The sequence below is a fragment of the Apteryx mantelli genome, chromosome 13, assembly GCF_036417845.1.
Source record: "Apteryx mantelli isolate bAptMan1 chromosome 13, bAptMan1.hap1, whole genome shotgun sequence".
Classification (NCBI taxonomy): Eukaryota; Metazoa; Chordata; class Aves; order Apterygiformes; family Apterygidae; genus Apteryx; species Apteryx mantelli.
In genome coordinates this window covers 24,411,260-24,512,946 of record NC_089990.1, presented here as the reverse complement: position 1 = coordinate 24,512,946, position 101,687 = coordinate 24,411,260, and the positions used below count along the sequence as shown (strand labels likewise).

Sequence of the window (101,687 nt, the reverse complement as noted above, 5' to 3'; positions counted from 1 at the left end):
TGCTTTGGACCTCCCAGGTGAATTTGGACAGGCTTTTTTCCTTGCTTGCCTTGTGCACCAAGCTGTAAGCTGCTAGGGATGGAGGGGGGGGTGTGTGTATGTGTGTCTATGCATACATGCATGTGCATGCGAATGCAGTTTTTAAGTATATGGACAAGACCTAATACACTGCAATCTAAATAGCCTGAGATGAGTAACACCACCCCTACTGAGCTGTTTGTCACCTGGCTGCCAGCCTCCACTCCTGACCTGCTGGCCTGGGAGTGTCTTCAGTGACCACACCGTACAGACAGGCATGTTTGTGTCTATCCATCTTCTTAGTAAGAAGATGCTATTTAAATGCAAAAGAGTACAATTAATAAAACATAATGCCTTCTTTTTCCTGGGTGTTTTCACCTCCTGCGCTCTCTTCTCACATTTTTGCTGGGCTGATGGTTTTCTTACATGCCCTAGATAACTCATTGAGTTTCATCTTCACTGCTCTTTCCACCCGCCTGCTCTTCTTTCATTTTTTATAAAGACTCGTTTTTGCTCTGCTAACATGCTCTTAATCTCACTGGTAAATCAAGGTGGCTATTTGTCTTTAGGTCTCTATTTGCTTTCTTGAACATAAAGATAAATCTATGCCCTGTGCTGGAGCTAGATCAACTAGAAAGCTGATTTCTTTCCTCTTCTCCCCCTTCCCCCCCACTTCACAGTTGTGCACAGCTGGGAATAAGCCGCATTGGGGATCTAAGAATGATCCATCTCCTTTTTCTGGAACAAAACTGGTAAAACAAATCAAAAGACTGAGAGATGACCTATCCCAGGCTCTGTTGGGTGAAACCACAGTACAGAAAGCTCTTAGATTTAATGTTAATCCAAGAGCCCAAACAGGGGTCAGTATAAAAGCTCCCATTAACATCATCTGATGTTGTCACATTTATGATCTTTGTATCTTCTCCACATCTTTCTGGTGATCTCACCAGACACTGGATTAGGATGAAGATTGTAAGAAGGCCCATATTCATGGTAGCTTCCTTACAGACTGCAACACACTGTGGAATAATAGCCTGCAGCCTGCTAGAAATAGGAAATCAGGTCATGAACCAGCTCTCCTCTCAGTCCAGCATCAGAAGAGATGAGGAATGTAGTATGTTGATGTCCCCTTCCTTTCCTGGCTATGCTGCTGAGATGATGGGGTTGGCCACAGGCAGCTGAGTGAGGGTGTCCAGACCCAGGAAAGTGGATCCCTAAGCAGCCAGCTGCTTTGCTTTTGGCTAAACTTGGCCCTGTGAACTTTATGTGCCTGGTATAATTTTGTGCTGTGATCCTTCCCACAGTGGGGTTAAAGAAAAAAAAAATGCAGCTTTCTTAGCTGGATTTAGAGCAGTGTCATAGGTCTGGAAAGAAGAACAGGATTTATGAAACAGAGAAAGTATTTTAGAAGAGGCCATTTGTTCTGTTATATATCCCATAAAATCTTCAGAAGTCATTTGTTGGTTGATGTGTCTGTGATGTTCAGAACTGCAGCTTGGGAACAAAAGGACACCCTGTGAATGAAAAGACAAAGCATTAAAAGAAATTAAGAAAAGTCTTTTTAGGCAAGATATACTTGCCCCATGGAACTCACTGCCTCAGGATCTGAGTCAGACAAATGGCTTCATAATTTACGAAAACTGAACTAAGCTTATCTAAAGATAACACAAGAAGACAAAAAGTGATGTGGCAGTGATGCAGGCATGAACTGAAGCATATGCTTAAAGACGGTCACTGGCCTTCTAGTATCAACAGACCCATTCACACAGTGCTGAGCACACCCCAGTGCCTGACAGAATGCAGGTTTCCAGCAAGCTCTGCTTCACGGCTGAGGCTGTGTATTGCACTGAACGCTGTTTCAAAATGTTCTTTAACAGCAAATTCCTGTAGGATGATTTTTGATTCCTCCAGGTTTCTCGCTTGCCTGAGTCATGGGTTTTGTCACCGCTTCTTCGGCTTTACTATGGCCTCTTCCTGAGCACATCTGCTCTGTTTGAGATGTCAGTCCCTTCCCCCCACTTTCAGTTTGCGATGCCTGCAGTGCTTTTGGGCTCTGGGTGCTGCAGATCCAGGCAGTCTGAAAGAAGATGCACATACGGTTCTCTTGATCTCAAAAACTTCTCCAAGAAATGCAGGATTTACACTGGATCTCTGCCGTAGTGCTTTGAAATCTGATCATCACATACCAGGCACCTTTAGTGAACCAGGAGGCTCCTGTAAGCAGGAGAAGTTGCAGAATCTGGCAATGTCTATTTTGAAGGCAATGAAGCAAATGCCACTCCCTGCCCTGGGGATTAGCACTGACCCCATCCTGGCACCCATGGGGACTCTTTCCCCCCAGAGGAGCCCTTGTGCTGCTCCTGGCCCTTGTGCTGCTCTGCTCTGATTGCTGCCTCTGGCCACATCCCATTTGAAGTGATGAGAGAGAGCTCGAGGGTCCCTTTCTGATCCAGCTGGGAGCTTGAAAATCTTCCCTTCAATTTACCAAGAAAAGGAAATGGTATTTAAAGTAAATAAATGTGAAGAGATGGGGGCTTTTTGGCTATCTCTTCTCTGAGTATTCATAACAGAGCATCAAGAGTTTAACTATTGCCTGTCTATAGCAGAAAGGATAAGGGCCCAGCTTGGGGAAACCCGGCTGCAACCATGAACAAAACCTAGGTGTGTCCTGCAGTTCTTAGCATATCTACCCACACCACACACTGTGGAGGCAGGACAGAGCAATGGCTTCATCTCACATCTCAAGGAGAGCAGAGGCACAACAGGGCTGAGGGACTCAGCCAGGGCTATGCAGGGCAGTGCAGGGAACTGATTTTTGCTCTGTGTTTCGAGGCAGTTCCCTGGCCATAGAGCAGCCTGTCTGGCATCTCCACCATTCTCTCTCACCAATCTGGACAAGGTCCTGATGCTGAAGGAGTCTGCATCTTACTGCGTGAGCAGGTGTTAGTGATTTTGTGGGGTCCTTCAGCAGTTAGCAGGAGAAAGGGCTGCACAACCTCATCTTCCCTTGGTACGTGTGTTAAGGGGATGCTTGCGGAGAGCCGGCCACGGCGAAGATCCCACTAGAGGGTGCTGCCCAACTCTGCTGGGAAATGCCAAAAGGCTCTGCCTGCTCCTCTGCTTCCAAATGTCTCTATTAACACTTGGTGCCTTATTTCCTTGCAAGACTTTACTGCCTTCCCTTTCCTCCTGATTTATCTCCATCCCAGTGAGCACTGTATCTCTGCTCTGGATTGCTGGTGGCAGCAGGAGAAATATGCCTGTCTTTATTTTATGGCCCCACTTTTCTTTCCCCTCCTGGAGTCAACATAAACAATAAACCAAGTCATTCCAAGCTGGGAATGCAGAATACAAGGCACCCATGCACTCAACTCCTTTTGCATCTAGCAAAATGAGAGCTTGTAGCGCAGCTCAAAATTAGAGACTTTTTCCCCGTCTTAGTGACTCTGATCTGTAACAGTATCAAATGCAACAGGAATATGTTACAGAGAGATTAATCTATCTCTGGACCATCTTAAAAAACAGACTCCTAGGTCTTAAACATTGCTTATGCAATGAGCAAGGCCTACATGCATATGCTCAGTGGGCACTGCTTACTGTCCTGCAGTGAAAGGCAGTTTTCCTAGAGCTGTGTTAGTGACAGAAAGGCCAGTGCACATAGATGACGCCCCAGGATCAAATACAGAGAGTAAGGTTACTTTCAGCCCCTTCAGTAATACAGAATTAGGTTTTTAAAATGAGTCAGGCTTTGCTCCCTGGACTGTTGAATGTGGATGGAGCAAGTGAGCCTGTGGAAACCTGACGCACAGCAAGGAGGAGGCAGCTGGTGGGGAGAATGGAGTTACACTGCTGGCAAGGTAAAAGTGTGCTCAGGAAAGAAATGTCATCTCTGATTTCCCAGTGACTCTGTTCCTGCTTGTCCTTGGCTGCCGGAAGGAAACACTGTGAGCAGTCTGCCTCATGTGTACCTTCCTCCTGACCCATAGCACTTTCCTTTCATGACAGCCAGATCCCAAATGCACAGCAGGCCAGAGTCCAAGGCTGCAGGCAGAGCAGGATGCCAACATCTTTTTGGAAGATAAACTGCATGCCAGTGTCTGTGCATCGGCATTAAATTCACATCCACAAACTTGCAGCAACAGAGAGTAAAACATATATATTAGTTTGTTGACAAGAATGCCCTTTCAAGACGCCTTTACGAACAAGCTGGATTTAAAGCTGAGCTTTCTATTCCTCCAGGCAGCTTCTGCTTCAGGGATGCTTTTGTCAGTGGTGTGCAAGCACACTTCATCTTGTCCAAAGAGCAATCATCCAGTTCTTAACCATCATTAATGTAACACTAATGGAGTCAGATATACTTCTGAGAACCAGTGCAAGTAATATACAGATTTTATTGATTCCCAGCAACTCCTTCCTCCACCTCTCCTGGAAGCTGGTATCTCTTGCAACTAAGACGCAAGCTGCCTGGGTGCTCAGAGGCCATACCAACCTGGAGCATTTTATTCAGCCTTGGAATGAATTAGGAGAGCAGCAAAAACACGTCAGCTACTGCCAAAACAGTTGTGGCTACATTGTGCACCGAAGTAGTTGCATCTGTGTGTGTGCACTAGTGCTGTAAACTGGAATCAGAATGGCTCATAGAGGTCAGTCCCCATCATCCCAGCAAAGTGGTCCCTCTTTCTCTCAAAAGGCAGAGACCTGAGCTCTGAAGGAATCACAAAAAATCCAGGCCAATAAATAACCTGTCTCCAATAGCGTCCAGAGCCACAAGCCTAAGGAAAGATATAAGAACAGGGCAAATATGTCATGATTTCCCTATACATCCCCCCAAAAAACACAAGAGGGCTGCAGGTTAAGGATTTCCTGAACAGACAACAGCATCTTCCTGTATCACAGCTGTGATGGATCCTTCTCCCAGAAACCGCTCATGTTGTTCTCTGAAACGAAATGCATTTTCAGCTTCTACATTACCCATCAGCAAGGATTCCACAGTTTAAAGACATACTCTAAATATGTAGTTCCTTTTGTCCAGGCTTCTCTGGAGCCTTGGATGACAGCAGGTTGGACCCAAGGCTGTGCTGGGAGGCAGTGCTGCCAATCTCTGCTCCAGAACATAACTGTTTTAAGGGACCATCTGAGTGCTTTCCTTCACTTAAAAACACACCCCTAATCCATGCTGGTCAAGCATTCTGCAGTGACTTCGGCTCAGTGGTGCCTTCAGGACCACCTCTGCACAATAGAGGACACCAGCACCACTGACATTACAGCTTCCTGACTCCACACAGACATCCCTCCCATGCAGAGTTGTACGATTCCCTTCTTCACCACATTGTAATGGCTCTGCTCTTCCAGGTATTTGCCACCAGAATAAGCACTGAGTTTGGTTGCTGGTTACTGGCAATTTCTAATTGGATGCTTATAGAATATATGAGGCAGATCCTGCACTCAGCTGTCCTTGACTTTGCTAGCCTTGTTGGGATCAACTAGATCAATACTTTTCCATTTGTGCCTCATATTGGCTCCTTTACTGTCACCTAGGGACTTCCTCTTGTCTCTTCCCTCTGGTCTAAATGTTACCAGATTTAAGAGATACTCTGACTGTTGGCCAGAAACGCTGTTCTACTGCTGAAGGCCTAAAGAGGGTGGACAGCTGCTGCCTAGGCTTTTAAGAGAAAAATGAAGCTTCATAAACTATAGGATCTGATATGCAGTGCTCCAATTATATCCCAGTGACCCAGGAGCTAAGCCACACTGAGAACTGTGTACTGGAGGCTGACACCACATTAATGATAATAACGGCACAGGGGTGAGTTATAATCCTAGGGACTATTCTGAACATACAGAACATACTTTTAACACATTTGCTTCACTTCTGGTTCCTTTTTGCAGAAACCCCTTCGTTTTCCTGATGCATTTTAGAGAAGTCCATTTCTCTGCTTTGCATTGTAGTAGCCCCAATGTTAGAGAATGGATGTGCAAGGGCCAATGCAAATACACAATCCATGCCCCATGGAGTTTCCCAGCTAAGCAATATCTGCTTCACTCCCTCAGAACAGTGGCTGCACAAAAAGATAACACTCTCTTTAAAACTGCTTAACAGGAAAATGAGTTTTATCACTTACCATTTGCATGAGATATTCAACATTTCAACCAAAAAGTTTTTCTTCTGCTCATTAAGCCTATGTTAAACTTTGACAAAAGCTGACTTGCCATGTTGGCCCATGCAGTGCCAGAGGGCAATAAACTATGTCAATTTGTGGCAAGACAGCTGCTCTCTCCTTGATTTCTAAATCCAGTTGCTGTCTTTGGCATTGCTGTGGGTAAGAGGCAATGCCAAGACTCTATTGGCAGCAAGAGGTAAGACTCGTGAGGAAAGAGGTAATGAACAGTAAAGGATGATGGGGAAAGAGAATCTTGTGGCTCAGGTAGTGCCGCAGGTCCATGATTAGGCCACTGACACAGATGGCTGGAAAATTTCCAAGCAAATGGAAATATTGATTTATCAAAAGCAAAACTTTTTTGTCAGAACAGCAGTTTTGGGAGACATCTCAGTGGAGAAGCTCTGTTGGGCTCAGAATGGAATAACCACTCAAAAGCAGCACCTCCCATCCTGCAACGGCTAGTTTCTTGACAGTTTGGACATGACAAATACTTACATACTTGTAGAAGAATCAGGTACAGATCCTTACCAGGCCTGACTCACAGTAACGACTGAAACATTCAGGTTGTGGAGGTCTTATCTTTTATGCATGGAAAAAAATCCAAAAAGTCTTGGCTCCTGCTCAGTGACAAACAGTAACATTACTTTTTTGGAGGACATTCCCCACCTAGTCATTGCCACTCCTTTTTTGACCTTGGGGAAGTCACTCAACTCTTTGTAGCTTGGGTCACTGTTTGCAGAATAAGGATAGTAATCTTGATTGTCAGTTTAGACTATAATGATTATAAGGTAGATGAACAGCACTATGAGACAAGGGATAGGAGATAAGAGTTCACAGAACAGGGACAGAGCAAGGGTATGTCAGGAATTAGATCCCTAGCAAAATGATGATGGAGATTAAATACAGATGTTCCAGCCGGATGTGCAGTGGGCTAATTACAGTTAGCTTCTTTGAATCCCTGCCTCCAATTTTATGTCAATTCAGCATTTTTCATGCTCCCATAGCCATAAGTTTTGTGGCTTAACAGCTGTTGTGTTTTTGTCTCAGGGCCTGATGCATTCTTCTGGAGGGGGAAACAACTTGTCATGTTTCTCCTCAAACTCCCTTATGTATGGAGAGTTTGAACTTGTTTCTGCCTGAAAAAACGCTTTTGATGCTCACAAGGAAGGAAGGAATAAGAAAAAGGCAAAATATAATTTCTGGTCAGAACTGTGGAGTAGGCCTATTTCAGATGCAGGAGAGATGGCAGTAGCTTGGGTGTCCAGTTCCTGAGTCCTGTCTCAACTCTTCTGCTAACTTCCATGTGATTTTTAAGATGTTGCTTGGTCTGTAAGCAATGATCCTGCTTTCTTCTTGGCAAGGGGAGAGGAGGTTGCTGACCTGTGTTTGGAAAATGCTTTGACTTTTTTTCGTGGAAAATGTTAAACGTTATCATTATTTGTAGCAGATTTTCCCAACAGTGCTAGTGTGCAGGTTGCCTAGCATTACCATGGCATCATTTCTGGCAATAATTTAAGCTAAACACATGGCAGACCTGACAGCTGAACATTTCAAGCAGGTAATGTGAGGGCAAAGTCTGAGTCACCTATTCTAGCAGTAGTATGACCATTGCTCTTGCTGTGCTCTCTATGGTAACACAATGGCAAATAGTCATGAGATGCCAGGAAATAAATGTTCTCATATTATCAATGGATAAGTTTGATTTTTTAGGTCTTAGTTAAATCCACTTTTAAACTAGCTTTTAAATGGCGTTTTACTAAGGGGGTTTAGGGCTTGCTTTATGTTAATGTTTGTGCAGGAAAAGGGTGAATTAAAATCAGGCTTGGGTCAGGTGAGGTAGCATGTTTTTTTAATATCTCCTTTACCCAGGTTTGCAAAGAAGATCTCCATTATGGAAAATAAGAAACCTGGATTCATCAAAAAAAGTGAGCTATGAGGTTTCAGGGTGAGAACCACCTTTGGGACAAAGCTGTGATGTTCACATCTCACTTTGTTCTCTGCTTGCTTTCAGTGTGGGAGGACCGGAGAGCAACCGCGGCTCTTCCACAGCTCAGCTCTTCTGCTCTGACTACAGGGGAAGGAGCTGATGTTTCAGCCCCATCCTGACTCTCTTCAGAGCTTTCTCAATAGTGAACTGCACATGTGGCGCATTCACAGGTGGCAGTACGTCTCACTCTGACAGCAGCGCTGGTGTGCACAGGCTGATGGATGAGACATCTGCACAGGAGTGTCCTGTGGGTTAGTCCCCTACCTTCTTGGACACCTGTCTCAATTAAGAAGACAGCTGTTAATTAGAAAAACTGCCACTAGATTAAAAAAGATAATAATCCCCAACTCATTCCTTTGGATGTTTCAGTAGATAGTCACTTCAGAGATAAAAAAGATTCCCAAAGAGGACAGTGAATGAAAGGTCCCCATCACAGCTCAGACATCATCCCCCACCCACCCCCAGATCCTAAACGGATGAGTTGCCTAAGGCAAAAATGCTATATGAGCAGAAGCCATTCCTAGGCAATACAGTTACCTTTAGGACTGGGCCAGAAGCCCGAAGAGCAGGGCTTAACCATTTTGGAGGCCACATTAGGGTTTATTTAGTGATGATCTGCCAATCACCATTTATGTCCTCATAAACACTTCACTAGTGTAACTGTACTTTGATGGATTGTGTTGTCAAAGTTGGATTAAGTTTATCCTTTTCATTGACCTTAAGGGCATTATATAAATAGGCTTCTATTGTGGTAGGCCTCTCCTGTATTGTGCTGCAAGCAAGATCATACCTTTAACGCTGAAAATGAACAAATCAGCCTATACGAGGAAGCATTGTCCAGTGGTTGAAGCACAAGAGTGGAAGGGTTGGGAGATTTGGGGCACTTTTTTTTCTGTGTTTGGCTGTATGGCATTGCGAGAATAAAAAATAAGGAAGAAGATAAAGGAAAAAAAAACAGAACCAGATTCCCATCTAGTGTACCTTGGCTTGCAATTCAATGATTAGTGAATAACAAAGAATTTCAGATATAGGAACCCCTTCAGATTAAAAAGCCAAACACAGCAACAAAACACCTTTGTAAGAACTTTTTCTTTCTGCTGGTGAAGCTGCCCAATACAAACAGTCTGGGCACAGATGGTCCCACCTGAGGCACTGCAAAGTGCCAGTCTGAGAGATTCCCTCAAGCCTTTGAGGGAAGACAGTAGTGGAAACATAGGATATGGTCTTTTGTGTGGATTTCATAGTGGCTGGATTTCACAGTGGTTGGAGCTTTATAAGGTGCATGCAGAGATGAGACAGAAGGGTTGATCCAACACTAGTTGCAAACTGGGAAATGGCTTGTGATTTTTTTTCCTTATATTTTCATGGTTCCAGTACAGTGAGATTCAGCAAGATGGTGATCAATATATATATATATTATAATGAATATAATGAATACTAATAAATAGCAGCATACTAATACTAATAATGCAGCATACTTAGCTAGCTATTAAGATTTCTTTTTCTGATAGATTAGACAGATAATTAGGCTAATTAGATTAAGTGATATTTAGGAGGAGAAAGAGAGAGGGAGATTTGCCACATAGGCTAAACGAAGAATACAAGAATTGGGTTTTACTATCAACTGGCAACCACACAGGACAACTGAAAGCAGAACTGGCTTACTTACATTCAGCTATTTTTGATCCCTTCACTGTATATACTGGTATGACTGCTCTAGAAGACTCAGCCTCCAGGAACTAGAATCAACCCTCCATTATCCTATACATCCTCCTGGAAATCCAGGGGTAACTAGGGCAGTGGTAAGTAAATCTTGGACCAGCTTGAGAGAAGCTTTTGAATGTCCTCCTGAAATGCACATATCATATAAATCTTGCTCAAAACAAGCCACTCTATGAAATTAAGGGCTGGAATTTTTCAAAGCCTTCATCAGCTGCAAATAACACCAAAGAGCTCAGCTGCCACTTGGACACATACATCCAGAAATAGTTAGATCAGACAAACCAGAAGATCGCTGATCTGTATTTCATGGTCAAGAGAGCTTCTTCCTGTAAAACCAGCATCTGATGCAGTAAAAGCTTCTGGAAACAGAGCAGTCTTTAGAGAATACCTGACTTTTGTGCCACTCTGGCTACCTTCTTTAAACATCAAACTACTTTTGTGAGCACAAGATACACCCCACTGTAATTATACTGGTGAAAAGGTGCTTTATTATAGCCTTTTCTCCTGCTTATATTTAAGGTTGTGTGGTCTAATGGGTAACACACACTACCAGCAACCTGTTCTGTTGTGTGCTCTGTTCCAATCACAAGACATGTCACTGTTTCATGCCTCAGTTTCCCATTTATGAAATGGAGGTTACATTTCTGATGTCCTTGGTGAAGCATGGTGGGACTGTCACCACAAAGAGCTGAGATTCACTATACTGATATGAAGCTGCCTATGCCAGCGCACAGCTTCCACTACACCTGCAAATACATACCTGGTGTGTGTAGAGATTTAGATAGCAGATTTTTAAATCAGAAGGAACAAGCATTATCACCTACAAATAACCAGAGTGTAAAAGGCCCAGCATACTGGGATCTGGGTTCTTATTAAGCGTAGAGCTCTTTAACTGACTGGCTGCACCATTATAGGAAATGATGATTTAATGAAGCTTTTGGTAATGAGGCTCCTATTTTGGTACTTAAGAAGAAGATAAGTTCTTTTGAAAATCTGCCCCATTTGTTGTTTCTGAGTAATGGGAAGCATGACTCCATGTGAATGTAGTCTGTCTTGACTCTGTGGAAAATAGAAATCTTTTACAGGTTTACTGTACTTGGATAGAAAAGAGAAATCACTCTGGAAAAAAATGTTTAGGACTTTGTCTACTTCACTCCTGCTCTGGGGATGAAATGGTTTCATTTCACTCAAGGCATGTCAGCCCATGGGTTATTTACCAGCGATTACTGCTTTAGGAGTTGTCCATAGTAAGTGCCATTGGTTACCAATGTCCAGTGGCATTGCTGATGTCTAATCTCAGATGCAAGGCAATCCACACCTGGGAACTCCCCCTGCCTCTTAGGCATCATCCTTTGGGTGCCTAATTTGGTGTAGGACAAGGAGACTGTGCAGAACATCCTACACTGTGAAATCAGAGCAAAAAGCAGTGCCAGGTATCACCAGGAGGAGTGAAGTGAGCATATATCCCCTCAGCCTGCCTGGGGGAGTCTGGGCAAGCTGCTGGGGTTATTCCAGACGAGACACATCCAGAGACAAGCCCAAGGTCATGTCTGCCGTAGAGTGAAAGCCATAGGGCCTTAGTGTCCATACTGGCCAGGAAGATTTGCCTAACTCCACACTGCTTGTGGGTGCTGCAGTCCAAGACTCCCCCTGAGCTAGAAGAAAATAAGAGGCAGGGAAATTTGAAGGCATCCCACCGAGAAAATCATTCCTTTGCACCACTTTCAAAGCATCCTGACAGGAGATGGGGGGAGTTAAGCAGGTTAGGATCAGACATCTGAAGGCCAGGCTGAACTTTGAAGAAGCTGTAGAGAAATCAGTCAGAGACAGATTCTCTACTTAAAAGCAGCTCCTTGAGAGAGTCTAATCATTTCCCTTCACTTACAATTTATTGGCATTAGATAAACATGCTTTGAAATGTTGAGTGCATGTAAAATGCTATTTCATCATTCAGGGCAGTGTTTGAATTCACTTTCAGGCAGTCCCATACATACCTTGGAAGCAGTTTGGTCCTCACTTTCCTTGAGTCAGGATTGTTTGAACCATTTCCTTTGTACTTTGGGTTGAAAAGCAAGCTTTCTGGTATTTTGAAAATCCACAAAGCTTGGCTGGTTCATCCTCTCTCTGCAACTAGAACAAATGAAAAAGAGGAAAGATCAACCAAGAGTCTTACTTGATATATGCAGGTCATTTTGCCCTGACCTGAGAAAGTTTAGCAACTACCGTTTTGCCCCTTTGCACCCTTTGCAGGTCTGACATTGTTTCATGCCTGCAGGCTCTCACTTTGCCGTAGGACATAAACCACAGACCAAGGTGCAAAAGTCAGATGAGATTTGTTCAGAAATCCTCTTGGTTCTGAAAACTGCTGTTGCTGCTGAGAAATGGAGCAAAAACCACTGTGCCCTACTGCCTTCAGCAGGGCTGAAAAGAAAAATGTCAGTGGAAGGGCTAACATACACCTGCTAAGAATCTGGTCCTGCATTGCTGTGTCTTTATTCCTCCTCATAATCATCTGTTGATCTGTTCATTCAATATGAAGACGCCACTGACAGGACATGGAAAAAAAAAGCAACTGTAAAGACCCACATCAAAAGAGGAAGAACAGTTGAAGTCCAGTGTCACATTGATCACGAACCTGACCAACGTGATCATACATTTGTGATCATACCCATGTCTTTACAATGATGCAGCTAACATAAGCCTGTCTGTTCCTCTTGTCTTCTTGCGATTTGCAGGGTGTCCACATACCATGTTTAACATAAAGGATTTTTTCTCATGGGCTCTCCCATTTGCAGAAGGATATGTGGAATACAAAGGGCAGAGATGAGACTGCTTTGAGGTACCCTGGATTTCTTGGTGTGACTGACTGCTCAGAGTGTCAGGGTCAGGAGGCTTCTCCAAAGGTCCTGAGAGATTCACAACAACTCACTCTCTTCAAGGGCAACACGTAGGGTATTTTCAGATCAAAGGTTTCATGGGGCAGAGAGGCCAGTGTCTCTTGTTTGCTCCCCCATCCTGACCCAGTCCCAGCCCCAAGCTGGGATGCAATGAGAATTCTACCAGACAGGTTTGCAGAAAAGTTGGCTTTAAAAGGGGCATGTGCTGAAACAGATCCTGCACTCTGCATGCACCATCACTGTCCTCAGGCTGGCAGGCTAGATGCCAAGCCAGATGGCATCTTCACCCTGGGGCACAGCGTTGGCAGAGCCCACAGAACAGACTGCCTGAAGCAAGGCTTGCATAGGTTCCTCCTACAGCCTGGTTGCCACCTACCTGTATTTAGACTTTAGGCCCTTTCTTTCTTACCACATCTTTCTGTTGTATGATGCAAGCTTGGGTCTTATTGGATAGCACCTAAACATATCCTGTGTATGAAAAGCCAAGCATATATGGATAGTTTTATAGCCCACATTGTTTCCAGCTCACTGTCTAAATTACCTGCATCCTGGAAACACACTGGGTAGGCTGTTTGCTTTTGCAGCCCAAGTCCTAATATGAGAGTGACATCCTGATTAGGCAAATGGTAGGTGGTTCAGCAAAAGGTTGAACTGGTTGGGTTGCCAGTTTGTGCTAGAGGCAGAATTTGGTCTTCAGAATTTACTCAGTGGAAAAAGGCATCCCATTTACTTACAACTGCTCTGCTGCTTTTCAGAACATGCTTCGGCTATGGCCAGGCCATTCCTAATTCCCCCTTTCCTTGGGCAGCCACCTCCGAGTATTAAAGACATGATGAAATGCTTTCAAACCTGATCAAGCGTCCTTCCCCATTGGGTTTTGTTCTAACAGTGCCTGCCTGAAATGCAGTGGCGTTTGGTTTCCTACATCATGATTTTAATTTGACAGCATGCAAGAGGTCATGAAGAAAAGACCACATGAGACATCTCTTCTTTAGGAATGAATACTTTCAAAGTGGCCATCCAGTTCCTGACACCAGATGGTGAGATGAGATCAGTAGTTACGCGTGTTCTTGTTCCTGTTAACAAATATTGTAACAGGATGGAAACGGATCTCCAGTACAGTATTTCCATCATCACTGGAGTCAGTGATGATAATACCAATTTCATCATTGCCAGCAAGAATCCTAGAAAATCCTCCTGTAGTGATGACACTGAACCAAAGCCTTGAGCCTCAGCAACTCCCACATTTTAGGAGGAGTTTGCAGCCTGGTCCCCATCTGCTACTGATTTCTAACTGCACTTTGTTGCAGAGACATCTGAGCTTTCATGATGAAAAGCCAATTAAAACTCACCATTAAGTGCAGCCTTTTTCCTTCCTTGTCCAAACCTATCTGTCACAGAAAGGACACAACAACTGTAGTGCAAGTTGGCAGATGCTGCTAAAAATGGGAAAGACAAGATGTGTAAGTAAATTATTGAAATGAGAACTTAAAGTCTCATCTTGCCTTTAGTATGGGCATGGCAAATGGGACCGTGACAGCTAGGGTCAGATGTATGCATCTGCTTACCGCCTTCTGTTCCCAGAGCTGCAAAGCCACCTGAGCTCCTAACCAAGCAGAAGCAGATTAACCACTTTTTACAGAAGCTGGCAATGGCTGAAGTTTCCGGGCTACTCATTCAGACACAGCAAGTCCTTAACAGTGAGAGCAGAGAAGTGTTACAGACAGAGCAATGAAAGGATCATCACTTCTATTTAACCTCATATGTGCATGTGATCTGTACCTCTCACCAGAGCCGTGCAGCTTCCTAGGCATCCTGCACATAAAAAGGAGAAGAGAGCCAAAGCTCTGTCTCAGTGCTGCCAGTGGCAGGGTTTATTCCTGATTTATAGGTATCTAGGTGTCAGACAGGCACTGAATCCTCCTGCTGGCTGCACAGAATGAAGTGACTCAGGGGTGAGTGCTCCTTTGACCCCCACTGTTTTCAACGATATTTGAAAACCCCATGGTGGGATTTTAATGTCAGTGCTAACTATTTCTTTGCTAAGCCCATTTAGCATGTACAGTGGGAATGGTGAGAGGAAAGCTCAGAGAAACACTGCACAGAAGAAGAAAAGAGGAGAAATACAGATGGGGAAGAGGGAAAAGAACAGAGCTGGAAGTATGGGGGAGGAACTGACTGATAGGAAGAGAGCAATTGGACCCTGAACATATTAAAAACAATGCAGTGCCCCATAGGGGTCAGTTTTACCACTGGCCTTTCGCTTCAGGCCTCTGCTGCATTTTTAGGAGTAGCTCCACTTTGTTTAAGGAAGAAGGATTCCTACAGTTAGCCATAATGAATTAAAACAATGGAATAGTGAAATTTGATGCAATGAGCTGGACACTTCTGATGTACATTAAATATGGGATTCTTCCTCTAATATTCTTTCCTTAACATGTATTTCTCTTTGTTATCCCTAGACAAGAAACTAATCAAGTAAGTGCAACAACACTTGTTTCTCTGTGACAACATCCCTGCAGTGTGATGTATCAGAAGATCACCATCACAGCCGGGTGCATAACTGATTTTTTTTCTGATTTTTACCTGAGAAAAAATTCAGGGAATGAAAACATGTATGCCTTACTTTCAGGTTACAGTCCTTTCAGCCATTAAAAATATATATTTAAGGACCTTTCAAAGACTTTTGGAGTAGCAAAATAGGGATATTATTGGTGTTCATGGAGACTAGACATGGGCAGTACCCCCATTCTGCAGATGAGGAGGCTGAGGCATAGCGAGGTGAAGTGAATTGTAGCCAAGCACAGAAAACATGATTAGCTAGAAATAGCAGCCAAAAAGCTATGCCAGTGTCTTCCTTGCAATCACCAGACCACATTCTCAGCAAATAACAGAGTGGACACAGAGAAACACAAATTAAGCCCATTCCTTCCTTCTCTTGGGACTTGGATGAATCACGTTCCACTGTTGTGGTTGATAAAGTCTTCAGAAGTCAGAGAGGGACCCACATTCTTGTTTTGTTCATTTTTGGAAGAACTTGTAAAGGCTGGTTTATAAAACCTCTTGGCAGCTTCCTCTGAGTTTCCAGACCCCCTCATTGCTTCTAGGGTCACAATCATCTTCCTCTTTGCAGGAGATCATACTTCAAGTTGCTTCAAGATATGTCAGCAGTGGCCTGGATGTTTTCCATTTCAGCTCATTGAAATATTTGCACCATTTTGAGCTTCAGTAATGAGGGGATTGAAGCGCTGCAGTCCAAATTGCTTTTTCACTCACACAGGAAAGTCTGTTGAAGGCAGCAGAGTTACTCTGCCACTACGTCGCATGAGATGAGAGCAGAGTTTGACGTGAGAATTGCAGAGGGCAGAACTTTTACTAAGATGAAGGCGGACAGGTTCTTGCGGACAGAATGAGGCTAATTCATCTGAACACCAACAGGAGAGGAAAGTGCCTTCTATTATTCATCTTTAGCTCCAGTCCAAAGGGAGGCTGAGGTAAAGAGATTGAACTTTCTCTTTCAGGATGTATTGGCACAGATACAGTGCTGGTCTGACCACAGGGCAAATACACATCTTGACATGTTTGCTACATGCCTGCAGCCCTGCATTGAGTAGTTAGTCCAAAGCACAGTTTCTCTGCAGCTTCTCAAGGTACTCAGACTTCATCTACCGGCATCTTCCCTGCTCTCCTCCACTCCCCATGCCTGTCCTGGGCTCACACCCCAGCTCTATCAGTACGATGATGCACAGCCTGCCCCTCTCCTCCAGGATAACTCTGTCAACACCAATGTAAGGTCCTTGTCTCTCCATCTCACTGCTCCAGCTCTGGGCAGCGATGCCACCTTGCCAGGGGGTGCTGGGCAAAGCATTTTCCATGAGGAGTCTCCAAGTAATTCCCCTTGGGCAGCCTTGCTTTTGTAGCATTCCAAATGTATTACCAAATTCAGGTTATTTTTAGGCTTGTTTCCTAAGGAAACAAGATTAGTATGATCACAGTGCATGAACGCATGCATGTGTGTGTGAGAGATAGTGTGCCTCTGCATCTGCCCTCCCCCATATCTTTTGAACTACTTGGGCAATTTCAACTAAGTTTGATAAACAGTATAAGATCTCAAAGCGATCACTTTTTTACAGTGTTAGGAAAAATAGTGGACCAGACAGAGGAGAGACTTAATTTAGTATTCCCAGCAAACAAAGGCTAATACACTCACCCTGCATTAGACAATACACACACACACACGCACGCACGCGCACACACACACACACAGAGAGAGAGAGAGAGAGAGAGAGAAAATTCATCTTCATTAATTTTCTTGCTCACTGAGTTACCTGTTTCCTCAGTAAGGCATGGCCTTGATGCAGGGGCTTACGCAGGGATGATCTATGGCTTTGCGACTGTCTGCCAATATTTGCAGGAAAGACTGTCCAAAAATATAATTGCATATACCTTCTCCCACTGAAAAATTCCCCTCCTGCCTGTCTTAAGTGGTCACATCCCTTGTCCCCACAACCAGATCTATTCCCTCCAACTTTGCATTCCCATGTGGTTCAAAGCCTTTGTCCGTGTTGAGCTGTTCCCTGTGGCACCAGTGCCAGGAGCAAAACGCAAGCTGTGGGGGCTCCTTCAACCTAAACCCACTGTTCCAAGCCCATGTGTCCTGGGGATGCTGAGTTGGCAACGCCTGCCCCTATTCCCCCCGGTCCAAAGCCTCCTGGCCTCGATACCCTACACACACAGCTGTGGCTGCCACATACCTGCCAGCTGGCCGTATGTGTTTGTTGCCATCCATTTTCTGCAGGAGTATAGACTTTTCCTCTCTTTATAGAGCACTAGGGCGTCTTATGGAGTTACAGCCCATGACGGAGTTTTAATGCAAAGTACAGCTGTCCCAGCGAAGGCTGACTGTTATTTGCATCTCACTGCTTGCATTTGCACAGGTCCAAAGGCCCTTTTAACAGGACTCCTTATTCCACATCTGACCACGCTGGCATCAGGTGAGGTTTTGTGAGACTGCCACCAGGATTTGGTCAGGGAGAAGCACAGAAATTGGTACAGAGAGCTCTTCTGTGTTCTTTGCTTCTCTGCAAGTCTCTAATGGGTCAGGATGACCAAAAGGATGGTCTGAAGTGCTGAGACATTAATTTTGAATTTGGTTGAGGTCACAGTATCTTCTGGAGATGGAGAGATGCAGCCTGATAGAGGTGAAACTTCATTGGGAATCATTCAATGAACCTGCAGTCATATTGGATCGGGCCTCCAGAAAATTGAGACAGAAATACACTGGATTTCATCCTAGCCCACTCCTACTGATCATACAGGCTCTTGATAATTAAATTTGCCCACCAGCCATTTATATACAGCATGCTTCAGCTGCCTGTTGAACAAAGCAATCTTCCATCCAACCATCTATCCCAGATAGCATTTTCATTAGGTCAAATACCCATGGAACTACTGTTACCCAGTGGTAAATTACACAACAGTCTGGTGGGGAGGAATTCAGCTCTCCAAGTCTTCGATATCATTTTCTTTAAAGTTTTAGCATTCCCAGTTAGAACACAACTTTGAGGTTAAAAAAGAGTTACCATCTTAAAATATTCCCCATTTCCCCTTCCCCCCCTTTTTTTTTAAGTTTGGGTCATTTTTTTGCTGTTCATTTCTATAATCTCAAAACACTTTGTCCCATTTTTAACCTACCCCCATCTATAAATATGTTACACAAAATATACACATGGGAAAGGCTTGGCACAAATCCAAACCTTTCTGTTTGAAGCGTTAATACGTGAAAAATTATTCTTTGAAACCCTCATTGACACAGCTAATAATGACCAGTCCTGAATTCTGATGTAGCTGCTGAATTCAAGAAACTTCCACTGAAGTGGGATTTTTCTCAGACTGCTCTCACCTGTTTACCTGCAAATAGAGCTACTGAGTGACATCCCTGCCATTTGTAGAAAGTGAGCAAGCAGGGCTGACAGGATATATGCAAAAGCCAGTCCATGAGCTCATTTTCATGCAAATGATGTCCTCTCCACTGGGTGCTCTTTGCATAGAAATGTTGTGTTTGTTCTTCCATGTCAGGACATTCATCAGGTAGCAGGAAGCAGCCTTTGACTTGCTATAGCAAGACCAATACTGTTCATATGGTGTACTGATTTATTTTTTTCAAAATACCGATGAACCCAGGGAACAGCATCCCAGCTTGTTTATTCAGACATGCACACAGAGACATCCTGGTTCTAACTGTGCTTTTGGTGACCTGATTGCACATCTGTCTTGTAATGATGCTGCTGGGATACAAGAAAACAGCAACAACAAAGCCAAAGAGAAAAAAAAAATCCTTGGACCTGAGTTCCTGAAGTCAGTAAAGGATCTGATCTTTAGATGGAGTAGAAAATAGATATTCTGCCCTTACAAAATTTGGCAGGTACACATAAATAAACAAACTCATAGATAAGCTCTGGACAGCTGATCGGTCCCAGATGGTTAGATTTTGGGTTGCCTTCAGAGGACTTTTAGGAAACATGGGCAAATATTGATGATATTGCTAGAAATTATTATCCTTTCCTGTCTTTACAGAAGCCTGGACTTTCTGAACAAACAAACAAAAGAGATGGAATCTTTCTTTGCAATGTCTTTTTATGCCTGGCTCTACCAGCACTAAAAAATAGGTTATCGCAAGAGACCAAACTCTTTAAGATCCCACCAGTTGTAATTTGTACCTGGACTCAAGCCCCAACAACTCAAGAAAACAAAATTACCCAGTAACAGCAACATGGACCAAATAAGGAAAGTGGAAGTTCTCAACAGTCCCAGAGCAAGTTCTTCAGAGCAGAAAAGGGATCTTGTTGCCATTTATACTTCTGCCTCTGTCTCCATCCAGCCTTGGCTAGCCATGTGGCTCTGTGGCCATGCATTGCCACACAGACACTTCAGTGAGTGCACTTCTGGAACTCAAAGTGTGTCCGAGCTGACCCTGACATATCCAGCTTGGGTGCTAATGTCAGTGAAGACACAGCAAGAAGGGCCTCCAGTAAGATGCATACCTTTGGACAAGAATGTGCAGTCCTAGACAGGTTTGTGCATCCTGCCCTGAGTAAATACAGCCCCAGCTGCCTGGGCTAGGCAAGTGAGAGCTGACACACACTCCTGAGAGCTGCACTCACCCCTCTGAGCACTGCGGAGATGCCTCTCCCCACGGCAGTGGAGATGTGGGATTTGGGGCATGAGCTCAGGCAGCGGGAGGATGGCTACTGCCAGGCCAGGCTGTGGAGAAGGGGGACACCCTGGCAGTGGGCTGCTTTGGGGGACCACTTCCATCTCTCACCTCGTGCCTTACACTGCTACAGTGCTCCCATTGCAGCAGGGTGGAAGGTCAGACACATTTGTGATGCTGGACTATGCGGGTTGGTTTCTCCAGCTGTACAACAGGCATTTTGTTCCCCAAGTGCCCTGAAGCCCTCTGGTGCCTGTGCCGTGCACAGCTGCCATTCCTGGTGAGCGCTGTAGCTGGCTGGCCAGAACAACTGAAACATGTTACGGCTCAGCACCAAGCCCTGCACGGTGCAGCACTGCCGGGCAAGTTCAGCTGGGCTGGGGCTGCCGCCTGGCCATGCTCCTCCTGCCAAATACCCACTACCGTCTGCAGTCAGGTGAAAGTGGGCCAGCGTCTATTCCCACATCCCTCCATCTCACCACGAGTGTGCAAAGTATTGAATGCACGGTGACACGGTAATGGAAAAGCTGCCACCTCCCTCAGCCCCTCACTTCCTTCCCCTTGTCGTGCCCAGCCTCGGGCTGGGGGGGACGTAAGGAGGGCAGCCCCCAAGCCACCTCTTTCCCGGCTCCCTGCTGGGCCCTGCGTGGCAGGACGAGGTGCAGTGATGCTCTCGCCCTGCTCGCTAATGGCATTAGAGCCAAATCCTGCTTTGCCGGGGAGGGCAGGGGGGGCCCGCCGGAATCCCCCGCCCTCGCCTGGCCCCAGCGCGGAGCTCTCCGGGCGGGGGCACCGACACGGCGGGCAGGAGGGCGGGCGAGAGGGGGGAGGCGGGGAGGGAGGGCGGAGGCGAGGCGGGCCCGGGCCGGCGGGGGAAGGCTCTCACCGCCTTCCCGGCCATAAAACGGTGCGGCCAGCGCCGGGCGGGCAGAGCGGAGCGGAGCGGCGCGGCGGAACGGCACGGCCCGGCACCGCACGGCACCGCACGGCGCGGCACGGCCGGGCTGCCCAGCCCAGCCCAGCCCAGCGGGGAGCGGAGCGGAGCGGAGGTAACGGGGCGCCGCTTGCCGGCCGGGGGAGGCCGGGGCGGAGCGGAGCGGAGAGGAGCGGAGCGGAGCGGCACCCTGCGCCGCTCGCCCGGGCGCCGGGGCAGCCCCCGCCCGGCGCCTCGGATCGGGGGCGGCGGCCGCCGTCGGGGCGGGGGCGGCACGCGGCGGTTCCCCGCTACACACGCACACACGCACACACACACACACACCCGCCGCTGGCTGACACCACCCTGCGGGAGGGCTTGGTCCCTCGGCGGCGGCCCTGGCACCCACCCGTGGCTCGGGGTCCTCTCTCCCCGGCAGGGGGGAAGCTGTGGATCGGCAGCTCCGGACATCAGGGCACGGCTGGGATCCTCCGGGCTGGAAACGCTGCTGTGAGACAAACGCAGACCCTCTTCCATCCTCACCCTGCCCCAGGACGCTCCAGAGCCCACTGGGATGGGGCAGGGTGTGGGGAAGGGATGGTCTCTTAGCTGGTGTAGACAACGGGGAACAGCAGTGCTCAGCTCTCAACCCTGGAGGACGGCTAGGGTAGTCTCTCCAGCTCCTTGAGGAGCTTTGGCTCAAGCCATGACAGTAGTTTCCTTATGTTGAGCCAGGTTCTGCACTGAGTCGGGGCCATATAAAAATAGTCTTTCTTCGCTGGTGTCCCACTCCCTCTGTGTTTGATCCGGGGAAGGATTGCAGTCTGCAAGCAAATATGCTCTGTGCATGAAACGGCTAGTTACTTGGCTTTCTTTGTGCCACCCGGCAAACTCCCACCCTGCTGTGGGAAATACAGCTGCAGTCCTTCAACTTCTGGCACTGCCACCCATGGCAAAGGGTTGTAAGTGGTGCTTGGCTGCCGGCTCTTGCCAAAAGAGCTCAAGGCATAGGCAGAGTCCTGCTTGGGCTTCTGTAACTGCTCAGCCTCCCCAGGGCAAAGAGAAACAACAGTGTGTGCATATTGCTGAAGAAAGGCACCTGGGACTAAAAGCCACAGAGGAAGCAGATTTGGGAAGCTGGAAGTTAGGTGGACCTCACTGATCTTCTTTGCAATCTTTGCACTCTCTTCCTTTGCAGCGGCTTGCGTGTCAAAGCAGGCAAAGAGCTTAGCTCCTGTTACTGGGGGTGAGCCCAGTGGCTGACTTGCTACTTGTTCAAAAGGGATTCTCTCTAAAAACCCCCTTCCTAAGAGCTAGGAGTAGTCAAGTGGTCATGAACTGCAAACTTGACTCACCTCACCCAAGGGTGCCCACAGAGTGGGATTTTTGTCTTCACTCTTTCATTTCTACGCATCTTGCATTAGGATCCTTTTATGCTGCTCCTATGAAACAGTGTGGCTGGAGATAAGCACAGTGCTAGGCTTCTGTTACTTCTTGGTACAGGACCAGTCCATGGGGAGTACAAGCAGCTAGTTCTACTTAAGAGCAGCCTCGGGGCTGCACTAACATTATACAGGGCAGAGCTCCAGGCCAACCCTGCCAGATAGTTAGGGGTGTAGCAGGGAAACCCCTACTCCCTGTGGTCTCCCAAACAAATACTTGCACAGAGCATGGCTTGGCCAGGATGGATCATCAGTCTGTCTGCTGAGCCAGGTTTATATAAGTGTTGTTTGGTGGTATCAAGAGATGTCTGAGTCAATTGGCTTGGCTTTGGAAAATGTATAAATACATGGCATCTGGCCCAAGGCTATATCGCTATTTGACTTGGCCCCAGACCCTCGGAGATATTCTGTCATCTTTCACCCAGTCTCAGCTTGGCCCTGAATCTCTATTGGGTACCTTCCAGGAGCAAGGTTGGAGTAGGAGTGCCAGAAATACTGTCACTCTGTCCTTCATGGCTATATCTAGTGTTCCTTTTCTGGCAAACCCGTGGGTGCTCCCTGTGTGGGCTCTAAACTCCCCTCCTGCTCACTGGCGCAGCAGAAAGACTGTACAGTAATGCAGTTCTCCCTTGGCATACTCAGCCTTCAGGGCCGGCTGATCCTGACCAGCAGGATGTTGGGTTAGGCAGGTCACTGGTCAGACCCAAGGTATGACAGTCCTTAGTTTCCTGTTATTAACAGCAATACAGCATCATCTGTCCTTCATTGGCAAACGTGGTGAACCCCCAGCCCTTGGAGCAGGCTGTGACGAGGACTGCAGATGGAGGAGGTGTCGTGTCCAAAGAACCACCTCTGGCAGGCAATATTTTTCCCTTCTTGTAGTGGGGAAGTGCAGGCTGCTTTAGATAATGCTGTTTACTCTAGCTGCACCTTCAGCAACCAGGGATTACGAGGGAAGAGAGCTGCCTGCCAGATTCCCAGAGAGAGAGCAGAAAGGCATGGGCCTGATCCTGCAGTGCTTGCTTACGGAAAGGACTTGGGATTGGTAGGATGATGGGTTGCATTCTCTGGCAGGCTTAACATCAGCACATTGCTGCTTTTTTTTCTTTTTTTTCTTTTTTTTTTTTTCCAGGTTGGAAGGAAGTGGTAGATCACTATGGCTCTGGCAGACAGTGCAAGCTGTGCCAAACCCAACGAGGACTTCCCTTTCCCTGAGATCATTGAACTCAATGTGGGTGGACAAGTCTACATCACTCGCCATCCTACACTGGTCAGTGTGCCTGGCTCACTGCTCTGGGAAATGTTCACACAGAAGAATATCCGTTCCTTGGCCCGTGACAGCAAGGGACGGTTCTTCGTGGATCGGGATGGCTTCCTCTTCCGTTACATCTTGGATTATATGAGGGACCAGCAGCTAGTGCTGCCCGACCACTTCCCAGAGAGGAGCCGTCTGCAGCGAGAAGCCGAGTACTTCATGTTGCCAGAGCTTGTGAAGATGCTGGCCCCCAAACTCAGCAAACAGAACTCTATTGGAGACGATCCATGCCAAAGTGACCCGGAGGAGCTGTCGCCCAATGCTGATGCCACTCGCAATCTAGCTTCTGCCAGTGTCACAGTCACTAGTGCTGTAGCTGGTGCCCCTGGGGGCTCAGTCACTGCCAGCGTGGGTGCTGCTGGCACCGAAATCCGCAGGTCAGGTTTCATCACCATCGGCTACCGGGGCTCCTACACCCTGGGCAGGGACAGCCAGACAGATGCCAAGTTCCGCAGGGTGGCACGGATCATGGTTTGTGGCAAGACATCACTGGCCAAGGAAGTCTTTGGGGATACCTTGAATGAGAGCAGGGACCCAGACAGGCCCCCGGAGAGGTACACCTCCAGGTACTACCTCAAGTTCACCTTCCTGGAGCAAGCCTTTGACAAACTGGCTGATGCTGGCTTCCACATGGTGGCTTGCAACTCCACAGGCACTTGTGCCTTCGCCCATGACCAGACAGATGACAAGATCTGGACCTCTTACACCGAATATGTTTTCTATCGTGAGTGACACCAAAAAAAAAAAAAAAAACACCGAACACCAACTCTCCCTTTCCTCTCCTGTGCTGGCTGTTGCCTTTAGACAGTAGACACCAGACCCCTGAACCCCAAGTTTCCCCCCTTTGCATCCTTTTGAGTTTGTTCTTTTTTTTTTTTTTTTTCCCCCTCCATCTTCCAAGTTGAACCTATTGGGCTCTTCCTTGTAGCCATTGCTGAACATCAACCTTCTTCCCTCTCTCCGACTTCTGCAGTAGCCAACTGTAGCTCCCAACCCTCCCTGGATCTGTGGACTTGGACACTGTTGTATCTATGTTTGGGTGGGAGGGAGAGGGTGTGGGGGATACACCAAACTGGGAATGGGTCTGGGATTCGCGCAGCCAGATAAACTTGTCTGTGTTACACTGAACTCCAACTCCCACGAGCGCTATTTCGTGCAGCTACCTGGGGAACTTGCTGTATGCACTGTATTTGATGTGCCAAGGAGTTCAAGTGAGGAAATGCTGGTTTAAGGATATGGAGAAAGGTGGGAAGCAGAGAGGAGAGTTGGGATGGGGTGGGGGGGGGGGATGGGGTAAGATGAAGCCTTGCAGCACAGATATATTGCCATTAGCCCATGTAAGCAGCTTAGCATTTAGACTGTCAGTATTTGGGAACGTTAGACAAAGATGCACCCTGTGTTTGCAGTTCTGATTCAAAGCATTGCTGCTGCTCTGGGATGCCTTGGGGTTTTGGGGGAGGGGGTGGGGGGTGGGCTGGACAGGGGCTGAGACACATACTCTGTTCATATGTATTTGGAGGGAGGTGGGGTGGGCAGGGAGGGAAAAGACTTTACATGCTATAGGGTGTGAAATGCTTGTACATCTCTCAAACTAGTTCAAGGTCTGTCAAAAAAGTACCTTCATCTTTCCTTCAGAGTATGACAGTGATGTGGGCTTCAGAGGGATGGGGTTTGACTGCTCCAGTGAGTGGCATTTGGGTCCAGCCACAGCTCTGACTTCATAGGTTAAAGGAAGTTTTTACTGAAAATGAAAATCTTTGCCACTTTGGCAATCTCTTGCTAAGGTCTCTCTAATCACAGCTCTCCACGGTCTGCCTGTGGGCCTGGGGCTGGCTGCTGCTTTACCACGCCTGGCAATGTGTAATAAAGGAACAAAAAAGACTTGCCTCTGTGTTCATGTGCTGAGGTGAAAAGGAGGTAGTGCCTTTTTTATGCTGCATGCACACAGAGGTGTTTCTTGAGTGGGCAGTAGTAGTGGTATTTGGACAGAGAGTGATGTATCTGCATTACAATGAAGGGGAAGGTAGACAAACTTCTTGGGACCCTCTTGCCTTGCTCTGACCCCCTTTTGCTCTGCTGGTAGCTCCTCTTTGAACCCTCTCTTCCATTTTAGCTGGGTCAAATTGCAATCCAGCCTATCCCTGCAGGGATGCAAGTGGTCTGGTCCAAAAGTATCCCCTGTCTGCAGGTCAGCCCTGGATGAGGTCCTCATCATTCAAGCAGGAGCTTGCAAGCTGTCAGCCTGCAGCAGCAGTCGCAGCCAGCCGCACTCCTGCCTACCCCAACCACTGCCCGCTGCACCCGGCCTGTCCAGGTCCTCTGCACTGCCGTGCCACGTCTCAGCTCCTTTACGCCCACCAGCCTCCCTCGGCCCTCCTCCGTTACTCCACCTCCGGCTGCTTCTCAAGCAGCCTCTGTGAAGCTCTTGTTGCAGGAAGCTAAGGATCATCTTGTTAGTTGGATGCCAGCCAGAGAGATTTCTGTTTGGGGCTGATTTGGGAGGAAGGTTTACAACTGGTTTCTGAAGAGGCGGGAGGGCTGAACTCTTCTGCTATGCAAGGAAAGCAAAAACTTTACAGCAAGGCAGTCCCTCTGCCCTGAAGAAGGGGAAGGCGAAATGGTATTTTTATAGGGGCCTGTTCCTCATTGCAACAGTATTTTGAGGCGGAAATGACAACCAGATTTTTTTTAAAAAAAAAGAAAAAGGAACTTGAGCTCTGCATGGAGGGAGAGAGGCTGAAGGACAGAATTAAAATCCTTTTAAAAAAAAAGGGGGGGGGGGTGGACTCCATGCTTGCTTGTGGGTTTTTTGTTTTTTTTTTAATTAAAGATTTTTCTGTTAGTAATTAGGAATGATTGGAAAAACAAATTGCTGCCTGGTGAGAAATGCTAGTGTTCTAATGTTTGCGTTTCCCCTCTGGAGCTGGACTGAAAAATTGATCTCACAGGATGAAACATTTTTCCCTTGGGAAAGACCATAATGGCAAAGTCAACATTTAGGTGGTTCTGATCTTGCCAGGTTATGTGATCTGGGCTGTTAAACCTAATACCCAAAATGAAATACTATTGGAGCAGAATAGTTTTGTTTTGAGTCATTTCAGAGTCTGTCAGTCTTCATCAAAACTGATGCCTTGTGTAAAAAATACTTTTGTTGAGATCTAACTCTCTAGTGGAAGGCTGTTCTGACAAGTTTGGGTTTGTTTCTTTTTTTGCATGTATCTAACAATAGACTGTGATTCCGCTACAGCCCATAGCTGGGAGGAGAACATGGGTAACTCAATTCTTAGGAGAGACAATTTGCAGAGGAATGGTGCGGGTTCCTCTCCGTAATGGGAAAAAAAAAAATCTAACTGAGGTTTTCATCCTTTAAACAGTCATGGCAAGCCATTCAATTGGTTAAGCTGGGCAAAAAAAGAAGGGAATGACTGAAGTAAGTTGGGAAGATTTCTCGGTCTCAAGGGTTTAAAGGAGACAGTACTGAAGGTGTTTTCCTGATGTTGCTTGTTTTACTGACTGTTCCTTTTCCAGGGCATGTGCCTGCATTTCTGCATGTTTCTAAATATTTAGCTGTCTGCTGGACAACAGCGGATAGTCTGTGATCTGGGCTTTTTCAAAAAAATGTGGAACTATTTGGATGTTGTATTACTGGTTTTATGATCCCCCCCCCCCTCAGCACCTTCCAGGATGTCCATAGGGGCTCAAGTAAAAAAAGTCAAGTCTTGTTCAGTGTCTTTCCCTCCTCCCCAGCTCATTCTGGATGTCAGACTGGGAGGTGACTCTCTCTTCCCAAGCAGTTGGCATGGCCCTCTTTTTCAGGCCCTGATTTCTGCTAGAGCAGAACTGCATTAAGGCATGTGCTGCCTGTGACTCCCAACTAGCACTAAAGTATAGCACTAGATCCTGTTAGAGATGCAGGCAGCAGCAGCAGCTTGCTCTTATCTAGGCTGTAAGCGATGATACTCCACATGCACAACAGATCCAGTGCTTTGGAGACATGCCAGCTGCTCCCAGCTTGACTGTCGGTGGCTTTGCCCCTGCACAGTCGGGCTGGCACCTCTAAGGAAGTGCACATGTACTGTGCTTGGACAGAGACTGCAATGTGCACACAGAGTAAATCGGAATGGATTGCATGTGCATTGTGGGTTTAATCATGCGTTTGCAAAAGCCCAGGGCTGGGAGGGATCCCTGTGATAACTTTAATCTGATCTGTACCAAGCGGTCATCAGTTTTTCTTGAAGGAAGTCCCGCTCTGAATGAGCCATAGGGACTGTGTCTAAGCTAGATGCCTACAAGTTGGATTCAGCCTCAGATGCCAAATCACCTATCACCTTGTCCTTGAAGACAGTTTTTAGGATAGAGTGAGAAGCCCATATGCCAGATACAGCTTAATGGTCTGACAAATCATTGCAAATGCACAACTTCCCAAGGTGTCCTAGTGTTGCATCTGGCCTCTCATGGAAGAGCATGGACCACAGTGAGTGAGAATGTCCTTTTGGAAGGCATCTAGTTTCACTGTAAAGCTTTCCAGGACTGCAGCTATAGTTGCTGAGCTCACCAGAAACCAAAGATTCTGTTTTCATAAAGGGGTTTTGAGCTTTCAAAGCTTGTTTTCTCTCTGAGAGGTAATGTAACTTACCCTTTCATTTAGAAGTCCCCAGAAAACCATCCATCCCAAAATAAGATCCCAAATTCAAATCAGGGAGAACATGAACTCAGTCAGGCAAGCACCCTGCCCACAAGATTGCTGGTTACTCCAGGGTGGCTCATTCTCATTCTGCTCAGAAATTCCAGGAACTGAGCAGCCTTACCCATAAAAGAAAGAGTCAAAACCTGTCTGTCTCCATTAGACACTTCTGCCACCTGTAGAGAAAATCTGAAAACGTTTTTATCTCCTAGCTCTGTCCTCAGCCCCTTTTTAAGAGGACTCCTTCAGAAGAAATGTTTGTGTTGTATCAGGGCTCTGCTCCTCTCCTCATGGATGAACACAGACAAGTCATCTCCTCAAAGCTTCAGTTTCCCTCCCTGCAGAGACCAAAGGAGTGATTCAGCGTAAAGCTGATGGGCAAGAAAACAGTAATCGTGCATTGCACGTGGCTCCTTAATTTACTGAAGCAGCACATGAAGGGCTCATAGATGTGTCACTTCCTTGGCTGATGGGAGCATGAGGAAGGCAAACAGCTTTGCCTGTGACAACACACTACGAGGCTATAGAAACCATGTGCATAACTTGCAGCAAAACCAAAAAGCGGTGCTTTTCCCCTAACCCCACAGAAAATCAAACTGGATAGACAAGCTTTTTTTTTTTGCTGGGAAGGTTCCTGCCATTCACAGACCAAGCTGAGGGTGTTAACGGACAGGGAGTCAGGGAAGGTGGTGAGCTGACTTTCTGCCAGGGATCCTGTCTTTCAAAAGAGGAATATAAAAGGCTTCCTTCTGCCAGCCTGGCTACCTCTACTCCCCCAGGCTGGTGCTAGGCTCTGCTCCAGGGGACTCAAACAGTGCCGTCCTTGGCAGGAGAGGGGCTGACTGGTGGTGAGGCACAGAGATGGGATGCCTGGATGGTCAGCCAGTGCCCAGGGGCTTGGGAGGGTTGCTAGGATGCTTTCTCAGGAAAGATCATGGATGCTCTAAGACTAGGCAGAAATGCCTGGTTGTTCCAGAAAAGTCCTGCCCTGCCTTTCAAAAGGTGAGCTCTCCCCAACCTGCCAGTAGTCAGGAGTCAATAAGGGCGAAGCAGATCAATGCTGAGGGGCTGGGAAGAGAACAAGCAGGGTCCTTGTGGCATCCTTGCTTCAAGAAATGGCAGATTAGAGAAGCTAGAGCAGAGACACAGAAACCACCCCCCACCCCCAGCCCAGAAATCCTGTCCTGCAGCAAGAGACTTGAGAAGTCCAGGCTGCTCAGTGTATCCAAAAGATTTGAGAGTGAGTTGATTGCAGTGTGGAAATAGCAAAGGACTTATTAATCAAGAAGCATATAAAGGATAGAAGCAGCAGTAGCTAGAAGCTGAAACCAACCTCTTCTAATTTGATTTAAGTGAAAAAAACAAACAAACAAACTACTTTTAACAGCGTGGGTAATTCATCATTAAGAAAAGCAATCGGAGAAAGGGGGCTTCTCCATCTCTCAGTGCTTAAGATGCAGACTGAATGCTTTTCTAGAAGAAGGGGTATAACTAAACAAACTTTTAGGCTCACTTCAGCAGGTGATATCAGACAGCTGCGATATACAGGAGGTATAAATGAATATATATATTCATATCCTATACATACATATCTCATTTTGTCTCATATAAATGAGACAAAATGAATTTTGGCAGAAGAATACAACTTTGTTCATGCTGCTTTTTATAGGCCCTCTATCCTAACATGAAGGGGCTCCAGTGAGTGGGTAACTGAAACTTAATGGTACTGCTGGACCTGCGGTAGGGCAGGTACATCCCAGTCCCAGCTCAGCACGAGTACTCATCCCATCAGAGACCTTGTACACTTTAGTCTTGCAGGGATACGTCTGCCACGTGGGCTGAGGTCACTCAGGCCGTGGCTTCCTCCTTGCCCCCAGCAGGTGCTTGAGAACGTGCTCTGGAGCTAAGCCGTCTTACCTTGCTCCAACCAGCCACAGAGAGAGGCCCGTGGGCTTCCTTCCTGGGGCTGCTGGAGAGGCAGCAGAGGAAATCCAGCTGAGCCAGTCAATGTTTGTGTTTGCTGGTAGTCATGAGAGTCAGAAAGACTTTGGGTTGGGTAAGCTGTTCCGGCAGCTGACAGCTGTGGACGCACTTGCCAAATCAAACTTGTTCAACCTGTGCTGACAGCTTGTTTTGAGCTAAAGCAGGTTAGACTTTGAGATGTGCAGATGTTTTTCTTAAAAGGCTCTTGCAGTTAAAAAGTTTTGTTCAATTCTAGGTGGCAAATGGCTGGGAATTATCACCCTCCCTCTTCTGGGACAGCTGTAGAGTATCTGACTGAAATATGTTCTTGCGAATAGTCTAAGTCAGATTTTCTTCTAAATCTTATTTGAGGCTACATCACAGCCTCTTCATCCCTGATGTCTGTCCCCTTTCCCTCCTCACCCTTTTCCAGGCTATAGGCACCATGCTGCAGAGTCCATGTAGCCAACAATATCCTTAAAGTGACCCTAAAGGGCACATTAACCCCCAACACCCCAGGGCAGCAGGACAAATCTGCAGTCAGGAATTAATTTTCTGCATGTTCACAGACTTGTCTGGAACACAGAAGCCTTAACTCAGTCCTGCAGTTTCCTAGACTCAGTCTGAAATTGGATGATGTGGTTCAGCAGTAGGCACAGGGACATGCAGCAATTATACAGGATAAACACAGCTCTTTACTGTATACTGCCAAGTGCCATCCAATCTTGCAATTCTAATCAGGGACACGAAAAGCCTCTCCTGCCAGCAGCATAAAGAAGAGCATCCGTATGGAAACACAAATCACCTGGCTGGTGTAACTGGAGAAGATGTACAACCCCAGCCTTCCTGGATTAATTTAGGAGCTCTGGCAAAGGCTGATCAAGGGGCTAGCAGGCAGAGATGATCTGATGTTTCTCATCAGTGGAATTAGTGAGATGGAGCTTGGCTGTGCTGTGGTCCTCTCCCGTGATTGCTTAGAGGATCTTTGCAGGAAGGCAGGCAGGAGGAGCGCATTGCACCCTCTTTCTCGAGACACAAGGTCTTTGGCACATTATCCCAAGCTAATGTGGTGTCTGAGTCCAGGACCATCCAGGGTTAATGCCTGAGGGGAGGAACCATATCAAAGGCACCATGGGCAGGGGCAAGAAACTGGCACAGCCTGTCTGGGGCACAGCAGCACAGCTTGATGCTTTTGGAAAGCTTGACATGGGACATTTCTTTCCCATCCCCAGGGGATGTGGCCAAGAAGAACAGCCTCCTCCCACAACGAACACTCAGAAGGGTGGTGTAGGCTTTGGGGCCATTTTTCAAATGGAAGCCAAATGTTTCAGATGTGAATTAAGATGCAAAGCCTCCATTTTCCAGCCTTCAGTGAGCCCACTTTGTAGGCTGCTCAGCTCTCTTTATTGTTCAGGAAGGGCCCCTCCCAAATGCTTAGGTGCTTTTAGCTTTGTTTCTTAAGGAGAAGGGCTGATGTAACAGCGTGTTCCTTCCCTTTTCTTAAAGTACCTGAATATGTGGGCCAGTTTTGCTCCAATCTGGCAATGTTTCAAACTATTAGGAACCTGCCAGTTTCATGAAAGTAGGCTCTGGGATATAGTAGATCTCCTCAAATCCTGCCCTCCCCCGCCTCCCCCTCCCACCCCCCGATCATGAATTCAACACGTAAGCAGCAAAACCACACAAGAAAACAGACTTTTTTTGTCTGTGAAGTAACCATCTGTAAGCTACAGAGCCTGCAGCAGGGGGAAGAACATGGGCAAGCAGCCTGATTTGCCAGGAGCTAGTGAGCTGGTCAGGGCTTGCTTTGGAGTGCACTAGGGTCAGGTTGGTGTCTAATTCACACATTCCTTATGGATGCAGAACAAGGAACCAACCAGAGCTGGGAGATCAAGGAAGTATGATATTGAGATGCTTAGGGCTTGGAGGTGGAGCCACAAAAGTGTGTGGGCTTGTTGCTCTGAGGACCCAGGCCCCATCTTTGGGGATCTGTACCCCTAAATGCCCAGCCCTATGTATACACGAGAAGTGAGTTGGTCTTCAGAAGGAGCAGAAGTGGAGAGAGGAAGCAAAGGCAGTATGATGCAGTTATCTACTATTTTGCAGGTGGAAGGCCAGACTTCACCTGGTATAAATAATGCTGGTTTGCCCCATCAGAGCCATGGGTGTTGAACAGCAGAGATTTGTATAGCACATTTAGACCTACTGTTACTAGGTCAAATAACAGCAGTTTCCTGCCCCTGGACAACAGACAAGCTTCTTATTTTAAGCTCGGTCCAGAGGCCTCTGATCATGCAGCTGAGACAGCAGAGCTGTAAGTTTAGCTTGCTGAGTGTTTTGTAAATGCTTGGATTTCCTCTCAATTGCAAAGCAATGTCATGTTTCAAACAAAATATGAGCTTTGAGCTTAGCTCTGAGGCAGTTTTGAGCCTCTAGAGCATCCATTACATCTCTGCTTGAGTGGTGGCTTGCCTGTACCAGCTCTTCCTTCATCCCAGTATAGTTTGCCCAAGATGTGTGGTCAATAGCCCCTGAGATTAGAGGTTAAGTGTAATCCCCAGAGCTCAGCGAGGCACCTGAGCCAGAGGGACACCTTGAGACAAGCAGCAGTTTCGCAAACATGAATGGCATTGTGTTGCTAAGAGAGAATAACCAGCTAGGGACCTGCAAGAAGAGCTTCTTCATCCACTAAACTCTAAACGACTGTCTGCCTTTCACTTGAATCTGGAGGGGGGGTGGGCATACTTTTGACAGAAGAAGTCCCTAATGGGAGGAGAGGCAGGAGGAGAATTACTGGGACAAACTAGTAGGTTTATATAAGCAAGTGTTTGTTCTTTATTTAAGGAAAGAGAACATAAAATCCAGACCAAAGCTCAATGGGAGGACATGGCAGTTTCCCAAACAACCATGGGGATTTCTGCATATGACATTTGCACCTAGACATCCCAAGAATCAACTCCACAGCAGCGTCTGCTGCGTGCAAGGCACCAGCACCAGTGAGATCATAAGAGCAGCAGTGTAGAACCTGGCCTGGCTGTGAGGGCTGCAAGAGGCTGGGAACTGGGGTCACTCTCCAGGATGGGCTTTTGGGGGGGCTGTTGTACTCTGTGGTCTGTGGATGAGGTTTCAAAAATCTCTGCAGTCCTACTAGAGCGGGACATGAAGTACAAAAGGGAAGGAGCAGGCCTGGGAGCTCCCAGCGGAGGGTGAGGGAACATTGCCGTATAAAGAAACAATAAAAACAACTGGTTTGAGGCTTTGCTATTCTCCCTCCATACACCCCAGCATCAGCTTCTTGCTATGCCCTATATCCCAGCACCAGAGCTGTTTAGTGTTCAGTGTAGCTAGGGTACGGCTAATGGTTAGTGCTTCACAGCCCAAGTCTAAGGGACATCTGGACATCTCTTCCACACCACTCTTTAATCCCGAGCATGTGTGTCCCCAGTTAAAACCAGGACTGTGCACAGGACAAGGAGCAAGAGGAAAGCAGGGTAGGAGAAAAGGACTTGAGCTACAGGTACATTCCCATCTCCTATATAGAGTCTGAGCTGCTCTCCAATGGAGACCTTGTGTAACTGACTGTCCCCATAGACATACCGGGATTGGGGCATTTCCCTGTCCCCAGGGAGAGCTATCTGCCAGCGCTAGCAGAGGCTATCACAGTCCTCCCTTCAGTACATCCTAGAAGTATGTGCTGAGGACAAAGGCAACTAGTAGCTCTCAAAAAGGCCCCTCACAACTAGTTTTTCCCTCACCTACACAGCCTTCACTTTCATTTCTCCTGCTTCAGATCTTCCTTCACTGTAGGAAACCCCAGCTGACATTCAAGGTTAAGAGTCTATGTCACAGGGCATCATTTTCTTCCTAAACCTCTGAGCAATCTTGACTGATCCTCTTTAACATTCAGAGAAGGGCTGGGCCTCATTTATGGAAATGCCAGTATCCCAGCAGCCCTGAAGAGACTGATGGTTAACCAGAGCATCTGAATTGCAGAGGAGGCTTTGCCTTGCCTCTTCTGATGAGGGCACAGAGGCTTTGTGTTCCTGCTTGAGCCTGGTTCATAAGGCATCCAACCAAGAGGGTGGTAGGTTACTTTTCCAGGAGGAGACTTTCTGGAGCAATTCATTCCTTGCACATGCTTCCTAGACATGTTTGCTAACAGTCTGAGTGCTCAGCTGCACCACAGTTGTGTGCAATGAACAGTCGTTTAAATGATGGAGAGGCAGCACCTACCACAGTGACCTTCCCTCAAATGAGAGCTCACTTGGAAATATGGGGTCTGGGGTGCGCAACCCGAGGAGATGTTGATACAGAAACCTCTGAAAGTGATGGGTGCTCTGAGTTGGCCATTCCCTCAAGCAGACACTTTGGAGGCAGTGCTGGGATTGGTATAGCCCTCCTCTCAATGCTGTGTCCAAGAGGGAAAAGAGGGAGGCCCTGGCACTGGCTACTTGTTGTTTGCATCCCTCCATGCGTCCCTTTCCCTATGGGAGCATAAAGTCAGCAGGGCACATTTCCCAGTCCACTCCTGAGGCCAGACCTGCCTGCCACCCGCACTGTGAAAACACTGGCCTGCCCTGACTCAGGGGCAGGAAGGGGTGGCTTAGCAGAGGTCAGAGTCTTCTTGCCTCAAGAGTTGATCCTAGACAGGCTGTACCTCTGTGGCAGCAAGTGACCCTACCTACTGTGCCCAGGCTTAGCTCTTCCCAAGCATTGGAGAATGTGTTGTAGGGCCAAGCTACAGATGCAAAGCACATGTTTTTGCTGTCCCCTTGCAATATGGAAAGAACTTTTCCCTTCTCCTCTGCAGCTATTTCTAGGTCTGAGTCCTCCCTGGAAGTGCGGGAGGCAGGGTGTTCGCACTCAGTACCTTTGAAGAGAGGGGGTGAAGGCAGCAATCCTGTGAGCCCTGGAAAGGAGCTGCTGCCCCTCCAAAATCTCTCCCTGAGTGGCAGTGACAAGGCAAAGGTGACACAGCCAAGATCCTCTTTTCTTCTGTGTCCCAATAGAAAGAGAATCCCTAAAGACAGGATACAGACTGGGGCAGCCTGCCAAGGGAGGACCCTGCTTTCTAGCATCTGCAAAGACAAGCACACACTGCTTTTGTTCCTCCGCTGAGCACCTTCCTGTGTATTGACTTGGGCTTTCTGTGTGACCCCCATCCTACCTGCCTCCAGTACCTGAGGCTCCCTTTGCAAAAAGGACCCATTAATTACTTCCACAGTGCCGTGCTGTACATGTCCTCAGGCACTTCAGGTTCAGCAAGTGCCATTTCAGAAGTCATTTTTCACACTTTCACTCTGGGCCAGAGAGTCATGGTTGGCTGGAGCCTGTCATTGTCTCCACAATTAGACATGTTCTTGTTCCCCTTAATGCATGTGCATGCAAACACACACATGTGTGCACATGCATGCATGCACATGCATGCAGAAACATGGAAATGATTTTTCAGCGGCATAGGCTCACTAGGTGCCTGTACAAGCTTCTGAGTTTTACACACACAAATAAAATCCTAGTCCATACCTACAGCTGCACAGACTGATACCTTCAAGTGTATGTGAAAATATTTCCCAGGAAACAGCATGCACCTGCTCAGGAACTCATCTGCACTGGTGCAAGCATATGATCCCCTCCCACTGACACCAAAATGCCTGCGTGCAGGCTCCACGCACAAGTACAAACAAGATAGAGAGATGCACTCATGCATATCTGTTGTGTTCACACACCCTTGCAGTCATTCACAATATAACATGTAAGGAAGATGTGCACACACATTTAGAGTGCCACCAATAGACTTTGGACACCTACATGCTCACACACACTCGTGTACATATGCACTTCACATTCATGTACATATGCACTTGTGTGGTAGGGACTGAGTGCTGCCCACCCTTGAGGTTTTGCTCATGAAGCCTCTGCTAGTTGCTGTGTGACTGAAAGCCCTGCCTGGCTTTGCTGGAATCTGAGTTTTCATTAGACTCTTAGCATTACAGTTTGTTTGGCTTTTAGTTCTGAGTCTTTTCCATGACTGGGAGGGCTGAGAACCGAAAACTAAACAAAGGCACAAACGTTTAAGGCTCAAAAAGATCAAAAAGTAAATAAAGGAATCTTTTTTTCTCAAGATCTCAAGTTTTCTTTAACCCAGCCTTGTGCTTTGGGGTTGGCCAGATAAACAATGTTTATCAGTACTAGAGTAGCATGATAACTGCAGCCAGTAAAGCTGATGGCTTACACTACCCTAAAGCACCCAGAGAAACATAGTGTCTAGGAAACCCAAAGAGCCAGGTCTGGGCCTCTGCTGACTCTTCACTGCATTGCAGAGGAAAAAGCTACAGGAGCAAGCAAAAGGAGCAAGGATCCTCCCTGCATGTCCTTATACAGCCAAGCTGCTGGCTCTGTCCCTAGCTCACCTTGGCTGGGTCTGTGCTTTGCTGGATGCCCCTGGGCCCTGGTTCTTTTGCTATGGGCTTTAAGGACCTTACTGAGGTGGCAATGGTTCCCTTCTCCCCCATGGCCTCAGTTTCCTTCCAATGTAGGGAGAGGAAGCATGGGAAGTTCTTGGTCTCATCCCGATGTGGAACAGGGATGCTGCCAGGGGCAGGCCTGGGCCCCAGGTCTCCAAGTTCAGGCCTATCCTGCATCACTGCAACCTTTCCCAGCTCACCATGCCTCCATTTCCTCCACCTGCAGCATAAGGAAAACAAGTCCCACAAGCTTGGAGATCCTCATATAGAGACTCTGCAGACTGAAAGCCAAGCACTTCCCTCATCTCTGAGCCTTCATGAAATGTCAGGCCAAGCACAACACAGGACATGACCTATTTGCGTCTCCTCCTCACCTAGGAACCTGAAGCCAGCTTGCAAAGAGAGGGCACTTCTCCTTTGTGAGCAAATTTCTTTTAAAATAGGCTCAAATGTCCACAGTGCGAATAAGGAACCCACTGGGTTAGACTGTTTCACCCCAGCTGAGGATCACTTCCTCGGAGCTGAGGCTTTCAACCAAAAAAAGAATAATGCTTTAATCCTTCCCTTCTACATCAGAACAATGGATTAGAGCTCATTTAGCAAAGTCTGACTTGCCATGCAATTAGGGTTGGCAGGCATCTATTATTCCCATCACATCCAGGTCTTCTGGTTAATATATGACTTTAATCAACTCAAAGGATTAAGTGCCATTAAAGACCCAGGGGGAGGGCAGCAACCCCTTCCCCTTTTCTTCCAGCTGCAAGCGGACAGCTGTGTGCAGTTGTCCCCCTCAGGCCTGGCTGCAGGGGCGGAGGGATGGGGGTAACAGTGGTGGGGGACAGGGCCCTTTCCCATCAGCTGCTGCTAAGGGCAACAGTATGCTAGGTAGAGGCCTTAGTTAATGGAGAAGAAAATAAGAGACAAGTAAACAGGAAACTGTTTCGCAACCCTCCTGTCACCAGGCTGCTCCATGCTCAGTTAGCTCTGCAGCCTTTCTGATGTTTCTGCGGACGCTGCCTGTCTCAAAGTCTCCCGAGAGATGCGGTGTCTTTTGATGGTTCCTGGGCTGTGTTTCAGACTGAACTTGATCTGTTTTGCATGTGCTGTTCACATGGACTGTAGAGTAGCTACTCTGGCACCATAAAGCTCTTTAGAAGGACCGTACCTCTGCTGGCATCTAGGCTGTGCGTGCCACTTGCTGCACAGGGACAGCAGAGGGGAAGATCGGGAGTCAGCCTGCTCTCCAGTATTTTACAATAGGCTTTGAATGGGAAGGGGAGCTACCCATGGCTTTCTCTGCAATCCAGGATCTCCTGGGTTTACCTGTGATTTGGGAGCAGGCAGAGAGACAGAACTGCCCTGACATTTGTAACTTTTCTGTAGATCTTGCATTTTTAAATTTCCTACAATGCAGCTGGGTTTCCAGCTTCAGCAGAGCTGATCCTTCATTTGTGTAAGTGGAAACATCTTGTCTGAGTTCAGACACTTTACTGGAGCAACTCCAAACCTGAAGAAACTGAGGGTATGGCTAATGTTTCCTAATGGGCGTTCCCAAAATATTATTGTTCTTTGCATGCCTGGATAGGGTTTAACACAAAACCACAGGGGAACAAAAATCAACAAAACTCCATGCTGCAGCTTTTTAATTATTATTTTTTCCTCAGTGGAACTTAAGTCCCCAAGTCCTAATTTGGAAGAGTTCCCAGTCTTCTAGAAGTCACACTAGCAGAACAGGCCATGGAAGTACTTCTCAAAACACCAGAAATCTGAACACATACCAAATACATCAGCGTTATAATAAGAGTTTGTTGCTTTATGTCAAATGACTCTGGGCTCATTTACCCAGAATCTCTGGAATTGTTCTGATGTCCCCCCACACACACCATTTACTATTGTTGTTAATTCCACGTTCCAGCAAACTATGCTTTTGTAGACTCCAGACAGCACAGATTTTCCATGTGATGGAATATAATATATTTGCCATGAGTGGTGAGGTCTTGGCACCAGGGAACTTCATAGTACAGTTTTCACTCCTCCCTCCCTTTGCAGGAGCTGAGGTCAGACTTCAGTGTCATCTAAATGAAGGACAAACTGCCCTTTCTTGTGTCAAGCAGAGAGCTGGCAGGAGTCATGAAACCGTCCTTGTTCTCAGATCTGTGGATGGAAGACGCTCCAGTCAGCCCTACGTAACACTGCAGTGCAGGTTCCTGCTGGGGGAGCCCTGTTTTCTGGCTGTGGTTCTCCTCGTCCCACTATGTGGGTCTGCCAGTGCCCTTAAGTGCTGACCTGCAGCCTCACCTGCTTTTCCTGGTGAGGTTGCTGTGGCCACTGAAACCTGCAACAGCATTTTCTTCCACTTTCACCTGCTTCAGGAGGTTCCCAGAAGGCTCCTTGTAGGGCGTGGACATGCATACTATGGCCAACAGCCTCTCTCGTTTCATGGATTAAATATTATGGCAAGTCAGTACTGCTGACACACAAGATCCAGAAACCCCCACTCCTTCCCTTCTGTAAAGCAGGGTCTAGAGGAAGAAGTAAGACTGCAAGGAGGCTTCAGGTGACCTGAAGAAACAGGCAAAGCCTGCAGAAGATGCAGGAACATGTGAAGTCTCCATGATCAATAAAGGTTTGATGTACCTGTCAGCAGCTTTAGCTAATTGCCTTGGGGCAGCTTGGTGCAGAGGGACTGGGGAACAGAGGGATCAGGAGAAAGTTCTGCTTCATGCTGCTCCTGTCCTAGGCCCACTCCTCTTGATCTGGACTAGCCTCTCTGATGGGCTGGAACAAGTAGTCACTGATGCTGGGAATTGTTTCTTACAGGAATTAGAGTGTCTGCATTTCCCCTGGCATGTCCTTTTCTTCCCCTTCCCCTTCCCCTCCCCTTTCTCCTTTCCCCTTTTCCTTTTTCCCCTACTTTTCTTTCCCATTCCTCTGTTAAAAAGTGAGACATCTTTGTTTTTCAAAAAAACTATTTTTGGTTGAATAAGTTGTTATTTCGTTAGGAACATTAGAGATTCATTTTCTTGATTTTGAATCCCCTGTGATCTTCAAACCTAACTCTAGGCACTTTTTTATTCCAGAAACTTTGGTTTTCATTGTGTAGTTCTTCATCAAAAATGCAGGATATTTCCACCAAAAGTCATTAATTCTCCCCAACATGTCTTTTGATAAGAAACTATTTTTCATAGAAATTTTTCATCAAAATGTTCTTCCCCCAGGTCCAGTGCTGAGTAGATGGACACTATTAAAAGGACTTGAGAGCCTTAGCCGTGGGGGACAGTAAAATTCACACCTGTCATACACTGGGACGTGTCTTGTCTTTGTGTAGCTCACAAACAGTTGAAGCACAAAGAAAAGAATGTCTCAAACCATTGTGCTTACACATTAAGGATGGGAAAAAAGCCCTTGTCATCTCATCCATTCTCTTTGGCAGCTCAGTGGTAGTTAGATTGAATACTTGTGGAAATCAAGGGAAGCTGGCCATGTGTAACAGCCAGGCAGGAGTGAGCATTACAATGTGATGGAAGGCAAATTTTTTGTACAAGTCACAGAGAAGGGCCTACAGGCTAGCTAAAGGAGAAGTGTGCACACAGCTTCACAGCCCACCTAAAGCAAAGGAAGCTTCCCCATGTGCCCAAGGCTAAAATTACAGACACACTGAATGACATCCCCTGGGTAGTAGTGGTCACTGTGACCTGTTGTGCGGATGTACATCCAGCCACGGATAAGATCAGCAGCTCTGTGTACTGTCAGATAATTAGCAAGCTCTTGAATGAAAAATTGTTGGAAGGGGCTAAGAACAACTGTAATTTAACACATATGTGACAAACCACGGATTCAGGCTGAACTCTAGGGCTATGGTGCTAAAGCATGGACCACTTATTTGGAACTAAACAACTGGCGTGGAGAGGTGAAAAGGCAACAGACTGTGAGATTCATAGATGGGCAGGCAATCGGAGACAGGGTGTCACCCAGGAGCTAGGTAACCACCTTCTTAGCACATTAACACTCCAATGGGATGAGGAATATTGATGCTAGGCCAGCATCAGTGGGGAGACTGGCTACAGCTGAGGTTGCAGCTTCAAAATGGACCCATTGACAAAAGTAATTACTTACTTCCCTGAAGCTGGCAGTTCATGTAATCAGACAGACTGATCTGCTCTCACTTCAGTATCTTAAAGTTGGATATCAAAGCCTGAGATGATTGTCCCCAGCTCCTTTGACAGTCAAGCAAAAGAAGCATGCAGTGCTGGAGGGTTAGATGCCTGTTTGGAGATGACATCTAGACACCTAACACAGGGAGGATTAGCTGGCACTAGAGGTGCAGATCTCTAGATCTCTCTCCATGGACTCCAACAGGAGTCCCCAGAGACACCAAAGCTGTAGGGGCCTAAAGCTAAGTTATACCTGCAGACACTCTATACTTGCTGGTGTGTTTGCACTGCCCATCCCGACATGAGGGGTGCAGGCAGTGCAATAAGCCACTCTGCCACTCAGTCCACCAACAGTTTCTCTGATAGACTTCCTGTACTGTCCTGGATACTGTACTTTGGGCTTCTGTATCTGTTGTCTGAGCAATCTGACCGATGAGTCCTCCTTGTGAGTCTGTGTGTGACACTGTACCCAGCCAGGATGTGACAGTGGTGTTAAACTTCACTAGCAGTCCTCTAGAGCTCACACTCAGAAAAATGTTCTCCTTAGACAGTGTTTTTTTCAGTGCTAGAGGTGGTCAGCTGGGACCAAGTGAGAATCAAAGCCAAAGAAGAGAGGTGTGGACACCAAAGTCTGCTGTGCCTTTTCTCAGGCAGGGGTCAGCAGTGTGGGGCATAGATACGGAAGACGGCATGAAGGCCATACTGGCCATCTGGCAGCAGAGCTGGGAATGGAGGGTGCGTGACAGTCAGCGGCACCCAGGTGCCAGGCATCCTGAGCTCTGAATGCACAGGCACAAGTTACCAGCCATCAGCTGACCTACAGTGTTTTGCCTCTTTCAGAGGCAACACCTCTCTTAGCCTGATTTGGGGAAAGAAACACACCTTTGGGAAAGGTGTGAACTGCTGTTCTTGAAAGGTCCTGATCCCAGCTGCATGAGGCTGCAGGTATGAGAGAGGCCATGGGGCTTTTCATAGCTACATTTATGAGTTAAAATGAACAACAATTGTCCTTTTAGAGACTTGAGGATCAGAGCCCCATCAAGCTGGCAGAGAGGGAGAGTCAGGGACAGTCCAGGGAGACAAGCCAGCTGGAGGGGGAGAGGGGAAAATCTAGAGACACAGGCCAAGCCCATACTCAAGCCAGCAATATTGATTATTCCTCGTAAGACAGCTCATTCACTGTATTGCTGTGGTGCCTGGGAGACTGGAGGAGGGCCGCAGCCCCCATGTTGGCTCTGTGCCCTCCCAAAGCAAAAGGAGAAGAGACACAGTGAGAGACATGAAGACTGACCTTAACTTCAGCAAGGTGAAAGATATCAATCACAGTTTGTTGTATAGGCCTGCTGAAGAGAGGGGCACTACCTATAGGGGATATATCCCCCAAATAGTTGTGGGTACTTGCTTCAGATGGAGTCAGTTACCTCTGGAGGTCCTGATGTCCCCATCAGCTAACGGAGGGCTGGTCTAGACAGAGAGGGAAGTGCAAGGAACCAGAGAGACAACAAAGGGGATGTGACCACGCTCCAAAGTATGCCAGAGCCCCATCAGGGGAGTTTTTCAATTTGGGACTGGGAGGAGGTGGTGCTTATACATCACCCTCCAAACACTAGGGGATGCACAGGAGAAAGCCAGGAGGCGCTGGTCGGCTGTTCCAGTAAGTGGGCGATGGAGACAGTACCAGTGGCCACCTGAGGCCCTTAAATCTCTCCCAAGGGCTCTGCCCATTAGGCAGTGCTACCAACTGAAGAAAGAGCCTGTTGACCAAACAGATGAGCAGTGACAGGTAGGACAGAAAAACTGTCCAGAGGGGTCGTTTGAGGTCTCTTCACCCAGGTGGTGTGGAAACCCAGTGTGAGAAACTCAGAAGTGTTTCTGATGCCTGAGGGCAGGCTCTCCAAGGTACCCTCCTCCTCCCACTGGGGCCCTGCAGTGTGCTCTTAGAGCAGATGTGTTCCCACCTCTTGCAGCAGAGTCTCTGAGTAAATCGCTCTCAGATGTTGCAGGCCCCTTTCCCTCTTCTTGGGTAGCTTCCAGTGCATGCTGAGGCCCACAGTGTGGAAGCCTGTGCCCCATTAGCAGATGACGAACAGTTTAAAGGGTTCTGAGTCCAAAGGACCCTTGATCAGAGGCCTGTACTGCAGCCTCATGCCATGGCCCCTTCTATTTTCCTGTACCACCTTCTCATTCCTAAGCAAGGAGTCTCCCACACACCACGCATCCTGCAGCAGGCAACCCAACCAAACTCTTTCTTATGCATTGCAGGCAAAACCCCTCAAGATCTGCACTAGCCCAGGGCCAGAGGACGTCCTGTTTGCTTATCTTTGGCTATAAACTTCTGCCCCTCTGCCTAGCAGGAGACAGGATATCACTGGGCAATCAGGCTGGCTGGCAACAGAAAGGATTTGGTGAATCAGCTGTGCAGGTCAGCAAAACAGCCCACTCTTTCGTGATGATGGAGTCAGGTGGTGGCCATGTGGATGAGAAGGACGGAGCACTGGAGAGGGACTTGGAGTAGTTATCTCCCCTTCTTTGCCTAAGGGGTCTCTCTGTCAGCGTACAACAATTGAATATAGACCTGCCACGCTAGGTAAATAGTTCAGACATGATCATTTCACACAGTGACCACAAAGAGATTCAAGGGATCTCAGGATGGATTACAAACCATGGACTTTACTTCACTGCATATAGGCTCAGACTCCAGGGAGGAAGGGTTTTTCTTTTTTCTCCCTCTTTTCTCTCCTCCCCTCACATGCTACTTAAGGCTTACAAGGAAAGGAGATGGATCTGTGTGTGTCTCTGTGCAAGCTACCAACACTACAGAAAGGAACATGCCTTCAGAGAGCTGCCATGATTCATGAGGGGAGCCTGGAGGGGCTCCTGCCCAGAAGGGGATCCATGTACAGTCCCTCTGAGGAAGTGATTGTGGCCTTTCTGAGTAGACTGGTAGATTGATCTAAGTGTTTTGAAGCAAAGTCACCAGAAGTCTTCTCAGAGGAAAAAGTTCACATGGGCCTAAGAAATAGTCTAGGTATTGCAGCACCTCTGTCTCTTTGGACTTTACCAGCCCATGCCCAGTGAGAGGATGAGAGGCAACGGGCACAAATTGAAACACAGGAAATTCTATCTGAAACAAGAGAACACTTCACTGTGAGGGTGGTTGAATACTGGAACAGGTTGCCCAGAGAGGTTGTGGAGTCTCCATCCTTGGAGATATTCAAAACCCAACTGGACATGGTCCTCAGAAACCTGCTTTAGGTGACCCTGCTTGAGCAGGGGTGTTGGACTAGATGATCTCCAGAGGTCCCTTCCAACCCCAACTATTCTGTGAATTTGTGATAAGAGCACTCAGAGGTTTTCCTCTATCTGACTGGGAGGACCTGCCAATCTGGGAGGACAGTCCAGCTCAGAGTCAGGGTCCCCTTAGAGATTCTGCCACCAATTTCCTCTATGAGGTTGGGGAAGCTGTTTGTGGTGTATCTCAGTTTCCCTACTTGTGCTCAATAATAAAGACACATTCCCACCTCCCCAGGGGAGCAGCAGTCTGCTCAGAAAAGCTGCAGCTCTCAAATAACATAGTACAAAGCCATAGTACAAAGTGCTGTGCCAAGAAATATGCAATAGAAAAAGTGATCCAGTGTCAAAAGAGGAGCATTAAACAAACAAACACACTAGGCACAAAACCAAAAGAGCAAAGCCCTCTGATGGGAGGCCTGATTACACACGATAAAAGAATGGTATGTTGGAGTGTCCTGTTTGCAAGGTTTACTGTGTAACAATAATAATAGATGGTCTTTCTGGTAGCAAAACTAATTGGGAAATTCAAGTTAGTGACCTGATTGATGCCTTTGTCAGAAGTTGAACAAGACAAGCGGTGTGCCTCATGCTTCATGCATATTGTTGCTGAATGACTGTATCAGACAGTGAGATCTCCTTATCCTACTTTACTACCTGGAGCAGGCAATTATTTATTTTTTAAAGCCTTTGTTCAGAAGGCTGAGCCATTTGCAATTAATCATGGCACATTTCTAGAGAAGCATGAGTCTCAACAGCACTCCTGGTTTCTGGTGACTGTGACTGTGCCTACACTGTGGTCCTCAAAACAAGGTGCACTCTTTGGTGGAGCTGTGCATCCTGAGGATGCCACCAGTGTTCGACCTGCAAAGGGAGTTGCTCAGTTGCAGGGTATGGTCGTAACAGAAAGTCCAATACAGGAACATGAAATGGAATCAGAGCTTGCAGCATTTAGTTGCATATTTCATAATTTGCAGGGGGAATCTCCAAATTTGACTCTCTTCCCTCTTTGGCAGCCCAGGCTGGCACCCACCAGTTGTTCTCTCAGACCTGTGACTAATAGAACAAGTTCAGCCATAGCCACAATGGATGTCTTTTTTGAAGAGATTTTTTTGTCAAAAATGCATGAATGTCAGGACCATGGGATGCCCTGTGCAAGGGGCTGCAGCAAGCAGAAGTGTTGATGCTGACCAAAGTCTTAGCATCCAGCATGACCTCCTCCATGGCCACGAAGACCAGTAACTCAGGTGAGACTCCCTCCCTGGGAACTGCCCCCCCAGGCCTGATAACTCAAACTGAATTGCAAGGTCTGGAAAATAACTGAAATCTGCCTAGTACTGCTCTGCCACCAGGTAGGCAGGTCCCCTGCCTGTCCTTCTTCACTCTGCTGGTTTCTCTGGAGGGAAGCCCCCCATGACTTCCTGGACAGGCATGGTGTGCAGATAAAAATGCCATATGTTGCTGTGGATAGCACTCAGCTGGGACTCTCCCAGACTACTCTGCCCCTTCCTTTCCTTTTGCCTCACCTCTTCAGATGTACGAAACCAAGATGCCTCAGGCAAGAAAAGCCAGAGAAGTGGGCTCTTTAAGGCCATCCCGCTAGCCATCATGAGCAAAATCCCATTAGACATGCAAAAGACTTCATGTCTCTCTTTCTTCCTCTCAAGCTGCCCCTTCGCCCAGTGAGCAGGACTTGGCATGCGCTGGCTCAGTGACCCTAACTAGGCTTCCTCTTCCCACCCCAGCAGAAATACCTCCCCATGCCAGCATCAGGCTGATGGGGAGCTCCAGCACACAGCAGCCACGTGATGTAGGATGAGAGTGAGAGGCCTGAGCACATTGCTGACCTGTGGGGAGGCAGGCTTGTTTCTGTGCATCAGCTCCTGGGGCTTCACGAAGCGTGGGAACTCAGCCCAGCTCCTTCACCATGAATTTGCTCACTGTGATGGAGGCTACCATCTGCCATGGAGCATCTCCTCACCTGACACTGTCACTTCAGCCAAAATCCACAACCACAAAAGACCTCCAGCAGCCTTCTGAAGTGATGTCAAAGTTCCCACACCAGTTGTGACACACACGCAACCATCTCCAGCTCCCTTGCAGCCAGACAGAGTTCTCACATTTGCAGAGCAGGGCTGGGCACTGCTCTGCTGCTCTTGTGCTCCACCAGCCTGATGTTGGATGGACCTGCTCCTGCTCCTGCTCCTTCCGACCGTCCTTCCCTGGGCAGTCTCTTTGTGCTTTGCTGCATTGCTTATATGATGAGAGCTCTGGATGGCTGGAATCAATGTCTCAGCCATATGGTCTCCTTCCTGCTCTCAGTCTCCATCAGGTCCAAGATAAACCTTGAAACCTGCAGTTCTGTTCTGCCTCAGCAAAACTTGGCTGTGGAAGGGTTAGACATAGTTCACCTCTGTAACATGTTTCTCAGATTACACTATGCACATGGAACCCTCCAACCCCTTCAAGTCTCTTCCCTCACCACTGCTGCCCCACCAGTAATCCCTAGGATTAATTATGGGCACAGACTAGCTTTTTGGGGGGGAGGAGGGGATTTCATTTGTTTGTAATTGTGTTTGCACTTCATGTCTGGAATAAGTCAGCACCATCTGCAAAATAGCCCCTTTTTCACTCCCCATTTGCATAACTTTTCCAAAGCCCAGTGCCATTCCCATGGGGGCAGACAGTCACGTCCTTAGCGGTGGGAGGAATGTGGCCTGAAGCCCAGCCTGACACTGGATCTGCACAAACAGGACTGAGGGACATATCCGTTTATCATGAGGTTTGAATGGGCTCAGCCATTCACTAAAATAACATCCCTACCCTGTGTTTTAACCTTTGGAAAACACAATCCAAGTCTTGCTGGCTTCTCTTTTCCAGACAGCAAGGAAGAAATTGCAGGCTAGGATCATTTTTTGTGGCTTTAAAAAGTTTATTTTCTGTCAGGCTGCATTTTCCAGGACAGCACTTCCTGAGAAAGCTGCTTGTCTGGTAACTTTTGGCATTAGCTCAGCTCTTGATAATCTGAAGACCTGAGGTCAAAGGGTGAACCACTTATGAAATGAGTTTGTGGGGCCTCCCCCAGCTGCCAAGCTGAGGTCTTCCAGACTCAGTGTTTCATTACAGCTGGCCATTTCTGCTTTAGGGAAGGTGCTTGCAGAGCAGAACAGAGACATTTTAGCACACCTCACAAGTGTGTTCCCAGCTCTTTCATGGTGGGGAAGATGGGCAGGACTTACTTGCCATGATCTGAGCAGCAGGTCTCTTTCAGTGGGGAGGTTTTTAGAGCAGACTCTCTTAAGTGTCTCTTCTTCACCCTATAATCCCTTGCAGTGTTGTGGTGTCAGCAAGGGAAGAGCTCTCCTGGGAGCATGGCACCAGGAAAGCAGTGTGTGTGGCGGGACTGGACACCCAGTGGCACAGCAGGGCAAGGGATAACTGGTGCTTCTGGTTCAGGTACAGAAAAAAGGAATTTGGAGCTGCCCAAATACACTTGTCAGCATCATTGATACTGAGCAGATCAACCAGGCTTTGGTGCAACTAGGCAAAGAGCACCTTCCAAGCCAGAACCAGGGCAGCAAGAAGAATGGAGCAACAAAACAGGGCATGCATCATAAATCTGGCATTCAGTGTTGCAAGGCTGGAGCAATATCAAGTCAACACACTCGAGGGTGGGAAGCAGTATAAATCCCAGGTTTCATTACCAATTGGTGCTTTTGGTTTTTTTACCTTCCAGTTTTGAGCTGCTAGGTTGCTGTGAGCATCTATTTCCCATGCTTTTCTATGCCAGTTAAATAAGAGGGGAGCCTTCCCTCTATTCACTTGACTCCAGCAGCTGGGGCTTGAGGGATAGTATTGCTTGCTACAAGGTTTGAGCTCATACTGCAAGAGCTGGCAGTGTGGTATTCCCACAGCTTTTACACAGTTGCAAAGACCTGTCTCTTGGGGAAGGACTCAGGGGAGAGGCCTTGATGAGTGAGGAGAGCTGTGAGGAAGAATGAGGGGGAGGAGGAGACCACACACTTCCTCTGGCCCCATTTCTTGCCATTTCTGGCTCCATCTTTTCCTCCTCATATGGTTTAGATCCCAGATAAAGAGGTGAAGGGCCAGAAGTGCCTGCCAAAGCAGCAGGTGGATTTAAGAAACAGACTGTGTGTACCAAAAGGTACACAGACTGTGTGTACCTGGAGGAATGGTATGGGGAGAGATGAGGCCATACACTGTCCAGGAGGTGAAAGATTTTCTTCTTGAAGACTATCAGGAAGAGAGCTGAGAAAGCAAAACTTGAAGGGAGCAGAACCTTCACAGCAGAGGGAAGTTGGCTCTAGGAGGAAAAGACAGAGAAAGAAAAAGATGGGGGGAGCATTGAAAGAAGGGAAAGACAGACAAGACCAGGCCAGCTGTGGTATGGCAAGACCTGAAATATCACAGCTGGGAACTCTGGGAACAGACAGTTTGAAACAGGAGGGTTGCTGGGGGCCATTCCTTCAGCAACAATGCATGTTGCCCTCTTCTCCCCAGGCAGTATCTCCTTTTCCTGGTGGAAAAACATGGAGATCAGAGGGATACACATCCATGTGGTACGTGAGAAACGCAGCTGTCCTGACTCCCAGGCTCAGCAGACCTGTCAGACCCCCCTTCCATCTCCTCTGTCTCCTTATGCCCTGACCTACTGGTCACCTGGCTCTCCCAGGCTTGGAACTTCACCACCCCAGTACAGAGACTATCTGATCAGTGTAGAAGCAGATGATGAGCTCTACCTGATCTTCTCAGGCTCAGGGAGGAGCCCTCAGCTCTCCTGCACTGTTCTGGTTGTTCTTCTGTGTTGTTCTGGTGTCTTCCCTGGAAAAGGGGCTGCATTACTGCAACATCCCTGGTGCAAAAAGTATTCCCTGTTCGTACAGCACCTTGCACCATGGGCATTTGGGCTGCTGCTGGAGGAATCGCTAAGTTCTGGGCTCCCTTGGTGCAAAAGATATCTCTTGGACTTCAGCAGTGTGACCTGAAGTGTCCTTCTAGCATCCTAAGATCTACTAGGGCCTTTCCTGTTCTCTCCTGACTCTATCCCCATTCTCAAAGGGTCCCTAGCCCTCAGACAGCACCTGTCCTGGCTCCCTAAAGTGCTCTGGGCCCACTCAGCCTTGGTTCCAGAAAAGCAAGATGTGATGTTAATGGATCCCACAAGAGTCTGTAGGAAAGATATCATGAGCCAGAGACACTGCCCCCTTCACATGCTTACAGTTTAACTTGGGACTGACAGCTTTACCTGCTTCCTCCCCCCCAGTTACTGGAGCTCAGGGAGCTTCTTTCTAATTGCTTTTCTAAAAAGTAAAGAGTCTGAGACTTGTTGCCTGAGGAGCAAACTTTGAAATCACAGCACAGACCTGGAGTGGGGAGAGAGGGGATGAAGGAAAATAAAAAGAATCCAGAAGAAATTATTTTAGATTCAAGACTGTAGGCAGTTGCAGGGGAGGAGGGCCTGGAGCTGTGATCTCTAAATACTGGGGTTGACACTAACCCTTTTGAGCTGAGGTCTGGGCTGGCAGGTCTGGATTAGCCCCAGACTAGAACCATGTAGTGTCCAGGGGCTGGACCTCAGCACCTGCCAAGGTGCGTGCAAGGATTTAAGTACTGGGATTCAGATCTAGTCCGTACACATGAGTATCTCTGATTTCTGTGTTCTCATAGCTTTCTTGCCTGGTTTTGGTTGTGAAGAGAGCAGAAGAGTCCCAGTCTTCCTCCATGCCCCTCATCAGCCCTGGTACTCAAACCAGAGAGAGGAAAGATCAGCCTCCATGGGCCACTCGAGAACTTGGGACTGGGACTAGGGATATCCTATGGAGCAAGGCTGTGTCAAGCTTCCAGAGTGTGGTGGGAAGCAATTTTCTTTGCTGCTGGTCGGAAGGACCCCTCCAATGCCCAAAGCAGTCCAAACCCCTGCACACCTCAAAATCAGGCCCCAGGTTTCCCTCTCCTGACCTGGAGGCTCTCTCAAGCCCTTTTTCTTTGGGAGGAAGATGTTTTCCTGCTTTCCCTCCGTGGGCAGGGTGAGGAGAGGGCAGGGACAGCCTCCTTCACGGACACGTCCCCACCTCTGTCCCTCCTCCTGCACAGCAGGACATGGGGGGCACAGGGAGTATCCTCTGGCACTCCTTCAGAAGCAGGGTCTTGCTCTCCCATGTCGCCAGTGTGTGATCTTCCTTGCCAGCCATTGGGGAGCCTGGCCCAGCACACTGCTTACTTCACTTAAAAAACAGCTTTGCAGAGCCCTCACGTTTCCGGTTGCTTCCTCCCCATAAATGACAAGGAGCTGCCAGGCTGCAGGCTGCTCTGGGACAAGCCCGCTGCTCCAGACTCGCTGTCTGCCAAAGGTGTTCCTTATCACGATATGTGTTCCCTGCACAGTTCACAAGGCCCAGGCACCCCGCCAGACTGCTGACAGCTCAACTGAATAACACAAGAGGTAAAGCAGAGCTAAATTTATACATTAAATACAAAATTACACAAAGAACCCATCAGAGAGGGTCAGATCCCCAGGGCAAATCTGGCAGAAGTCTCTGCCATTCCCCTCCACCTGCATCGCTGCCTTCCCTGCCCCTGCAGCCTGGAGCCATCCAACGTAATACATATAAATTAAAACAAACAGAGCCTGCGGTTTTGCAGCTGTTCAGACACCCACATAACCATTTTGCAGAAGTATTTTAAAATTTGAGGCCACTAGCTAAATACATGACTTGCCATTCAGTTTGGGCACTTTTTATTCGTAAACACCTAGACCAGTGCCTCTTCCTCCTGCCACCCCCAACTGCAGCTAATACAGCAGCAAACCCTCCACTGCCATACTTATGGACAAACAGCTCGTAGTAAACTAAGGCATTTATTAATACCGGCTCAGCTTGACAGCTGCACTGCCCAAGTCCTCTGTTGTGTCCCCTGTTCACCAGAGACCTGAGTGGCCTCTGCTTTAACTCTGGTGAGAGCAACACACCGCAAGTAACCATGCCCTCAGCCTCTCACTGGATGTGAGTGTGACTTTTTTTTCACAGAGGTCTTGTGCCAGGATGTTGCTACAAGCCACGTCCAGAGCAGGCTGTGCTCTCTGTGAGTCCAGGGCACAGGCTTTAACTTGTTTCTGCACTGCTCCTTACTCCTCACCATGTTTGTCAGCCTCCCGAGGGTAGCAGCCTGGATGCATCATTTTCAGGCTCACAGATGACATGTAACTGTCCCCATGGACTGTGGGTATGTGACAAGGCTGGTCCCTGGCTAATGAGATAGCTGCCATTTCAGTCAAGACATCCCAGCACTGAGCTGGGAACCTACCCATGAGCAAGGGAGCACATGCTGCAAGGGGAAGCCTAGGCTCCGTGGCCACTGCTGGAGATCCTCAAGCCTTGTTAGTCCAGCCCTGAGGGGCCTGCAGGCCACATCACCACCACCCTGAGCTATTCCTCCTCTCCCCTTGACTGCTACAGTGCAGAGACTGGCCTCTCAGACAGCAAATGAAGCATCCACTGAGTAATTGCCTGTATTGCAAAGGTTCTCTGAACAGTTCAGGAGTCTCGCGTCTTTCAGCAAATACTTGGAAACAACCCAAACAAATAACATGAGCTCATGACCCCAACTCAGCAATTTTATTCACACAGATGTTCTCTAACCATTTGGGTTTCACCTCTTACCACCAATAGTCTCGCTGCCATTCAGAGTTTACCTGCTTGAAATAGTCCCTGGTTGTTTTAGCTGTAGCTAGTATGGGCTTGAAGGGCAACACAGAAGTTTCTGCAGTGGGACAGGAACAGCAGATTGATCTTCTCCTAAGCAGGATTTTGTAGCTGCAAGCTGAGAAAACATGGTCTAGCTGAATTCAGAGGAAAGTGGATGCACAACTGGCTTTTAAATTGCTCTCAGAGTAGTTATCACCAATTCACTACTGAAGCAGGAAAACACAGTAATTGGGACACTGCAGGAGTCTGTCCACAGACTGGCTGTAATCAATATTTTCATTAACAACTCTGCTGATGGCAAAGACAGTGCCTGTGTAAAATGCATGGGTGACTCTAAGCTGGGAGGCCTTGCCAGCACTGGAGAGAGCAAGTTCAAAATTCAGTCTAAAAGCAGCAGGATGGGAATTCATTGAAGATGCTGTGAAGGAGAAGCCAGACACCCAAGTGCAAAATAGGGCATAACTGAGTAGACACCAAGCTGAAAAAAGGGCTGAGGGCTCATACTGGGTCTCCAGGGAAATATGAGTTAGGAGGGTGGAGCCTTTGCAAAAAGACACTTGTCAGATGATGATGTATTTGCAGGAGCCTTACACTTAGAAAACCAAGTACAGGAGACGTGGGATATATTATTCTTCTCAGCTTAACTCTGGGAATGGAACACCCTGTCCACTTTTGGGCACTGAGTTAAGAAAAATTTTGACAAATTGGAGGAAGTCCAGATGAGAAGTATGAATAATAAAATGAGGTTTAGTAACCATAACTTATTAGGAAATGTTAAAGAAAAGGGTTTTGTTTAGTCTAGAAAGGAGAAGACTTGAAAAGAGTCCATAATCAGGCAAAATTTGATTATAAAAAGAATGGTAATCAATTGTACTCTAAGACCATGGGGGAAAGAACAAGAAGAGAAAAGTTTACTTCATTATATAGAAGGTCTAGTTTGGATAGTACTAAAAGCTTTCTATCAGCTACAGTAGTGGTGTGCAACACCAGTGGTGCTGGCCAATGGGGCAGTGCCAGTATCTCCTTCTCTAGAAGATTTAAGGTTAGACAAACATGCATCAGAGATGATCCCCTAGGATCCCTACAGAGTCTATGATCTAAGATAAGGAAGATTAATACATCCATCAGCTTCCATTCCCCAGACAGGCCCCTGAAAATATTGGCCGTAAAAACAGGGGCCAGAGCTGCTCATCTTTGCTGTCCTAAGGCAGAGAAAGCACCCCCCATATTTTAACATGGGATGCCATTGCATCCAACCTTAGCCTCAATAAATGGCCTTTCACACATAAGCCCTGAGGAGGCTTATGGAGAGGAGAAGCAATAGGTTCATCAGTTTAAATGTAAATATTTTCTCACAGAGCCAGCAGCAACACATGTGAAACCCCATTTCTTTTCGTTCACTTGCCACCTTGCCAGGTTAGACTGTTTTGGAGCTCCACGAGTGTGACTGAGGAGATGCTGCTACTCTCTTGTTTCTGTCTCAGTCTTATCTCTGATCTCAATGTTTTACATTCCCTTCCCTTCCTCTGCTCTGCCAATGACCACCTGGACACCTCTGTGCTGCTCCTGCCTAGGGCAGGTCTTCTCACCAGCCTGCACCTCCACCCACAGCCCTATGTGATCTAACATCTATTTAACTATTTTGGCTGCCTGCAGGAAGTGAGCTAGTTAGTGGTGGGGGATATGTACCACACCTAAATTTAAACACCTTGCCCATGTAACAGATTGGGGGCAGAAGACTCTAGCAAACATCTGGAAGCACCCAAATGAGGCTCTTCGTGCCTATTTACGAACTTCCGTCTGTGATTTTGGTGTATTGCCGACAGTAGATTGTGTGACTACCCCTCCTCACGAGCTCTGCCTTCAAAGAACCCCAAATTGTCCTGGCTTTCAAGCCTCTGACACCTGTTCCCTGGTCCGTGATTGCTAAACTGCATGTCACAGCACTGAGTTCCCCTTTGCTCAGTGTCGTCTGTGAATACACCACAATCCAGCTGTTTAGCATGAACAGCCTTTCCTGCACATGGGATGCAGTTCGAAAGAGCAGTGAAGGATGAGTCCCAGCTCTGATCCAGGCTCTCTCTCGTTCATGGCTTCACAAGATACTATTAGCTTTCTCTGCTTAGATCCCGTTTTCTACGGAGAAGCTATGGGTCCCACCAAAAACAGACCTCCGAAGGCCTGTTTCCCTTCTTTCCACTACTGTGGTTGACGGTATCTTTTTGTCCTCTGATCTAGAACACAGCCCTGACAACCTAAGGAAGAAATCCACTGTAGCACAGGTCCATGAGACCAACCCCAGTTTGAACTGTTCCAGCTTGGGTCTGGGATTAATTTAGTATAGAGTAAGAAACATAAAGCAATTCTGGAGCCTAAAGAGGTTGCCTGGGATGTGAGCTGTCAGTCATGGTTATGAGCTTCAGGACCTAACCTCCAGCAGCTTCACCAGGCATAACATTGCCAGCGACAAGACTGAAATCAGCCTTGATCTGAATTTTAACACAGGGAAGAGAGAGTGACAGGCCTGTCTTCCTCCCTTCTCTTTCCTCTTGGCCATCTGCCCTCCTGGTCTTCTGGTCACCTCCCAGCGTGTTTCCCAGGCTGGCTTTCTCACTGCACGCAGGGTGAGGGGTATCAGGTTTTCTGCCTCCCCTCAGCCATCTGTGTAGCTGGCATGGAGATACAATCCAGCAAAGCTGTATTTTACGATTTATATCATTTTACATCTAAACTGAAAAAAAATCCTGGGGCTTTCCTCCCCTCCCCCCCACCCCCGCAAAGACTGGAATAAAATACAATAAAAAAAAATCCAAGCCATTATTTAAATAATCAGTGTCTGGGAGCTTGATGACACTGATTTGAAAGGATTTAGCTCCAACCCTAAAGCCTGGTGGACTGCAATTTTCTGATTAATTCTTCCACAAACAATGGGGGAAAAACATCCTGGCCTTGACCCTGCTCTTGCTATTAACATGTTGCAGCAAGCGAGCCTCCAATGGCTAGCAGAGACAGGAGAGTCTGGCCCTGGGTACTCAACCACGCACAGCTATCCTGCCACTGAAATTGAAGAGGAGTAAGAACATGGCAGTTCAAGTTCAGGGTCTCTAATGCCTGAAGACGTTTGTTCAGGGGAAATCTGCCCATGAGGCCTCAGTTGCCTGGTCAGTGCCTCCCTGCTAAGCAAGGGGAAGCAGGATCCTTTCCGTCAGTGATGGGCGTAGCCCTCCGGATTAATGCTAGGCCTGCCAATCCGTCTCCACTACCCTGGAGCCCTGTACACCGGATGTTGTGTTAATGCAGTTTCCTGCTTTTTCACCAGGAGCCACCCAAGCCCTGGAAAAGGCTTATCAAGAGCTGGCGTCTCTGTGCCAGCTCTACCGTTGACAGCACATTTGGCCCCGGGCTCACCCTGCTGCTCACATGCAAGCCCTAGTAAACATCTTTTTATATGTATGACCTGAGCATTGCAGCATCCATAGCCACAGACAACTTTTCTGTGTTATCCAGCTGTGTACCACAGTTGTTCAGAGCTTCCTACCCACAGGAGGGGCTTTGCTGCCCCGACACGCAGCCCGGACTACCGGAGCAGCTGGAGCATCTCCCTCAGCCTCCACACCAGCCTGGCACATGTGTCCGTCTGCAGGGTGGGGAATTGTTCAGGCCCACCAGCTCCTGGGGGGATTGCAAATCTGCGTCAGGTAAAACACGCTGATGTGCGCGGACCTGGAAATGACGGCTTGTGAGTGGCCTTTCTGCACACCATGTGCCCTTTCTCTTCCCCAAATAGCTCTTTCTATGAGTCTCCCTCCAGGCTGCGCAACCGTGATCTAATTAATGCTTCTTTCTCGGAGTATGAACTCACCACTAAACAAATCCTGTAATCAAATTAGATCTGAATGATACTAAAGATAAACTGAAAAGCTTTCCAGTAATGAATAAACAAATGTGGATTAAGTGCCCTGGCCTGTCCAGAAATGATACATGGGCAGGCTGAAAACCTCAAACAATTACATTAGAAAACAAGATCAGAAGCAAGAAGAATGAGCAAACTCTATATCCAGCCCTGTATCCGGTCTTTGATAGTGCCTGGTAGAGACATTTCAGACCAAGGTGAAAGAAATCCCTGTGAAATACCTTCTGTTTTGCATTAGCCCAGCTCTGGGAGAATTTCTTCTTAACCTTAGCTGGTGAGTGATGTCCAGTACCCTGTAGCATTGTGGTTTCTGTCTCTTATCTTGTTCAAACTTGTCTAAACTAATTTTACAAGTGGGGCACCATCATGAGCTGATGTAAATTGGCATGGTTCCATGGAGGTAATATACCCCCCAATGATTAGTTTTCCCAGTAAAAGTATATCCATACAGATGCCTCTGCCTGTTTGGATTCAGTGCCCAACACCCTGTGGAAGCAAGTTCCACAGATGAGCAGAGCCTGGAAGTCATCTCTTCTCAAATACAGAGTCTTTTCATTTACTGCATGGCCCTTTCCTGCTGAACCAAGAGAAGATAAGCAGGTGATCATGAATTATCTTCCCTTTACCATGTGTTTTTATGTTTACGATAATGCCCCTGCGAGGTTTTTTTTCTTATTTCTTTATGCTTTAAACTTGTCTCTCCTGATCTTTCCCATTTCATTCTGAAACCTCTTCATGCCTCTCATAATTCTGCTGAGCTGCTTTGGGCAGATTCTAATTCTGCTCCGTCTCTCTTGAGGTGAAGTGGTGAGCACTGAACGTAGAGCCTTACTGTGTTTCCTAATGTGTTTTTATATTTTCTGTACTGTTTCTTATCCCCCTGCCCAATGCAGTCTATTGTCAGTGTTGTGCTTGAGGTCACAGGTGAGTGCTGAACAATCATTTCTTGGTCTGCTCATAATTATGCCAGGATCTTCTTCTCTTTTTCCTTTTCCTTTTTTTCTTTCCTTAGTGACTATGGCTAATTAAAACGCACCAAGGTGTAAGAGAAGTTCAAATGATGCCTTCTAATGTGCATCGCTTTTCATTGCTCAGCATTTCATTCAGCCTGCTGGGAAGCTCTTCATTAGCTTACCTTTGCCAGGTCTCTCAGATATCCCCATGCAGCTTTCCTAGACTCAAACAGCTGATATTATTTTCTATTCTGTGCAAACTTTTTCTGCTTGACTATTTACCCTTTCCCCTGCATCGTTAATAAAAGACTTTAATCCTAAGATGGACTCTCAGGGATGTCCTATTATTATATTATTTATATGTTGAAAATGAACTCTGGATTTCATTTCTTCTTTTCTCTATCTTAATAAGCTTTTAATACATTGTGGAACTTAGACAATTCCCCTTTGGCTATTGAGTTTCCCTAAAAGCCTCTTTGATAGCCTTTATCAAAAAGCACTCAGGAAAATGTATTAACTGTTCTCCATTATCCACTATTTTGTTGACTTAATGCAAGATGAATGTTTTTTTTTCCCTGTGTATTAGGAATATGCAGGCAGTTTTTAATACTGCCTTTAATTATTATTTCAATTCACTTGCTATGCACAGAAGCGGTTGCAATTCCTAAATGGATCATAGTAAACATGCTCAGGTGAACCATTTATTTGGTGAAAAATGCAGATTTGGAGTTAATTAAGACTAGTTGCAAATTCATAAAAAAATACAGGGAACAGTGCTGAAAAAACCTTTTCTGTCAAGTGAAAAAATGGATGTGTTTCCTTCTGCAGTTTCTGAATGAAATACTTCAATTTCTCCTTTTGAAACGATATTTCAAGATTAAGTTTAATTTTAACCTCCCCCTGCACATTGCATTAATGTGTTTCTAGGTAAAATTTCTTTCCAATTCAACCAGCTAGAACCAGACAGAGGGAGATGTCTTGCTTCACCCCAACATTCTTCCATAAGGAAACCAAAGGAATTAATCAGCCATTCGGGGCGCTCTCAAAAACATTTCCCTCCTCCCCAGCAAGCAGGAAATCGGTTGTTTATACCTTTCTAAAGTTCAGCCCTAGCAACTTTTCAGAGATGAAAAACGGTTGCTGGCCTGGAGGCCTCCATTCTAGCAGCCGGTTTTGTTGAGGAAGTGTTTATTCATAAGAAGAGCTCTGTCATTTCCTGCCCGCCTGTCCTCAGCTCTCCGGGGAAAACGCGGGCAGCGCGGGGTTTGCTGCTAGACGGTCAGTCCAATTGTTACAGCGCTTTCTCTTTTTGCATTTCAGTTTTTGGCACGGTCTCATTTTATTACTGTGTCAAGCTGCCTCAAGTATCACTCTTACCCTTTCTTTGGCGGGGGTTACAAAGTGATTTCTTTTCCCTACAATTTCCTTATTCTCTTTCATTGCTTCCTTTTTTGCTGATGCTCAGGCAGGTGAACAAACTTCTCCACATCCTTCAGACCCCCACTGCTGCTTGCTGGAGGCAGTGGGTAACATCTTCTGGACAACACCTCCATATTTCTGAGTAGCTCCCTGGTGACTTACACTGCTGAAGTGCCCAGGGCCCACACAGCTTCCTGGCCACGCAACCCTGGTGGCAGTGACCAGTAGCCAATTCGCCTCCCAGGCTCTGCAGATTCCAACTTTTTTAGTGCTTATTTCCAGTCTTCCCCTACTCTGAAGACCTCAAACCACTCCACAACCTCACAAAAGGAACAAGAGTGCAGTTCCTTTGCTCTTCTGCATACTGGGTGCAAAAGACATCAGTAGGGACATGGATGTTGCGATGTCCAGGCTGGGGAACCCCTCAAGAGTACCAAGGGAGATATCCTAGCCCTAGAGGACTCAACTGAAGTCATGCCAGTCTGATCAGAAAACTTCCTCACCTCTGGGGAAGGGATACACTATCTCATTTCCTTGTTCCTGCACCTACAGGATCTGCCCACCACACTGCACAAATAGCACATGCTAGTGTCTCTGTGGAGACACGATGAGGGAAGTCTACCCATGGATAAACACAGGCTTGCGATCAGAGGGCCAGGTCCTCACTTTGATCAGGGCTGTGTGCATTTGCCCCAGTAGAGACTTGGTCTGGGCCAGCTCAGTTGTTCAGAGAGCTAGATCATGACAATGGTGCAACACATGGCTTAGGGACTAGATGGCCAGCAGTGGCTAAACAAGTGGACAGTGAAAGGACTTCTTCGGCTTTGAAGTCTGTTAGTAGTACCCTTTCAACAGATCAGAACTATCTGTAAGCCTCCACTTTCTGATGTTTATGTATCTATATGTGTGTATGTGTGTATACGTATATATGCATAAATATGTATGCATATATATGTATGTATGTGTATCTATAATATGTACCATATATATGTATATAAATGCAGCACAAGGAACTTAACAGTTACACACAGTGGCTGATAGATATGCCACAGGACCTGTAAGAGAGCTGTGCCCTCCCAGACCGGTATCTGATGGCCGGCTGGTATGTTTTAGCAAATAGCACAAGGTGCCAGGTCTGGACAAAAGCCCGTAGAGACAGAAAGCCCTGGAGATCAGGGCTCAGAAAGGCTGAAAGGTGGATGAGGAATAGATTTCACCACTTAACAGAGAAGTGGCAATTTCACGTTTTTATCCTGTCCTAAAATGAAATGGAGTGATACAATAAAAGGGGGGAAAAGATCCCAAATATTTCATTGTGATTTCAGCTTTTAAGTCCAGTCTCATCTCCCCCAACCTTTTTCAGTCTACAGAACAGAGGTTTTCAGAACAAAGAGCTCTTCCCACACAAAGTCCTGCTTTTCCGTTTTGGGAAATATTGGACAAGCTCACTTTCATAGTTTACAAACACTTTTCAAAGAATGTTTCAACAGTGGAGATAAGGAAAAATCAGTCTTTTTCCTGAACAAGTTTGTTTTCAACAGATTGGCATCTTTGACAGAAATCTTCCCTTCAGAAAATTGCCGGTTTCCACTAGTGCAAAGACATGTCTTTAACAGAAATAGTAAAATGGGCCTGAGCTGCTGAAGTTGTTCCTGGATTAAGGGTGTCATTTTATTCTCCATTTCAAAATGACATAAAATGCTCTGGAGGAGTGCAGCAGAGTGCCTACCAGATACAATTCAATGTAAATGTCCAATATAAAACCTGGCTGGGTTTGCACTGCACTTCTAAGGGCAATTCCATGGAAATAATTTGTCACAGGATGGGATCACTGTGATCTTTGCTTTCTTTGTATCCCTTCCCAGACCGATGTGTTTGTGTAAGGAGAGGTCACCAGAAAGCTGTCACCATGGAACAGAGTCAGACCCACACCTTTTCCTTTGTTTCTAGGTCCTGCTGTGCAAGGCCAAAACTCCAGGCAGATATCCAGACACTTCAGCCTTCCAGGTAAAGACTGCCATAAAGGATTTCTGGAGAAAGCATCGGAGTGGCTGAAGGTGCAGGTGTAGCTGTGGGTTAGAGAGGCTCAGGGATCTGAGCTTCAGTCATGCATTTTTTTGTGGTTCAAGTGCCAAAACTGGAGAACTCGCAGGCATTTCTCCACAGCATGTACAGCCCTGTGAGTCTCAGTACAGACATCCTTGCCATTTTTTTCTCTAGTCTGCCATCAGGGAGGGACACAAACAAGAAGAGCCATTTCAGGAGAGACCTTTCCAGGTCTGCCTCAGAGACCAAGTGGCCTAGCTGCCACTGGATAAAAGGATGCTTTTTAGCAAGTAATCCTGGTCCCTCTGCATACTGAAAGAGCTTTCTTCCTACAATGCCACCTTCATTCCACATCTCCTATTGATAGGTTTAAAAAAAAAATCCCCATGAGCTGTTCTGGGCAAGACCTCTTCCTACCAACACACAGAGGCTGCTCAGTGCTGCTGATCCAGACCTATTCATTTGAGGATTAATGAATGGATTACACCATTAACATAAGAGCCATCTGGTGTGACCACAGGTCCTTTTTATTTATGTATCTATGGGGAAAAATGAGAGAAGGCTTTGCTATTGATGCCAAAGAGGCCAGACCTGGCATGTGACAGCACTTGACCTTAGAAATCTTCTCCTCAAAACTCACCAGCCACAAGAATCAGGTCTGTGGCTTCAGTCCCTTCTCCCCAGCTGTAGGATACGATCTAACCAACTTTCTTTCTCAGACAAACTGGATTTGAGACAGTTTAACCAAAAGTGGAGTTAAGCCAACACATTTCCATGGGGAGTTTGAAATCTTCCCAAATCCTGGGTTTTGGTCCAGCCCTGAAGTTTCTTTGAAAAGTGGTCAGAAGGAACTTTGTCTCAGGGACAAAATATTACATAACACCAAGTTTTGCTTGCTTCTGACCTGGCTGCTTAGCGAAGGGAAGTTAGCTCCTGGGGATAAACATGCAGTAAGGTATGGCTTGTGCAGGTGGAGTGAGAAACTAACTTCCTTAGAGAAGGAGGAGGCCGGGACCCAAGTAACCTGCACCACTCCTGGAAGGCAGGGCCCCAGTAGCTTGCAGTGGATGGGCACAACATAGGATCATTTCAAACTGCCAGATGAATGGGACAAACCCAGTGTTTTGAATGCAGTGAGTGGATCTGGATTCTCTGGGTCTAGAATCTGTGGGAGATGGAGCCTTTCTGGAGAGGCTTGAGGGGATGAGGAGACTGAGTCTGCTGCTGGGCCTGTGCTTATCAGAGTCCAAGCTCTTCAAGGTCAATGAGGAGGCAGGCTGACCTGCGGTTTGCTGGTCGCTGCCTAGGTTAGCTAGGGAAGAAGCATGAGGCAGAGACATGTCTGTCATACACGGCTTTTAACGAATGAGCAGGGACATTTAATAAGACGTTCCAGTGAGTATCTGCATGCCTGGAAATGCTGGCCAAGAGGGTGATTTGAGCAGCTTTGTCTCTCACTTGGAAGCACAGTCTCCCTCTTGCATTGCTCAGCTTATGCTTGGCTCCCATCACTATACAGCGAGCTTTTCTTCTGCACGTTCCTCAGCACTTTGGCAAAGGCTATGATCCGGGGATATAAACAGCCATTTGCCAGATGACTGAAGTTCCAAAATGGAAATGAAAGGGAGCAAATTTCAGATGTAATATGGAAGGGAGGCTTTCCAGAACTGGATTAGACTCTGGCAGGTTTTCCACTGAGTGGTATCCTGGCTTCAACCTCTCTTTGAGTAGGGAAAGGCACAAAGAATGAGAGAAAGGTGAAGAATGAGGAGGACTTGCCAGGTTTTAGACTTTGTCTCCTTTGCTTGTGTGAGGCAGGTTCAATTCTCTGCAAATTTCTTCATATTTCTATAGCTCATCTGTGGAACAAGACATAATGCTTCTGCTGTCTGCTAGCTGGAGAAGGAGTGTTTGCAGATATGGGCTGGACCACTGACATAAGGGATGGGGTATTCACCTGGATGTGAGGGTCTACTGGTGCATCTCGGTGTACTGGAAAGGCTTTAGCTCATGTAACTGATGTAATTACTGTGACTTTTGCAGACCTCAGCTCCCCAAATCAACACCAAAAAAAAAGGAAAACTAGAAACTCTTCTGTAAGCCTTAAAGAGGAAGAGGCTCACCAGGAGCACTAATGCACAGAGCACACCAGGACACATTGTTATGTTGACTGACCCCAAGTACTTGCAGATCTGGGTTAAGCTGGACACTGAGTTTTTGCAAAATAAGAAAAGAATTTCTGGAAGGAGGAGAAAGAGGAGAGGGCATCTCCCCCTTTCTTCTAGCCCAGAAGTTGAGACACTGCCTGGATGAAGGCAACCTTGGTGCCAGTCCATGCCAGTCAGGGCACTCTGTCAGAATGGAAGACCCGCAACCACATCCCCTGCTCTGTACAGATAGGCAATGTCCTTTCAGGGGAGCTGAGAATTTCCCCCCTGCTTTGAGGAATTTAAGCCCTTTTCTTTTCTTAAACAAATGCAAAATGCAACTCTTGCCTTTGGAGGTGAGCAAAACATTTGATCTGGCATGAAGAAATGCTAAGAGCTGCAATGATTCCCACTTTTCCCTTTCGTCTTCCTGCCACTAACACCCCCAGCTTGGCCCGCAAACTGAGCAGTCTCCTAACCCTGGCTGGAATCTCTCCTGTGAGGTCTTTAGATTGTGGAATTTCTGCTTGGCAAAAATATACAGATAGGAAGTGAGCACAGTTACATCTGTGTGGAAACTGTCAGGCAGCCTGCTTTCTGAAAGGTGACTCCTGGAAAATTTAGAGAAAAACAGATTTGCATGTCAAGAAAGACAGCTGGAGCCATTTTTGTGCAGCAGATACTGCCAAGGAATGATCGCTTGGAACAGCACGTTCCCAGTCCTCCTGGAAATTATGGCACGGCAAACATCTTCCCAACCCTTCTTCATTGACTCCCATCTGAGTGCTGCCTTGATGCTCTTGAAGGAATCTTCCACTTTGCACACTGGGGCTGTAGCTAGGAATGGGATGGAATTCCATAAATTAGTGAAAAGTAGCCCAAAGAACAAGAAGTGCTATGGTGGGAAAACCTCTTTCAGGCTAAAGCACAAAGAATTGTTGAGTGTTGGCAGAAGACAATAAATAACAAGGCCAAAGAAGCAGAGAAACTTTCCCCTGAGACAGCAAGGAGCCTAGATAGCTGCAAATGCTGAGCCAAGACAATGTTGTCCTTTATGCCTTCTCCTCACTGCTGCAGCAGACTTTTCAGGTCTTGCTGCTGAGACTGTACCATGATGAGGGAAAACTCAGCTCAGGGAAGGGCCCTGTATGACCCCAGGAAGGTAAGACATAATGCTTTAGCTCAGGAGGAGGGGTTCCCCCTCAACCCTGGACAACTCATGGTGCATCCTGACCTCTGTTTCCCTGCTTGTGAGGTGGGGGTGGGGGGCAGGAAGAGTTGACCCTCTCATTGATAAGCACTGCAGGATGGCCAGACCTAAGGCTTTTGGCAAGAGCAGGCACAGCTGGCCCTGCTCTGGTGGCCTCATTCCTCACACAATGTCAGTGCAAATAGAGGGACTTCTGTTTTATTTGCTATCATCTTTTGCCTCCTTGTGAAAGAAAATTGGCAGGGATCCAATAAAAATCTATATTTCTTTAACAACTGCTTCCCTCATGATTTGATCCTGATAGATGGACAAACCAGGCTCTGGATTTTCGTAAGCCCTGTTCTGGCTGATTCTAAGGGAGAGTTCATTTCTTGACTTTCCTCCCCATTCCCTCTCCTCTCCTCCCCTCCCTTCCCCTCTCCAGTCTTGCTTTACCCATCACTGAAGAAGGCTTTAACCCAAAACTAACATCAAGAGCACCAGTCACTTGTAGTGTCCCAAGCATAGGAGGCAAAAGGCTGAATATGAATTGCAATGACATTAACTAGAATTTTATGGTTTCGAGGCCATTACTTTCAATGAAGTCATAAATTGGATGTGAGGTACAGCTTACCTATATGTTGCATATTTGGCATGGATTAAGGAGAAAGCTGAGCTAATGGTGTTGAAATCATTGCTATTAGCACATGGTATCCCTCACATGCATAGCGCACGCTGCAGCACAAAACTCCCAGGACATTGCATTGGATGGGGTCATTATGAGGTTTGGTTTTTTGAATGAGGAGGCCTGAGCTGAGTCTTGACCCTGCTTCCATCTTCACATGTGACCATTGGCATGCTACTAGGAATTTCCCCCTGGTCACTAGGTGAAATCCTGAATGCTACAAATCGGGCAGCTCTCTCATTGTTAACTCTTCATCCAGTCCAACACAATGATGAATTTCACCCTGGCAAAATGATGCAAAGGGTTCTCTTGGGTCGCTCTTGTTAGAGTGCCTGCACCTTTGCACAAGCAGTTGTAGCAGTTCCAGGTGAATGCAGTGTACCATAGAAATGGGGTAAATCCTGCAAGTCAGGAGAAAGGTTCAGAGAATAGTGAAATCCCGTGAAGGACAAGGAGGCTGATTCCAGTACAATGGGCAGAGGGTTCACCAGTTATGCTCTGTGCCAACTCCTTGCAAGTAGCTTCTAAAAATAAAAACTTATTTGTGAAAAAGACATAGAGTTTGCTACTTCACCTTTCCCTCCAAGCAATTAAGCAAAACTATTTATACTCTGTCCTTCAACATCAAGTGATCTGAGTGCTTCACAAACTTAATTAATTAATTAAACTGAAGGGGAAAAAGAGACAGTGAAATATTAAGTAGAGCTGGAAAGAAAAACTGGTATGAAACAAGCTTTTTTTGCCATAGATTAAATCTTAACTGAAATATGTATTCTGAAATTGGTCTGGTTTTGCTAAAATTTAGAAGGAAATCACACATACAAGCAGTTCACATAATAACAGAATGTCTTTTTTTTATTGTTTGATAAGATACAGCATTAAAAAAAGGTTGAAATTCTCATGGACTGATCCTGGTACAAATTTTGATTTTAGCATCTTCCTTTATAGAGAAGGTTGAAACTCTTTGTGTTTGTTCCACCCTAATACAAATCTAGGCTTCAGATCTCAAATGGTCCCTGCAAAAATGGAAACTCTAGTCAATGCCCAGCTGCAATTTTCAACAAAATGAGGAATAATGCCATTCTTCCAGCAGAGAACACAGACCACAGCTCAGATCTGTCTGCCAGCTCACAGCAAATGTGGAAGGGTGTTTCATTTCCCTTGGCAGAGGTGGCAGAGGGGCAGCCATGAGGGAATAGTTTCTCCTCTGTGCCACTGCTCTGAGGCTGTACTGACCCTCACCCACAACCTCCCAAGCCTAACCTGAAATCTCAGAGACCAAGGAGGGGTGGTGAAAGAAGAGCAAACTGCTAGAAAGACCTCCCTGGGTGTGCAAAACCTCTGAAAAGAGTAACCCTCACCCTTAGCTGGTCAGCACACTTCCATTTTGCATCCTCCTCCCAAGCCTATTAGTATTAGAAAGGGATAGAGCTATAAGAGGAAAAGCCCATCTCTTAGCAGCACTGCTGACAGCTTGCCTTTTAAATCTTTAATAAGCACTGGCTTGCACTGCCACTCTGATCTGCTGCATGACAGCATGTGGAAGCAGAAACCCAGCAGTGTGACCCCTGCTAAGATCTGCTGGATGCTGGGCGGGTGTTTGATAGATACCTGGGGATACTCAGTTATTAAAATGCAGTGAAGGAGCCAAGTGTAAATACTGGGATGTGTCCTCATCATTGCAGTTCTTACTCCATCAGAAAGTCTTTCCTCCTCCGCTTACATGCCTGGGGCCTGAGTCCAGGACCTTGTTCCCATGTCCCATATAGAGGCTGCTGTTCCCTGTGTCCTGTGAGCAACCAGACTCTTTTCAGTGGCACCGAGCGACAGGACGCAAGGCAACGGGCACAAACTGAAACACAGACACTTCCATCTGAACATGAGGAAAAGCTTTTTCACTGTGAGGGTGACAGAGCACTGGAACAGGTTGCCCAGAGAGGTGGTGGAGTCTCCTTCTCTGGAGATACTCAAAATGCGCCTGGATGCAATCCTGTGCAAGGTGCTCTAGCTGACCCTGCTTGAGCAGGGGGGTTGGACTAGATGATCTCCAGAGGTCCCTTCCAACCTCAGCGATTCTGTGATTCTGTGATCTGTAACCACAGGAGAGAAGGGAAAGGTCTAGCAGCAAAGGGAAGAGGGGAAAATTCACAAGACCCTTCAATGGCTGGATTCTGCCCCATTTATCCCACACAGCTCCCAAAAGAGTTTGCAAGGGCCCAGTGGCATTGAATTTGGCCCAGACTTCCTCTTCCAGATCTAGATTTGGGATTGTAAACAGTTTCTCTGTTTAAAAGGGAACAAAAATAGCAACTGTAGGACATTAATTAGAAACTTTTATAGACTCACTGACAGATGGTGACCACACAGACTTTGCCACAGTCTCTGGGTGAAGATTATTGTTATGGGAAGTAGAAGGCCATGTTTACAGCCTAGGAAAGAGTAAGGAGTTTACTCTGAGGAAACATAATTGCAGTGGCAACATGCATTGAGCATGTTAGTATTCTGCTGCCCTCTCCTGGATGCAATAACTTATTCTGGCCACAAGTCTACTGGTTTGTAGAGTATGAGCACAGGAGAGCATGGCATGGTTGTCTGCAAGGCAGGCTTGTGACATCCCAGCTTCTGTCAGTCATGAAAAGCTACTCAGCCATCTGCCTTTCAGAGGTAGGGGCACCTACTTCCACCCTTTGCTTTGGAAAACTACAAACTGGAGCGCTTTTTGTGTGCACACCCACTCAGGGATTTCCTGGTGACCTTGGCCAAAAATGTCTTCCTTTCCAAGAGCAGAGATGGCTGCACTCCAGGAATGGCTCATGGAGTGCTTTGTGCATAAAAGGCTCTGCTTGCCCAGCAGAACCAGCAGTTCCCACTGGGTCCAGTGGGAGAGGACTGGTGCTGCGTCCTCTGAGAAAGCACCATTCAGCTGCTGTGTCCATGGAGCAGGCAATGGTCTAGCTTTTGGAAAGGGAAAGCACAGGCTTTGTTCCCCATTTGGCACAAGAGGTCACCATTTCAAATAAGTGGAAAGGCTACGGTCTGCTCTAAATCTGATTACTGACTATTTTACAGTGCTTCTCACCATCTTCAGATCTCAAAAAGTCCTTGCAAAAATGGAAACTCCAGTCGTTGCCCAGCTGCAATTTTAAACACAGATGTCCCACAGAGACTCTCTGCTATCTCCATTTTCACAGACTTCAGGACATTGCTCATCTTCAGGGCAGATATCTCAGATACCAGATGGTGAGGTGTCCTGCATGTCTATGTAGGGAGGAAGAAGGACCTGTGAGGACGAGAGTGTGTGCCAGACAGAGTATGGGGCTATGTACATATGCATACATGTGTGTCCCACCTTGACTTCACACCAACAGTGAAGATGAAAGCCTCTGGACACATCCATGAGTAGCCCAGAGATGCCAGTCTGAAAGATTTATATGCAGATTCCTAGCAGATCTGCCCTCCCACAAGCATGTCCTGCAGAGGCAGCAGCCGCTGTCAGGGGCAGAACAAGTGGAAATGTAACAGCCTGAATGTATTCAGCACAGGCCGATACGATGATCTAGACCTGGGAGATGTTTATAGATATCATGGAGAGGTAAGTCCCTTGTATGGGTGGGAAGTGCAGTTAGATACGTTTTAGACTCCTGCTGGACTACCATCTGTCATGTGTCCCAGTTGCATACAATGCCAATCCTCTCTCCCTGTGTGTCATTTGCCTTCTAAGAGTTTCTTCTTTGGGTCTTGATTTTTTAGGTAGCTCCTGGCTTAGCCTGCCTGTTCCCCATTCTTCTGAAACGGAGCAGAGCCCTAAAAAACATATCTCTTCTTCTGAACCCATCCTGGACCTCAAGACAGACATGGCAGCAGCACTTCCAGGTGAGAAACACTTACCAGTTTGCTTCTACAAACCATTTGGGCAAGGCTGGAGCAAGAAGAGGCTCTTTCTAGTATCCCAGGCTCCTTCAGTCACATGCAGAGCAATGTACTGGTCTTGATGGCACCTCCGCTTAGCAATAGACACTCAGTAGGGACATGCATTCCTGCTGGCCCTGTTTCACAGTCTCTTCCTCTTCCTGCTGTATCCCATTCCCTCACCCCAAATAGTCTGATTTGCTCCCTGGAGTCCAGTTATGCTCTTACACAATGGCACTTTGAACCTTTCTTTTAGCAATAAGCCCTCTTTACTGCCAAGTGACCAGGAAGGATACAGAGATATGTCTTAGAGGCTCTCATCAAATCTGTGGCACAGCAGTGCTAGGATGCAAAGCCTTTCCCAGAGACTCCATGCTAAATAAAGAGTCAGAGACCATAGAGAATCACAGAATGGCAGAACAGTTCAGACTGGAAGGAATCTTAGGAGGTCTCAAGTCCAACCTCCTGCTCCAAACAGGGACAGCTCTGAGGTCAGACCCAGTTGTTCAGGCCTTGAGCAACCCCATTTGCCAACTCCAAAACCAACTGCCAACTCCAAAATTCCAAAACCAACTCCCAAATCCAAAAGCCCAACTCCAGCTGGATTTTTAAAACCTACAAGCATGGAGACTGCACAGTTCCCCTAGGCAACCTGTTTGAAGGCTTAATTATCCTCATAATGGAAAAGTTGTTCCTTATAACCGGTCAGAACCCCTTTTGTTTCAGCTTAAGCCCATTGTCTTTCATCTTCCCACTATCCACCTCTGCAAAGCACCTGGCTCTGCCTTCTCAGTAACTCCCTGTAGGTAAAGCTGCTATCAGGTCCCCTGAAGCCTTCCTTTCTCCAGGCTGAACAAGACCAGCTCCCTCAGCCTTTTCTCAGAGGATAAGTGCTCCAGCCCCTGCCCATCTCCGTGATCCTCTGCTGAACTTGCTCCAGTTTGTTAATGTCTTTCTTCTATTTGGGGGTCCAAAGCCGGTCACAGTTTTCTGGATGGGGTCTAACAAGGGCTGAGTAGATGAGAATAATCATTTTCTTCAATCTACTGGCTACAGTCTTGTTCAAACAGCCCAGGATGCTGTTGGCCTTTTCTGCCAGGGCACAGGGCTAGCTTATGTTCAGCTCACTGCCCACCAGGATCCCAGGTCCTTTCCAGCAGAGCTGTTCCCCCACCGACCTCTTCCAGATTGAACTGCTCAACATCAGGATAACTGATGCTGAGCTGCTGTTGTGTTCTGTGGCTTCTGAGCCAGTGAGGCAGCTCAGCATTGCTCCTCTTGCCAGAAACAGCACCTCCTGAAAAGTTTTTGCCACATACAGTATCGATGACTAACACCCGCCAAGATACATGAAGGACTTGCCTAAAGAGATCTGTTTGACAAGAAGTGCCTAGTGAAAGCCACTTGTACTTGATATAGATTGAAACATCTACCCTAGGTCAGATTTTTTGTTGGTGTAAATCAGCATGGCTCCACTGGCTTGAGTTACAGCAGCTTAAAACATCTGAAGATCTGGTTTTTCATTGTCACTGGAATTTTACCTATCATCTCTGAATTAGTTCTGCTTTGTCAAAATAAACTGTGTTGCCTTTCGTGTCCCTGCCATAAAGCTGGATTCGTTTCACTCATAAACCATGACCAAAGTGATACAATCATGCAAATTCTTAGTCAGCTAAAGCTGCTGTCAATCATATAAAATTCACCACACCTCAGCTGGCAATTCTTTTGGCTGTCCATCTCACAGTTCCTCCAAAGAAACTCCTTCAGCAGATTACATGCCCACATCATTCTCAGAAAAGACTTTGCCAGGACTTGGGACTTCCCAGCATCAGGGCAAAGCAAAACATCTGGCTACCAGTGTTAGCGAGGGAATGGTTATCTCTGAGGCAGTAAGAGCTGGGAGACCCTTGGGGGAATTTCCTGCTTGTTCAGGTTTTGTTGTTGCCTCCCCCACCCTCCCCAGGAGTGCCTGAACTGAGGCAAATTAGTGTGGCTGCTAAATTAGCCAGTGAAATTATCACTTGGGCTAAGAAACTACCACTTTACTAATAAGGATAGCCTGAAGGAGGAAAGAATATTTGGACTGCACAGAGGAAGAGACTACACCGAGGAGGAAATGTATTCTAAAAGAGAAAGCAGAACTAGCAGAGCTATTACCCTTCTAAAACAGAAAAAGATAGGTTTGGGAAATATGAATGCTTTCACAGGGATGTATTTGAATTACAGTAATAGGCTGTGCTTGTAGGGCACTCAAAGAGCATATAGTCACAGTCTCAAGCCCCATATAGGCACGTTTCCTCCTTTCTTTACAAGACAATTTCTAGCCATCAGTACAACTTGCCTCACTTATGCAATGTCAGCTCCTGCCATCTGTGTGTTGAACTCTGGAGAGAAGAGGAAATAAGGAGGAAGTTAAAGATTAAAGCCATCATGGGACAAACTTAGAATAGCAATTAGCCTGCTGATGGATATAGTGTCATTGTTTGCTGAGGGATTTTGAAGGTGATGAGTGCTGATGCAGTTCACAGAAGGAACGTGGCTCTGAATTAACTTCAGAAACATGTCCTTTATTTGTTCCATGTCCAGGAACACAGGTGTCCATAAAAGTAATGTATAACAAAAGGTGTATCTAACTTAATATATTCATCTGTCATTCATGATAGGCATATTAAGCTAAAGTCAAAAAAGTCTGAATTACACAGCTTTGCTTGATCCAGCATACATGTGTGAATTCCTACAGCACATATATTGCCACATTGCATGCATTTCTGCAGTGTAGACATTTCCAGGATGTAAGCATTTCCATGTTGTATACATTCCTGTACTGTGCGCATATGTGTGTGTTTATATATATATATATAAACATACATATACATACATAAACATATACTTGCACTCCAGCAAATACATATTGTATTTTGATGAGAGCTCTTGAGAGTATTTTGTTTCCTGCAGCCACACTATCTGGTACAGTGATTCTGCAAGCTAAACATACCCTAAAGGAGGTGAAGCTGTGGCCTTCACACCAGCGGAAGATGAAAAGGGCAATGTTTGTGAGTCCATCACCATCATACACTTCCCTTAATATCTATATCATAGAGGGACCCAGGCCAGGAGGAATGGGAGGGGGGCTAAGCTCCTCTCCCCTTCACAGCAAGAGGCAATCCCTGGCATTGGTCAACCGTGCCACGTATAACACCAACATCAGCAGATGCCATTGACCAGTTTCCCTTCACTGCTGAGAGCCAGACCCTCCATCAGGGGCAATAGTGTGTCTCAGTCACACCCTGGGAACAGGTCTGAAATCCCCAAGTGGAAAAGCATGGGTTCTCTCACACGAGTCCACCTTTGTGGTGCTGATGCAGGTGGAACACACTCAGCACAGGTCACACAGGCACTATAAAACAGGAAAGCCAGAAAGGAGAGATCCCTCTAGCTGAAACCCATCTCTCCAAGTATTGCACAAAGGCTGAAACTGTTTTGTGGAAGTTTTGTGCACTCTGGGCCAACTCTCTTCCCCTCCAGCACACAGAGTCCTGCCGTGGGAGCAGGCTGGGCTCGAGAGGGAGGCCAAGAGACCCCTTCTGGCCTTCCCGCCCCTAATTAAAATAGCCCCTCTCTCCTGCTGCTGCTGGTAACCACTCCTCTTTGATTTTAATTTCACGTGATGCTGCCTTGACCCTTCTTCTCTCATTTTGCCATTTCAACTCCCGAGTCCATACAGCCTCCACCTGACAGCAAAGGACAACCTGAATGGCAGAGAAAATCTTGATTATTGTTTCAAGGCTGTAAGGTCAGGTCTGTCGAGAGATCCAGCTTGGGTTTGTTTGTTTTGTTTTTTCCCCCTTCTGTTTCTTGCTGTGATGTTACAACAGCAGGAACTGATTATAAACGTAACAGCAAGGAAGAGTCAGGCTAGAATTTCTTCCACCCATGAAATGAGTTTTGGCTCAAGCCAATCTCTGGCCCTGCACATCACAGATAACTAGCCTCCCTGCTGGTTTTTGCTGAGTTTGGTGCTTTCTGCCAAGGGATCCAGGACCTACCTGGAGAGCTAGCTCAGCACTGAAGGGCATTACCAGACCTGTGTGGCAGGGAAACCGGGGCCTGGGTACAAGGTTGAGAGCAAAGTGCATTGGTACAGCTGCAGGTGAAACCCCCAGAGCTATCTGCCAGCTGGATTAAGGCCATTAAAGCAAAAGCAGAGCCTGTGCTGATAAAAAAGATATATTCTGCCACAGCGAATAGAAAGGGCCTTGACTTTTAGCAAGGAAGTTTAAAATGCAAGGCTGTTTGTCTCTCCCGGTCCTGCCACCCCAGTGTCCTGCCGGGGTTGCCACAGCAATTAATCCACTCACAGTGTTGCCAGTGCTGCAGATTTAGCAACAAGCTTTGCTGGCACAACTGGTGTTACTGAGGCTCCTGGGAAGGCAGAGGTTGCTGCTGAGGGCGTATAGGGTCAGAGACATTTATTTATGCAGAGTCCTTCTTTGATGAAGTAAGAGGGATTAGAGCCAGCCAGAAGTGCAGAAATCAATTTTTGGGCTCTGCTTGACTTTCCAATGAACAATTTGGGCAGAGGCAAGATCTGAGATTCGTGGGGGTCTAGGAGCTTCCCCAGCAGCAGCCATTTGGCATCAGGCATGGATAAGTTGCAGATACATCCTGTGCATCCAGGAGAGCATCCAGCCTATCCTGATCACCACTCGTGGTCAAATAACTCAAGGCTGACACAGGCTGGCACTTCCCTGAGGAAGCTACTCGTGACACGCAGAATAAAGTCATTTCCATCACCACCTGCCTTTGGCACAGGGGCTAAGCTTGCCGTCCCTGTCAGGCGCTCGAGCAAGAATTCATTGAGAAACATTCTGGACAAAGAGTAAATCTGTCCCTCAAATGCAGTTTTAAGGCAACCTAAACTTATGCTGTATTGTTGAAATGAACTGTTTAGATCCCTGCCCCTCTTCTCCACACACACACACACACACACACACACACACACACAAACTAAATACACTCTTCCACCTCTTGTTGTGAAACTTTTCCCCAACCTTTTGTTTTTGTGTCACAATGCCCTAAATTTAAGAGGCTAAAAAGGAGTTTAATAGGCTTGTAAAGGAACTGGGGCATTTCTTTTTGACCCCAAACAATGTGTTTGGGTTTTTTTTTATTTATTTAAAATCTGTAAGGAAAATAACTGTTGAAATAAGACCATGAAATGAAAACGCTCCATGACTGACAAAGCTCTGCCTCTGCCTGTGTGTTGGAGGGTTCCCACCGATGCTCGGCTCTCTGCTTGGCTGCCTGGTATGGACATAACCCTTTATGAGAGACTGCTTTTGGCTAGGGAAAAAAAAAAAATGTCCCTGTTCTATCTGGAGGAGATTTGGGTCTCTCCAGAAAATGGTGTGACGGACAAACCAAGCTCTGAAGTAAACACAGCTGAAGCTGTGAGCTGAAGATCCCTCATCTGGCTGGGGAGGTGCCACAGGAATGAACTGCTCTTCACCTGTCTGTTTTGGGATCTGGCAACAAACCCCTTCTAATGCTGCTTTGCCACGAGATATCTGCCTCATTAACATTTCCCCAGACAAGACCCTTCTGTCTTAGGTCTTTGCTGCAAATTGACAAAGGAGGGTCAAATCCCAATCAGCCCTCAGGTTTGCAAAGATCTCAGATGGAGTCTGTACTCAGCATGGCAGGTGTAATGGCAGATGGACAGCAAAGGACGTAGCCAAGTGCAGTCGGTGGGGCAAAAGGAAGCTGTCTTTGTTTGGAGGGAAGGCTGTGAAATCTGGAATACAGGAAACACAAAAGTCCATCTGTAGAAGCAAGCCCTGTCTGCAGCTGGGCTGGCACTTGAGCATACCGCTTCACTGAGACATGCTGGGCCACTTGGAAAGCCGACCACACGCAGATCCCTCTTAAAAGCTCAATGTCTTTCCCAGACAGTAGTCAGCTGCCTGCCTTTCCCAGAAGGGGAAGTGAAAATGTCTCGTCCAGAGCCACAAGAATATGCCAGAGCCTTTGGGTTTGTTCCCAGATCAGATCTTTTCTGGAGCTGAAAGCACTGACACAAAGAACCAAACCAAACAGTATGAGCTTGGGCCCTGGGCTTCTGGCACACGGCTAGTTCATCTCCCTGCCAAGTACTCTGGAAAAAAAAAATGTATCCAAAAAAGCAGCAAGGGGTTGGGACAGTGTGTGCCTCACCCTGCAAAGCATCAGCTCACAGTGTGCAGAAGCCTGTTAATTGCACTCAGCAGGATTTCTATCAGCACTGTAGGACTGCTTTGGAAGTGTCACTTCGGCACTCTAATTGATGCTCTAAAACAGACAAAAGTGTCACATAGGAAGCAAAGTCTGAGAAAATTAAATAAGAACGAAATATGCAGTCTACATAACAGATATTTTTTTCCCAGCTGAGTAACTGGAGTGCAGTGAGGAGCAGTCAGAAGAGGAGCTGTAAGGTGTGTTAGGACCAAGGTAGGAGCTATACCTGCTTATCACCAGACACAGGCTGGCCCCACAGAGCTTCTTATTGCTGTAGACAAGATACAAAAATGTGAGGGAAGGCTAGCCCAAGGAAAAATGAAGTTATTTGTCCAAAGCTACAGAGAAGATCAATGACAAGGAAACATCATGGAAGACTTGGAGCAGCACCTGGCTGCTCAAAGCCTGGGGCTTTCAATGTCAGGTTTGGTCCAGACCAGTCGCTAGCCAACATGATCCTCACGCTCTTGGAATCACGAGCACTCAGAAAGAAAAGACATGCTTATCCTCATAGCACATTCTGGTCTTTTAATTGGGGCCATAAAGACCCTGATCGCATAGTCAGGGTTAGGCACAGATTCCTAGTTCCAAGTATCCTGTATCACTCATCGGAGCATCTGCTGGTTCCCCATGTAGAAGAGTGGCCAAAGTGAACATTTGCCCTTTGACATCTATCTGTTGTTGGATCCTGCAAATTCCAGCATGGATTGTCTTCCCTTGAAATACTTCCGCAAATCTGAATCACTTGTGGCTCCAGTCCAGTCCTTAGCCATCTGGAAACATATGTGCCTGCGCAGGTGAACGCTTGGGCTGTGGTGTTTGGCCAGGAGGAGGCTAGTGTTACAGCCCTGTATGAAGAGAAAATAAAAACCTGCTAATATTTGCATTCCTCAATGTGTACAAGATCATTTCTACAGATGTTAGCATGAAAGCCAGCCACAACAGGCTATGAGAGAACATACTCTTAGTAAATGAGATGAAAGGAAGCTAAGTAAATTGTTATGAGTAATTACTGAGTATTTCCAAAGACCAATCATTAAGAGTCACTAATTCCCTTAGGCAAAGTCTCTCGACTGCTTGCAGATGTCCTATTTCACCTCATATAGATGTTAGGATTCAACTACTTCATCACACCTGAATTAGCAGAGTTATACTGATTGTGCCTTCATAAGATCTGGACCAAGTTGTACACTCACATGGGGACTGTGTACTGGAGACGTACAGGAATAGACTGAAGATCACCCTCCCGGCAGATTCAAAAGAGCTATAATCCCTTGGCAGACATATACTCTAGGAGATTTTTCAGTGTGGCTCCACCCTGTTGAGCTCCCCAAGCTCAGCAGCCCATGATGTGCCCCAGGCAGTCACAGATACAATGGGAACATAGCAACAACAGATAGTTTGCAGGAGTGTGGATTCTGCAAGTTTTGTAGACTGGCAGCTGAATTTCAACCTACCCTTCCCAGAACAAGCAAAGGAAATCAGCACAGTCTGTTATGGAGAGTGTACAAGAACAGCACCCAAGAGACTGAGGTTTTGTTCTCAGGCTGGTATATGGGATAGGTGACCTTAACAAATTACTTTGTTTATTTGTGACTAAAATGGGAATAATGAACTCTAAAATGCATTGATAACTTTAGACAAAAAATGCTATACCAAGCTAGCTATCGTTATTGGGTTGTCTTGTAGCTGGGGTGCTGGAGAAGAACTTAAGAGATTTGAATTCAATCCCCAGCTAAGCCACAGAGTCGTTGTATGAATTTGAGTATGTCAGCTTATGCTCCCTATGCCATAGTTCCCCATTTCACAAAGGTAATTGTGAGCCTCTCAGATAAGATGATTAAAGTGGTATAAGAACTTAGAGATTTCATTCCATCAGTCAAAGAATGTGGGGCAAAGATGCATCCTTGTGACATCCTGGAGAGATTTGCCAAAGAAAATCCAGTCTTCAAAGTTTTTTCTCAGTGATGGATGACATTTCAGTTTTCCACCTCTAGTGATTTTAGTGGTGGTGCTGTTCAAGTAAATGTCAAAATAAAAAAGAAGAGTAAGGAAGAAAGAAAAAAAATAAAATCCCCAACCCTGTCTTTTTGAAAGGTTTTCAGGGAGAAATAAAATTACGTTTTCTGCTTCCATGGGGAAAAAGTTTAGGCTCAGATCAGGAATTTAAATTAGAAACACTTTATACCCTGTTTTATATCTGTGCTGACAGAGCTGCTTAAAAAAAATCAGGTTAGAAATTTAGACAAAATGAGGTTTTTTCAGTGCACCATCTTTGAGAAAAATCTTTGCTTTGTTTTCAAAACTTTTTTCTACATTTTTCTGTTTTGATTTTGAGAAACATGGGCAGTTGTTTTCTCTCCATTCTGTAATCCCACATGTGCTGCTCATCTGTACAAGTCTCCTCCCTTTTCCATATGTCGGCTTCCCCACGCACGCAGCAGTGTTGCACAGAGGGTGATGAGACAGACTTAAGTGCACAAAAATCTGCTCATGAAGTTCATCACTGATGGCATACATCGACTCTGACCATCAAAGTTACCTTTGGGGAAAAGGAAAAGAAAAGGACAAAGAAAGAGAGAGAAAAGGCACAGGGAAACCTCTTTCAGGAAGAAAAGCAGTGGGGGTCTCCACAGCAGAACGGACTCTCCAGCCCCTCTGCAGTGCTGCAGGGCCTCCCCGTGATACCTTTCCTCTAGTAACTGTAGAGTTTTCACCAGGACCTGCTCACAGTCCCTTTTGATTGCTCTCACTCATGTTCATCATGATGACTGGAGCACATTTGATGAGGGCAGATGTTGCAGCACTAATTGTTGTACAGCTTTGTGTAGGTGCAGTATTGGGCAATGCTTATTGGCTGCCTACTTGGCTATCAGCTACTAATGCTATTTACTAAGCTCTGCTTTTTCCCTCGTATAAAGTTATAAACAGAAAACTAAGTGAGGGGTGAAAAAAGAGGGAGGATAAATCACATGCCAATGGCAATCACTTCCTATAAAATCTGACATAACAGACATAATTTCAGAATCCACCAGCGCAAGGCTATGAGGGCCAGAGCATTTGTAATAAAAGGGTAAAAAGTATGGCCCTAGCAGTATGCAGGGGGATGTGGGTGGAAGGTTGCAAAATGAAAGGCAAACGACAGTGTTACAAGTGAAAAGTTAGAGAGTGGCAAATGGAAGGCCCTTGGCATCACTCAAGCTAAAGCTCTGTGCAACAGCAGGCTTTTTAAAATGTTTTGAGAGGAAGCAACAAAAAATACTGCCAGGTAATACTGCTGCTCAGAAAAGCAAAAGTTGTCATTGTGAGGGGAAAAAAGTCTCCATGCATCTGATTCAACCAAAAAAAAAAAAAAAAAACAGTGCAAATGAAAACCAAATAATGAAGAAAAACACACCCCTTCCCCAAAGATTTCAAAGAACAGACAGGCCAAGGCTTCTGCCAAAAATATTTAGAAAAACAGGATCTTTAAGAAAAAAAAAAAAAACTTTCAGATAAATCTTTGCTAGAACAGCCAAACCTGCAATAAAAAAGGATTTTGAAAATTCCTCCGTCAGCTGTGGAGCAGGGTCTGGCTCTAGGCAGGCACAGACCTGCCCAGTACTGGACCCACCATGTGGACAGAGCCCTCAGGCACCTGAGGACCCCTCTGGCCATCTCATCATTGAGTCTGTCACATGCCAACAGCACCTCCAGAACTCTGGAGCCCAGTGTCCGGCTTTCTCTCAGTTGCTTCTGCCTGGGCTGTTTCCTCCAAAGAGCAGCACAGTAGGTACCGTGGGGCAGATAGTACTAGCACTGAATGTCATTCCTTGGATGGCATCGGGGTGAGCAAGGATGTGTTGGAAAGGTCTGCTGTACCTGGTGAAGCGCCCCTCTCACCTTCCTTCCAGGTATTAGTAAAAGCTCCCTGAGGTTCAGCTATGGATGCATATGTTGCTCTTTGCAGACCTGAGGTGAGGGAACAGGAGACTCTATGCTAAATGCCTTTTTATCAGTTTCCATTAAGTTTTCTCCCTGAATGATTTTCTCTGGCAGCTGGTAATTGAAACAGAGTGGCTATTTCCAATGCAAAGTCACTGCTTGTTTTCCACTAATGTTGACAAACAAAAGTGTGTGCAGTCTCTGCCTGAGGTCTGCAGGATGCTGTGCAATTTGTTCTTCCGTTTCAGGCTTCCTTTCATCTTAGGTTTCTGGTTTGGATTGTTCCTGCGCGCCGCATCCCTCAGCACCACCACAGAGTAGGCCATAGAGCATATGAAACTCATAACCTTTTCAGGATCATCCTGGCGTACCCACAGTTGGCCCCAAGCCTTAGTCTATAGTCCTCTTTTGACCTCTGTGCAGTTGTCTGGGTGCCAAGGACCACTGATGCTGGCCTGTTTGTACAGTGCAGAGTGGGACAGCAAGAGCTGAGCTTGTGCAAGCCCTAGGATTGTGTAGCACCTTCCCAGGTGAGCACACAAGGCCTCAGCTCAGCCCAGTAGCCCACAGGGAACGTCAGATGACTGCAGAAGAACTGCCCCTGTACCTCAAAGAGCTCAGCCACTCATGTGGCCATACCTCTACTTTAGCTCACGATGTAGCATGTCCTCATGGGTTGTGCAAGTTCCTGCTCCTAACATGACTCTCTGATTTTCTTCCCCCAGTCAACAGCACCCCAGAGGCCCCTGGGGAGCCAAAGCAATGCCAAGAGACGAAGCAGGATTCGGCCGGCCTGAGCAGTGGGTACGACTTTGCAACCACTGACACAAGCAAGCCTGGCCCAGCTCTGGCCACGGGTGAGAAACTCCCAAGCACAGGTCCACCGTCGGAGGGGGAGGATCCCAGCCCCGCAGACTCCTTGCCGTGGCCAGAGGCCCCTGAGGAATTCCCACCCTGTCCCAACACCCTGAATTTGTCCAAGTCCTTCAAGAAGCTGGAGGAAGTGAAGCAGATGGGGCAGAGAAGTAACAGTGATGATTCAAACGTCAAGGAGAATGGGGTCGGAGGTGGACCCGAGGCAGCAGCCATGAGCGAGGAGAGGAAGGCACTGGCGTCTGAGCTGGGGAAGTGCATTGAGGACTTCCGGAAGATCAAAATCCCTGCTGCCTTTCCCAACAAGAAGCGTCAGTGGCAAAGTGAGCTGCTGAAAAAATACCACCTGTGAGAGGACAGGTTGGGACTGAGGCCTCCACTGAGGGGAGGATGGCCTCCCACAGGAGTGGGGGTGGTAATCTGAGTTTTTCCACTGAAGTCCCCTGGGCAGTGGGTGACAGAGGCTACCCCATGCACCTGAAATGAAGAGTGTGTGTGTAGGTTACTGTTCAGCCCATCCAACAACCAGAAGGGCTGCAGGCCTATGGCCATGACAGCATGCTTCTTACCATGGCAATGGGGAGAGTGGGGGGATGCATGATGTGTTAAGTGGCTTAAACACAGATGGAGAGGTTAGAAAAAGGAAGGGTCCCAGGATGAATCTTCAGGGCCAAACCTACCATCCAGCAGAACTTCCCACATTCATGAGAATGAATTTTACTGACATTTCAAAGAACAAAATATAGTTGATGTAAAAAATGAATTCTAGTTTCCTAATCTCTTTGGTACAGATGTTTGAATTCAGTTGTTCAAAACTGCACAAGTGATTTAGACATATAGTTTTCTTGAAATTAATGGAAGTTGCATATCTAACTCCCCTGTGTTCTGGTCAAAATTTCTCTGTCCGTAACATTGGCAAGTAGAAAGCTGGGATTCAACAAAACCTTTTTTTGTGTGTGAAGTCATGATGTCCTGCTGATTTTTTTCTTTTTTTTACACAGACACTTGAACACAGTCAAGTTCATCATTGGGGTCTATGGCCAGAAATGTGCTACTGAGGGTGCTGCCTCTGGGAAGCTGTGGACAAGTTGGCTCACATCTTCCTCTTGTACATCCCTAGCTTCCTGGCTACGCTTTATTTCCCATGCTGCTCCATTTCTTCTGCCTGTGATCTTTCCTGCACTACAGGTGCTGTTGGGTGTTGAAGGAGCCCAACCTTGGAAAGAAAATGAGAGCACAGATTGTGTGAGGGACACTGTGTGTCTCAATACAGGTGTGAGACTCACACCACAAGTGTGAGAAGGGGGAAAGGATGTTTAGCGGTGACTGAATGAAGTGGAGAGTCAATGTGGGGGACTAGGTAGCAGTGGATCTCAGTGCCTCCCGCTACGAGCATCTCACAGCTTTTGCAGTTGGTCAAGGCCCTTGTTCTTGGCATGGTCCCTTTTTTCTTTCTTTTTATTGGTAAAGCAGGTCTCCAACCTCTGTGACCATGGAGAAGAGGTCAGAGAGCAGCAAACAAGGAGTCGACAGATCAAGGTCTTCAGGAAAAACAGGCAGAGAAGACGAGGAGTGAGAGGATTGCCCTCTCTGTGAAGGACCAGCTTGGATGTATGGGGCTCCTCTGTGGGATGGGTGATAGTCTGGATGGGAGCTTGGAGTCAGGATCAGAGGAGAGGCCAGTGAGAGTGACACTGCAATGGGAGAGTGTTACAGACCACCCCAACAGGGTGAGGAAGTGGACAAAGCCTTTTTTAAATAACGTAAGGAAGTCTCTGAGTCACGGACCTCGATCTCATAGGAGACTTTAACCACCCTGATATTTGCTGGAATGGCAAAAGAGTAGGGGGAGCAAGCAGTCCAGGAGATTTCTGGAGCGTTTCATGGATAACTTCTTCATATAGGTACTGGATGGGTCAACCAGGGGTGATGTACTGTGGGGTCTGCTGGTCACCAGCAAAGAAGAACTAGTTGGAGCTGTGGTAATCAAAGGCAGTTTTGGCTCTAGCAACCAGAAATAGTGGAGTTCAAGATCTCTAGAGGGTAAGAAAGATGAGTAGTAAAGTGCAGACCTTGGCTGACCTGCTCTGTGACCCTGTTGTCAATCTCTTCCATGGGATCACAAGAAAAGAGGGGAATTGGGTTTTTTTCAGAGTCCCTCACTCTAAGGAGTCCCATTAGATAGTCCCCCACATCCTGCATCCCACCACCTCCAGCACCAGCCTTGTTCCCCAGCAGATCAGAGAAGTCTGGGGAATGGTAGTAGTTCTGTGGACAGCAACTTTCTTCACACCCATTCCTTGCTATGGCTCTTGGGATGATTCAGGGAAATCTCTGCATGTCCCAGAGAAACCACCTCATGCTCTGACTGTGATCTTCAAACAGCTCCATAGATAAAGAATAAGAAAGAAACATCCAACAAGTAAGTGCCAGAGCAGCCCTCCCATGCTGATGAAATACACAGAAGAATTTTGGCTTCTTTTTTAGATCAAACAAAAACAACCAAATGAAAAACTTGCCAAGTTTTGGCCTTGGTGAAACTCTGTCAGGAGTGAGTAATTGCTTGGCCTGTCAGGGAAGCAGACATGGGAGGTCAGATTTACATTCTTTTTCCTTTTATATGCAGCCATACTACAAAAGTGTTTACAGGAACTTGGACAGCTAGAGCAATGCAAGATAATGGTGGAGCAATGTCCTTTTCGAAGTGGAGTTGGCAGTCAGTAAAAGCCTCAATAAAGTGGGAAAACACATCAACCCAAGTCCCCTGCACAGGCCTTTCAGTTCCTGGGAGACAGATGGACACAGAGCCTGTAAGAGCAAAAGAGCTGCCAGAAGAGATTGAATCAGAGTGCGTTAGATCTGGAGCATGTCCACGGCTGTGCTGGAGGCTGGAAGGAGTAGAATGAGCTACTAAAGATGTTGCTAGTGCTAAGATCAGCTATTAAACACCCCCTCCAGACAGCTCAGGGCCCTGCTATTGCTTTCTCCTGCCCAAACCTGAGAGTAAAGGACTGTGGGGATGTCCCTGCTGCAGTCTCTGGGGGAGGCTGCCACCACGCTGCATGTTTGCTTGTACTCACCGCAGCCCTGTACCGAATCTCCAGAGACAGAGGGCAGGGTGCGAATGACTGCCACTTGATCTGGCAATGAAAGGTGTCCCTGCACCAATCTCTATTTCCCAAGACTTCTTAAAGTGGTGATCAGGGCTTCTCCCACTCAAAGGTCTGTGATAGCTTAGACAGGCTCCAGCCAGCCCAGTCTTTTCCATACAGTTTGATCAGCCTCTGGTTACAAGAAGCGCCAGCACTACCCCAAAACTGGTTCCTTGGTTGCAGGGGCAGACTGGTTTGGGGAAGAAAATGGGTGGCTTGTGCTTGGCAGAAGCCCTTGGAGGTCTTTCCATCTCCTTTCAGCTGCTCTTTGATCACATCCATCACAAGTAGCTGCTCTGACTGTAAATGCTAAGCAGCGAAAGAATTGCCCATTTTAGCACAAGCCAGTTCTGCATACACAAAAAAGACAAATGAACTGCTGTTAAACTGGGCCCAGACAACTCAAATGACCTTTAGAAAAGAATTCCCGAGTGGTTTGTAAGGCTGTGGTGCAACAGAAATCCCGCCTGGTAAATAATAATGAAGAAACATCAGCACTGCTTGAGTCACTGGGTAAAAATGCTGGGTCCTCAATCCCAGAGGTCTGATTCACCTTTCAGGGGAACTGTGCATGTTGGGTTGTAAAGCATTTTGGGACCTCCAGACTTTAAATACATGTGAGTAGTGATCATGAACCGATATGTGAATTTTGTGCCTACAGCATGGTGTAAAAGGGGAAATCTGGGGAGTTCTTTTCTGAAAACTGGAGCAGAGTATAAAAGTCAGCCTTGCATTAAGATGGAAGTGGGCATTAAGAGTGGTCATAGAAGGAGAACTGGACTTGTTCACTGAGATTCATTTTGATCTTTGTGTGTTTCCAAAAATCACACCTGAAAAGTTTTCACACTTAATTAACCATCAGCAGAGATCATTGTTCCGGATATTGTGTAGCCGGGTAGTCCAGGACTTTCTAGTTATATTTTACATAACTGACTCTATTTTTAACTTAATCTGCAATTAATTAGAAACTGGAGCTTACTGGAGCTGTAATTAGGGCTTGCATTTCCACAGTACCTTCCATCTCAAAGGTCTCAGGAAACTGTATATACCCCACCATGTACATCGCATTCACCTTCACTGTGCCCATCTGTGGCATGAGAATAACAAGCCTAACAGTGAATAACAACAAAGCAGAGTATGGTTAAACACAGCTCACTATTAGGTCAAGATCCTGTGAAACATTTAATGAGGCTCAAAAGAGTAACCCTACTGGAATTAATGGAATTATTCATTTGGAAAAAAACAAAGGGTTCGTCAGCAAAGTTACACAAATCCTGAAGAGCTTTGCAAGATCAGTGACTTCAGGTACGCGCATGTACTGACAAACACACATATACACACATTGGTGAAATGACAAAGAAATGGTTAACAATACTAGATCTTAGCCTATAACTTCATAGTGGAAAGTTTCCTTCACCTTCCTCCACTCAGAAGTTTCCTTGCATCTTTGCCCTGTTGAATAAGACCCCTGGAAAAGACTAGAGGTCACTGGTGTGATATTTAGCTCAACATTGTCACCTTTTCCCTGGGAAAGTTGCCCCTCACTGACATGCATTTGGAAGGAATCTGTCATAATTTAAGCCTGCTGTAGGAACTGAGGCAACTACCAGTTATAGCTTTCTGAAATTTGCATATCATACTAATTCTACCCAGGTAAAGCTGAAATATGAAAAGGAATCAGGACAGAAAAAGTGATTATACAGGACTGCCCCAAAATAACTAATATCCAATGCATTTAAGGAATGAGTGTAAAGGAACAGTTAAATATTAATGGTGTCATTAAATTCTTGGGCTAAACAATTAGATCCAGCAAGCAATTCCTTCAGAGGCAGCAGCAGCAATCAAACTATGAAAGGATAATTTGCATTTTTTTTCCTTAATTACTTTGAAGTTCTCAGCTGGAAGTGTGAATTTGGAACAAAAATGGCTTGCAGCTTTTTAGGGAAAACCTATTGCAAACTGCCAGGGAACAAAAGCACCACAGTCTTTGGTAATTTGCATACCATATCTCCTAGAATAACACAGCTTGGCTGGGCTGCCCATCCGGAGCACTGTGCACTCCAGCCACCAGTCTTGATCCTCTCTATATCTTCAAGCTTACATGTTAGCCTACAGGATATACAGGCTGGACCAAGGCTTCTACAGGCTAATAGATAGACAGCTGCACGCACACCAGGGCTGAGCTGTGGTCAGAATCTTTATCACTCCGTAAGTTATATGCTGGGAAGCTAGAAGCTTGAGCCCCAAACTAACATCAGAAATGGTCCAGCGTGTACCTCTTGGTCTAGGCTCATTGCTAAATAAAAAAGTTAAATGTTCGCAGCAACATCATTTTAAATATTATGCGTTGTAATTTATCTGTGCTTCTTTCCTAGGCTGTAATAACTTCTTCTCTTGATTCTGGTAGGAATAGGAATGAAAATCATATTCTGATGTAGGCCACACAAATATCAGCACTGAACTGTGGTTTATGTGTGTGTGCGAGGGGGACGTGGAGCGTGTGGGGTGGGGGAAGTGGATCTTCTGCATCATTAATAGCTGCTGCTCAGTCTCTTGGAAGAGCGGCCCGGAAAGGCACAGCTGGGTTTGCTTTGGTGCAGGAGGAAACCAGGAGCTTTGAAGCACAGCTCCTCTGAGGGGTTTTGTATTTACTTATTTATCTCTACTGCAGCTCTGGCAGAGGAAGCCTGTTACTAAAGAGCTTTGGGGTTTACTGCCCAGAGACCACCCGCTGCATCTACACTACAGACAGCCTCCGGCAACATTAGAAGAGGCAGCCCACAGCCCAGCCTGGAGGGGCTCCTGCCTCCCTCCTAGGTCTATAATATCCCTGAAGTCCCATTCTGCCCAGAAACAACCTAATTCCCAAAAGAATGGCGCAGTGGAAATGATGTCTGAGAAAGTGAGAAAGGCTAGAAGCATTAGCGGAAGATACGATTATCACCCATCTTTGCTTACTTCTCTGCTCTGTGGTAGCAGGAAGGAGTCCCTGCCATGGGCCAGACCCCCTGTGCAGGGTGCTGTACTAGCATAGTTCAGAGGAATTCAACACGTCTGAGGCCTATCAGAGGTGCCTGAGATATTTAAAACTGAGACACACAGGGTTCATTCAACATAACAGAGCATGTCCAGCCAGTTAGGAAGAGCTGGTAACATAACTCTTTCCTGTTTCTTCTTTAACATTTGTCTTTCTTTATTCAAAATGGTGCTCTGTTCTATTTGATATGAGAAATCTATTTTCATTTGTCTTTATATCAGGGTAATTAATATTTTTTCAGAGGAAAACCTGCTTCACCCCGTTTCACTGAGTAAAACATATGGCTTTTGTCAGGCTTGTGCAACAACCAGACCACAGTGCTGGGCAGGACTTGTTCTGTCTTTGCAGCAGCAGTCAACACACAGAAGAGCTCAAGCAAAGCATGGAGAGAAGAAGGGTGCAGACATGGTTTCAAGGAGCTCTTGCACTCTCTGGACCTGTGCTCTGCTCCAAAGTCCATGAGATGTGAGGCTTATTTTCTCCCAGATACTTTGGTACCTGATATCAGTGGGAGTTATATCAAGTTTACTTCAGGGAAAAAGTCCTCCCATCTGACTCACCCTAAGCAAAACCCTGGACAAGGAGTCTGGAAACCAGGTCTTATTTCTGCCATTGACCTGCTGTATGATTCTAGAAATATCAAGTACACACTATTTGTGCAATAGTGTCCATAGCACAGGTGTCCTTCGTAAGGTGTTTGAAGTCTACATCGAATTAGGAATGATTATTCTTGGTAAGTGTCTTGGCTTTTGCTTTTAAAGTGATACTGATATCGCCCCTCAGCTTTATGGCTGCAATGCAGTGTTGACACATCTGGCTCTCCAAAATGAATGGTGAAGGCCACAACACCTAGTACAATTCAGGCTGCAGGTTTGAATCCATTTCACTTCCATCACTTGAAGCTAGTGTGACCACAAGTCTGGCTGTCTAGGAGCTCAGTGTCCTCAGTCAGTCTGAACACCCCAGTTATCCTCTTTGCTGGTGATTACACATCATGTTCGCTGCTAGCGGAAAGCATGTGAACAGGTGCCCAACTGATGCAGGGTCGTGTAACACATCTTTTCCTGAGCCATGAGTTCTCTCCTCATCTTGGTGAGGATGCAGGAGAACTAGAGATCACTGGGACACCACACTATCTCCTGCCAAGGGAGTAAACATCCTATCTTCTCCTCTGTATTTATTTTCCACAAATGCCTCAGCTTTACTTGAGCAGCAGGAAGCCATTAATTACCCTGTGACAGTGTTCCACAGGCATCCCTTAATTGAATGTCATTATCCCTTAATTAATTAAATACCAATTAATTATCAGGAACATTGCATGACATGTAACTAATGCCATCAGCTAGTTGAGAAAGAATAATTTAAAACCCAGTAAACATGGCCCAAATAAAAATAACCAGGAATTGTCCAGTGAAGAAAATATAATGATCTCACTGCCATTTCATTCAGATGGACTGGAACACACATACAGGGAAGGTCCTTCAGACTCATGAGACAACAAGGAAGCTGGACCTTTGTTTTTGAAGCAGACAGAAGCCTTGGCAAGCATGGCATCAGCTGAGTTCATCTGAAACCTGTGAATTCAAAGCTGGTCCAGAAAGTCGTTGTAGATCAGGTTTCTTTCCACTGATGTTGACTCAGTGAAATTGAAACATTTTGTGAAAACACACTAGTGAAATAAGTGATTGCCCCATTTGGGTTGTGCAGCAGAATTTTCATTAGCAGGAAAATTCAAAATTTCAACTTTTCTTTCCAATCTTGAGCAAATAGAAAAGTTTGCATTTCCCATGGGGCAGAAATATTGAATTTCTAGCAGAAATCTTGCTGAACTGGGTTTCTGCACATAGCAGAAATTGCATTCCCTGAGCATGGGACAGTTATCGCCATTTCCAAGATGAAGCCCACAGGTTGTGGTCCTTGTCCCAAGCTACACAGGACATGGGCAGAGTTGAGGCTCAAGGTCTGCAGCCCAACTCGCTGTCTTAGTGTAAAACCCTCACATGGGCTTGGTTCCTTATTCTTCTTTGCTGCCTTTAGCAGCACTGGCTTTACAGCTGGAGCTGTGCCTGGTAAAATGAGATCTTCCTCTTTGCCTCTTTCTTGGACACAAAGTCATAAAACCTCCCTGCAGCTCCTGTGGTTGGGTGATGTGCAGGGAGGTAGCAGCTGTTTGCAGGCCCATGGCAACCATCCTGAGGGCATTGCAGATTTGCAGCCCCTCCGCACTGGGCAGCAATGGGAAATCCCTGCCGGAGGCCACAAAGCCTGGAAGAGGGGAAGGGGCAGGTCCCCACCGCCCCTGTGCAGCTGGCTGCTCTGCAACGTGCACTAAGGGGTTTGCTGAGCCCTGGGCGTGGGGGTCCTCTCAGGACATGCTGCCTCTGTATGCTGGAGAAGCAGCCCCCAATGGCCCTTTCCCAAGTATGAGGACAACCTGGCTTGGGGCTGGTGACCCTTGTTTGTCCCACCAACCTGGGGGCTCAACAGCCAGGCTTGCTGCAAGGACGGGCTCATTGCTATAGTTTAGGGACTGTGGTCTCCTAAAAAAGAGCATCATCTCTCTCCCTGTGACCCAGTGGCAAAACCAGGGTAGCACAGATTCCCTGCCTCCCGTGGAGAATTAATGAGTTTGGAAAACACCAGGCCCTGTAGTGAGAGGGGCTAGAGAAAGCCTGACTCACATGTTTGTCATAATTAATTAGAGCTGCAGCAGTCCCAGGCTCCCCAGTTGTAAGCTGGGACCTCACGGCTCTTGGCAACATGGAAACTCAGTAAAACATGGTGCATGTCAGCTCCTTTCCTCTCCTTCCCTCCCGCCTTTGGAAGTGAGACACTCTCTTTATCCACGCAGTCATGGAGGAGTTAAACCGTTACATGGCTCTGAATTCTCCACCACCCAAGCGGAGATAATAGCCTTTCTCAGACTAGCATTTAATGGCTGTAAGGGAGGATTGTAAATGGATTACATTTTTATTTTAAACTGGCAATAAAACCAGGAGCACATATGAAGGGGGAAACAAAGGCATGTACACAGAAGCAAAAGAAGATGAAATAATTGGCCTTCTAGAAGTACCCTCCTGTATAAATATCTCTATTTTGAAAGGTTGCCATCAGACACCTTTAATATTGTACTCTTATCCTGCAAGGATATCTTCACTGTAGGACTGCTTATGAACTCATTTTCTGCCTCTTTCCTCAGATGTCAGAAAGCTCCAACAATGAAAATGTTGCCAGCAGGAAAATCAACTCATTTTAATAAAAGGTTAGGGATGAGACTCAGCATTTCTAGTTCTCAGCATTTCCTCCACTGCAGATACCTTCTCAAGGATGCTTTCCTGGGCAGGCTGGCATCTGTTCAAGGCAGTAGTGCCCTCCCAGGTTTAGGAAGGGAATTTAGCTGTAGGAACAAGGCACTTGCAGGTGACAGAGAGGCTCAGACATAAGAAGTAGGTCCATTTTAGCAGGACAGTCTGGGGCCATGTTGCCTTGCCCTTCAGGGAAATGTTGCAGTAAACTATTTGGCTTTGCAAAAGTGACATGGGAGTTGTTCAGGTTGCCTCAGAAATTTAGACACAGATCTTTCACCGTTTTCACCACCAGGCAGTTGTGCATGGAAGTCTTCCCAGGTATCATTGCAAATCACATCCAAAGGGAAGATAGATTGCAGCCAGCGGGGATGAGGGTGCTGCTCCAGCCTGGCATCCCCCATCATCTGTCTGCCCTTGCTCACCAGCCCCCATCTGGGGAACCACACCAGGTCCTGCCAGCCCCCTTCACACCGAGCTGCCTTGGCCTCAACACAGCACTCCTATTCTCCAAAGTAGTACAGTAGCCAGACTTTTTCCCATTTTTTCTGGAACGTGCAGCAGCACAGATATAGTCAAGTTCAGCATGTCAATGGTGAAAGGTAATGAGCAAATGTGGTTGCAAACACTTATCCGACTGTACCTTAAGTAAGGTGATGCCAATGGTGTTTTTCTCCCTGCCTGTATAGATACCCAATAAGCCTCATGCACACTGAGGATATAATAAATTTGATGCATTCCTTGTGGAGATGGGCATAATGAAACAAGCTACAGCATTAACCCCAGAGCACCATTCCAGGTCCTGTGAGCACTGGAGCTCACAGGCTCACAGCACACTCCTGTAGATGCTGCAGTGCATGCTTTTACAGGCCGAGTGTAGAGTATTTGAAGAGTGACTATGACTGAAGTGTAGCAAAGCAATTAAACAGGCACTCAGGACAGGTGTGTTTAATCACCCGCTTAAAATTAAACATATGTCTGTGTTGTTTTGCTCCAGGATGTGTCCAGAAAAGAAGTTACAATGACATTAGAAGGTTTTAAGTGCTACTGCCCCTCAGTTATAACTTCCTGCCTCTCAGCCAGAGGTACTACACTTTGGCAAAGGCAGAGTAACGTGTTGCACCACCATTTTACTTCAGACTTTTTTCCATTTTTTCTGGAATATGCAGCAGGACAGATACATCCAGGTTCAACATGTCAATGGGGAAGGTAATAAGCAAATGTGGTTGCAAACACTTGTCTGACTGTTCCCTAAATAAGTTCATGCCAACAACTTTCTGGATCTATTTCCCTTCCCAAAGTTACCTCAAAGCCGCTATCAATCTTTTTCCCACCTGTGCTGCCTGAGTCATGACCACAGCAGGCATATTTTAAGGGGGTGGCTGAAATGTTTAGCAATCATGAAACTGTACTACTTGGGACTGATCATTAACATTTCAAAAAACAGAGCAGCTGATCAAAATAGTTAATTGTGCAGCAGGCAAAGAGAAAAGAAGCCTGTTTGGTTTAACAGAATAAAATGATTTAATTGATATAATGATCCCAATGTTCTATTGTTCTATTAAAGGAACATTGCAGCCTGAGTTATGTCAAATAAACTCATTTTTCCTCTTGTGCAATTAAAATGATCTGTGTCTATTTTCCAGGCACTGGGAGATTAAAGTTGGGACTGATGAACTTTCCAGAAACTTTAAATAAGTCAAAAAAAAATCTTTCATTAAAAGGAAAAGCCCAAATTTCACCCACTACACCCACTGTGGTTAACAGGGGCAGGCAGAGAGGCAGGATCAGTGCTTATTACAGCCAGTCGTACAGATTTGTACAAACTGATGAGAACAAATCTTTGTTTTGCGAGTACTGCACAAAGGGAACAGAAAAACTCCTCTGGAGGAGAGGTTCACCCTGTTGTGGGAGCAAGTGCATTGTGCAGATAAAGCTCTCTGAGGACACCAGACATCTTGTTCCCATCAATTTTAAGGCTTAATTGTAATTCCTGGGGAGTTATTTACTAAATTCTTCATAATTGCTAATTGGCCACTGAGACCTCAGCGGTTTAGTTAGCTTTCTGCTAGGGAGTTGTACCTACTACATCTGTCTGTCAAAGAGCAGTGCAGGAGAAAGCCCAGGAGCTAGGACAGGCCACAGCCATGGGGCTTTCTCTATGTCGTCTATGTCCTTGCAGCTCGCTCTCTGATCAGGGACAGATCTCATGCTGTGTTAACCATAACACTTGTCAGGTCACCTGTGAGAGTGTCTGCAAACAGTTCATCTTGGCCACTCAGACACAAGCGCTGTTTCTGGTCTCATCCTGGGGACCGGTGTTTCACAACTGTCAGCGTGGATCACAGCTGCAGTGTGGTTCAGTGGTGAGACCTGATGCTGAAGCACAAGCTGGCTGGGGCACCCAGCACAGCCACAGAGGACACAACATCGCCCCTGTTTCCATCACCACCTGTGTGTAACCTCAGGTATTCTCATCCATGTGGCTTGCTTTGTCATCTCCAGATGTCTTTTGGACAGGGCAGGAGTGCAGGTGGCATCAGGGGAAACATCATGGCCTGGAAAAGCCTGGGGTAAGCACAACGAATCATTTCTGCATGGAAAATAAAATCACAGGAGGACACATGTTGTCTGGAAGTTATTCCCTTCTTCACCTTCGACTGCCGATGAGCATGTGTGCCCAGGCCTGATATACGGAGCAGCTGTTGCAGGGGGGCAGCAGCCTTGCCAGGCTGCAACTGGGGTCAGGGAAGCTGGGGTACAATCTAGATGGTCATTTCCATTTAGAGTAAAACAAGCTGATGTGGGATGAGCAGATTGCAGGCCAGAACTGATGGGTCATCCTCCGCTGGGAGAGGTGGGTCAGCTGGGGCATTAGCACACGTGGTTAATCCCTAGGACAACTGTTTCCTAGCAAGCAGCCAGCCCTGCATGCAGACCTCGTTTCTGCACCAAGCCACTGTCTCTGAGATGCTACTGAAGCCTAAGTCGTAACAGAGGGAACACCAAGAACTGCTGTGAGGCAGAGGAGCTTGGTGGGGACCCTTGGCAGGATTAGGACCTGGCCAAAGTGACCAGAAGAGGTGGAACAGAAGTTTCTTTCCCTTCCCATGCAAGAAATTTCCTCTGCTTTTGATGCCAGCTGTGGGTACTTTGCAGGCAGGAGAGAGAGGCCCCAGCAGGTGGTGGCAGAGAGGGAGGGAACACGCGGCCGAGGGGATCGGGACTTCAGGAATGATGGATGGGCTTCATAAGTAGAGCAGAAAAAGAGGTGTATTTGTATGTCCCTTCCACTCCTGCTTGGCAGAGACTAAATCATTTAGGTCCTGTTATATTAACACCCAGAAAATCCAACGGGACTTTGCCTACATAAGGAAAACATATTATAGTCTATAACTAACCACCATTAGTTACAGGCTGTGCCTATCTAAACACTGCAGGGAAATTAAGCTGCTCTTCTGTTTGTTTAATGCTTTTGCCATGCCCACTTATTAGAGATAAACAGCTTTGATCTCCTGGGACCTACCTTGCCAGGCCAATGCTTTTATCAATTTCTATGGTGAGTTTTATTCCAGTTTCTTATTCTTCCTTTTTTCTGTTCTCACCATATCCCCACAGAACAAGCAGCAGTACTGGAGGGCATCTGTTGTGCCTTTTCAAGCTCAGCCTTGGAGCTTTGTCCCAAAGTTTCCCTTGAGGATGTCACCTGCACAGCATCTCAGAAGTCCCCTTCCCACTTTGCAAGGAACACCCTCAAAGTACAGGGAACAAGGCTGCAGACACCTTCTATGACAAAATGGAGAATTTGCATAGATCCATCTCAAAGTCCCAGTATGCCGGAGCCTGCACAAGCCTTTTGATGTATGGAGAACAGCTGGAAGCCAGGCAAAACCTCTTGAAAAATGTAGGACACATTTTACAGTGAGTGATAAACTCACTAGAATGATCAAAAAGGAAAGGAGCCAACTTCATGTCAAGGTCTGACTCATCATCCTCAGGTTTTGAGGCCAGTAAAGGTGTACCTGGATGACAATCAGGATACCTGCTGGATGACCAAACGGTCCCTTTGGCCTTAAAATCTGAGCATCGTCATTGGAACTGAGCATGTCAGTGGAACAAGATCCTCAGGCTTGTTCTGCATGGTACCAACCTGGCCTTCCACCAAAAGAAATCAGCCCATGACCATAGTTCTTCCAGATTATCTTCAGCAAGGCTCTGCACTACTTCACAAGCCAGGGGGCAGCTTGGGCTGCATGGTCGTTGTGATCCAAGTGACCTTTATTGCAGCAGTGGAACTGCAAAAACTGAACATGTAGGACTCAAGCGGATGAGATGCTGCAACCAGCTCTATTTCAGAGGGACTGCAGTCAAATCTTCTGGCTCACCTTAGGCAGAAGTGCATGTTTTTCACAACCAAGAGTATCCAGAATTGCTGAAGAACCCAAACAACCTGCACAGCAGAGTAGGATTGGCTACAGACCTCAGGGCTAGTGGACACATTGCGATGACAAACTAAGACCCTGGCTCCTAGAGAAGTCTCATTATTTTAGCAGCTAATGCTATGTAATTTCACAGCAATTACCAATTGCCCACAGGAATAAAAGCAAATTACAATGAGGAGGTGCAAGGGGACCCAGCTGCCATTTAAAAGACAGAAACAGCCACACACTGTAGCTGCTGTGTAATTAAATAAAACTTGCTCAGTAAATGAGAAAGCATTTATTGTGCAGAGACTTGGTCATCAGAAACAGTGGCCAAGAGATTTTCAGCAGAAGGATTTTCCACTGGAGACACAGGAGGACATGAAAACTAGAACATTTTGCAGAAACCCACAGAGATAGACAAAAATCAAAGCAAGTCTTTTGACACTCCATTCTGGTTTGCTAATATCAAATAATGCTGCCAGCATGTAAAGTAAAATAACTTTGTTTTGACTTTATTGTTTCATTTCATTTATTTGAATTTTTATGTTGCAATAAAACATGATGTTTAATATTTATCATATAGATTTTAACATGTATATAGCAGAATACAATATTAACTTATAGATATGATAATATATAACACAGCTAGTTTATAGCTCTTATCATGTTTCACAATCCATGGAGAGAAACATCTTTATTGAAACAAAATATTTTGTGTCATCAGAAAGAAACAATTTGGGGTTTTTTGAGCTGATATTTTTGAAATTATTTTCATTATAATGTTTTTTTACTTTTCTTTTTGATACATTCTGCACACCTCTATAAACTCTGCAGGAGCTCAGGTCCCAAAATAATGTGGAGAAATAGTTCATGACCTGCTTGGGCACTAACTACATCAAAATATGTGAAATGGAGCTACTGAATAATCAACGTTTTATGATCTCATGTAGGCAGCGAGGGGACAAGAACATTTCCTCTCCACTTATTCTCTGACAAGTTATACCAGTTTGTTTTTCTTACTTTGGACTGTTCATTGTTGTTTACAGTGCATTGTGCCTTGCTATAGGAGCAATAGTTTAGAAATGCTGATGTGCAAAGGGTGTCGATGATTTGTGTTTAAAATATTCCACCAGAGGAACTTAAAGCACTCTTCAGTCACTCCACCTGATTTCACCTGGACTTTGCAGCAGTTTCGCAGTAGTGTAAGTTGAAGTAGCTTCATAACACAAAACTTGACCCTGCAAGTCACTGAGCAACTCTTGAAAGTCAAGAGATTTTATCAGATTTTCATGCAAAGACAGACTGCTGTGAAACTAGGTACGATGAGTAACTTCTTGGATTGCCACAGAAGTGGGGGAGCAGGCTTGCTGCTGGACTAGCTTCTGCTCCACCCCTGGGAACTGGCAAACATTTACATCTATCTGCCAACTTGCCTGGCACATCTTCTGACCTTCCGAGAAGGACTTGGTGTTTCCTTCATTTCTCTGGTGGATTTGCTGTGCTTTTCAGGCACCACTATCTTTAATGCCAGCAGTGCAAGCTTCTAGCTGCAAGATGGGATAAAGCAAAGCAGAAGGAACAGCAAAGTCAACCAGCTGTGTGAGGAGAAATCTCCTCTGGACAGGCTGACCTTTGTGTTCTCAGCAGGAGGGACCAGCAGTAAGGAGCAGGACAGAGAGAAAGGGAAGCAGCCAGTCTGAGGATTGGTGGGAAAAAGTGGTTTGGGATCTGCCAGCATCTTCCCTAGTTTTAATCCCATTCAGCTGTTGCAGCAGAAGCAAAAATAAAATTACAGGCAGTAGAAACTGGGACCTGCATCTCAACTGTTGCAGCCAGCAGTGAGGGGGAGGAAATGCAACAACACAAAAACCTTTGCACAACAGTTAAAGCCAGCAGCAATGCCGGAACTCCCCATGCATCCCAGGCAGACAAAACCAGCATTTGTCCCTCCCTGGCAGAATACCCTAAGGAAAAGTTGCAAGCCACGTTGGACCTTGACTGCACCATGGTTCTGACCCCAAATCATCCCCAGGTTCCCATTTCATCAGGCCCTCCTTGGAGCAATGAAAACCTACTCTGTGCTTGCTGAGTAGCTCAGAAGGCCTCAGCCTCTCTCCTTACAATGTCCTGAAGCATTGCTACTAGAGCTCCCTTTTCCCTAGAGGAAGAGGGCCTGCGGAGGCAGTGTCTTGACCATGGCTCTGATTCCCCAGTTGATACCTAATCTTGTTGTTCAGATAACCCTGTGCATCTAGCCTACAAAGTCTTAGGATCAGCTGGGATTTGGATTATGCAAGGGAAGGAGATAGCATAACAGGTCCTTTAAAAAATCCCTCACTGGACCTCCAGGTCTGAGTAAGCCATGCAGAAAAGTTATGATCTCCTCAGCACACAGATTCTCTCTTACATCTATGTATGTAGCATGTTTCCCAGTGACCTTGCCCATGACTGGGACCTGTAGTGTTACATTAACCCAAATGCTCAGCTTGTTTTCATGCAACTAACTTCCTTTTTCTCCTCAAGGGGTGCTGTTCGCTGCTGGTCTAAATTGATATATGTTAGATCCAGAAGAAGCTGAGTCTCTGGAGTGTTTCAGATCTCGTTTCCCTTTTAGGTGTTTTTGTGTTGGTCTATATTCATGAAAACAAGCCCAAAGCTCCCAGGGCATCCCCCAAAATGTTCCTTACACATAACCCCAAGCACCAGATAAGATGGTGCCACCACACACCATGGGTACTGCATTCACCTTCCAGCATGGCAGAAATGGGCCAGCTCGCAGGCCAGCATGGGAGACCACAGACAGCCAGAGGGTGGTCCAGCCAGCCAGCCACATCACACAGCCAGAAGTGTGGCCTCAGAGGGGCTGGAGAAAGCCTTCAGGACAAGGTGCATGGCATGCACCAGCTGGCAGTGTGCATTTTGCCCATCGGCCAGAACAGCCTTGGGGCTGGGAGGGCAGAGAGGAGTCACCGACAAAGTATCCTGTGCCTACGGCTGCTCTAGCGGCCACTAAACCAGAACAGAATTGGCCTGTCCTCCGTGTCATATACCAGTCTCCCTTCTTTACAGCATAACTCCTCAGGGCAGGGCCCCTCTCCTCCTTGTGTGCATGTGTCTAGCACACAGCACAGGGGGCTCTAATCCATGCCTGAGACTCCCACAAAGCCCTGCGCTGCAAATAACAGCCCCTCTTCCTTGCATTTAATTTACACCTCAGATGACTCACACCCTTTTACACAGACCAGTCCACAGGGAGCCCCCACAAAACTGGAGGCAGAAGCGATGGAAGAAATCTACTGAGGCAGAGAGAGCAGGCTCTGGGGGCCAGGGACAGAGGCATGATGGTGTAGAAGAAGCACAGGTAGGAGGTTGTGAGGAAGAAGGATTTATAGATAAAATTAACCACACGTTTCATAGATGTTGATGATGATTTCTTTACAGATAGCCCATAGGTTATGTGAGTGACACGACAGTGATTATAAAAGTATACAGCAAGGCACAATCTTGTTGGTAGGTATAAGCACACAGTTCAATGTGCATAAAAACTACAGGTATGGATGTGGGACCCACAGTGGAGGAGGTCTCTCAGCAATATTTGGTATTTTTCTTCCTGTGACAAGAGCTCTTCAAAAACATATAAAAATATTTTGGGTGGGTTTCTGGCCAAGCTGCAAGATTATAAGGGAGAATTGCTTCAAGCTGAGAAAACCACAAACAAGTTGGGTCAAACAAATGGAAAGTCAAGAATAACTTTGTTTTGGGCCAAGACTATTTTTTAAAAAGAGATTTAAAATGAAATGCCCATCTAGTCCTCAACAAAGCATTACCTCCTTAAAATCACAGAATCACAAAACAATTCAGGTTGGAAGGGACCTCTGGAGGTCACTAGTCCAACCTCATGCTCACAGCAGGGTCAGCGATAGAGTCAGATGAGGTTGCTCAGGGCTGGATCCAGTTGAGGCTTGAAAAACTCCAACGATGGAAAGACCGCACAATCTCTCTGGACAACCTGTTCCTACACTTAGTTATCCTCCTGGTGATTTTTTCCCCCTTATATCCAGTTTAAATAGCTCTTGTTTCAAAGGACCTTCATCTGTCTTCTTGATAACTCCTTGTAGGTAAAGCTGCTATCAGGTCCCCCTGAAGTCTTCCCTTCTCCAGGCTGAGCAAGACCAGCTACCTCAGTGTCTCCTCAGAGGATAAGTGTTCCAGCCCCAACCATCTTGGTCACCCTCTGCTGAACTCGCCCCAGTCTGTCGATGTCTTTCTTGTATTGGGTGACCCAAAACCAGACACAGTACTCCAGATGTGCTGTGTAAAGGGGGAATAGTCACTTCTTCCTGGAAGTGACTAGCTGTGGGCTAGCTGTGATCCTACTAATGCAGCCCAGGATGCTGTTGGCTTTTGCTGCCAAGGCACTGTATCCACCTCTTGTACACCTCCTTTTTGTATTGGAGCTGACACTTCAGTTCCCTGTTAGGCCAAGCTGGTCTCCTGGTGTGTCTGCTCATTTTCTGAAGTGGCAGGATGGACCACTTGGAAGATGTTGTCGTTAAAGACACGTCAACTTTCCTGAGCTCCTTTACCCATTAGAGCTTCCTCCCATGGGATTCCACCTACCAGTTCTCTGAACAAGCCGAAATCTGCTTTTCTGAAGTCCAGGGTCTATACTCTGAGACTCTCCTTAAATGGTTGAGTCCTTCTCCATAAAACAGGCTTATTCTAGATGCCTCCTTCCAAGTGAGGGAAGATGACCCTACCTTTTGTGTACATCAGTGAAGCAATGAATTTCTCACATACCTGGGAGGTACCTGTCCTTCAGGGACAGATTTCCCAGACATAATGTAATGGCCACACCTAGTTTCATATATGAATCATTTACTGCAGTATTTGCAGGAGCAAAATCCCCTTTCTATTAGAGGCTGGTCTGTAGAATCCCAATAAAAAATTCTTCCATCCTCCACAGAGCAGCTCTTTTCTATTCAGAAATATGAATGGGGACCTGCTAAGGTAGGTCTGCATTGCTTACAGGCACACACCTGCTTCTCCCAGCACTGTTCTGTTACATCTGGCTGGGCCTTTATGCTCCCTTTTATGATCACTGTCTGCTATTGGTTCTGGCTGCTGGGCTCGATCCCAGGTTCTCAAAGTCTCTGATGGGTGAAAGGTGAGTGAAAAGCAGCCAAGCCTTTGCGTTTGTCCATTAAAGCGTCTCTGAGCTGAGAGATCCACATGCAGCCCTAGCAGTGGTCGTTAGACCTGGAAAGGGGCATGTATTAAAAATTTTTTGTGCAGGCATTTTCTTCGCTGAGCAGCTCAGAGAAAGGCAGGATCTTGTAAATCTCAGCTGACTGGCCTGCCTATAAAAAAGGCAGAGCCTGGTGGGGGAGGGAAGGTGGTAGTTTGGATTTGCAGAGGGGCCAGCACTAGTTGTATGGCAGTTTAGACCCTCTTGCACTGCTTATATTATGGATCCATGAGATACTGTGAAACAAACAGTTGCTCTTGAAGGAAGGTTAAAAAAGAAAAAAAGAAAAATAAATAGGAACCCATCAATCCAAAGAGCATTGTCCCTTTAATATTTTAACAACTGGCCCGGAGAAGCACAGTATGTGAGAGACATTAAATGTCTCCCCTGTTAATAAAGAGTATTTATGGGAATACTTTTATTGCCAGCTGACATTTCAGTACTGAGCACAATGGGGTGGTTGCCACTGAACAGCACTTTTTTCCCCACCTTTTCTGCATAGGAAATGTTATCTCGATTTTTTAAAGTCAGTGATTGGGATCAAGGGACAATTCAGGCACTGCAGGGAAGACTCAGCTTTGGGAGGTGGGGAAACAGCCTAGTTTCTTCTCTTCTGTAAGAGAAGTGGCATTGCAGGGGTTTTCCTGCAGTGGGATTTGAGTAGCAGAGGGTGTGGAGCAGGGTGCAAGGTCTCCCCAAGTACCCAACACATCCATCCTCACATTACCTACCTTGTAAACCTTCGCCTTGATGCTAGGTGGTCTTTCAGAGCTTCCTAGAAAAGAAAAGCCAGAGGATGTTTAATGCCTTAAGATCAGTAAGGTTTCTGGTCTTTGGATGGATCAGACATGGATAGGCTGAATGTCTTACAGCCCAGGCCATAGTCAGATCCTTGCTGTGAGTACTTTGAACCTGGCAGAGAAACAATCAACAGCATGAACAAAAGATGGTGAATCAAAGGCTCTGAGTGCTTCCTTGCGCTCTTCAGCCTGCTTGTCAGCATACCATGGAGAGGCAGCCATCAGGGCCTAGTGAAGAACGGAGTGCAGGGAGTGAAGCATCTTGCTAGCCCAATGTATACTGCTGCTGTAGCAACAGTTTCTCAGTGTCCACGTATCATCTGCACAAGAGCACTTAGCATCTGCAGTACATTCACCATCCTCCTGGACTGCCCAATCACTCACCCGCCCAGCACCTTTCTGGGAAATGCACTGTCAGCCTTTGTTCAGTCCTGCTTTTCAACAGAGGGGTGCCTATCCAGAAGGGTCGTACTGAGAACAGAGATACAAGGCATACAGTTCTTCTGGGAAATCGGGGAAGCCCATTGATCCATGACTTTAAAATATCTTATCCTTGGAAGGATTATTAACCTGAACCTCTGTGGAGGAAGTATTTCCTAAGCTCAGCCCAAGACATGCCAGTGAACCATAACTTTCAGTCCTGACTCTTCCAAACATCAGCAGCAGTCCGGACCCCAGAGTTTGATGTGATCCACCTCAAACCTTAATATGGAGAGAAGCTGCACTGAAATAGGTGCCCTAATCATAATATTTTGATCCTTGCAGGAAACTATAATACAATGAGCTCTTCAATTTCTCCAGTGTCAAGTGCATATTTGACTCAAGGGCCTGTCCTTTACTCAGTCCCAGAACAAGACATGACGCTTGTGAATATCTCTGGATCACTGAGTGGATTTTGCAGGCAGAGTATTGCTGCAGTCAGATGTCTCTGGGGTTTTATTTTCTTTGTATGTTTCCTGCCTTGGCTTTTCTTGTTATATATTTTTAAACATTGTTCTTTGAAAGCACTACCAAGTAACAGATGCAGAAAGCAAAGACTCTGAGATGTACAGACTGCCCATCAGTCTGATCAGTGAGGAGAGAGCATCTGTTCACCCCGGGGCTCTGTACATTTGGTATGAGTTGGTGGCAGTCCTTGTTTTACCGAAGCAGCTGTGGCCAGCTGAAACACCAGAGATGTGAACAAACCCACAAAATCAGCTCTGCTGGCCACTAGTGCACCAGATTCAAGAGATGGTTTTTGGACTCAACTCCCAGGAGCCAGCCATGGTACAACTGCTCAGAAGAAGACTCCACAGATAAATTAAACAGAAAGTGGGAAAAACTCAGTTGAAATCAAGCTTACATCAGCAGAGACAGATCTGGTCATCTGAAAAGACTCTTCCATATCTGCATGCTGATCCTTATGCCAAATCTCAAGCCAAGATAGGATGTGGGTTTATGGGAGGAGGTCACGCAGCCGCATGTATATTGACTTCTTGGTTTCTGAAAATAAATTTATTTTTCTTACAAGTAAATACTGGCTGTGACTTCACCTCGATCAATATTTACTTCTTGGTTCGGTAAATCATGATAATCACTTCAAGTGAAGGCAGTGTCTTTTGGCTTCTGCTTCTGTTTCTATTTTCTTTGTTTTCTTGGGGGAAAAGTTCTAGTATGTTGAATGGTGGTGAGCTAACAAAGCCCCCAAATCTTCCTGATATGCCTTTAAAAAACACTCTCAAGTTACCAATATCCAAACTTTATAAAGAGCCAGGATCCATGGATATATTCTCTTGCAACTATTTTTTTTAAATGAATGAAAATTTCTTTTGAAATGCAGCGACAAGGCTGTTTTTCTTCAATATTTTCCCCTGCAGTGTCAGGGGCTGAAATAACTACAGTATTTGCAGCACATAAGGTAGTACTAGGGATGATTCCAATTTCCACAGCTAAGATGAATGACTTGCAAAAACTACTGAAGAGATCAGATTGAGAAGACTTTAGAACTATACAAACTGTTCAGTTTTAATTACTTAAAGTGATTCTAGAGTTTATTATAACTCAATTTATTTTTTGAGAATGCCAAGATCTATTTATGCTTGTACCTCTGATTTCGTTTTCAAACACATTGACACGAGCCTGGAGTCACTCCTCTGACTTTGGGCTCCAGATTTACACAGATGTCAATGGGAGCAGAATCCATAAAGCAATTTAAGCCTCAGTGGCAACCTCCCAAACTGACAGCTCACCCCATCCTCCAGAGAAGCCAAAACACAAAGAGGATAAAGAACTGCCTGGTTGGCAGGAAAACTGAGGCCAGGAGTCAAGTGTTTCCTAAAATAAACCCAAAAAGCTCTATATTATCCCTAAAACCATGAAACTGAGAGATGGGTAGAAAAATGGAATTTCTGTCTTCTGGGAAATTATGATATTTTCACATTTGGTTTTGCCCCAAATCAGG

The 101,687-nt window shown here is 46.5% G+C and overlaps 1 protein-coding gene across 3 annotated transcripts; it reads left to right on the top strand.

Moving 5' to 3' along the window:
• Window positions 1-21,035: 21,035 nt before the first annotated feature.
• Window positions 21,036-80,050, top strand: LOC106489865 (BTB/POZ domain-containing protein KCTD12-like). Of its 3 annotated transcripts, XM_067304397.1 has the most exons (5): window positions 21,036-21,047; window positions 23,486-24,392; window positions 60,183-60,239; window positions 68,050-68,172; window positions 79,131-80,050. In XM_067304397.1, exons 2-5 carry the CDS (start codon window positions 23,510-23,512, stop codon window positions 79,628-79,630), a joined length of 1,563 nt encoding a protein of 520 aa, XP_067160498.1. In that variant the 5' UTR covers window positions 21,036-21,047; window positions 23,486-23,509; the 3' UTR covers window positions 79,631-80,050. The 3 variants fall into 3 exon arrangements, with proteins under 3 accessions (XP_067160498.1, XP_067160499.1, XP_067160500.1); XM_067304398.1 differs by lacking the exon at window positions 60,183-60,239 and having other exon boundaries at window positions 79,131-80,049; XM_067304399.1 differs by lacking the exons at window positions 60,183-60,239; window positions 68,050-68,172 and having other exon boundaries at window positions 79,131-80,047.
• The last annotated feature ends 21,637 nt before the right edge of the window (window positions 80,051-101,687 follow it).

Coding starts and splice junctions, on each gene's coding strand:
- LOC106489865 (XM_067304397.1), top strand. CDS start 23,510: ATGGCTCTGGCAGACAGTGCAAGCTGTGCCAAACCCAACGAGGACTTC. Junction 24,393..60,182: donor CACCGAATATGTTTTCTATC/GTGAGTGACACC, acceptor CTTTGTTTCTAG/GTCCTGCTGTGCAAGGCCAA. Junction 68,173..79,130: donor CATGGCAGCAGCACTTCCAG/GTGAGAAACACT, acceptor TTCTTCCCCCAG/TCAACAGCACCCCAGAGGCC.